This window comes from Ptychodera flava, chromosome 21 (genome assembly GCF_041260155.1).
Source record: "Ptychodera flava strain L36383 chromosome 21, AS_Pfla_20210202, whole genome shotgun sequence".
Lineage (NCBI taxonomy): Eukaryota > Metazoa > Hemichordata > Enteropneusta > Ptychoderidae > Ptychodera > Ptychodera flava.
Window position 1 is genome coordinate 16,860,014 of NC_091948.1, and position 101,202 is coordinate 16,961,215.

Consider the following 101,202-nt stretch of genomic DNA (forward strand, 5'->3'; position numbering starts at 1 on the left):
ATTTATATTTCTGCCGAATTTGAAAAAAATCTGAAGCAATTTCGAACAGCAGCTGTTTATGGTTAAAAAACTCAAAATATCACAACCTGCAATGATTCAATAAAAAAATCCAACTAGCATACAGGAGGCATTGACCAAAGTGCTCATCTTGCCAAATTTCAGCAAAAGTTACTGAAGCATTTTCAAACAGTGGGTGTCTATGGCCAAAGGCATACGCCATACAGTATATGGCATACGGCGCATACAGAGTGATCACATTAGTCCTTTTGACCATTGTCCGAAGGAATAAAATGTGTTTAAAAAGTTTGAGAGTACGAATATTTGTCCTAGGGGCTCATTCTGCCTTCTTGAGATTGAATTAACGATTAAATCAAATCCAAAATATTCCCCGGATGCAAAACTTTAAGATACTGTAAACGATGTTACGCAAATGACTATTATTAATCGATCACTCATTATCATTGCTTTTGACATTCATAAAATGCTCATTAACACACTTGCCCAAATGATTACGTTTGCTCAGGAAATCGAGCAATAGATGCAGAAGTAAAATAACATCTTTTGAATCAAGATATAATCTGGTTCCATTGAGGACATCCTTGCTTGTTGTAATCGTTCAATTATTAATCAACTCGTCCAATTTCACAGTGAGCAAAACATAATATACGACAAAAGATGCCGAGAATATTGACATCAATATTTCAGTATAAATTGATTTAAGCCTCCGTTATCTGTCAGTAACAGACTACTGTCGATTTCACTATGCATGAATAACTGTGATATCGCTCTTTAACGCTTCCTGAACAACTAGAAATCATCTGATCGAGATATTTTGGACCTACCTAACATGGATTTATCAAACTAATGATGAAATTTGCATATGCAAATTTGTGTCATTTTTGGTTTAAAAAGCACTGCTGATGTATAAATTTCCGAAGTTTTACGCGAGGTGTTAGGAAATGTCTTTACTTTGGATTTATTTAAAGCCCCACTAGCTGTATCTTGCAGTATTATTTTTATGATTTTATTTACTAATTTAGGTGTATGTATACGTTTATTAACTACTAACTGGGACAATATGTGCAATTTTGAAAAGGATAAAGTTATGTTTACCCAAACATTAAATGGCAGTCCATGAGAAAAAGCGAAAAAAGTGGATACTGTGCATATCTGCACTGAAATCTTCACATAACAGCACAGAGTAGTCCAATGTAATGCATAGGGGTGAGTGTTTTCAACTGTGACAATGTATGTTCTGTTTCCTTTGTAATATCACCAATTTTTGAAAATGGCGGGAAATCAAAACGACTGTTAAATTTTAATTTACTACTTATGCAGTAAAGTCCATATCCCTTCAGACGGGAGAATTCAGAGAAAACCAGGAGAGAATGGGAGGATATTTTGAGGTCAACAAATTTCAAGAGTTACAGCTAGTGGAGTTTTAATGCAGCACGAAATTTGTACTTCACGTTGAATGTACAATCAAACTGCCATAGAGGTAACAAGCATTGTTCATTTTGGAAAGCAATTAGAAAAGGTCATGTGCGTTAGAAGTTCAGTAAAAATGATTGGCTATTCAGTTTATTTATTAGAGATTAATCGAGTCAATGCCAATGTATTTGTTTGTGATGTTGTCCCTCGAGTAGTGTTGTGTAACAAAATTACTTGGGTACATCTTTTCTTCTTTCAATTTTATGACGCAACCTGACATGTTTTCTTTATTTTTGTCAGCCAGACTCTCAAAATAGCTTCTCCCTTTGAATAATTATCACTGACTCATATTATTCGGATTTTTATAAGCCGTCTTATTTGATTTGTTTTTTTTCCAGTCGAAGTTATTATGTGTGGTAAGAGAATTAATTTTGCCTCCATCTACCAGCATTGTATGTACCATTCATTTCACAGAGGTCGTGCTACGGTCATCATTCATCACAGCTCCTACTTTTCTTCCATTTCACGATTAGTCAATTAAAGTTTTTTTATTCTGAAATCATGTCTGATTTTTTGGAAACTCGCAATGGCGGATTTATAATTTATTTATCATGGAATAAAATTGGACATTGTTGCTCTTAATTACCCTTCATCCCCATGGTTCGATCACCGCGCAGTGCAATCAAGAAGACATTTGCAATACAAACTGTGGTAGTGTGAATTTGGAGGGTGCCCGCAAGATAGAGTTTTCCCAAGGGAGTGTGCCCGAAGTATAGAGTATACCGTGTGTGTGGTGGTCAAAAGCTTCCATTGAGTTAATTTCGAGTTCCTTTACTTCATAACGAATCACCGCCACTGATATCTTTCAGATATCGAAATGGAAAGAGTTACGGTGTAGATGATAGACGTTCGATGAGTAGATTTATGAGTAGGCTGAGCAACATGGAACACACTCTGAAAGCTGCGTGTGCGCGCGGCCTACTGACCAGCGTAAAAGACCTGTGGAAACGGAATGAAAAATTAGTGATAACCTGAAAATGTCCATGTTTTGATAAAAATACAAACCAAACAGAAATAACCCATGAGAGAAAGCAGCTGGATAAAAGATAATATTAACGTTTACGTCATTAGCTGATAAATAGTCTTGCAATATTCAAATATCACCATTTTATATTTGGAGTAATATTCACAAGATGGACCACAAAATACCATGGATAGGATTTGTTCTCGCTTTGTCGTTTGTGCCGTTGCTGTTAGCATCGGCTTTGGCGCCACTTCACCGAGCTAATCCACTTGAGAGAATTCCAAACAGTTTCGTTGTGGTGTTGAAGGTAACGTGCTATTCCGATTTTCGTGGCTGTCTTCATCGACACTAATTAATCTACATCTATATCTCTGAGACAACAGTTCAGACAATTGCTGGTGTCTGTTAGGAGTCCCCACCCCCGGATACCAGTAATTAAGTACTTGTCAACTTTGACTATGATCGGTCATATTGAACTGAAACCCGACAACATGTTACTTTCATATTCACTCAGTATCAGAATCGTCATGATATCACTCGTTGGACCTGCTTGCCCTCACCGTAGGTGATGGATTTAGCCCATTGCAGTGGAGTCATGTCAGGATACTCAGTATACTTTAAGCTTTGTGATTATGATTTTAACGAATTCACAGCTGATTTGTTTATCAAATAATCTTCTAAACAGTTTAATATTAATGAGGTAACAAATACTAGCTTATAACTGATTGGTTGTCTCGTGACGAGGACCAGATGTGACGTTCGCCGTATTCAAAGCCATATTAAACAATGTTACAATTCATACGGGGAGATATAATTCACCCAGCAGGTGATTAAACCGATCCATCTGATGTGATAACTGGGAAGTATAAAACTATGTAGAGTTTGAATAGCTTGCCTTTGCAAAAAGTCATGCTGTCTTACTCCGCACGAAGCTTCTATGCTAGTTGAGGAGTCCATTATAGCACGGGTAAAACAGCTTTTTACCAAATTCTGTGTAAGCTCTCGCCCAATCAGAATGACGTAAACGTCGCACCTTTTATAGAAAGAAAACTAAAGAGACATTTTAGAGACATTTTCTTGGAATTGTTGGCAACCAAGGTTGTGTTGATTCCGTTTTAGGACAATTGCAATGAATTGGACTTAGCTGACGTCATCACGAAGACAGAAATACTGAGCAGAAGGTACAGATTCGAAGTAAAAATAACGAACAAGTATACCAAAGTATATCTGGGCTATTCGCTAGAAGTTTCCGACAAATTTGTGGAAGTGGTGAGTAGTACCTCTTTAGACTAATTGGTTGGTGTGTTGATTGATTGGTTGTTTTCTTCATATATTCATTCAGTAACTTGCAAGTTTGACAACATGATAATGACAGTTGTTTCATTTTTTGAACATGCATTGTTAACCAGCTTTAAAGTTATGGACTTCCTTGAAAATAACCCATTTTCTATCGCTGTGATTTTCTAGCAGTATACGAACTGAATAATGCCTGTTGCATTTGCTTCACTCTCATCTTTGAGATGTGTTATGAAACAAATGACATCGGCCTTGCCAGAAAAGCAATATTAAACTAAAAAGAATGCAAAATTTCGTTCGGTATTTTCCACATATGTTTCATGGACTTGGTGCAAGTTGTGTTTGAATTCAGACAAATGCACACGAGTGTACAGCAAAAGTAATAGAGGCAACTGAAGTCATGCCTGAGAAGACCAAGCTGACATGAGCTAGCACGTCTAATAACCAACTATTCTCTCTCGAAGTTTGTATACATTCCCAAGATGTTATTCTGACTCCAGCTTTACTGATCATTCATAAAGTTTGATGAGCGTTGCCGCCGTCGATATATAAACGGCTTCATGTTATCAAAAACCAGCCCTCTAAATAGATGGGTACCGGAACACGTTTTCATATAGAATGCTTTGTTCATCAGATTCGTTCCATCGAAGAGGTGGAATACGTGGAGGAAGACAGCATGGTGTATGCGAGGCAAAGTCGTATACCATGGAACCTTGATAGGCTCGATCAACGAGACTTACCCCTTGATAATGTGTTCAATCCAGCCGGTAAAAAAATAATGTATTGATTAAAACAATGCGTTAATTACCAGGGATATGTTGTTGACCAGAGGGACAGGCATAAAGACAGAAATACTACCAAACAGATTGACAGAGAAACAAGTGATTACTAAGTTAGGGAGACAGACTGAATAAATTGATGGATAGACAGATTGATAGAACAATAGATAAATGGATTTATGGATGTATAGAAAGACAGAGATAGACAGGCAAACTGGACAGACAGACAGACAGACAGACAGATAGATAGATAGATAGATAGATAGATAGATAGATAGATAGATAGATAGATAGATAGATAGATAGATATACGGGCGGACGAACGGACGGATGAATGGATAGATAGATAGATGGATGGATAGATAGACATATTCATCTATATAACTTTGAAGGGTAGCACAGGCAGGAAAAAAACTTCTTTAAAACGTGTCTGTGCGTGTGTTCTGGATATCTATTTGGGCATTTGAACAGATAATTATATCTAATGTACACGCCCACATTTCTACATAGATAGCCTTAATTGTCTGCTCTCTTATCTCTTTCTGTCAATTGTGAGATCAGATTAATTTGTCGCAACACATGCCATTTATTTACATGCCATGCAATCTTGTAATTTTCCTGAGTGGGCGGTTTTTGCGTTCGTGAACACTTTTGCCGTATGTCAAAACTCATGGCAATTATATGCAAAATTTAAAAATGGATACTTTTGTTACTGATATTTTAGATTTTTCGTTTATATTTCATGAAATTTGTAAAATTAATATTGTAATGTGTCTGTTATGCTGACAATCAGGTGATGGCAGTGGTGTGAATGCCTATGTCGTTGATACAGGTATCCGATACACACACAGCGAGTTCGGAGGACGGGCGTTACCCTTTTACGACTTTCAGTCTGGTGATGTGAGTATGAATATAATTCGATATAGGGTTAATCCATATACTGTGTGGCCCATACCATCAGAGGCTTATATTGTGTAACCGAAAAAGCTGACGTTTCCGAAACAAAACTGCTATTCTTGAAAACCATAACTCTGTGTGTAGTCCACAAAGCAATATCAAACATTTAGCACTCTCAGTTTTGTAAAACTATTCCCATTCGCGAATCAGAGAAATAGAAAAATCACGCTGAACAGTATCTGTTGGGCAGTCCGAGCATCCGCATTGTAGGGCTGACTAAAAGCTTGCTTTTGAAGTTTCGATCATGCTATAGTGTGCTGTCAGACAGTCAAAGGACAGGTCTATGGTCGGTGAAGGTGTAGTCTGTAGGGTTGGCTCATACTGGACGGTGGATGGAGCTTCCGCTCAACTACCTATGGTTGGCTTTTCTATCTTTTCAGGGCTCTGATTGTCATGGACACGGCACCCATGCAGCTGGAGTGATTGGTGGTCTCACCCAAGGTGTTGCAAAGAATGTACAGTTACACAGTGTACGCATTCTCAATTGCGCCGGTACGGGTACAATTGCCCAGATTATTGGAGGTAAGGTTACTTGTAGCGTGTAAACAAACATCAGGTTTAGCAGTATATTCTTCTTTGTATGTAGGGTAAGAATAAATTTAGTGGACACTGGATACGTTTCCCGATAATTGAATGACCACTTAGTTAGGTCATCGGAGTTTGGGTTTAGAATACTTGCAAAGGAAGAGATCCGACGACGACTCTTTTAGCTGGTATCCACAGTACTGTGTTCAACCTCTCTGCTCGTCCTCTCTTTTACCCGGTAAGTTTCAAAGAAATCTTTCATATAAAAGTAGGGGAAAAATTATAGGAAAAATGACACTGTGAGGCATAAAGTGACCTTTTAATACACGATCAATTATTTGAAGAAATGCCACAAATCATTACAATGAATTGTGTTGTTCCTTGGCATTTAAGGGGAGAACCATTTGATTTCTGGGGGGGGTATGGAGGAAGAGGGTATGGGAGCAAATTTTTTTTTCCTGTCAGAGTGACAGCAATTTTTTTTTTCTACTGTCAGACCTGCATCAATTTTTTTTTTCCAAATGGAGTAGCAGTGCAAATTTTTTTTTTATTGGTCATCAAGTTTGTAATGCGTTGTATATAAGGGAGCCGTCATTATTGACGGCCTGAAACTCCGAAATTTCGAGTGACCCTCCCCCCTTCACCAACTATGAGGAATTTGAGTAACCTTCCTCTCTAACTCTGAAATTTTGACCATTCTCCACTTAGAAAAGTTAAATACCAATACATGTAATTGTAAAATTTACAAAATACAGCAACAGTAAAGACCCTTCAAATCCTGATGTGCCCTGCTAGACTATTATCAGCTATCTCATGATGGTTCGAAAAAGGTGAACACATCAAAATGAAATTCAAAGTCACAATAAAATAAAGATATAAAAGATCACGCAGTATCTAATCATATAGTATATTGTTTAATTTGGATGGATATTATGACAGGGCTTTCACTAGGATATCTGACCGGGCAGAATTTGAAAGTACAGGGGAGAACATGAGAGAGGCTTAGGGGAAAGTGTCACAGGGCTTTCCCCTATCTTGCATGGAAGTTTTTAAGATATTGATGTGTGCAATGGTGCAGTCTGGTGCAATCTGAGAGGGTTTTTAATTTGTTCACTAAGTGAAACTGTTAGAATACCCCAAGGGGGAGAGCACGAGAGGGGGTTCCCCCTCTCGTATTGGAAATTTTGAGAAATTGATGTGTTTAATGGTGCAATCTGAGAGGAGTTTCAGTTTATTTTGCACTCGGTAAAACTGTTTGAAAATGACATTGAACACTGATATTTTTTACATTTTTGCATGATCAGTTTTGAGTCACAATATTCAAAACCAAACAATGACAATACAATTTGTGAAAAACAGTTCTGTTTGCCAGAGACTGAAGACAAATAAATATACAGGAACGGAAAATCTGTGACCTTCTCATGTCATTTCTCCAGCTGCCAGCTTCTAATGAAAAGCCTGAATATGGTATGTTTGCGATCCGGTGTTTGTGGTCAGAAAAACAAGGCTCACACATTGTATTTCATTATATTTTGTTTTTCCTCAATTTTTCATTGTCAAGGTACATCTTTCTAACAATTTATATTGAGAAAATAATATATTGGTTTTAACACTAGTTTATTGACTCCTGTCTTGTGTTTTAAATTTTCACAATTTACAGAAGTCAAATAGTCCCCTTTAGATAGTGCCTATGCCATTGAGATATTGCAACAGAAATCCTGAAATATGATTTCTTGGGTCAGAAAATAGAAGGAAAACATTGAGTGTACTGAGGTGTAGTAGACCTATGTAGTGCATGCTTATATCATAAGTGCTGGGAAAAGAAACATAAGAATTGCTTGTGGTAAAACATTTGCGCCGCCTATGGCGGCGCGCTGGCAAAGAATACATGAGAATAAGGTTTCCAAATTTTGCTTATTTCTGGTGCATTGTGACAATTTTTTTTTCTCTTCTGTCTGTTATGACAATTTTTTTTTTCTCAGGCCATGACAGGATCAATTTTTTTTTTTCTTCTTCTCACCTGGTGACAAATTTTTTTTTCTCAAAATCCTCCATATCCCCCCCAGAAATCAAATGGTTCTCCCCTAAGTCCAGCATATGGGAGTTTGCCACACAAAGCTTTGTTTACGATTACCTACCATTAGGACTTGATTTCCTAGCATCAAATGGTCAGTCACCAGGCGTTGCATCAGTTGCTATCAGTAGCGGACCAAGTTTAGCATTCGACAACGCTGTCCGTGGAGTGATCAATGCTGGTTTTCAAACAGCTATCGCAGCAGGCGGATCGTCAGCTGACGCCTGCAATGTCTCACCAGCGAGAATTGAAGAGGTCTGTATTTTACTTCATTTGGAAACAGACGTCATAAACATGACGTCTATATCAATGAAACTACAGTATGTCAGAGTAGAGAGTTACAGACAGCGGAAACGATCAACTAAATAATGTCTGTTATTTTCTTAAGCTTAATTAATGTTTTATATTCACCCTTTAAATATAATTGCAAAGCAAACCGTAATATTGAGAACAAGGAGCTTATAGAGATTTCTAAAATATCGAATGGGTTCATCTATTCTCGATACCAACAATACGATTTTGCCACCTAAGTGAGCCCTAAACGTTTCGAGCAGTTTCAATATGGCGGATTTCTACAGGTAAAACATATAAGATTAAAGAACAAAACTAAAGTTTTAGGTCATGCAGGAATTTAATGCAAGAAATGCGTAAAAAGACTAATTACTGTGGTGAAAAGTCGACTTTGTACCCACAATGCATTTCAATATCTTGTAGTCCCCCCATGCCCCCACCCCCACTCGGCACAAGACAAAGGCTATTTAGGGAAGCTTTGCCTCCATTTACCCCTTTGCCTCCACTGGAGCAACCTAATGGGGAGTATATCTACAAATGATACGCTTTTAACGACCTTCTCATACATATTTGCCGTTTTAAATGTTTGGTATGGTTATTTCGCGGATTGGCAGTAGACTGTCGACATACTCTTGTACCTTTTCTGTCTCTTGTTGGTGTAGTATGTCGCACAGACGACGGTGGGGGAAAGTGAAAGCATAGACATTGTGTTTCGCACTCGGATTGCCCAGCTCGCACCTTTGGCGCTACACTTGCGATTCCCAACATGTCGTATGTGCAAATGGCTACACAAATAAGAGACAGAAAAAGCACTAGGGACAGTCGACAGTCCAGATTGGTAGGTACAATAAATTTGCCGTGATTCTTGGTGGCGGTGCCCACGACGAAAGTCAATAAACTTAAAATTTGGAAACGTTGAACATTCTGACTTCATTTCACCTTTATGGTCAACAGTAATGACTCTGATTAAATGCTGAAAACAGTGATAAACAGCAGCAAACCTCATGTATTTGTAAAAGTCGAAAAATCGTAAGGACGGACTGCTAAGTACTGTTACTAATCGTTCTTTCTTCAAAAGGGGAAGAGTTTGTTTCACTCGCCTTGACCTGCTGAGAGGTACCTGGGGATCTTCAGTGTATTGACTACACGAGACGTTCAGAGCTCGTTGGTACTACATAGGCTTTATTTCTCTGTAGACAAGCTTGACAGTTGCCATCGCCCAAGATACGCTTCTCCCATAGTTTAAATGTTTTGGGTCCTCTGTGTTCCTCTCTCAATGTTCAAATCTCACTTGTATTGTTTTAGAATGGGATTTTAAACGTTATCTTTAAGGCGTGGCTTTGATCATACGATAGACATGAATTAAAGTAAAATGATACATCCAATCATAAACATCAGTGCAGGTCTTGATCTTAAATTGACATGTTATTATCAATATGCAAACGTAATTGACTATCTTCATGCTCTTAATATTATTCAAATATATTCTTGTTTTCATCCAGACTTCCGTAAACATCCTCGTAAAACGTAATTAGCGTTATTGTGCGTTTGTGTCAAATATGATGGTTTGTACGGAAATCGACTTATAATTGAGATCTTGTTGTTTTAATTAATTATTTTACTGGTATCAATGTCCTCTAGGTTCATTAACCTTTGTCGGAGATAAAATATCTCTGTAACAGTACCACCAATGAAGCAAAAAACGGCGATGCCTTTGGAATCAGTATATGTGATACCACTCTTTTGGTCACCGGAATGATTGTTCCATACCAAAAAGAGTAAAGTTCAATCACTATGCCGCCACAAGTACTGTGGGTATCACATACTCAAGGTGATAGTAGTGACTGGGCGGACAACCTTGAAAAGTGTATATACATGAATATCTTTCTACTTTTGCAGGATAGAGTGTGGTTTTCAGAAAGCACTATGATAAGTGATGATAGCAATGTTTGATTCACTTGAAGGACAATATTGGGATCCCAATATTAGCAATTTCACAACCTCTGCTGACTCTGGATCTCAAAGTTTCCCCCGTTAGCCGTTTCTTTTCTCCCTGACCGACTATTCTACTTCTCCTGTCGTAATCCGTGCTACCTGCAGGATTGTAATACTTAAAGGTTTTTTATTTTGCATTACGGATCTCGGAAACGCCACCTTTAACACCTTATAATTCGATGCAAACGACTTATGTCAGCTTTCATCATAACGATTTGTAAACACAGAACTATAAAATACTTAGCTAGAGATTAAAATACCGTAAAAACGTTACAATATTTTCCTGACAAAGAAAGACAAGGGACGCAACTCAGTGTTTGAATGTAGCTTTTTAGGCAGTCTCTCTTTGACACTAATCATTGAATTGTATCCGATGGAAACAGGGTATTACTGTTGCTGGTTCGGGTTCTAGAGACACTCTGGTTTCATCCTCGAACACTGGGCCCTGTGTGCATATCGTCGCCCCTGGTGAAAGCATTAGGAGTGCCTGGCACACTGGAGATTTCGAATACCGTGTGATAACTGGAACATCCTCAGCGGCTGCACATGCAGCAGGTAAGAACATTTCTATAGTCTTAGATTAGAGCACTTGTCCACAGTCCCTCCATCCACGGAGGGACTGTGGCTCGTATTTGACTTTGGAGTTTCATTACTCGATACGCACAGATTTCTTGTTTGCACACGCTAAAGTTAAGCGTTCAACACAAAGAATCCAATCATGCGCCTGCACCAGGAAAAAAAATACTTTTTTCCAACGGTAAAAATCCTGCTAGTGTATTTACTTCGTATCATTAAGTGTGATAAGAGAACGTGCGGCAATCGACACATCCTTTGATGTTAAGTTGTGCGTTAGACTAAAACAACTTGTACTTCACAGTAAAGAAATCTATGTACGGTGGCTTAATGAGGCCACAGGAGTAATTTTTTATTTCATACCTGTAATTTTTATGATGCCTGTAATTTTTATTTCATGTCTGTAATTTTTATTTCATACCTGTAATTTTTTTATACCAGTAATTTTTTCCATACCTGTATTTTTTATGCATGTAATTTATATTTCATGTCTGTAAGTTTTATTTCATAACTGTATTTTTTATTGCATGCCTATAATGTTTTTCATGCCTGTAATTGTTTTTCATATTTGTATTTTTTCATACCTGCAATTTTTATTTCATACCTTTCTTTTTTCATGCCTGTAATTTCTATTTCATAACTGTAATTTTTATTTCATGCCTAAAAATCTTTTTCATGCCTGTAATTGTTTTTCATATTTGTAATTTTTGTTCATACCTGCAATTTTTATTTCATACCTGTCTTTTTTTCCCTGCCTGTAATTTCTTTTATACCTGTAGCCTAATTTTTTTAATGCCTGTAATTATTTTTAGTTTTGTGACCTTTAAACCTACCGGTACTGTTTGCTGTCAGCCTGGATTAAAAGACTACTTTCGCCTCAAATATGGCATTGTTGAACCAAACAAATATCCCTATGTTCATGCTATACTAAGTTGCCCTCAGAATCGACGTTTTATTCACTGCACGCTGAAAACACTTGTTTTCCGCACCGTGCTATAGTCGATGGCTGTCACAAGACCTATACCATGAGCTGTCGTCATCACCCCTTTTTCAGCAACTTTTCCATTGCAGGGATGAAGTGAGTCGATTCCGAGTGTGTTTGAGTAGTGCATGTAGATACAGATATGTGTAGGTTTTAAGAAGGCTAAATTTTGGGCGAAAGGTCAGCTTTTGACCCAGGATGAACGCGGCTATCAGTACTTGTGGGTTCAAAAGTAACAAAACAAAAAATAAATTACAGGCATGTTTTGAATTTCGTACATGTAATATGTTTTTCATACCTGTAATTTTTATTTCATACCTGTATTTTTTTTAGTTTTGTGACCTTTGAACCTACCAGTACTGTTTGCTGTCAGCCTGGGTCAAAAGCCTAGTTTCGCCTCAAATATGGCATTGTTGAACCCAATAAATATCCCTATTTACATGCTCTTCTCAGTTGCCCTTAGAATCGACTTTTTATTTACTTCACACTGAAAACGCTTTTTTCCGTGATACCAAGTCGATGGCTGCAACAAGACTTACTTCATGAGCTATTTGCATAAAGTTAGTCGATTCCGAGTGTGTTTGAGTAGTGCATGTAGATAGAGATACTTGTAAGATTCAAAAATGCTAACTTTCGGATGAAAGGTCAGCTTTTGACCCAGGATGAACGCGGCAATCATTGGGTTCAAAGGTTTACAAAACTAAAATTACAGGTACGAAATAAAAATTACAGGCATGAAATAAAAGTACAGATGTGAAAAAAATTACAGGTATAAAATAACATTACAGGTATGAAAAAAAATCACACGCACGAAAAAAAATTACAGGCATAAAATGAAAATTACAGGTATAAAAAATTACAGGTATGGAAAATCAATTACAGGCATACAAAAAAAATATAGGCATGAAATAAAAATTACAGGTATGAAATAAAACCTACAGGCATGAAATAGAAATAACAGGTATGAAAATAATTACAGGCATGAAATAAAAATTAAAGGCATGACAAAAAATTACAGGTATGAAATAGAATAATTACAGGTATGAAAAAAATACTCCTGTGGCCTCATTAAGTCACCGTAGAAATCTGTGTGTGCCATAAACTCCAAACTCAAATGACAAACGCTGTAAAATCCCATACTGCATACGTTGATTTACTTTGATTTTTGATTGGTTGACGAGAATCGACTGTTTGGCCAAGCTGTTGATTTTTCTCGTATATTTGTTCTTCTCCTCAGGCGTATGTGCCGTCATATTACAAGAAACTCCAACGTTGACACCTGAAAAGGTGAAAAACGAACTCATTCTCGATTCTACAAATGACCGTCTGAACAACGTGCCGGTCGACACTCCGAATCTATTGACATATACAAGCGCCAATTAGATAATGATTGCGTCATCTGTAGGAGTGAGCGATGTCTATATTTTATTAGTTTTGATCTCAGGCTTCAGAAATCTCAATGACAATATGTATGCAAACATCGAAGTAAAAGGACAATCAAAAATAAACTGTAGATAATACAATACCCTTAGATTTGATTGCGTCAGCATGTAGGTACACAGATTAAAAAAAACCACTTACGCAGATGCGGTGATTGGAGATCTCGGCTCAATGGATTTGAATAAATGTTTGCAAAGATCGATGGGTATCGCATTATCTGACACAAAATATGGTATTTTTTGGCTTAATATATGCAAATCATGGTAAAAACTCTGTTCTGAGAAGCTTGCACATTGGACAAATAAAGATCGAAAGTGGTATTCGTCTTCAGTGTCACCGATTATACATAGCTTACATATTCCGAGGTGTTGGTCGTCTTTAAGTCGACTGTCCCCGGATGCCAAGTCAGACAAAGAACAACTTGCAAAAGCTTCGAAAGATTTGCAATTACAGTACAGGAAAATGTAAGTCTCTGGTTCTAGCAAGCTCTTAAAACCCATTAATTGCGTATAATTGGTTGTTCTAGAAGTTTTTCAGACCACGTTTGTTTTGGATATTGTTAGTTTAAATATGCGATTTCATCGCCCACTTCTTGTGCCACCCATGCATATCCAAGACCATGTGAAAATAGAAAATAAATGTTTGACTGATGACACCCATGTATATCTCCGTAATAGATCAAGGTCATATAACATGCTTTATATGGTAGTCTGTCAGGAAACATATGGATCAGCTTTATTTAATCAGTAAGAGATACAACGTTTGACTGTTGAAACAAGAATGGGAAGCCGACCACATTCTCCGACCACTGCCTGATAATAAACGTCAACACCACTTTCCTTGAACACTTTCAGTTACATGAATCCTAACATCTCTGATTTATACCTTAAAATCGGCATGATGGACGAATCCAAAATTTTAAATTGACACTTATATGGAAACTGCCCAATTTACAACTTGCGATGAGAACACAATGAAGGGATTTGTTAGCTTGTCCTGCCAACGTTACAGTGCGTAGACCAGATGTTACGTAATGACAAGAGCAGGCCAAAGTATTTGGAGTAAGAAACAGCTTCAGTTTTGGAAGTGTCAAAGAGCCAATTTCAATGAGTCGTTTGGTGCCCCATTTACGGAAAATGACACTTAAATAAATACATACATACATACACACATACATACATACATACATACATACACACACACACACACATACATACATACATACATACATACATACATACATACATACATACATACATACATACATACATACATACATACATACATACATACATACATACAGAATATTGTATCATAAATTTTGAAATGAATATTGACTATATATAGCCAGTGGATCTGAGATGCTCTCTGCAGTGTTGACAGCGGCAATGGGAGTTTTCGATGACCCTTCGTGGTAAGAAAGTTTGTTTGACAGTAACCCTGGAACAAATGCCGTCGGAGCGGTCGAAAACTTTGTTTTCTTTAAATTCTCCATTGAATTGGCCCCAGTATTCATAGCTTACAGCGAAGCCGCTGCGGATTTTATAATGACATATTCCATATTCATTTGTCATTAATATAGATGTTTTTACCAAGGATTTATGCGAGCTATTCGTACGCAAAACATTATGAGACTATTGTATTCCCGATAGTTTTTGTGGTTGCCGAAAACACTTTGGATTAAAATTGTAGATGATGGCGACGCCGAATTTAGGAATACATAAAAAACAGCCCTCAACACGTTGCTTCAATTTTTTTGCATTATCTCCGGTATTGACGACTCGAACATTCTAAAAAGTCGTTAACAAAAAGTGGGACTAATAACTCATTGACGGTCAAAAGAATATATGCTCAAAGCTTGTTAAAGGCCTAGGCTACGATATGCAAAACGCCTTTTTTTTCCTAGTTTTTTGTTTCTTCATCGAAAAAATGGTGTAGCCATCTTAGTCACATTTGAAAAAGGGGGAACGGAAAAAGGCTGTGATGAATGAAGCAAAAATTTACAGAAATGAAATTTACAGAAAAGGGGAAAACTGCTAGTGATTAGTGTACAACGTCCCATTTAAATAATTTAATGAAATAAATTTGCAAAAGGAACGAATATTCATATTTCGTTTTAGGTCTCTGTTGCTTCTTCACGAATGACACTGATTGATCCATACATGTTTCTATCCTATTGCCGGCACTTTTACATTCTTCTATTTATCATAAGTATTCTTATGATACATATTTCTGACCAAAAAGTTTGCTTCCACTGTAAAGACTTCCTATCGTAATTTCTTTTAATCATTGAAGAGTAAAAACGAATAATCAGCCAACAGCCTTTACAAGAAATCCTTTTGTTCTTACTGGAAACCTATTTACGTGGGAATATATTCAAGTGGCTACTGAAAAAATATTTAAAAATAATTCACCAACTGTATATTAGCGTCTTTTGGACAAGCTAATAACATGGTTTTTGTTTCAAAATAAAAGAGACAAGTCCGTATATTTACATGTGCTTGACAATTTATAGAACTGTACTTGACTAGAGTTGGGTAACAAGTGCATATGGGTTACACAAATATGAAATCGCAATTTGATCTGAAAAAGCGCTTTGTGTAGCTGCAACTCTCTTGTTGCACTTTCTCCCTTTCTCCTTTAATTTACAAATGAGGGGCGTTTTTTCTAACCTCGTCCCCAATTCTCAACAACAACGTCTCTTTTTGTTGACAAGTCTCGTTACGGAAGTGTCTTCAAATTTGCAGAACGAGCGTGGGTACTCAACCACACTCGGTGTTCAAAAGCAATTTCTATACTGATCGATAAGCTGTCCAAAATAAATTTGAACATATAAATTACATACTGGTCCATATTTTTCACTCACACATAAATATATAAGTAATTTAATCCAGAAATAATTAGACGGTACAGCAGTGCTAATTTCTTCACAAAAAGAAGCAAAAATATCCTAAGCACACCATACAACATTCTTGGTTACACTTGCCAATGATCTTTTTTAAGTTCCAACACTGTTGAAATCGAAAATCTTGCTTGTTCAGTCGAAGACTTGTTGCTCATCCCGGGCACTCATCGTCTCGCCCTTGTTTCAAAACTGCAGACGACACTAAGCGTGTGGTCACGTGACCGGGGTCTTTTTCAAAAACTTTAGTCAAAAGTTTTTCGGGAAAATGCCCTCTGACGTCACTTTTTTCCGAAGAAGTGGGAACAAGTCTTATCTACTTTCTTGTCACGTGACGTGTTCTGACGAATTGCGACACGGAATGAGCATGTGGTGAGTAACAAAGTTGACTATAGCAACCTCTGATTCATTTTTTGCGTCTTGTTCAAGGTCGTTTTCTGAATGCATCGACTTATCAATCATGCCGCTAAATTGGTGACCTTAGCAGATTGTTTTTCGTCGAATGTTAACAATCGATTGTTCTTATGTAGACGTTACACACTTGTTGTTCATTAAAAAGTAATTTGGCCTATGAAAATTTACTATTGTTGAACAGGACTCCTTTGTCGTCGATAATAAAACGACACTATTATTAAGGACGTGGATGAAGGTTAGAAAATCCTGAGGGACTGTGCTGATGGAAGCTCGTGATCTACCACTGTCATATCAAATAAATACATAGGCGTGCAGCACGTATTGCAACGATGACAAACTATATATAAGACGCACGTCTCCCTTTTATTTCGGTCATTCAATATTAATTTTTCATGGGCAATCTTTCTTGATGCCGTGCCATTTTCCTACCAGGTGTCGCCATTTTTCCTTCACTGTTCTATGGCGTCATTCAGGCGATGACGTTTTCAAGGCTGACGGTGTGACGTACTGTATGCCGCAATTAATAAAATTGATTCTCAAGTAGAGAAGTATCTCGAGTAGAGATACTGAATGCAACCTCGCAAAGTTATCCGTTGATTTATCCGGTTCTGATCTATATGATAAAGACATTCTTACTTTTTTGCGGTTTTCTTTAATTGCAGCAAAACACACGACCAAAAGTTGTTAGCAAACATAGTCATTTTTCTTATCTTTGTATATGCTGTGTAGGGTAAAGTGAGCAGACAAGAAAAATGAGAGAAAGATTGATGTTCCATCTTTCTTGTTTAGATAATCCTTTATATACCATATCCTTTGATTTTATTTAGTTTGAGTCGCCTTAATATAACTGTTGTATCGTATGAAGAAAATGGGTGTCGCTGACAAGTTGATGATGTTACACGACGATATGTATTTCAAAGGCACTAAGAAAAAGTGCTAAATGAGCCATTTTTTGCAGGTTTTTTTTTTGTACTGAGGGGAATGATCTTGGCATTTTATCTTGAAATGTAGCACAGTGACACCACGTTTTGAATTGAATATTCAAAACGACTTCTTATTCAAAGTCTTTTTGTAGAGTTTCAAGAAAATGCCAATATTGCAAAAACGTTTTCTCACATTCCTACATACGAACCAATTGAATTAGCTGATACTACGTTATCAATGGGTAGTCCTCTACCTAAAGTAACAGATAATATTACTTTGTACTTATATATATGATTACATCAAGTACAAAGAAATATTGTCTGTTACTTAAGGTAGAGGACTACCCATGGATAACCCGGTATCAGTATCGTACATACGATCGCGTGTATGCGTGAAACTCAAGCAATAGGTACCAAACATACTTGATGTGTTCTCATTTTTTATTGTTTATATATATATATATATATATATATATATATATATATATATATATATATATATATATATAATATATATATATATATATATATATATACATATATTATACTTTTTTATTGTTTTATATATATATATATATATATATACACACACACACACACACACACACACATATATAATATATATATATATATATATATATATATATATATATATATATATATATATATATATATATATATATATATATATATTGACAGGATAGGTCAAGCAGCACCAACTCTAGGACACAGTGTTCTTCACTACAAACTAAATTTTATTGTCCGACGTTTCGTGGGCTTAATCCCACTTCATCAGGGTTAAAAACTGAAATAAACGGATAACAGACTATAAAGCATGTGAAAGAAAATACAGGAAGCTAAAACATTGAAACGAACTTGAAAAGCGAAACTCTTAAAAAAGTACTTTTAGTGGTAACTGGACCTCGGACTCAACACGAGGATCTATACTACACAAAGAGTTGTGGAACAACGCAAGAGTGTACTCACTTGTTGACTGTCAAGATGGAAATGACACTGAACCAACCAGAGTAGAGGTTGAAATGCATTGGGTGATTGACACCTACAAGCTGATTTGCATAGTTTGAATGCGATGTACATCACATGCAGACGTAAGAAATATGCAATACGGTGTACAATACAAATGAACAAACAATGTCTTTGAAAGTGGAGAGACAGCTGCAGGAAAACCAACCAGTACTGAAATATCTAAGCCAGGAGAAAATAGAACTCTACTGAAGTGAAAATTTCACCATCAAAATAAAAAAACTAGTAAAAGTACAGGGTAAAATTCAATGTCAATATTCTAAAAAAGATGTAAAAGTCTTAAATAATAATGATCACCATCAAAATAAAAAGTGGTAAAAATACAGGGTAAAATTCAATGTCAATACTTAAAAGATGTAAATGTGTTGAAAAACAAATGTGATAAAAAATGTGATAAAAAAAAGGTATCACCCGTATGTAGTCAAACTGACAGGGAGGGTGAAAAATACCTATGCATTGGGATTGTCTTTGACAGATCCGAACAAACAACCGTACCGACTGGTCAGTATTATTGCTGATATTGCACTATACAGACTATACAAGCCTGTTCGTGCAGAACCTATGACTGATGATCATCGTCATTTCATACATCTTCCATTTACTAACAAAGGGATTGATGCCATTAATATCAGCAATATACTTCACAACAAAAAGGTTACATCAACTATACCTGTATACTTTAAGAACCAGTCTGTACCTATTCTGTCATATCGGTACACCAAGACAATACAATCTCCAATAAAATATTCAATTACGATAAGGCATTGCGGCACTTAAAAATTGATGAATTCCTTCAAACACCAGCATCCTGTGAGATCTCCCTTCAAATATACTCAAGTTGGCCATGTCATCAGTGGTGATCTGAACTTGGTTGAACATCACCACCTTCGTAAGATATTATCTTGTGGACCCAAGTTCAGAGAACCTCGCAGGATCAACTGGAACCATAATTTTAAGATCATCATGGACTCTGTTGAAGAATATGCCAGGAAATGGGCTAAAAGGGAGGATGTAGAGCTAGACACTGTGAGAATGGGTCAAATCTGTGAGGAAAATAGTTCGTGGCCGTATTGGTCGACTAAAATCACATGTTTGCAGAAGACCCTATTCTGTATTTAAAGATCCTGATGCTGTTAAGTGTTTGAATGATATCCATGACAAATATGTTGTCGTCCCTGCTGATAAAGCTGCCAATAATATTGTATTTGTCTGTAAGAAGTATTATTTTGAATGTCTTATAGACGAACTTTGTGTAACTAAGACCTCCACCAACTCCACTTACAGACAATCAATGTTCAACAAATTTAAAATTTTGGCAAATCATAAGTCATTCATGGATAATTTTAATATTACAACAAAGGATGACCATAATAAGTTGCCTAGCTTATACTGGATACCAAAGCTCCACAAAACACCTTACAAAGCTAGGTTTATCGCAGGATCTTCAAAATGTTCAACAACAGAGTTATCGAAGATACTGACTTCTGTTCTTTGAACTATTAAACGGGGACTTAAATCATACTGCGATGTTGTCTTTTCTCGGAGTGGTATAAATCAAATGTTGATATTAAAAAATTCGAAGGAACTCTTTGAAAATTTGAAATCAAGATCTGTTTCAAAAATAACATCTATTAAAACTTTCGATTTTTCCACATTGTATACCACAAGACCACATGATAATTTGAAAGAACGCTTGAAAAACATCATCAACCAAGAATTTTTCTACAAAAACGGTTCACGCCGTTACAAATATGTGGTATTAGGGTATATAGGGTATAATTCTACATATTGTTATTTCTGTTCTCATGCGAAGCAGAATTTATTCAGAACCTTATCAAGCAGAAAAAGGTCTCTGTAGCTCGAACTTCCAACCCTACATTTAGATACATAGACGATGTTATTTCATTGAATAACTCTGAATTAAGTAAATCTCTCGCTATGATTTATCCTCCAGAATTGGAGATTAAAGAAACTACAGAAACGGCCTCTTCTGCTTCATATCTGGACATTTTACTTAAATTGACTCTAATGGTCACCTTTCTACTAGGCTATATGACAAGAGAGATGATTTCAACTTTAGTATAATCAATTTTCCACTCCTCATCAGTAATAATCCACTCTCACCTGCTTACGGGGTATACATTTCCCAGCTTATTCGATATGCAAGAGCATGCAGTTCATATGGTGATTTTGTAGAGAGACATGGCCATCTCTCTTACAAACTGTTAAATCAAGGTTACACCAGAGCAAGACTTGTCTCTACATTCAAACGCTTTTTTGGCAGGTATCGCAAGCTGGTAGATAAATATAATATCTCTCTTCGACAAATGATCACTGATAGCATCGGTGACAAGGGGCCTTACTTAGTGACCACTACCTATCTGACTTACAGATTGATATATGGCGGGTGCCACATGTGGGGCAGGATGCGCTTACTATTTTCGAAATACCTGACATCACTTCTTGGTCTTTTGGCCAGAGGTCCATATATCTTTTTTTCATGAATTTGACTTTGTTTGTGTACCGTCTATTTACTGTCTGTTCTGTGCTGTTTTGTGTCTATTTTACAACTATTGTCTTACAAATTCTGACCTAGTGTTATTGAATTATGGATTGGTATGATTGCGATTATTATACACAGATACATACATATATATATATATATATATATATATATATATATATATATATATATATATATATATATATATATATATATATATATATCGGTATCCTCTTTGCTCCCGCCAAGACTCCCTCCTTCACTATCGTTTGTGAAAGCTGTCTTAATAAATATTGCGATCTAGTTGTTTATCAACAGCTCGAGCAGTCGTTACTGAACAAACACCTGTGTCGAGATCATATCAGTGGTGACAGTAATGGCAGTGACAGAAAGAATTTTTGAAACGACCAAATATCACTTTAATTAGTGTACATAAGTACATACATACATACGTATGTATGTATGTATGTATGTATGTATGTATGTATGTGTGTATGTATGTATGTATGTATGTATGTATGTATGTATGTATGTATGTATGTATGTATGTATGTTTAATTACAACGGAGCACGAACAGAGACCTTATCAATTGATTCAGTGGAGTCGCGTGTGAGTGTGTGTCTATATGTGTGTGTATCGATTATTTCTATAGTTCTAATCACTTGTCAAATTTATGCATATGTGATATTAGCTTTTAAGAAATGGTTTTTCGACCCCTTTAAATCATTTTTCCGTACTTAATGAGCAAACTACTACACTTTGAAGTGGGATCACTTTAACGACCTAAGCGAGCACAGAAGGGTAAATCATCGTTTATTTGAACGAAGCCTTGCAGTCAGTGAGATGATAGAGATTGTTAACGGCATAATCTTGGCATTTGAAAAGTAATAGCATGTAGGAGTCAGTATATTTTTGTGATCCACGTCTTATTGACTGTGCGATGATTGTTATCGTTTTTATGGTTTGTACTTCCGCATGAGACAACATACGAAACTGATAAAACAGAATTATGGTCTATTATCTTTCTATTGAGTAAGATTTTTATCCGCTGACTTCATCGAATGACGAAATTTCCGGCACCACGATGAATTACTACATTCATTATTAATGACTTTATTTCACAATGATAAAATATCGCCTATGCACACATGATGGACAGGGTATAGTTACTAAAACACACTGGACAAATAAACCAACTTTACATTAAAGCCAGCGTGACTAACACCTCTGTCAAAACGTCAAAATTATCCAAAATAAGTGAAGATGAGTCACTGCAAATTAATGACAGCCCTCAGAATCTGTTGAGTGCATTATTATTGCAACGCCTATGCTGAAGTCAAATGGCACTAGGACTGTACACAAAGACATTTTCGCAAAATGCCTTAAAAATTTGAATTGTACTTCACAGCTACAACTACTAAACTTTCTAAAGGACATATTTGTACGAACACACAATGCACTTCATTGGGGGTTTATATCATGGTAATTTATACAAATATGACCCAATTATGTAAATTTATTTACGAGATCTATGATTTAGTCAGAGTACGATTTTATGCAGTTGATTATTACACTAAAACACACAAACACAAACTTTGTATCCTTCATATTATATATAATATCATAGTCTACGGCATATTTCTCACAAGGCTTTAAAACTTTCTTCCAAACCTTTTGACAGGTGGACAGGTGGCGCAAGCAGATACATGTTATCAGCATGTGACAAATTATTTGCTACATCACCTTACAATCATTATCTGATTATCACAGTCAGACAAAATCCTATGTAAATCGAATATGAATATTTAAAGGAGCAATGACACAATTCCTCATTTACCAAACTCCTTTTTTAACTTTACAAAGGACAGAAGTTTAATTTCTCTGACGAATAAAGATTTTTAAAGAGGAATAGCTGGGCTGAGAGACAAAATAAAATTAAAAGTTTCTTTCAGCATTATTTTTCAAGAGAGCCACATGATTTACTATGTCAACTTTATATGTGAAGGCTATGTCGTCATAATGTGATGAATAGGCGCAATAGATAGAATAGTTTCCAAAAAGAATTGATTTCATTGTACAATTGAGCTAGCCAGTTGACTTGGGAAATGTAGGTGTTACCTGACTGATCATTATACATGTGAATTTGACGCTATTAATTGCCGTTTGTCGTCATTTCATCGAAAGCTCACTCGTAAGGAGATGGAAATCTCATATTTACTTCAGTTCCAATTGAGATATCAACTTGGGAGCCAGATAAGGACGGAAATTGTAAAATGTTAATTCATCCCATCCATCAAATACGTACCCTATTGTTGTGCGCATTTGCATAAATTTCCGAATATACACACTTATAAACAAGCCATGCAGTAACCCAGCAGCGCATAAGTGTGGTTGTAACTCAGCGGGGAACGATTGCCTTGATTGTGTACTGCCCCTACAACAGCAATATGAACTTGATGCACTTTGGGTGCATTGCTCTTCTTGTTACCATAACCATGACCGTGTATGGATGTTATGGTCGAACACATCAAAAATCTTGGAAAACGGTCATGCAGAAACGAATTCTCCAAACGCTCAAAGAGAAAAGAGACAGAGCATATATTAAGCTGCTCAACAGGAACGGCCTTTACGTAATTATTTGGCCCAACAATGCAGGGGAGCTCATCGGTACGACCACGGATGAGGACCACTCTCACGGTGAGTTTTATGTTGAAACGACTATTTTCTTTGACTTTTTAGCCTTGACAACTTGAATACGTGCACAGTGAAAAGTACATCGTACAGTCATCCGGGGCATCGTACTTCTTAGTTTATCACAATTCGCCATTTAGACGTTTGCACGTTTAGAAATTTACTTGCAATGGCTGTAAGTTTACTCAAAATTGAAACAATTATCGTTCTGTTCCATCTTGGTTAAGAATGCTAGCTGCGATGAAACACTCTTTACAGTTAGGACTCACACACATGATGCTTCCATTGTGGTTTACTTGTAACGGTACTTTTTGCGTTGAGCATACGCTTTGTATATGACTGTATATAGTTGATACATGATCTGTATATGGCCTGATTTTAAGAAGTATTTTAATAAAGCATGTCATTACTGGACAATCTGAAAATAACTGCTAAAAAGAAATGTGATTGTCGGTAGTTTCAGGTAACTTGTAAAGCGTTAAAGTCTTGCATTTCACACGTCAATGATATTGTCTTCCGTCGTTATATCATTACGCTGAAATCAGCACTACATTAGGCCAAAAACTGAGTTTGCCGTAACATGCTCTTCAGAAATAGGATAGCTAAGTAGGAAAAAAATATTTGAAATTGTTTGATCTTCTTGAACAGGCGAAAGAAAAATCTCAAATGTTCCAATTGATATACATTCTTGTTCTTATATTGATGCGAATCCGTATTTTAAGAAGATACTCCTCGGACCTTCACATATTTTATTTGAAGGGCAAAAAATCACTGTCAGACACAGTATGGCATCTCTACTAGTACAGTAAAGATTAAAGGGACATAAGCTGTAACTTGTGGCAAGTTTTTCAGTATTCTGCTTCTGTATATTAACTACCGTGTCTGACCCTAATCCGTTTGTCATGCTGAAATTTTAAGTATTCTTTTGTCAACACAGCTTGTATGTGTGAAGTGATGATTGTTTATTGTTTACAAATGAATTCTAGTCCGGACTTGAATATAATTTTCAACAATAACAATGGAGATTATACTCATATAGGTTGTGTTGATATACTATATACTTGATATTAAATTACAGTGTAGGAATTCAATGCAGAAAGTGTAGGGGAAACCACAAAACAAAAGTTCTGAAAAACAGCCGAAAGATACAGCTCATGAAGCTTTAAGTTTGGGCAAACACCAGTTTATGCGTAGTAGATCATACACAGTTTTCTGTATTCGAGGCACTGACAAATTCTCCTTGCACAAGTCTGAGCTGAGTATGTCAAAGCCGTGCTGTTTGTAATTAATCAGAGTAAAATATTGTGCAACCAGCAGAAGGGAATGCATTTTGAATCGACTTTCGTTTTTAGGATCACTTGATTTTTTTCCCTAATATACCATACTGCATTACAGATGATATGGCAACAAATAAAAGAAACAAATAGATAATAATATCCACATATCTTAGTTAGGAAAAAGATATGGCAATTGATATGGTGTTTTTTAAGTATATGGTACGTTAATTACAATATCAATATTACAAAAACAAGTGATATGTTACATTCTTATCTGTTTTATGTTATATGTAAGTTCTTAAGTTGATACATTGGGATGCATAGTTACTTATCAAAGTTCGTAAGTAAGTACATTGATATAGATAGATCTAAAAGTTCGTGTGGCAAGTATGTACATAAGTCAATACGGGTTGTGTTTGATTAGATCTGAAAGTTTGTAAGCCATTAAATACATAACTTGATGCAGGGGGTGCATAGTTAGATATAAAAGTTCGTAGGTAAGTATGTATGTATGTAAGTATACTTAAATAACAAAAATTGTAAGTAAGTATGTAAGTAGGAGTTGCCAACACCTACAGGTGTACGTATCGTCTAGGCAGTAATATCGGTCAATATCAAAGAAATCAACTCTGCGAAAGTTGAAACATTGTCTGGAAGGAGGTGCCAGGTAGTCAAAACAACAACACACATCAAATCCGTGACAAATCGCTATTAACAGCAACGAGATTTCAATGAAGGAATTTGAAAATATCCTTTTTCTATTTTTATTGTATGCTAAAATATATTTAATATTGAATATATTCATATTTCTATTTCCTATTTTCAATATAAGCGTATGATTTCAAAATAATCATAATAGTACTTCTGGTTACCAGATTGCGACCAGACACGATGTCTTATTCATTCATCAGCTCGACGTTAATTGAAAATGGAAGAGGAAATACAGTCTATTTCCTACTTTCAGTTTGGTGTAATCATGCGCAGTGGCATGCTAGATGCGTCGCAAACGCAGACATCAAAGACGGTGCGTCACACGGTAATTGTTACACTTTAAGTTACATTCATTGACTCATCAGCCCTCAAATCCACACACATCACGCTCAGAACGGAGCGTTTGCTAGCGTTATTCAACTTTCGCAGAGCTGATTTCTTGTTATCAAATGATATTACCGCTAGACGATAGTTACACCTGACAGTGTTGGTAACTACTCAATGTGGACAGCATGCCAGGCTCCCATAATGCCAATGGTCCAACGCACACCACTGTATTAGTTAGCGTATGACCTAGATGTGCATACTTTCGAGTTATTTCCAATTCTTAATCACAAAATGAAAAATCTGTTTTTGTTTTTATATTGAGACTTTTTAAATATCATAATATTGCTTTGTTTAAGTTAACATCTAGCCCGAATTTTCAAAATGGTTTATGAAATACTATGTCGTAAACCTGAGGCAGTTTCTGATAAAATCACCAAATTGTCTGTGTATAGAAGTGAACAAGGATTGACGTCAAATTATTTACTTTTAAAAGGATACTTTCTATTTCACTGAAGCAATTTCCAAAGCCAATAAAGTAAATTCAAATAAAATTGAGCTTAAATCATCACACTGCCTAATTCCTCGCTCAACTGGAAATAAATGTGTTGAAGTGATTCTTTCCACTCTCACAAGCTCTGGAATACTGATTTGTTGAGGGAAGTTTCCTCGATTCCCAATTTTACTCATTCTATAAACAAAACCTGATGCCATACAGTATCAAACGCTTGATGGATATCAGCAAAAAATATTCTAATATCATTTCTTTAGAACCAAATAAGCGGTCTTGGTCGAATATTTTAGCATGAAACCTATTTCTTCCATTTTCATGACGTTTTGAAAAGACATTTTAAGAGCCTTTGCTGTGTAATACAAGTAAACATTTGCCGAGGCTCGTTCTCCTCACACCGGTGTAGAACTATTGATATCAATGTACTTGGCTCGAATAGGCAGATTAGAAGTGCATATGTGTACAACAAGAGAGGTATTTGAATTTCCTCCAAAATTAGTCGTTTCAATACACAGGAGAATCAAAGAGGCATACATACACTCACATAAACATGTACGGTATGCTCCATATGGCTTAATTATAAGAGTATAATCTTTTTGGAAAGAGGAAGAGGTAGTGTGTTTCAAATACAAGAAAACTCAGTCAAATTGCACAGAATAACCAAATGACACGAACGCAAACGAAGGTTTGTGAACATTTGGTAAACATGAAAGTCTATGGTTTGAAGCGGTTCTGGTAAGGTCATATACAAATTTCAAGTTTCTAATTTGGAAGAGGGTAGGGTCATGTTTTTTACAAAGTGTAAAAGGGGAAGGTCACAATTTACTTCGTGGACCACTCCTGATTTCACCCAAAAATTGGCAATTTCGAGTTTGAGAAACACTTTCAAACCTCTATATGCTTTAGTTTTATATGGAAATCTCCAAAGTGAAAGTCAGGGGAGAAAAAGTCTCAAATATTCTGTGTCATAGCAGTTAAGGACAGAATTTACTTATTTGAACCAACAAACATCTTCGGTAAAATTCAAAAAGGTTTTCAGTTTTACACCTTTCAACAATGGCCGATGATATAACTCAGTGGATTGCAGAAATTTCAAAAGATCGCTGATCAAAAGAGTTCTTCAAGCATTCAGACATTTTAAGTGGTCCCCTGCCCTTGCAAATTTTAAACGCTACTTCCAATACTAATTTAAAATTGTTGTGTGGTGCCCTCCGCCATCTATCTATCTATCTATCTATCTATCTATCTATCTATCTATCTATCTATCTATCTATCTATCTATCTATCTATCTATCTATCTATCTATCTATGTTTCTGTATACTTTGAGGTATATATAAATATATATACATATATGTATTAATGAGATATTAATGAAATATCATCCCTATATATATATTTGTATATATTATATATTATATAATGTGATACATTTATATTAATGAGATGTTACTGTGGTTTGCTTTGAAGCATCAGCATTAGACGAACTAGACATATTGTCTAAATCAAGTTGTTGCCAGCACTGTCGGGTGCAATGGCAGCTAAGCAGTAGCATGAGTCGATCAAAAAAAATCAACTCTGCAAAAGTTGAAACGTTGTCTAGTATGAGGTCAGACGTAGTCCAAACAACACCACCACATATGTCCAAGCACTGTCGAAGTCTTATCACTTGCTTTCAGGTGTAGTTGTTTAGACTACATCTGACCTGCTGCAAGACAATGTTTCAACTGTGGCAGCTAGAGTTGATTTCTCTTTGGTCGACTGGAATTACTGCTCAGCTGATAACACCTGACAGTGTTGGCAACACCTAAATTTACGGTACTTCGCGTAATGCCAATGATTCAAAGGAAACCACTGTAATGTTATCTCTCTCTGTCTCTGTCTGATTGTCTGTTTGTCCCTCTCTTTCTCTTTCTTACTCTCTATTATATATATATATATATATATATATATATATATATATATATATATATATATATATATAAATTACTTCAAGTACAAAGTAATTAAATCTAGTACTTAAGTTTCATGCATCCTGCAATCCTCAGAAAGAAGAGAAAGGATTACTAGCTTGACACTCTTGACCGCATCTTATTTATTTTTTTATTTATAACGCTCTGCCTAGCATCGAGCACTGTAATTTCCCACGAGGACATCTGTATACTTCGATGTATATATATATATAATATATATATATATATATATATATATATATATATATATATATATATATATATATATATATATACATTTATTTATTTATTTATTTATCATTTATTTCTCCTTTTGTTTCAGTGACTTTGGTACAGAACACACACAGTCCAACGATATTCTCCTACACGGATAAATCCGAGAGCAAAGTCCTATGTTTGAATTTTAATCACGCCAATGACACCTATGTACCGGACGTCCAGGTACGATTTCTCGGTTGTTTTGCTAAAGGAGGACTTTAAAGGACACGATTTACCATACATAGGTCTCTCCTGACAGTTGAAAACGACAAGCAGACACGCTTGAATATTTGACTACAAGATTTACGTATTCCTCAAAGTGAAAGGTGAAAGATAAGTATTCGAATTTCTCTCCAGAATACAAAAATTAAAAAGCTAACTCTATAGTTTTGACTTTCTCATTTATTACAGAACAAAGAGTCGGTGCCAAACCGTTGCTGTACATTCAACCTCCTTAGGCCGAGGGGTCAGAATTTTTATAGAATGAAATCCATGTGTCCAGACAATGAACAAAAGTTCTTAGCAGTCGACCCATATACTGGGGATGTTACCATCGCGGAAGCTGGATCAGAAGGAGTAGAATTCATCATGATTTATGACAAATGACAACGTTTTTTCTCCTTTTTTACCGAACAGTTATCATAACAACAGAATTGTTTTAAAGAGACGTCCTTTTTATTTACATCAATTTTTGCACCATTCCTATCACAGATCAGCAGGACAGGGGTTTCAGGATTGCAAATTCCATTTCCGTGACCCTTGTAGACCTAACATTTTATTTTTGTTTGTATGAATGCAAGTCAAGTTCTCAAGTTCGCTTCCTTCAATACTGACGTTTACCGTCACTATCTGTAGGTCAAATTTGTACGACTGTACCACGTTGTAAGGCTATGCGAGGGTCGTCGTATGAATAGCTTATCTGTTTTTAGAAAAGCGACTTTTATCATCAAAGCTCAAAAGTTGTCCGACTCTGCTCGTCCTGTACATCTGTGTAACGCGAAACATAACAATTTGTTGTACATATATAGACTTCAAGACTTGAGATGATAAGCTTATGTGACTAGTTATCAACATAATTGTAATGATCTCAACTTGTATCAAAAGAAAATTTAGCAAACGCCTTTCCTGTTTTGTGATAAAAAAGTGCAGTTAGAGAAGACTATTCATAAAAAATATCAATATCTTCAGAAATTCTTTGTGCACATTATATTTTGAAAAGAATTTTTTTCGATTTTGGACACAGAAAGGTACATAATGTACGCTGTGTTATCTTTGAAATCTCCAATCCAGTAAGTCTTTCAAAATATTAATGATACCATATATTATTGCCGTATTTCAGTATTTTCAAAACTTTTTATACAGTCCATAAATTTAAAAGTTTTGTAGAATATAGATGTTAGTTTTTTGAATATAACATTCAATTATATCGAAACAGGACTTAATGGTCAAGCTGTTCACAAGATCTACTCAGTTAATATCTAGGAAAATCAGTAAATTAGAACTTTAGACTAATGCTTCTGTGATATCATTCAAAAGCGAGATAGAATATTATTTGATGCATGGGCATTTTACACCCCAATGTTCTTTCAAAAATTAAAATCAAAAGAAACTATTATATTTAGCACTACTGCAATTCTATAGGCCTATGTGTCTTCAATTCCTGAACTGTCGCAACCGTCGTTCCGGAGCATTCTATAGAGTTATAATATATTCATATTATTTTTCCTTTGATTATATTACAAATAAAGGAATGAATAAAATTAAAACTCCATTAAAGGCGTTTTCCGATTAAATGCATTCTCATGAAGAAATTGTAGGGAAAGAAGAACTTGTCAACAGAAATTATGGAATGACTGTGGAGCTGTTTTCACGTTCATGTCCAAGTACACACTAGAACTAGAGGGCTAGTGTGCTGCGTCTCGGCAGCTTCTCGTATTGGTTGGGCGAGTAATTGTATAAAATTATTTCCAAACAGCCAATCAGGTAGAAGATAGACTTTAGTTTCAGACTCCTTAAGTTGCTGTAAATAATGACAACCTACCCCGCACGTACAGATCACCATCCGAGCCGCGACACATTACTAGACACATTTCCAATTCCCTATTACAGTGTCGCCATGAAATTTACAAGGGCGCCTGACGACTCAAACTCTGTCATAAACTCTTGGACAGTACATTTCTTTGCATGATGCCGTTTTGTCGCATAACTTCACCCGGCCCCGCCGCGATGGGCAGACAGTGTTACAGAAGAATGCACGATATACGATTTGTAAATATCAAATCATCTTTCATAAAGACTCATTGATATTTTAATTTGCTATCGATAAAGACAAACTAAGCTTAACACTCACTGCATTGGAAAATAAAATTTTACAGCTTTTTCCGCATCATATGATTTTTAACAATCTGTATCATTTCACTTGAAAATATCGACCAATTCCAGTGCAGCGATCTGGTTTTAGTGTAATTCTTTTTAAAGTAGATCGCTCCTCGGATACAGATCTCCGAGCTTTCAAACTTTGTCAATTCTTTTCTGATATACCACTTGTGGGGATTCATTTTAAAGCTCTTGGTGAAAGAAAACTTTTCATTGTCTTAATTTTTCGAAAATTGAGTTTTCTCCATAGAGTTAACACAGGGATGGCGGCTATTTTAAATTTCAAATATCTGTAAATCTTTGGTAATTTGGTTCTCTTATACCAAAATTTGCATTGATTCTTGATTTCGGAAGAGAATGGTTTAAAGATTTATTGAAGAAAGTTTGAGAAAAAGTTTAAGTCTTTCATTAACGAGGCGCATATTACGTTAAGGTAGAATGTGGCTAGGGACAGATATCCGGACTAGCAAATGCTTACAATACCTTTTTTGATCTATCACAGGTGGGTGCTCACTCTTTGAGTAAATAAAATCTTATTTTTGCGAAAATGTTACCATAGAGTCAACACATGGATGGCGGCCATTTTGAATTTCAAATATCGGTATGTTGAAGGTAATTTGTTTCTCTGGTACCAACATTTGCATAGCGATCCCTAATTTTCATTCGTGGTTTTGACAGAGAATGACTGAAATTTAGCTGCCTTGAGGAAAGTTTTAGCAAAATTTTTAAATATCGAGGTGCGAACTACCCTAAGTCCACATTTTTTCTGAGTAAAAAATAGCATAACAGTTACTGTTGTCAGTTTTGTGCATTGAATCTCATTTTTTCTCAAATGAGGCTAGAATATACTGAAGTAGTATTTCATACTCTGTATTCATTTGCTTTTGTATCATTTTGTTTCTGCCTCCTCCTTTGCAGTTCTTTCCAGTGGCGAGATTAGTCGTTCTATTATCATCACAGATGTCTATCACTCTTATTGTTTTACCGTCCGAACATTTTTACAGGTGACTAGTATATTTCTTTCATGCTGTACGTTATCTTTGTACCAGAATATGAGCAATCGGTACTCCGCCTTTGAAGGACAGTTTTCAGATTTATTCAATCAAATTTGCTTTTTCATATTTGTGAAATAATCACTAAATTTGTGTGGTACTTTCTTCTTCATCTAATTATAAGGTTGTGTAGTCAGTGTGGATTTAATCATAGACCCTCGGAGACGGGTCTTTATGTTTGAGCTACAAACCGTATGTAGCACGGTTGCAGACGCATAGCGCCCTCAAGAAAGAGATTGAGAAATGAGAATGTGGATCTCAACATCGACAAGGTCTGAGAAACAAGTCAGGAAATTAATAGACTATAAGTCGTCTAATACCATAAAAGTGTACTTTATTATTAAACTAATGATAGACGTGGCTACTTACAGTAAAGCATAACACTAAGGTTAGACTCGCTCCACGTCTATGGGCATATAAATATCAAAACAGAATAGACTGAAGAAATGAGCTTCAGCAGGCTGTCCTATTAGTCGTGTTAGTGGTAGTCTGTTGCGTGTATCGTGCGATGAAAGCGTTGACTTGGCCAGCCAGTAACTGCTGCCGAGAAAAGATGGCCGGTCTACAGTAAGGTGGGAGACAGTACAATATCGGTGTGGAGTCCAGAGACGTTACATGTGGCGCTAAACTGCTGTATACGACAGTGTACTGACTGAACCGACGATATACGGACTGAAAGTAAACATGACTTAGGGTATACAGACTTACAGCATACCCACCAATAGTGTTCTTAGAGTGCACTGACTAAAAGTACACTGGATGAAAGTGTACCAACTGAAAGCGTGCTGATTAAATATGCGCTGATTCACTGTTCCGTGTGTTTCGATACATAGCGGCCGCCGCGTAGTATACATAGAAAAGTAGGTACTACTACCCTACTTTTCTATGCATACCACGCGGCGGCCGCTATGTATCGGAACTCACGGAACCGTGCACTGATTGCAAAGCTATCGACTGACCGATGTACACAGATTGCATACAACTCCTCTATCACCATAATGTCTTGAAATCACTGAAATCAATGCGTATAACGCATCTCTGTCTCGGACGGTCTTATTTGATTGGTAAGTACAGCAAGTTAGGGAGTCTGAAACAAAGGCTATTGTGCAGCTGATTGGCTGTTTGGAATAGAATTAATAATGACAATGATATTCAGCAAACCAACAAGTTTCCGAGACGCTGAATGTTTCCATACATCTGTACCAGCAATGGTGTCACGCTGGTGTGTATACATGTTACTGATATGCAAACGGTTGTAGTACTTAACAAACGACATCTAGTATCTCATATCAATTCGAAGAATGGTATTAAACTTTCTCAGCGGAAACGATGCAATTAATCTGGAAAGATGATGTGTGTCTTTTGAGAAGTCTGAGGTTCTGGACTCCACGAAGTCATTCGTGTCAAATCATGTCACTTCTTATACGACAGAATCTGCTCATCTCATCGCCACTCTGAATATTGCAAAGCTTCTATGATGGTCATCACTGTAGTCTTCATTGGAGGTTGTAAAAAGTAGTTTTTGGAACACGCAGCGTTTGATGACGTGGGGTGTTCAAATGATAATTAAACTGGCAACGCCTATTTGCATTCAATGGCATTTAGATCAGCCTTCGGCCACTTCAAACAGTGTTTTGACTGGTCACGTCCTGTTGTGGAAAGGCTAAAGTCTGTCCCACCGCTGGAAGGGCGTTCGGCGTAATACCTGGCTGACAGTTTATTTCCACACAATAATCAGTTGAAGGAGCTTATAACGCCCTAAATGGTACAGAACAGTTCGATAATATAGTACAATAGCATGCCAGTAAAATTTCTGTCACATAATAGATTACTTTAAGTTACAAACCCTACGAATTAGGGGGGATTACACTTGAAAAATTTGCCCCTCGAGTATTGATGAACAGAGATAAAACTAGATCAATGGTTTCAAGTACTAAACGTTTACATCTTTTGAAATACAGTTGGGTTTATCTCTTACGGTTTACAGTTCGGCCTAGCCAATTGAACACCCAACGCTCCCTGTCTTTTCTTAACTTCAAACGCTGTGCAAACAATCAACCGCTGAACAATTGAAGAAAGCTCGTTAATTTGTGAGCGCTTAATTTACATCGAGATTACGCCACCATTTGGACATCCTGTTACGTCGGGCGATTGAAACCAAAACATTGAACAGAGAACGGTGTAGTTAGGTTAGTATTTAGCTGAGGGAGGTCCCACAGCGCCCTTTTGTTACATCAATAGCTTTACAATCTCTAAGAACACAGCCTGTCTATCAAATCATATATCAAAAAAGATTCGAACAGATCATCCATATGTTCTCCAACCTTCTCGATAAGCTCCAACCTTCCCTGCTTCATCCACAGTCACCTGTTTTCTAAAATTCCGCTCTGCGCTTACGTGCTCCATAGACGTGTGTACATATACCTGACAAAGAAGAAGCATATGTACACACGTCAATGGGCAGCGTAGGCGCAGAGCGTAATTTTAGAAAACAGGCGACTGTGGTTCATCCTTCCATGCGCTGCCCGGTATCTTCAAGCACTCAGTATCCCTGGCGCATCCAACACTCTCCTCTTCCTCCTTCAATGCATATGACCCCCCGCAGATGAAAAATTTCACCTAAATATTTGTGTCGGCATTATTGCAGTGATTTGGATAATTTGCCCGCCCGACTTAATGAAAGGTCATTTAACAATTATTGATAATAAAACCGATGACGATGTTTGTAATGCGCGAAACTGAACGCATGTATGGTTTTCGACTTACAGGTTAAACACTGGAAGTTATTATAAAAGGGGATGTAAACAATTAGAATATGTGAGACACGAGGTTGACAGGTTCTGGAATAGTTTTTGGCCGCACCATATCCCTATGTGATCTATTGCGAACCTATGATTACAGCATGTAATGTAAAGCTTCCTTCGTACAACCTACAGATAGAAGTTCTCAAACTGTCATTTCTAGGGTCAACGACATCTATCAATCAGCTGCCTTTAATTATATGTTATGCTCACACTTGATTCATCGTCGGCAGGGTGTGAATTTTTAATTCGGGAACCGTATTTTACTCATGAATAGAACGGTACTGCTTTGAGCATAAAAGTAATTGGAAGAGAGATTGCGCAACGGTTGGTGGATCTCTGATTGCTGGGTAGAATCGGAACAAAAGCCCGTTCTGCGCTATAGAACTGCTGGCTATGCCTGCTTGACTGGGTTGCCTCCCCCGTCACGCCTTGTCACTAGCACTTGGCTCGACCTGATGAACGCTATTAGAATATCAAGGCTGCAGTGTCGCTCGTTTAGATCCATTATTTACACAGAGACCCAGTTGGTGACACCACACACAGCTGCAGTTGAACCCAGTGCACAAAGAAGTTGTAAGCCACAATCCTCGCCTCCGTCCTGTCTGCCGATTACGCCCAGCGGGACTTGAGAATGTCTCTTCTCTAGCAATTGCATTGACTGGCATATCGCATGGTCACCTCTCGCTGATCACTTACTTCTGCGAATCATGGTTTTGTGCAAATTCAGGTAAGAACTTTGAAACATAAACTTCCAATCACTGTACTGAGACACTGTTACTGTTCGCACACATTTTCTGTGAGAGAGTTCACTGATTTTCGCCACCATGCGAGAATAAACAGTAATACGCGGCAACAGCAGCTAAATTCTCTGCTAATGTACATCAGTAAAGTTTTGTGAAAAACAGTCTTCCTCTTGCCAATCTTAGTATTATGTAAGCAAGTCTCAGACAAAAACTGGTGTCAACTTTTCTGTTTCGCTGATTGTTCGTTGCATTGAAAGCCAGGGGCTGCATGAGCAGTGAAAGGGACATTACCGGTTCTAAATATTTGACCAAGTTCTTAAGTTCTTTTTACCGGTTCGATTCGACAAACATGGAGCCCAAACATCAGACAAGGACCCGTGTACTTGCTTATGTCGAAAACTAGTCAAGGCTTTTTGTGGTAGGAAGGGTTGAACCTAAACAAGATTTGATACTTCGCCATTCGTCAAGGAATTTGATTAATGGTGACTTGTGTTCATGGTTCAAGACGCAGAATGTGATATGCTACGCAAGTCTGTTTCCTGTCCTGTACTGGATGCTTTGTTGATCTGAAAGTGCTATTTAAATGATACTCATGGAGATGCAAAAGCAGTAGTCTGTTGGGGCATACACTTTTAAGTTACTTCTGCGAAGCCATCATTCGTCTTATGCTATAAATGCAGCTCTGAGTATTGTATGCGAGTTTTTGTAGTTTCATAATTGCAGGTCACCTTAAATTCGTCGTATTGTCGCGCGCGCTCTTATCTAGCGTAGTGTTAGGATAACAGTGCTCCGATAAGGATTTAAAGACAAAAATCAACAGAATCTCGGCAATGGAATTTGCGACTGGAAAGGGTTCGTATTTCTCTTGGTGCCTCGGGCGCCAATGTTTCGGAGTGTTGTACACCATAGCTGTAGTGTATCATACTCAAACGTATACAAATGTTTACTTTTCTGAGAAGAAAGGAAAACATTCGAAACATGTACGGTTTACAGTACACCTCTAATGGCTGTCTGCATTGTGAACAGAGAAATGCTTCAGACAACCAAATTCTCGAGCCGAAGCACTCATTTCGTTCGGCGCACAGGAGCAACTATGCAACAACCACCCATATACACCGGTTCGATCGAGCTCTACAGAAGTACTCCCAAGGACATCCTTCCAGCAAAAAGTGCAGCCTAAAAACATGCAGACAAATTAAGTGACACAGTTGTTTATCCAACTATAAATTCAGAAGTGTGCGTAACAGCTAATCACCTCTCGGTGCGACCTTCGACTTGTCGAACACTTACGAGTTGTAACCTTTATCAATAACTGAAATGATATCGTCCTCCTTGTGTGCAAGAGTGATTCAAGCGTAGGGCATTACATAACACCCCGATCACAGTAGCAGCACAAACAACAATGGCTGGCGAGTCAGAGAGAGAGAGAGAGAGCGAGAGAGAGCGAGAGAGAGAGAGAGAGAGAGAGAGAGAGAGACAGACAGACAGACAGACAGACAGACAGCATATGAACATGTGTATCCTATATGAATATACGGTAGCAAGGTTATACAATAATTTCAAAAAAATCAATGATAGTTCATATTCGAGTCTATATTATCTAATCATTACTAGATTTTGAAGAGCTGACTTTCAATTGTTAATACCTCGTACTTTTCACTCAAATATTTCAGCAAAAGATGTACGGGTAAAAATTATTTCGACAACGTTCAACAATACAGCAGGACTGAACAAAGCAGCCTCCACAAACGTTTCTGGTAAACTTGGAAGATGATTTCTCTGTTTTGGCCCTCCCTGGAGCTATAATTTTAATCAAGATCATTTGAAGTCCCTCCTGTCGACATCGCAATGTAAATGTAACCATTGTATTTACTGTGCGTTATGAAATGACCCGAGCTGTGTCAAAGGTCAACCTTTCACTGTTGTGGTGCTGTAATTCGGGGTTATAAATTGTTTTTATCAACGTTATTTTAAAGATAAATAAAACAACTAAAATATATTTTCGGCAAAGTCAGCTATATAAAGTACATGCTGATCAGCTGACTACAAGGACTTGGCCGAATCGCTGTGTGTGTGCTAATTTCATTGCTAGGTGAATCTTTCCTGCACAGAGGAGCGATTTTAAATTTCAAATTTGAGGCAAATTGACTCTCACCTATTCGTTATTATCAATTTTACGAAAGAGTAATCTGAAGCAGCTATGAGAAAAGTATAAGAAAGCGTTTAAGTTCGATTTGAAATGTAAAACATGCGATTTTTGGATACACTGAATATGTATAGCCAGCATTTTTACTTAAAATTTCATGTGCACCCGACTTCAATGAACTTGTCAACAATAGCATTGCCGGCTATACATGGGCTGGTTTTGTTGTCATTGTTTTATGGAATGTCTATTATTATGATAGTCTTTTGTCTCGCAAAAAATTCCACAAACACGGTGCATATTTGACACTCATTATGCTTCATGTCCTCCCCTCCACAGTCACAATAAATCTCAGGTACCCCTGACATAGAGTCTGATTTTTTCAAGTCCCACCCTTAATTCTCCATACCTATCCAAAGTAGTTTATGAACCTAAGTGTTCTCCATACATTACTGTTAGTGTTAGTATTGATGTAGTATGCACCTCGAAAGTGAAAGACTTAAACTTTTGCTCCAACTTTCCTAATGTAATCTTTCAACCATTCTTCTACCAAATCAAGAATAAAAATCAGGGGTCAGCATGCAAATTTTGGTATTAGAGAAACGAATTACTCAGTATTTAACGATATTTGATATCCATGACCACCTTCCCAGTGTTAACTCTATGGAAAAAAATAAACATTTAATTTTCGGAAAAAAAACTAGACATAAAAATTTTCTCACACCAAGAGCTTTAAAATGAGCCTGAGCCCCCACAAGTGTTAGATCAGGAAAGAACTGTAAAAGTTTGAAAGTCCGAATGTATGTCCCCATGGCGCATTCTACCTTAAGCTGATGATCATGTACGATGCATATCATATTGCAAAATAATGATTCCAGTGTAAAGTTTACTCGTCAAGTACTGTTGAAGAGAGCCACATGCATGTTCTATTTACATCGATGGAAACTATTAGGACGAAGTCCTCTCAGACTTGCCACGCGTCGGCATCCCGGTCGGCATCTGCTGACTTATTAACATCATAACAGAAAAATTAGAGTAGTCGCATTGATGGGGGGTATGCCAGTATCCCCCGCCTACCAAATTAAACCATTTTACCAAAATAAAACTTCTGAGGCAAAGTTACATACAAACATGCCAAACATTTAGAAGGCTAGTCTAAAGGCATCTCCAAGGCTGCAGTGTAGTGTCGCGCTCTGTCGTAGTCAGTAATGTTCCGAATGTTGGCAACCCACGCGTGGTTGCACATGAGGTTATGTTTGGTTATAAGTCAGACGTATTTAGAGCATTGAGAAGTTGGAGGTGTAGATCAGTTATATGTATGTCAGTTTGTATCCGTCTGAGTTTGTCTGTCTGTCGCTCAGTCGGTCGGTCGGTCGGTCCTCTGACGCCACGTCTCTGCTTTGATAATAAAAAAAGCTGACCAAACGGGTGTCGAATGTTTGTGATCGAATAAAAATGCGAGATACAGTTTCTATATTCTCCACCACCGAACACCAGGTTTCGCTGCCTATTGGGTCAGCCGGTTCGTTTGAACGACAACTTGGTCAGGTAGACCTACATGTATTACGTTACAATGTCACAGAGCCTTGGAGGTTTTGGTTTCAGCCATGTTATTGCATCCTCTCTTGGGAACATTTCCTTTACATAAACACAAAGCCTCGGTGCAGAAGATCGCTTGACTAAATATGCAGAATCATCATGTGTAGTGTCGCATGGGTGCGCATCGAAGTCAATCGAAACAATTTCTTTAAGGCGTTTATTTCACGAGCAACTGAACCAGCATTATATTTAATGATGAATAAGTAATCAATTAATTTTAACCCTTTGAGTGCTTTAAATATTCCCGCCAAATTTTTAGTGCAAAATTTCAACAATTTTTATATGAATGTTTTGTATTCTTTGACAATTTTCGAACAAATTGACACCACTGTTCATTTCCTACAGTTTTTGATCAAAAATTTGGAAAAAAAATCAGAAAAAAATTGGTAAATATGTTTTTTAAAAGGTGGCAAAAATTGACTTTGGCGCTCAAAGGGTTCATCATAATGCCACACTGCTCAGATTACAGATCAAAAACAGAGATAACCTCTAATTATGGAATTTTTATGTCATCATTATTGGTTGTTCAGCCATTATTATATCGTTATTTGGTCATTATTTTTCCCATATTTTGTTAATTTGGTCGGTGTATTCAATTATTATTTGGTTAATTAGTCGATAGTATATCATTGTTCAGGATTTATGTCATTATTTGAAACATGTTATCATTATTATGTCATTATTTGGACATGTCATTTATTTTGTCGTTATTGTGTCATTGTTCTGTTCTTATTTAGTTACTTGTTTCAGCTCATCTGATCATTTTGTGTAACAGTTTCTTGGTATGGGTTAATTCGGCTAAATAAGTAGGTCAGCACATAATCACATAATAATGCATAAATAACCGTATAATAAAGACAAAAGAACGAATGACCACATAAAAACACAATAACCAAAAATAAATGAATAAAGACGACAAAAGAACGACCAAATAATGGTACAATTATGATGACATAAAGTTCAAGTAATTACACAAATGTCTGAAAATGAGATAATATTGATTGAATAAGTAGGTAATAAATACTGAGATAATGAAGAACAAAAAGCCAAATATTAGCAAAATAATTAGAAACTAGCGACATTGTGATGACCGAATAACCAAAAAGTGGCCTAATTATGAAAGCATGAAAGTAAGATATAAAGTCATCCATACTGAATAATGAGATGATACCGACTGAATAATGAAATAATGACTGAATCATGTCACAGTGATGACCGAAATTACCAAATAACGTCATAAAAACGGCCCAATTGAATCAAATAAAGGAATATAACAATGGCGGCATAAGTTTCAAATAAAGACATCAAGCTAATTTTTGGCGGTGTTCTTAATCCATACTCACGAACAAACAGCAATGGCAATACTCTTGATAAATTACACCTGAGCCACACAAGATACTAGAAAAGTGTCCAAGCCTTAAAAGTGCAGTAACTAAATAAAATCTTTATCGGCTAGATTCCAGTAAAAAGCAAGCTTTCTTATCATTCACTCAAGAGTGTGTTCAAGTAAAACCGTATTTGGCCTTCTTTAACGAAACGCTTTGTGTACGATTGTCGATGTTTTTGATAAAAATTAATTCTAGCCAGGACCTAAATTCAGTTGTCAAGAATAACATTGGCCATTGCACACACAGTCTGTGTTGAGTAGTTGAACACGAGGCATTTGAGGGAGCAGAACAACAAACTGTATTTTGCAAATGGAACAAAAATACTTGAAAATACATCAGAAGTTAGCACTACTACCAGTACCAGGACAGATCAAAAGCAAAGAAGCGTAATTCCGGCGTCTTGCGTCTCCTTGAAATTTAAACTGACCGATGCAGTGTTTTGTTACGGACTTTTTGTCATACAAATAACTGGGAACTGTTTGTTATTTACCACACCGAATAATAACTTCTTGCCGGCTTTGTTTCTGTTTGCATTCATAAAGGGTGGCATTATGCTGTAAAGTGGTTGGATGACATTCGTAAAGTGTCACGATTTTTAAAAGGCTAGAAGACGTCAATCAGGACAGGAATTCTATTTAATTGAACAGAAAGTAGTTTATTTGACGCCATAAAATATTGTAAACGAAAATGTAAACAGGGTTATGGAAGGATTGTGTCTTTACACGTTAATAAGACAAGCTAAGCCTCATCAAGTTAGCTAATATGTGTGTCTTTTGGTTGTGCAAGAAACGACTTTGTTTTCACATGCCGTCGTTCGTTGTCAGCGAATTCAACGCCATCGGCTATCGTCCTATCTCTTCCATTGTGTATGATTGTAAAGCGTTTTGGGCACCAGCATTTTAGCGTAAGGGATTTAATTAAGAGAAGGGGGACCCCATGTAGGTCAAACAAAGAATTTATTCTGTAAAGAAATTTCACACTTGGAGCCCTACACTATGACAGACTGTTTTGATTTCACTTACTGATCACATGCATGAAGGACTAGGCGATTATCAATCTTTTCCAGGTTTTTCCATATTTCTCAATAAAGAAATCTATTACAGTTATAGTATGTTTCTCCCATAAGATGTGCTAAACGTCATCGTAATTCAAACTTTCGCGGAATACTTGCATGTTACAAAAGGTGTGAAATGTTTTTTTGTACTATTTGGCAAGATTCACAGGATTGGCTGCAGAGCACGACATATGTAAGATAAACAGGAAAGCGCATGAAAATACGCATGAAAGGTTTTTTTTGTTTAGGTGAACCAATTCACAATCCTTTCCAAACCAGAGTACGAGGGTACCAATAATTTGACCATATGAACCCCGCTGTCGTAAACCACCGGCCTCTTTACGGCAACAGCTATTCGAGTAATTGTGAAGATTATTGCGTAGGTTCGTGGAGCAGAACAAGCTCCGGCTAGCGAGAAGGATGAACCCTGGCTGAGACGATAACTTGCTCACGAAATAGCCGCTACACCCCGAAGCGTCATTGTAGTGACAACATCGTTAAGTGAGAATCACAAAGGATAGCATTTTACCCTGGGCATGCTATTGTTTCCAATGTTTACTTCAAACTCTTACTTTCTCCGGGCATTTGTCGTCCCTTTCAAGTTTTGATCACAAAGGCAAATCTGTTTACTGAATAATCCTTTGGGAATCCTTACTACTCGTGAAATTTAGAGCGTCGAAAACATAGGCGACCGAATTGTGAGAAACCTTTGCAACGAACTCCAAAACAACAAGTAACAGAGTAGGAAACACGGAAGACTAATTATATTCAATTAAAGCTTTCGCATTGGAAATTTGCCTGAGTCGTGATAAGTATGTTCTTGACCCTAGATGCTGCACGCAACAGAAGCTACGAGAAAACTTCTTTCTGGTTATTTTTAAATTTGGTAAGTCAAGACATAGACACCAGTCTAGGGTCTACGGTCAAGATAAACAACTAGTTTGAAAAGTGGTGCAGTACTTATGAGTGGGAGTTAGCATTGGTATTTTTGGAAGTTTGTCAGAAAACACTTTAATTTCTCAACAAAAGGACTTAACAACAATCAGTGGCATCAAATACGACCCATTTGGTCGATTAATGAGCTTCCGTAATGAACTTACTCGTTTAATGGGCAATGGTATAACCCAGGCAATATGCAAAGGTATTTTGTACTGAAACTCGGACTAAGTCTGCACAGGCTTTAAATAAATAAATAAATAAATAAATAAATAAATAAATTTTCTACCAGCTGATGTGAAGAAAAATGTCACGCGCATTCTATGCGTCCTTTAAGACAATATTGATTCAGGTTTGGTCACGTAACACACAACTCTGCGAAGTGTATAAAGTGAATTGATGCCTTTGACGTCGACCGCAAGGTCAAATCAGTGAGAGGGCAGACGGAACAATTCGAATAGTAGTCAGGTGTAAATTTACGAACAGATTTAAGGACATGTCTGCAGGGGTTGGGGGATAGGTATATATTGGACCATGTTGGTTGTAGACTGTCGTTGACATGGATCGATAGGCGTCGGATAAGTAGGCGGACACCGGGGCAGGAAGCATGTATTAACGGGACTGGCTTCCATAAAATGTGAGTGTGGTTCTGGGTCGAGTTCAGAGAATGTTTTGTGTGTTGTGGGCCCGGAAAGTGTTATCAAAGAACAGACTCAACAAACTTGAACCGTGGCATAATTTTATTGTTCTGTGATAAATATTACACTGACCATACGTCCAATAGGAGAAACAAGTCACTGTCGTCAATCAGGGAAACACATTTTGTCTGTGTGTAGGATTGATTGCGGGGACAACGTTTAGCCTATGTCTCAACGTAAGTTTCTATATTGACATAGTATAATACACTCCCGGTCAAAGGTCAAGATGATGTTCGACACGAACACCAGTGTCAGGCATTTAAACTTCTTTTCCTCGTCTTAAACAGGTAGATATTTTACATTGATGTTAGAAATTGTGCCATATGTCATATACCTGTGACTGAAGAAGACATTTGTACACATTTTATCCGATTACTTTGATGATTTAAGTGTATTGTAGCCTTGCGACCATGAAACTGCAGTGAAGCTATCGTAGTACAAGTAGATGATCAATATACTGTACTATTCTGACTATCGCTGGATTTGAGCAGAGAGAAAAAGCGCTAGCTCTATGAATAATGTACAAGTGCGATGGAATTGTCCAGCCATTAACATCTTAATGTGGCCAGTTTGTCTCTGCAGTGAATGTTACAACATTTTTTTTTCGATTCAGGTAGGAGTGACGTAAGTAGACACTGTACGTATACAATAGTGAACATTTGACAAAGTGAGACTTATCCAGGAGCCGTACATGGCATTCAAATGCATATATTTCGTGCCCCCTACCATGCTGGAGTCGTTGATCTTGCTGGGCAAACCAATTTTTTCGTATGATGTTGGAACAAACTTACTGTACCCGCAGAGGTTCGCTATGCAGAAAGGTCTCAATATGCTCAATTGTACATGATGAGGTCAAATTCGGGTCATGGCCAGATGTTTCTCGGAGTTATCAATTTGTTACATGGTAAATATCATCTTTGCTTGCCAAGGTCTCTTGTCCGGGCAGCTGGATGCTCCCCGAAATCAGAAGTAACGGACCCGTACGAGCGGACGATGGGTAAATACGAGTTAGTTGAAAGTTCACAATCATATCATGCGTACCGCTAGGCAATGGTTGTAAGTTCGCACGATGAAGTATTCCGTTATTTACTGGTAATCCAAATGTTTAGTAATCCGTGTATATTGAAGCATTATTCCACGAAACCTTCTCACCTTACAAAATCTCCCTAAAATCGTAATAATGCAGGTCGACAGGTGATTAATGTGAGACAACCAAACATATACATATAGCCCTCGAAGTTAGAGTTGATTTTGACATCATCAGTCATGAATACATTATCAATAATAGCAAGCCGTCTATATGAAGCAGGACGTAGAATTTGTTATTTTATTCGTCTCCACATCAAATTATTTCAGCTAAGTAATTACGCCTTAGCCAAATATTCTGTATTGCTGTGATTATTGTCAACACAAAATGAGTACTAAGGTTACGACATCTTCATCGCTTTTCTCACTCTGCGCCTTCTTATCGTTCTCCTGGTTATCTCACTGTAGTTTGCTTGTCTTTTACATATCTTTCAATGTTCATGCTGTTTGGCCCGAAAGAGTTTTGTATAACGGTGAGTTTGCGAGCTTAGGCTGATCACAGTTCCTGCATGAGGGCTGTAGGCTGATCATCGACAGAAGGGGGGGGGGGGAGAGGGCTGATAAATATACATGCTCTAAGTCCGCAATATTTGTTTCGAAGCGCAATGGTCAAGGTGTTTGAATTACGATTGAAGCCAAGTCGATCACAAACACTGTCAATGACGTCATTGTATTGCGTCACATACGCCCTGCTCTGTTCCTGTTGTGTCTAAACAGAAGACTGAAAAATACTCGAGTTTTTTAGCTACTATAGACTATAGTCTATAGAAGCTATTGGGATTGGTATCCGTCCGGCGTCCGTCGTCAGTCTGTATGTATGTATGTATGTATGTATGTATGTATGTATGTATGTATGTATGTCCGTTTGTGAGGCGTCCGTCCACTCAAATATCTTGAGAACCGCGGCACTTACTGATTTGATATTTCTTGTGTAGATGAAAATTATGATTTTGAGAAACTATTTTTTTAATTTTTTGATATTGTTGAAAATAGGCAAATTAATGCAAAAAAAGGTGTTTTTGGTAAAAAATCTTCTTCTTCATAACCGCTGGCCAGACAGCTATGTTATTTGGTATACAGGTCCCTAGGGATAACTAAACTTAGATTTGTTCAAATTGTGATGAAATATGCAAATCTGTATTTTTAAGGAATTTTTTTGTCATTTTTGGTCAAAATTTGACTTACATTGTATGGAATTCTTTTACTGTATAAACCCTATCAATTCACCCAGAAAAAAATAATTAAAATGATTTTAAATAATTGAATCAATTAGGAAATCATCAAAGCCAAAATAATTTTAGTGTGGAATTATCAGAAAGTTCAACTTTTTTTGACAGTTCATAGTGAAATGCTTACCATCTTGGAGGATTAAAACATGTAAAGGCAACTTTTCTGAATCCCAACTTTGATATATTCTGAACCACCATTTATGTTATCTAAAAGAAATTGCTCATAATACATGTAGTTTGTCATGATAGGGTGGTCAAATAAATAGGGATAGAGAAAGTTCTAATTTCCATTTATGGTTGACTTGGTAAGGATAAAATAACATTACTGTTTTAGGGAAAAAAATAGAGTGGTCAATTGAAAGAGTGGTCAAAGTGATGGGGTTTTTATGGTAAAGCTGGGCTGTAAGATTCCTCATGTGCTATTTATAGCATTTATGCAATCTGTGTAAACAGTGCAATGAAAGTGTAACATGATTCCTTATAATGCTTTTGATGACCTTGAACTTCTTAAGTTTCAAATATTTGTCTCTTCAGTGTGCTTTCTCTGAGTACGTACAGTCTCAACTTTATATTCAACAGAACTTACTTACAATATTAATTTGAAAGTTAAAATGTGCTTGGTTAATAGGATGAAAATACTGATATTAAAAGATAACCAGCTCAAGATTCTTTATAACCTGACAGATATGCTGTTTTTTTATGACGTAAATCTTGATTTTAGCAAGTCTTGTTTAGTTAAATTAGAATGTAATTAACTCTCGTTTATTTGCTATTATAGACTAATGTAGTCTGATGAAATATGCAAATCTGTATTTTTACGGAATTTTTTTCCATTTTTGGTCAGGCCATCCTGAAATGAGCTATCAAAGATATCCAACCGCTTCTTCATCAATACATGTGTCACAAAAGGTTATTCTCTACATAACACAGCAGAGCTCTGTCAACTGTTGAGTCGCTTGTTTTTTCAAAACCACTGGTCAGACAGCTTTAATATTTGGTTTACAAGTCTCTAGGATGACCTTAGTGAGATGATTTCATACAGTCAGGAAATACTTAATTTTGTATCCATGTCTATAGTAGCTTCAGGGACTTTGGCCCTATGTTTTATTATTAAATACAATTATTTTCTGATTTTTTAAAATGCTTACCTCATCTACTCGGCCACAAGCAACGTTATTTATCACTAACAATGCTTATGAGTTTTATTTTTTTCCCCTTTAATATCAGCGTCTACATCTCCAACTACGTTTTTAGCATTTTTCTCGGTTTCAAAGTGTGAACAGGGTCCTTATCCCGGAAACAACGTGAATTGGCGTGCGTTCATACCAAGCACTTGGAATTTGCACCAATGATTGACAACATGATAAAATCGAAAGAGGGACACAGTACATAACCCTATACGCACTGGGCAGCTTGCTTGGGAATCACGGCGTCATGGGAGGTCTCACTAGTGTCTCTTGTCAATGTACTGAAAAACACAAGAAACGACATATTACATGTAAGTTTGAAGGCGATAAGTTGACTTTTTCCAGGATTTATAATCATGACAGTAAACTTGATTGAAGTGAAACCGGATATACTTATAAATGTGTCGTGCTCGCTCTTCCTATATGTGATAATCGAGATTATATGCGCTGAACACCATCGCCCCCCACCCATACTCCCCTCCCGTTGTCTCAAAAAGTTAACCAAGATGGGCATCCACCATTTTGTTATTAGTTAAATTTCACGACGACATATTCTTGTATTTTCACCAGAGTGATCGGAAACTCCTTCGGTAACAGTTGATCAGACCGACTGAGATCTGTCGATGTATTTCTTGAAACTCACTCTGAATTGCAAAACGTACATTTCATCTCTCTCAAAGCAAAAGATGAACCTCGAACTACATAAAAACCGCCGACTATGCAAGGATGTAAAGATGTACAAGTTTCATGAACCTGACCCATTAATTCCTGCTCCGCTTCGCATTGTTTACGAGTTCATATCCAGGTTAAACTGAAAGTAGGTATAACTGACATCACGTCCTTCTGGAGTCTAGTTGAGTAATACCAGTTTTTAAGTGTCCTCGTCTTGATTTCCAAGTTCCCACGATTCTTTCTTACCCAATCAAGCAGTACTTGGGTAAATGAAGACGATAAAATCGTCACTTCTCTGAGGCTACCCTGTAGGCAAAAATTCGTTTAGTTCCGATGTTTGCATATTATTTTAGTTGTTCGTATCATTTTGTAATTGATATTTATTTTAGACTGAAAGATCCGTCGCTCGTCGCTCCCTTCGCTCCCCTCCTTAAGAGGGGGAGCGCAAAGAGCGCCCTCGAGCGACGGATCATCAAGACTATATTCATCTATGTGCCGTGTAAATGTGGTACCATGTACAGTCAGCGTTCAATAATTTTGAAGGGGTGGGCCGGCAAATTCTCTTCGTATCAACGTAAAAATCAGTAAACCCTTATCCACTGAAAAATGTGATGGCTCCTCTTGGGACATGATAAACATATAATGACCCTCCAGCCACGAACCATTGCTAAAGCAAATTTTAAGCTTAATTTTCGTTACATTTCGATATTGCTATATTTTAGAGCCACAGTAACGGTTGTTTTTTTTTAACCCGGCAGTACGCTATATGAAAGGCAGGTTTTTTTGTTTTACTGCCTACATCATTTTTAAATACATGGTATTTAGCTCGTCAATTCAGTGTGTTACGTATATCATTATTGTCAACAATTGAAACCCCGGACCTCAATTTGATTACCAACACGTACGATGCAGCACACAACACGTGTGAAGCAAGAAAACCTGAAAAACCATTGTCCAAAGTTACTGTATGGGCCTTTAATTACACTTATTTTGCAATGAGCAGTGCATGGTTCGGCGTCACAGCCTGTCTATGTTACAATCTGTTCAAATCTTGAATCAAGTTAAATTGTCAATGACTACAGTGCCACTACTGGTACCTATACACTTTATATTGACGAAAAATCAGTAGGAAAGAATTTTTGCGAGTCTGGTATGCAGTGTACTTGGTCTTGAAAGCTTCAAAAAGTTCTTAAGGCAATTGTACCGATGCAAATGTCATCGATAACAGGCCTTTCTACTTCACCTGAGTGAAGTATATCTCAGGCTCTGATATATCACCATCATTGTCTGGTAAAGTTTCCAAATAATTTGAATATTTCTTTCTGTTTACTGCTTTGTTCCCTTCTGAGTACACATGTAATTGTTTTGAAAATCTCCTCGTATGAATTCCTGTTTTTTCAATAAAATTTAACCATACTGCATTCTGCACAGATTTATCACTGGATATGAGCAGATTGAAGGTAGTTCACACCTCGAAACTTTTGCTCAAACTTTCCTCTCGATAGAACTTTCAACCATTCTCTTTCAAAATCAAGAATAAAAATGTGGGGTCAAAGTGCAAATTTTGGCAATTAAAGAAAGTTTTTTTACAGGCTTGGCAATTTGGAAAATCATTTGTATGAAAAAAAAAGCATGACCACCCTTGCAGTTTTCAAATTTAAGAAGACCCCCCCCCCCCCGATTTTCTCGCGTCCCCAGGCCACAAAAACTGAACCCTTCCTTCGCGAAGGTTTGATCGGAAATGCCGAAATATCTCCTGTTCATGTCAATGTCAGGCGCATTTTAATTGTATTGAATTTTGTGCAAAGGTTAGCTATCGGATGTCCGAAATACATATACATCCTTCACCCGTTTTCCTTCATAATAGCATCTTTGTTTTAGTTACCCTGGTTTCAGCACACTTGCCTCACGATGTTCCTAGATGATGTGAACTGTACCTAAATCCCCCCCGCCGACAGATGTGTTGTAACCGAATTAAAATTCCGCCAAGCCTAAAGTAACACAAGCCAGAACCCACATTAGCGACTATGATATATGGAAGATTTGACCATTAAACCTAACACCACACGAAGGTGATTGTTCTTTAATCACTGTTCAGGGATCGTTCTTGTACAATATAAAGGCTCTAAAATTACCGTTACATCCAGCTCATCAAGTTTCAATGTGCGCCAATGCTTAACTGGTATCGTTTACCATGACGAGAGGAACCATTCTCGCGATCCCGCGCTTTTTTTTCTGCCATTGAAAGGCCTTCGGTTAAGGACGATGAGGGAAAGGGGTTTTAGCAAGCCAAAGTAGTCTCGGCTTTTTGAAAACGCTGCAGTATAAACGACGGATATGTGGCTTTGGTTGCCCGCATAACCACGGAAAGCCAATGGAACAATGCCGATGTTTAAAAGAAGACAAGCTCTAAGTTAAAATTCCACTTTTAGCGAGTTTCTACATATACACGATCCCAGAACCTTTGGTCCGCTCTTGCAATCCGGCGCGTGTCAGAAATGTACTAATGAGACCGCGGCCGTACTTTTTGTCAACAAGACGGGAAAACTTTGTGAGATCCCATCCAAATAGCAACCATAGGGTCACAACCCCATTGGGAGATACAACTGTGTCACGCGTGTCGGAACTCTGCTCGCTCTCGCTAAATTAATTGAAAATTCAATATTATTTGAACCAGGAGTTTTTTTGGCTTGGAGGTTTTAAGGTCATGTACTGTGAAATATCAATGTTGAGTAGATGTACCACCAGCACGCCCTCGAAACGTCAAAGAGATTTATTACCCAATAATTGTTTACAGCTGCCCACGGATTGCCTTTTAAAACTATGGGGGCACACTGTCCGGGGAGTTCACAGCCGCGGTCAAATGACCCCGTTAGGGTTAGATTTCTTTTAAATGATATCGACTGCAAATGCCGCCTAGATACATGGCGTCATCAACCATCCACTCTCCTCCAACTACATGTAGTTCTAGTCAACAGTTGGCGTAAGTTCGCTTGAGACGCTAGACTGTGTGACTAGACATAGATTTCGCCTCATTCCGTGTGATTCATTTTCGTCATGTCTATCCTTCGCAGGTCGGCGTTGAAGAGTTTCTTGGTAACCTGCTTGGTTTTAGATGTCGTTGCCTCATTACATGGCGTTCAGGTAAGTCGCGTATTATTTGCTCACACAACCATCTAGAAAAAAACTGACATATAAGCGATAATGTATTAATAATGGTGTTTTGATTGAAGACATTTCGTAGGAAAAATGATGTAAAATGAATCAAGGTGAAGATAATAGTGATTTAAAAGTCACAAAATGCCTCTAAATTGTGTCAACATTGCTTAACATTTCGTTAGAAGTCTGAAGTGGTTTGCTGTAATATTTTATTTATGGTGGCCGTAGTGTCAACACGCGTGGCCTGGCAACCGAGGTATCTTGTCGACATGAGCACGAAATTAGTAGTCTGCTACAAACTTCTTGCTTGCAGTTCTAAGAATGTTCTGACATACATGTGATTGTCTGAGTCACCGCAAAGTAACTGTACTTATTAAATGATGAATCAGTTTTGCCATTTTAATCACACCTCCTGTAGATGTCATCAACTTGCCAACAACCTCGTCCGCTTGTGTCGTGGCATGCTTGAACTTTGACAGGTTGGGTACACCCAAACGATAGGCTAATTACCACTTGACGTCATCGCCACAGATACGTCATCACATCCTCACAATATACAGGGCGCACTACTGGCCTAACACCTAATTCAGCAGGTAGTGTTTGCCCATCTTCCCGCAAAAGTACTGTTTTGTTATTTTTTAAATTTTGCTTATTCGGGCTTTCACTTTTTTCCCATTTTGGAGGTCCGTTATTTTATCAGTGTCTAACTGAAGGGGTGTTCAGTCTGGGTCAACCGGCAAACGTTTTGCTCCTCCGTCAAAATTAGTAAACCTCTAACCCCCAAAAAGTCGATGACTCCTAAAAGTTCATGACCTCCATGCAAATTCTTATGAGTTGATATTTCAATCTTTTTTGTTCTTTGTGGCAAAGTTTCAGTAGCTGTAACTTTTGACAATTACTTCAAAAGTGTTATTGCCATGTATCAACCACAGTTTCTTTGTCTGCTTCTACAACATTCTAAAACACCCAGTTTGATGACAGTGAATTCAAGTCGAACCCTAAATTTAGTATCGACACTATTAATGATGTAGGACACACATTCAGTCAATAATAACGAGCTGATTTCGTGGAGTTTCATACAACCATGTATTGCGATCTGGTTGACCCTTTGAGCGCCAAAGTCAATTTTTGTCACACTTATAAGATATACCTAAGTCAATTTTGTCAGATTTTTGCCAAAATTTTAATGAAAAACTGTGGCCAATGAAATGTTGTGTTAGTTGGTCCAAAATGATCAGAAAAATTACAGAAAAGTTCATAAAAATTTGTAAAATGTTGCACTAAAATTTTGGTGGCAAAAAATCGTCAACGATAACAATGGCCACCACTACCGTGCTTAAGGACACAATATTGCAACTATGTCCAGGCAATTAAGCTTTCTTTCAGTGAGGAGTACATAGCCTTCACCACAGTGATACCAGCTGACACGAAAAATATTAATGATTATTGATTTAAGGGAGTTACAATACAAGAACATAAACTTTATATGTTCCCAAAAACCACATTCCAACATTTTAATACTTATTGGCAATGAAAAACAAAAAAGATAAGTTTTGTGAATGTCTTTCTTGAATATCAACAGGAAATCAATTAGCTAGCCATATAACTTCACAAAATAAATTTCTAAACAGGTCTTTCTTTAACATTTAGCTTGCACCGCCTCGGGAACCTTTCATTTTCACTCTGCTGGTAAAAGCTATGGCGAGACAGTCATTTCAAGACCTGCCAAGACAATAGGTTAACAAGACAGAAACTTCATGTACTTGTATCTAAACTATAGTATACTGGTTTATTAATAGAATGAAAATATGCGGAGAATCACATTCACTGCCTGAATATTTTAGTACACTGACACAAGGCTTTTTGACAGGATAAACTCAAGTCACCATTTCTGAGCTGTGTGGAAAAAACACGATCCTCCTTCTTTGCAGTTTTTCAATTTCAGATGATCCCAAGATTTAGCCGGCCCATCAACTGACAGCAAAATCTAAACGCTACCTGATAGCATGTAACAAAGCGACGGCATGTGAAAATCCCGAGTCTTGTTCTGTTTAGCGAGTTGATTGGCCTCAAATTCTGGGTCAATGGGTGTATATCCTTTAGCTTAATATCCAAATCATCATCATCATCATCAGCAGCAATATTACTTGCTGATAATAATTGTGTCCTACTTTCGTTCCTCCACCTACGTTATCGTGAATGAATGAAGTCAGCATGTGATATTTGGCGACATCCGCTGTACGTAGAATACAATAAAAGGGAAGGCAAGCATGTAATATCAATTCGTTTTGGCTAGATCAACCCTCTACGACGCACTGGATAATAAAATGCCGATGAGAAAATGATATTCTGTCTGCAATTTCATTCTTGGTTCTTTCAGTTGTAAAATTTTAGATGTGAGTTGGAAATTTAACAACATAGAATGTGACCGCCATCCACCCAATAGAAGTGTTAGGACTTCCCAGAACTTCTGAGCTACTCAAGAGAAATCGAAATTTGACAGGGGGTCGATCATCTGTCATGGAAAGTTTTTTGGGAGGGAGATCGGTTCGAACGGATCCACTTGAATTCTGCGTTGTCAGAGCGAGGCGAAGGACGGAACACAGACAGGGCTATAGAGTGCAAATTGACACTGAAACCAGAATAATTAATCGTTTTAAGGTGGTATGCACCCCTAAAGTGAAAGACTTAAAGGTATACAGTCACCTGTAGTCTAAATATGCCCATATATGGTCAAAGGGGCGTTCCTTGGTATTCAAAATACCCATGTAAGGGGGCTGTTTTTAAAAAAGCGGCCACCCACTTAAAATCTGTGATTGGTTAGATTTTCTCTTTCCATGGTAACTGTGACAAAATTGGAACAGGTGACAGTATACCTTTAAATTTTCGCTCAAACTTTCCTTAATAAAACTTTCAACCATTCTCTTACCAAATCAGGAATAACAATAAGAGGTCACCGTTCATATTATAGTAATAGAGAAACAAGTTACCTGACATTCACCGATATTTGAAATTCGAAATGGCCGCCATCCCTTTGTTCACTCTACTGGGAAAAATAGCATTTTTGATTCTCGAAAATCTAAGACGGGGAAATTTCTTTACTCCAAGAACTTTAAAGGCCCAATAGCTGTATCTTTTAGCATTATTTTTGTGATTTTACTTCCAAACTGAAACAAGTTCGTTGGAATGTACTCATTGAGGGGTGTTTATAAAAGTATAATAAACTGTCCATTGGGACTGCATGTGCAATTTTGAGCAAGATAAATAATAAACGTTTGCCCAAACATAAAATGGCGCCCTCATGCAAATAAAGTAAAAACACTGTATGTCGTGCATATTTGAATTGGAATCTCCACAGAAACAACAGAGTAGTCCAATATAATGCATAGTGCAGAATGTTTTCTACTGGGACATCATATGCTTTGTTTTCTTTGTGATAAGCTTATTACCAGTCTTTAAAAATGGCGGGGAAATCAAAATAACGGTTAAAATTTAAATTTACTTGTCCAATTTTTCTGTAGTAAAAGACTATGTCGTTTAAATTTGTAGAATTTAAAGGAAGCCAGAGAAAATAGAAATCCTTTTTCAGGTCAACATATTTCAAAAGTTACAGATATACTGGGGCTTTAAAATGAACCGCCCCCCCCCCAAGTGGTAGATCAGAAAAGTATTGTAAGAATTTGAGGGTCCAAAGACATGTCCCTGAGGCACACTCTACTTTAATGCTAAGAACTCACATAGGAGGCAGGGAAAGCCTGGAGAGGAACAGTGCCTAAATGGAGGCTGGGAATTCCCAGCAAGATGTGGGAATCTCTTGTCACCAGTTCTACTCTAAGACAGCTATGATGACTAATAAATTGACATTGCAAGATCACAGTTATAAGACAAAGACAGAATGAGTAAAGCATAGAAGAAAGTGTATAGATAAATACACAAAGACGGTAGATTGCATACCATTGCGTTCAACCATAGTCAGTTGAGCGGAAGATTGTCTTTGGCTAAACAGATGAGAATATCAAACACAGACACAAGCAGACAAACTGTAGTGTACCACTGATGGTAACACGAAATTAAAAGATGGATAACAAACGCAAATAAGACAAGAGTGCAAGGACTAGGAGAGAAAAATGCAAACAGGGAAAAGATGTGTTAAAAGCGGTGACTTGTTGGAAGGAGAGCTGTTTATTTTAGATCTTTGTTAGTACTTATATGGGCAAGTATGCAGGGTGTTTTTGAAACGTCCAAGGCGCGATAGTGCGCTGGACGGATCGGTGATGTCTCTTACAGACACGGTTGTAAACAGGAAATAGTTCAAACTCCAGTGAAAGAATTTAGTGTCAGTGTGTGCCAGACATTTACAGACAGAACAATAGTGGGCAAATTAATTAAAATTTCAAAATTTAATGGCCATTATTAATTGTGTTTTCACTAATTGTGTCTTCAATCATGATCTGAACATCTGTTTAGTTGTTGCGGACGTACATTTAACGGAATTATGGACAAAATGGACAAAGACAATGAAAATTCGTTGAAATACTTCAGTTTCCTGTTAGTGGAATGTAGAATTGAAGAGTTTCCTGTTCTCTGCCCTACCATCTGAAGGATCTTGAATTGAAAATTTATTCGTACTTCATTTAGATCAAAGTTCTTTGCAAAGTCAAACACCTTTCCTAGATAAAACACGGTGAGTAATATCCTTCTAACAGAGACGAACAGTGCTTCTTTTAAATACCATGATCTCATGGATGTTTGACTAGTTTTGCTTAATGGGACTCATCTTGGAAAATATTCTTGAATGTCTCAGTTCAACATACTGCAAGAGATACTTAAGGTACGAAATCTGGCGTTGCATTTGTTTAAGTTGAAAGATTTCCTAGTATAGATGATAACAACAACAATAGCAGCAGCAACAACTACAACGACGATGACGACGACAATGATGATGATGATAATAATTATGATTTTTATTATTTTTGTAATTACAATTATAATTAAAATGACTCGGTGTTGATTCTATGGTCATATATAGACAAAATCTAAGTTTTCTCCCATTACGAAACAGTTAAAAAATCAAATCAGCAGCATTGATGGCAAAGCGTAAGCAAAGAGAAACATTCTCTTAGATAATTATCAAACTGAAAGGGTAGTTGACATTGAGCATTTAGTTTAATAACCTGAAGTGGTGTAACATATCGAGTTGCGTTTATTAGAATTCCGTATGTTGTTTTCTGTCAAGCAATGGAATTTGACCCTTAAAAACAAAATCAAACGAGGTCAAATGTAAGTGCATGCAAGACTGGTTCTAACATACAATACAGAGTATGCCTACAATTTAAAGGACTACATGATTCGGTTACAACAAGCTGTGCGTTTGAGCTTTAATCGTCTTCAGGGATGCCATCGCGTCATTTAGAATTTACGATCGGGGATAAATCCGTCAAGTCAACAAAGTAGGTCTTGGTTATTCAGGTCTGAAATGATCGAGCACATTCTAAACTCTAAATGTAAAACAACCAAATCGACTTGTGCTTGAAAGACGTCTCTCAGGTGAAACACTAACTCAGAGCCGCAGCTGTTTAAGATAGAATGCGCCTCTGGAACAAATATTCGGACTCTTTCACAATACTTTTCTGATCTACCACATATGGGGGCTCATTTTAACGCTCTTGGAGTAAGAAAAAAATAACCGTCTTAGTTTTCTGAAAATCGAAAGTTCTATTTTTCCCCATATAGTTAACACAGGTATGGCGACCATTTTGAATTTCAAGTATTGGTAAATGTTAGGTTATAGAATAGGATAGAATAACTTTATTATCCACTTCTTGAAAAATTACCTTTCGCTTCACATAAACACATTACACATCACGACATTAATTGTTAAAATACAAATTGTTTGTTTCTCTAGGACAAATCTTTGCACGGACACCTCAAGTTTTTATTTCTTAATTGATAAGAGAATGGTTGAAAGTTTCACTGAGGAAAGTTTCAGCAAAAGTTTAAGTCTTTCACTTTTGAGGCGCATACTGCGTTAAAGGGATAATAAGTGTAACATCGATATTTCAATTTTTGCGTTCTCGCAAACATACTTTTTCTTGCATTCTCCCGAAAGTGTGTCGAAATATAGAGTATAAGTCATGCATACAAACTGCTTCATGGTTGATGACAGATGAATTTTAGTCCGGATTAAAATTCAGTTGTCAGACAATAAATAATAGTTAGGATTACCTATATACAGGCTATTTTGTAAAGTTTAGCACTGGACATCGCGATATGATAATTGGCAGTGTTTTAAAACGAACAGTTTGCAGACAGAAAAAAATCGGAAAATGGACAGCTATGGAGTTGTAAAATTTATAGGTCGTCCCCATTAATGTTGTCTCATAGCATTTTAAATAAGAAGTTTCCAAAGTGAGACATGAATGTGCTTCGTCTTCCATCGCTGAAATTAGTGAAGTAAAATGCAAAATTGTGAAAACGCGTCGTTTTTCCTTTAGAAATACCAGAGAAGAACTTTTAAAAGTAATCTCATAATATTCATGTCCAAGTACCACCTAGACGGGCCCCCAGTCGCTTGACTTGTCTCGTCAAAGCAGTTACTGTCCGGCAAAGCCACGATCTACGCAACAGTCTACCATTTAGCACGACAGTCTGCTGAAGTTTATTCCTTCAATTTACACTGTTTTGATACTTACATGCCCACAGACTTAGACCAAGTCTACGTACCACCAAGAAGTATACCAGTATGTCAAAATTGCGAGTACAAATGTAACAGATTTTGTACTATTTTGGTGAAAACCCTCCGATGTCATCGATGTCTATTTTCTGCAGAAAACGGTAATGCAGAAGCTTTATGGTTTTGAAAGTGAAACTGCTTAACAGAAGCCAACATTCAATGTCCTTATGTTATAGTAACCTAGGTTCTGTCATTCAAATTGATACAATGCTGTGGTAATTGTTACGAAAATATCACACACGTCATAGTTCAGAGTTGATTTTTTTCGAAAAATGCATTCATTGCACAATCCATAGCTTGGTCACGCAATAGCAATGTCTACATAATCGAACGTTTTCGAAAGAGGGCGTCTTCACTCACCCTGGAATTTACTAGTAACTTAATAACAGTCATCGAAGGAAACTGATGGCCAACTCAGATACACATGTATACGTCGTTAAGCTTTTTTTAGTATATATACCAAATGTGTACTTGGTATATATATTAATCAAATTGTACGGTGTTTTTTTAAAATAGTACAACTTTTTGACCTGTAGTGTTTTTCATTCTTTTCTATTACTTTTGTATAATTTCATCAATGCACTAACTGCTTCAGTACATTTCTAAAGGAATCGAGTGGCCCCTCTTCTTCCGCTCTGCATTTTCAGCGCCCCCGTAGCTTTCATCCTTTTTAGTGAACTCCGACCCCAGCCGTAAATAATGACGGCTTCCTAAGTGCAACATCGATATTTCTTTTTTTTGCGTTCTCGCAGACATACTTTTTCTTAAATTCTCCCGAAAAAGTTTCGAAATACAGAGTATAATTCATGCAATCAGCATACCTGCTTTATAATTGATTACAAATGAATTCTAGCTAAGTCCGGATTAAACTTCAGTTGTCAGAAAATAAATAACCTATAAGCCTATACAGGCTGCTTTGTTGAGTTGAGCACTGGACGCTTCGACATAATAATTGGTACAAAACAAAAATTGGCCAACAGTTTGCAGAAAGAAAAAAGATAATCAGGAAATGCACCAATTTTAAGTTATGGAGTTAAAATTTATAGGTCGTCCTTTTGTAATGTTTTCTCATAGCATTTTAAATAAGAAGTTTCCAAAGTGCGACATGAATTTGCTAGTCTTACATCGCTGAAATTAGTGAAGTAAAATGCAAAATTGTGAAAACGTGTCGTTTTTCCTTTAAAACTACCAGAAAAGAACTTTTAAAAAGTAATCTCATAATATTCCTGTCCAAGTACCACCCAGAAACATACCGGTGTGTCAAAATTTCTTGTACGAATTTAGCAGATTTTACTTTTTTGGTGAAAAACCTTCCAATGTCGTCGATTTCTATTTTCTGCAGAAAACCGTAAATTTCAGTAGCTGTATGGCTTTGAAAGTGAAGCTGTTTAATAGAAGCCAACATTCAGTGTAACCTAGGTTCTGACATTTAAATTGATACAATGCTATGGTATTTGTCACAAAAATATCACTCACGTCACAGTTCAGAGTTGCCTTTTGTTGCAAAATGCGTTGGTTGCACAATCCATAGTAGCTTGGTCAGGCAGTGGCCGTGTTTACATAATCGAACGTTTTCGAAAGATTTCGTCTTCACTGATCCTAGAATTTATAACATCTCTTCAAGTTAACAGCCATCCTAACAGCCATCTAAGGAAACTGATGTCCACAAGATATGTCATATATGTTCCCCCGGACGAAAAGACAAACGAGAAATAACATAGACAATTAATGATCATTTATCTGTCTTTACTGATCGAAAACAGGCTGTAAGAGATAGCAACGTGTCCTTCCGAAACAGACGCAATGCTGTGAGTACCTGGGCATCATGGACTGTTTGGTCGCCTTGCTCCAGGACGTGTGGCGGAGGTGTTTCGATGAGAACAAGAAACTGTATCACAAGGTTTGTAATGTTAAGATACATATAGGTTTAGAGCAATGATGCGGAGTTGTCTGTGTGTCATAAATATGATGGCTTTGAAGGCACCATTGTACTGCATAGCTGATCTGACATCCAACATCACTCACTGGAGTAATGCAATACCGAATCTGTAAAGTCAGCAGCCAACATATGAGATGAAAACACTTGATAAATTTGAGAAATGACTTTAACATATTCATGGATCCGCCCTCAGTATCTCACAGAAATGTTCGAAATATAATTAGTTTCCTCTTACCACTCATACCATTCATATATATATATATATATATATATATATATATATATATATATATATATATATATATATATTATATATATATATATATATATATATTTATGTATATATATTTACTTAATTACTTAATTAATTACAACCTTTGTAACGGCATAAAGGATATTGCAAACCACTTAACAAAAGTTACAAAACACACATAAGAAAAAAGTAAAACCTTACAAAGCAACATCTTTCAACACGATTATAAGTACATAGTAATATTGCTTTGGTCAGGAGAATAAGACATTTTTACCTACATATGAACTCAAGAAAACTTTTTTATAATAGCTATACTTTACCACTCTTGGATTACTGATGTCATTTATGGGAGCATCACCGTCTATGAAAAGGTTGTATAGAATTCAAAATCGTGCTATCAGAGTGATGTGTGTCGCAAGGTATACCTATCATGATTCATTCTTTGTGATCTGTCCAAATAGTTAACATGTGTTGTGTCAATCAGCAAGCCTAACTATGTCAGTTTTGACAAGGAAACATGTCGGTGCTTACAGCTTTTGTTTTGTGATGCTCTTCCCCCATAAACACTTATCTCAGTTCAAATTGCGTATATGGGTTTCTATTCTTCGTGATGATAGAATTTGTCTTTAAAATTGCTTTGACACATTTTATGACCGTATTGTCTACATTTGAGTGCGTGATCGCCTAATCATGTTGATTTAGAAGCTACATACAGGCGTTATTATTATTATTATTATTATTATTATTATTTTTATTATTATTATTGTGCTGTTGTTGTTGTTGTTGTTGTTGTTGTGGTGGTGGTGGTGGTGGTGTTGGTGGTTACTTGTCTGATACCTTTGGGGGGCATTCAGTATCATTTACTGCTTAGGTTAAAGTACAATATCATGCGCCAGTCAACTTTACATCTAATTCCTAGTCAGGCTAAATACTCACAGGAACGTTTAACACTTTTCCTTTTGATTCCAACGTTTGAGGCACGTTGCACGACTAAATTGCAGAACGAATTCGCCGTACATCGGGGTTAACGGGGAATGGAAGCTAAAACTGGAAATGGTGATGACCCGAGCCACTTTGAGGATCATAATTAGATATGGATTATATAATTAGTGAGATGTGTAACGCATTTGACGCCAGACGTGCCTCTGGGCACACACACGTCATCCATTTTATAAATAGAGTGGCGTCACTTTGAAGCCGTTTTATCAATCTTCTATAACGCTGTTCTTTTTTGAAGATGGTTTTTAATGACAATCATAGTTATCACGCAGCAAAGGTTCTGAGCCAAGCATATACGGTTCGGCCAAGACTCCACAATCTCTATTATTATGCACTCCAAAAACTGTTTGCACATTTTCAATACATGCGTGGCTTTACCGCTGTTTATAATATGACAAATAAATTCCAACCGACGTGAAGTATTTTTAGAATCATTATTCGAGAAACTCATACCTTTTCTTTTTAGACATACTTCGTAATGTCATGGCAAAACTTGGCACAAATGAAATTGTCCGATCCGTGATGATAACACAGTGACTGCACATTTCAAATCTTTCAGCTGTTTTTTTTTAAGTCAAAATGTGTGAAGAAACGAAAAAAATGACTGTCCTTACCGAGTTATAGCTATGGAGGGCAATCTCGAGATTCTAATTTATATATATATATATAATATATATATATATATATATATATATATATATATATATATATATATATATATATATATATATATATATTGTTTTCTTTGCAGATATCACTATGAATTGAATCAACTGGCGTGTTTGGGTGATGACAGACAATTCAAAGCATGCAATTGGCAGGTAATGATAATTTGTCTAAATCTACACGATAGCTACACGATACACTGATACATTTTGTTAGGTAGTGGTCAGTTTCTTCGGCCGGGGGTGGTGGATGATTTTTTGCGTACATCAAAAAGTGGCCGGCCCCCTCTCAAAAATGGCTGAACCCCCATTCCAACTTATGAATATAGAGTGACTCCCCCTCCCCCACGAAGCCAAAGTTAACAAAAAACGGTGAAAATGCAATGTCAAATGTTAAGCTTGTTAAAATAGCCTGCAGTTTTATAAGTTGTGCACAGTGTTTAAGAGGACATAAACGTTAACCATAAAAACACAACCAGCAATGACAAAAAGCGCCTTTTGTTAACTACTTTTGAATGAATAACAAATATTTTGATTTTGCTTCATCAAAATAATATTCAAAGCTCTCCTGCCGGGAAAACCTCAAGTTCAGAACTGTTAAAAAGCTGGCTTGTATGAGACTGAACGTTCGCCATAACGTATAAGTCATACGAAGCAATATATTGTTCAAAATGGGAGTACAGTGTCATTGATGCTTTTTTGTTTTATCAAATGCAACTGTCTGATTAGACCAATTACCTTCCAACAGGCAATAAATTCACATACAATTCCTAACACCGAGTAGTCTTGGTTCAGGCATTGTGCCTGGTTGAAACGAACCACATTGAAATTGGGATTTTATATTTTTTCTCTCATGCTATGAATGTGACCTTTAACTTTGACATAAAAGTTATATAATCAACGCGTAATTCTATACTTAATTAGTAGGTACTTGAATTATATGAATACCTGATGGAAATCATGTTGAGATATTATAGTTTTATTATTTTTGTAAAGTTTACAAAATATAATTTATGTACAAGTCGTTATGGTAACATTATTTTGATAATAACAATACCAAAATAAGCAACTATCAAGTACTACATGGTACTATCTGATGACCGAATTACAGCATCATAGGCATTATATTTTGTAAAACGGAAAATATAATTTTGTTCTACAAAATACAAAATTTTAGGTTTTCCACTTTGACTTCAGGTTTCACGATTACCGTCAACCTTTGACCCTAATAGCAAACATATCGTTTTATTGCCTGAACCTAAAACTGTATGTAATGATAATTGAATCGTATCAAATGCTCAATTTGAGTCAAAGATGTTTTTACTGTGACATATTTGCAATTTGCACAAAATTTCATATCGATTGTTATGGTAACAATTTTATACTAAACAATATACATCTCAAGAGTAAATCAACTTTAAATCCTCAAAGTTACGATAACACCCTATTTGTGGGCCAACTTACAGACTTCTGGGTGATTCAGTTGAGTGATCAGAAACTTAAATTGATCAGAATGTGAAAACTTTACAAAATTATTTTCACATTCACTGTTTCGAAAGCGTCCTTTACCTTTGGTGTTGTTGGGCATGCTATAGCTGTAGGTCCATAGCTGTGGTGTTTTCAGACGGGATTCCTGCCTTTTACGGGCTGGTTTTGACTTTTACGATTTTAACCCCGCCACCACAGCTATGGGATATTGCATAGACCAGCGTCCAAATCCGCCGCAAGCACTCTTTGCGGCGGATTGGGATATTGCATAGACCAGCGTCCAAATCCGCCGCAAGCACTCTTTGCGCAAGTTTGTTCGACGATATTTCGAAATATTTTCCATCCAAATTACAAATTGCCAACACTCATCGACAGCTTGGTTATTAGGGACTCACCACGACCAGAAATCCGCTCAAAATTCACTGAAATATCACCTTTTTCTAGGTTTGCCCGACATGACTACACGGAGACCGCCAATTTGCTAGCGTAAAACTCTTGGTCGAGGCTACATGCAGCACGTCACTACAGTGACGTGGGTGGTGACCTCTCAACTTCTAAATACAAACTGAGAGATTAGCCGACACGAACACGAAGTGTCTGTTACCGGCTACCGAAAACTATGAAAAATAGTAAAGAATGAGCTACAAAATCACTATCAGTTTTAAGTTGCAGGTAGAATAAGTCTGTGCCTTTGTATAAAATACTATAAAAATAGTAGAAAGTGAACAACCAGCTGAAAGTTAGTTGAGGAGACCTTAACTGCATATCATTTGCATCTCATTGTCGGCTACATGGACTGTGTGCCGATTCAATCATGTGATATCGATGACCATCGTTCGTCTTATGGACAGTGCCAGTCTCACAAAACTGAAATCAAACTTTTACTTTTGTGGGTGGGGTGGGGGGAGTTCAGCCCTGGGATCTGTGATTATTCAAGGGGCGCGGATGCTGGCCATTTAAATCTCTCAGTTTGTGTTGAGATGTTGAGAGGTCACCGCCTACGTCACCGCCAACAGTTTTAGGCTAGCAAAATGGCGGTCTCCGTGTAGTTATGTCGGGCAAACCTAGAAAAAGGTGATATTTCAGTGAATTTGAGCGGATTTCTATATAACTCGATCGGTATAACTCGATCTTACCGGGTATGAAAAGCTGGACACATTTTCACATTCACTGTTTAGAAATCGACCTTTAACTTTGGTGTTGTTGGGCATGCTACCAAAATAAAGTCCGTATTTTAATGAGTAACTCCTGGTATTGAATTTTATCTTAGCCTGTCTTGAAGCCTAAGATATTCAATTTTTGCCTTGTATGGGTACATTTGAAATAATTATACCATCTAACCATGACAACTGCTCATCACAGCCAAACCCAGCATCATTTTAATTGCAGGAAACCACATTATTTTAGCTGGATGTATAGGTTTTGCGAAAATATAGGTCTTCGAAAATCTCCAGCCGGAGAAGGTTTCGTTACCTAGCCTATGGACTCCTGTGACAGGATCGAATCTGTATCTTGAGGTATATCCGATCTTAGCGGGTATGAAAAGTTGGATATATTTCATATCTGTATGCATAGCCCTGGGGCTGATGTGCAGCGCCTCGGAAGCTCTTATTCGATTGGGTAGCTGAATCTTACCGTTATAATTGAATAATACACATAGACTCCCCAAGTTGCTGTGAATAGTGACAATCGACCAGGTCTGAAATAGGTCTAACGGTACAGGAATGTAACTTCTTACGTTATCAAGTATTGTGAACACAGGCCGCAAACACAGGTGTACGGATAGTAGTATATCAGTATTGAGTTTCCAGGGAATGAAACAGGATCTGTAAATTCAGCAAGATTTTCTAGGGTGTGTACATTTTCCAAAAAATATGCCAATTTTGGCGTTACATGTTTCCACAAGTATAAATGTACGTGCAAGAAAACAAGTCCGAATCGAGTCACAAGTGTAGAAATTCTAGGCCCTATAACAGTCCTGTACACACGCAGCACTACATACAGCTGTCTCCTAACAGCAGTGTATGTATGTAGAGCTATGGCCCCTAAAATTATAAAGCCTGCTTCAGGATAGAATTTTGTTGTCGTGTGTAATATCTAAAGGCCCCTTTAAGGATGCAATAACATTTTCGTGATATTCTATAGATGAATTAAGAACAATGATTCTCTTGATTGAAATTATGGTGTAGCCTTGCTATGAGCCTAACATATAAATTAAAAATACATACCAAGGATAACAACCTGATCAAATCAGATGAAGAAATTGTCGCCACGTCTCCTTTAATCGCAGTCTGACCTAAATTGAGACTAATATCGGTAATACAGATCGAAATAATCTATTCATGCAGAAGTAAGCATCAATTAAGGGGACGACAGCTGTAACTTTCGATAATATTTCCACTATTTGTTTCCGAGAAAAACAAACAAAGAAATAAAAAATTAAAGATATTTTCTAATTCTTCCTGCTAAAGTATAGTGAAATACTAAGTACCAGCCTTGTCAACAGGACACATTGTTGTTTAGTTGACAAATGAATGCTAATTAAGACTAATAATCCAGTTGTTTACAATAATATTCTACATTACACACATACAGTCTGTGTTGATCATTTGAATAATATAGGTATTTCGACATGCTTTTATGAGCGCAACAAGAAACCATATATTCCAGACAGGCGAATAATGGTGGGAAATACACCAAAAAGGTAGAACAGCTGACATAATCGTAATTTTCGGAATTATAGGAAAACAGGTTGATCTAAATTCAAATCTTTTCTTAAGGCATGTCCCGATAGTTCACAAAGTTTCCGGGAACTACAGTGTAGCCTCCATAATGGTAGAGATGTCCTTGGCCAGGTTGTCAACGATTGGGTTCCATACTTAGACGGTGAGTAAACTTTTCTCGATTTGCGACAAGGAAAGAAAATAGTGTGAAAGATTTAGAACTTTCAGTGCGTGTGTGGACAGATGCAAATGTGAAGCAAGACCAGTCGTAGGCATACTCACGCACACAAACTTAAACTTATTGATCTTGCAAAATGCCTTATTACTTCCATGTATTATCATATAATATTTCAGGAAAAGTTCACTTTATTTGCATCGAGCGCTTTGTTTCTATAAGGAGACACACACACACACACACACACACACACACACACACACATATATATATATATATATATATATATATATGTATATATGTATATATATATATATACACACACACACACACACACACACACACACACACACACACACATATATGTGTGCAGGAAGACGCAAGATAGTTAAGTGTATACACACATATGCATGCACACATATTGAACTTATATATGTCACTTGTACCGTGGCCCCTACACGCCACGGAACTCTATTACTTTTGAATATAAACTCTAATTTTTCTTGACGATATCTTTAATATTTGTAAGAGATTTTATTTCTCCATCGCAAACTTTTAATTTTGTACGGGCAACTTTATCTTAACATTATCTTAACTTTAACTTCTCGAAAGTAGTTTTAGTTTTAACAATAAACAAAATATGTTTCTCAAAAGTATTTTTTATTTTGTAAAACAAAAGTAAAAATTTTTCAAGATAACAAACTCCCCTACACGTCATGGAAATGTATTACCTTTGAACATAAACTCATATTTCTTGACAATATATTAATATTTGTAAGAAATTTATTTCTCCACAGCAAACTTTATTTCTGAACGGGGAAACTTTATTTTTGGGGTAAACTGTTTTTAAAAACTTTTAACAAAAAAAACTTTAACTTTTAAAAAATAACTTTAACTTTGAACAAAATATTTGTTTCTCAAAAGCGTTATTCGAAAAGAAGTAAAAATTGTTCACAGCAAGAGTTGAAGATTTTTGCTAAGCGCGAACTGAGTTACTTAAATGACATAACCTTATGTCTTTAGAGCAGAAAACTTAAATTCTTAAAGAATAGTTTTATTTTTCCAAGAGTAAAATTAATTTCTTTATGGAAAAAAGATTTTCTCAGAGCAGCAAATTGAAATACAGAGAATAAAACTTTTTTTTCAATGGCGAGAAATTATTTTCTGAAGACAACAAAACTAATTCTTTCAAGATATATTTTCTACATATGAGTGTTGTGAACTGAGAAAGAACGAAAAAGGAAGGATGAAAAAGTCAAACTTACTTTTCTTCAGAGCGAAATTTTTTCCTGAGAGGAGAAATATTTCATGTGAGGGCGCAATTACCTATAATGCATAGCAAACTCTTTCTAGCGAGAGTAAACATATTTTGGGGAAGAGTAAAACATTTTTCCGACGAGCAAAACTTTATTTTAACGGCGGCGGAAGTTAAAGTATCCCACCATGCAACACCCAAGTTTGATGACCCAGAGTCTCCGAGACAACCATGACTGACTTCATCGGCGATACAGGCACGCTAGCCCGGCCCTAGCTGCAGTACAGTACCTCGAGGTTTTACCTGGGTATTTGGGTCGGACGGTTTGCCGTACTGTACTGCAGCTAGCCCGGCCCTACCCTGGCTGCGTACGATGCTGTGTGTTGGGGCCGTATAACGCCGGGAACACACAGCATCGTACGCAGGCCTATGGGCACGGGCACGCAAACGAGTCAGTTCAACAGTTGCCACTTGTCTGAGTCCCCGAAGAACGGTTTTGTGTTTGAGTGATTCGTCCTGACTGCAGACGTTGTGCGACGGGATGGACCGCATTGGGTTCCTTCATTAGCTCTGCATGGGCTGTGTGTTACCGGCGTTATACGGCCTCCCACCACATAACGCCGGTAACACACAGCCCTGCCATGCAGAGCTATTCCTTCATTAGTTGATGTTGTGTGATAGTCATCTTTTCTATCAGCCAGATTCGTAATTGATAGAGTCTTCGACTGAAACTGAACCTGGCCCACCAGATTTGACCACAGTCGAGCGTGGTTCAATACAGTAGTTGTGGGTCCACAGCTGTGGTGTTTTCGGACGGGATATGCCTTTTTACGGGCTGGTTGACTTTCACGTTTTTGACCCCGCAAACCACACGTGAAAGTCAAAACCAGTCCGCGACTGTGGTCAAATCTGGCGGGCTCGGTTCAGTTTCAGTTTCTATAAATTACGAATCTGGCTTCTCCTCTTAGAAAAAATGAATATCACACACATTGGCTGTGTGTTACCGGTGTTATGTGGTGGGAGACTGTATAACGCCGGTAACACACTGCCCTGCAATGCATAGCCCTGCGTACAGGTCTGTGTGTTCCCAGCGTATAACGCCGGGAACACACAGACCTGTACCGTGTACGCAGGGCTATGCAATGCAGAGCTAATGAAGAACCCCAATGCGGTCCCGTCGCACACCGTCTGCCGTCAGGACGAATCACTCAAACATAAAACCGTTCTTCGGGGACTCAGACAAGTGGCAACTGACCCGCGTGCCCGTAGCCCTGTGTACGATGTTGTGAGTTCCCGGCGTTATACAGCCCCAACACACAGCATCGTAAGCAGGCAGGGTAGGGCCGGGCGGGCGTGCCCGTATCGCCGATGAAGTCAGTCATGGTTGTCTCGGAGAGCAGATCGTCCATGTAGCCGACACGAACACGAACTGTCTGATACCGGCTACCAACTCGGAGACTCTGGGTCATCACACTTGGGTGTTGCATGGTGGGATACTTTAACTTCCGCCGCCGTTAAAATAGTTTTGCTCGTCGGAAAAATGTTTTACTCTTCCAAAAAATATGTTCACTCTCGCTAGAAAGAGTTTGCTATGCATTATAGGTAATTGCGCCCTCACATGAAATATTTCTCCTCTCAGAAATAAATTTCGCTCTGAAGAAAAGTAAGTTTGACTTTTTCATCCTTCCTTTTTCGTTCTTTCTCAGTTCAGTTTTACCAAATTCTTAAACCACACTCATATGTAGAAAATATATCTTGAAAAAATTAGTTTTGTTGTCTTCAGAAAATAATTTCTGTCCATTGAGAAAAAAGTTTTATTCACTATATTTCAATTTGCTGCTCTGAGAAAATCTTTTTCCATAAAGAAATTAATTTTACTCCTGAAAAATAAAACTATTCTTTAAGAATTTAAGTTTTCTGCTCTAAAAACATAAGGTTATGTCATTTAAGTAACTCAGTTCGCGCTCAGCAAAAATCTTAAACTCTTGCTGTGAACAATTTTTACTTCTTTTCGAAATAAAAAACGTTTTTCAGAAACAAATATTTTGTTCAAAGTAAAAGTTATTTTTTAAAAGTTAAAGTGTTTTTGTTAAAAGTTTTTAAAAACAGTTTACCCCAAAAATAAAGTTTCCCCGTTCAGAAATAAAAGTTTGCTGTGGAGAAATAAAATTTCTTACAAATATTAAATATATTGTCAAGAAATATGAGTTTATGTTCAAAAGTAATAAATTTCCATGACGTGTAGGGGAGTTTGTTATCTTGAAAAAATTTTACTTTTGTTTTACAAAATAAAAAATACTTTTGAGAAACATATTTTGTTTATTGTTAAAACTAAAACTACTTTCGAGAAGTTAAAGTTAAGATAATGTTAAGATAAAGTTGCCCGTACAAAATTAAAAGTTTGCGGTGGAGAAATAAAATCTCTTACAAATATTAAAGATATTGACAAGAAAAATTAGAGTTTATATTCAAAAGTAGTAGAGTTCCGTGGCGTGTAGGGGCCACCGTACACTTGCGTTTTGATTCACTCTCTTCAACAACCACCAGGCAAAAAACTTCTCAAACAGTGAATGTTATGAATCACAATCATTTGCGCACTCGAAGTCTATAACTTCACCACGTTAACGACAGTAGGCACATCCGCTGTGTTTGAAGCCTCGAAGCGTGACTGCATTTCAAAGAGTGCTTCACTCGAACATTTTCTGGCGGTGAGCATTTCATGTTCGGTATTCGATGAAGCCATATAAGTAAGCGGACTGAAACCTTCCCCACTTTTTCTGCCAAACTTGTAGTATTTCCTGTAAATGTTACAGCCTCGATGAATTATATTTGGAGGTTATATCACTCTATATTTGGAGGTTATATCACTCAATATCGCCTGTTCCTGTGTTGTATCAGGGGTGAACCAATTTCAAGCGCCACGTGCCACGATTCACGTTTCACAAGATTCACGTTTCACAATTCACGATTTACATTCTGCAGTTGAAGGTAGAAACATGCATTTTCACGGAAATTTTCTTTCTCGATTATATTCATGTACACTGATAAATCACCATAAGGATTTCAACGGCTGCTTCTATATGCATGAAGTGGTGGCCTGCGATACGTGTGTTTACGAATTCTATATGGAGAGGACGAGGTTATTACAGTAAGGGACTGGACAGAAATTACAGGGAGAGCCGGTGTTTTACAAAATGATGCGGTGCGTAAAATAGTGACCCTAAAAGAGTGTTTTCAAGAAAAAAGTGACCCTCCCCAATTTTCATGCGCAACTGAAAGTGGTTACTAATTTATAGGCTCAGTAGTAAAATCGAGTTCAAAGGTCACTCTTGTCATGTGACTCTTTGTCAAAAAACTTTACTCCGATACTTATCCCTGTCCACCAAAAATCGGACTTCTAGCTCCAGTGGGTAGCCTAGAATTAGATATGTGCAAAATTAATGAAGTACAGAATAATGTTAGGGTCAAAGGTCAGCGGTAACCCCAAATCGGGTGTGCAATTTGGTTCCATACCGGCCATTCTTCAATAGACACTAGTCTTCTTAGACTTTTATGTAGGATAAGATAAAGCCATAGCTTAGCTGCAGTGATGTAAGGCAGGTCAAAGGTCATTGACAATTCTGAAAAATAATACTTTAAAAATCTTCTTGACAGGGCCTGTGACCTTGTAACTTGGCACATACGAACCTGGCCCTATGGTCTACAAAAAGAATGAGGTCAATTTAAAAGTTAAAATCTGAGATGGCCGCAAGAGAAAGGGTCTAAATACTTTTTGTGGATTGTGACACATAAGGGAGGGTCACTGTTTGTTGCTCATGCAAATTGGGGAGGGTCACTTTTTAAATTTCTTGCAAACAGTTTGTGACGAGCCTTTATTTTGAAAAACATCGGCCCTCCCACCCTATAATTTCACCACTTCATACATATAGAAGGCCCCATTGAAGTCCTAATGGTGATTTATCAGTGTACACGAATCGATAATGTAAATTTCAGTGAAAATGCATTTGTTTCAAGCTTAAACTGCAGAACGTGAATCGTGACTCGTGAAACGTGTCTCATGAATCGTGGCACGTGGCCCTTGAATTCGGCTTACCCTTGTATCAGCATGAGTGTCATTTGTGTTGCGTCAGGCACAAGAAGAAGTCGAGTCAGACTCAGCACAAATGACATGAATGCTGATACGACACAAGGCAAAGGCGATATTTGGTACTAACCGATTTATTAAATACCCATGCCCAAAATTTATACGCTACGGAAAAATTCTGATTTTTCGGGCTTCACTTTCATTTCGTCGCTTGCATAAGTATTTAGAAATATTTATGTAAACAGGCTTGATTCGTAAACTACACGACGTTTCCAACGGACAAATTTCAAACACTACGCGCAACAATTTCTCCGCGCCTCACTTAGATTAGGGATTTTGCCGAGCGGTTTTGTCTGTGGCTTCTCCGCTAGGTGATTGGGTACCGTACGTTGTGAGTGCGAACCCGATTGAAACCATCGTGTTAACACCATAAGTAGAGGGACCTGCCATAAAATGACACGAGCTCGTATGGAACCACCAGTCTACAAGATTCAGCTCATTATTCCTGTATTTAGCTACCCGAAATTCCCTTGTTCATTAAAGCTCTTCAGTTTATCTCGGTAACATTGCATCTTAGGCAGAAAGCGGAAGTCAGTTTGTTTGCTTTCTTTGTTTACTTTCAAGTTGCAAATGTAGTTCGGGAACACTTGAAAAATCCATCGTGCATATCTCGACGTTTACTCTGAAATGTCACGACATTTTTCGGTAAACGTCACGAAGATGAAGCGATATGGGAATGGGTAAGCTCTTGTGACAAGTAGTATAACTGTTAGCTGTGGGTCCATAGCTGTGGTGTTTTCAGACGGGATTCATGCCTTTTACGGGCTGGTTTTGACTTTTACAATTTTAGCCCCGCCACCACAGCTATGGGATATTCCATAGACTAGCGTCCAAACCGCCGCAAGCACCCTTTGCGCAAGTTTGTTCGACGATATTTCGAAAAATTTTCCATCCAAATTACAAATTGTCAACACTCATCGACAGCTTGGTTATTAGGGACTCACCACGACCAGAAATCCGTTTTGTGAGACTGGCAATGTCCAAAAGACGAACGATGGCCATCGATATCACACGATGAATTACTATATAAAATGGTGATACAATGACAGCAGTCAAAGAAAGTATTTTTATTTCAGCTAATTACATATTTGTATACTTAAACACCTTTAGAATTAATCTGTGGTGAATATTATTCATGATGTTGATCATGAACACTTTCAATGAAGTTGCAAACATGTGGCAAATTGAAGTTTAATTTACACACCACTGCATATATAATAATGAAACACGTGAGCAATTTCAGTTCATATCTGGTGCTCTGAGTAGTAGGTAACGTCAGATTTTTACCACGGTACGAAGCTTACTTACTGAAAAGTAAGCCGTATTACAGTAAAACGTTGCCTAAGGCGGTATGTCTCCGTTGAAGGTACCCTCAGGCTACGATATCTCGAAGAAGATTATTCCCAAACCAAATATAATATTGATCCACCACTCTCTCACGCTGCTTTCAGCTCTTTTACAAGTAGTTGTCCTTTTTGCACCTAATGTGGAAGTTTTGCTTCTCTCACAGGTAACTTGCCATGCGTCTTGCAGTGCTATTCCACAGAACACTGGATATACTACAACTTTGGCAAAGTTCTAGATGGGACGCCTTGTTCTTCGGAAACGCTGGACATGTGCATCGCTGGGAATTGTGTGGTACGGTGAGATGTCAAAATGTATAATTTTACAGATCATACCCTCCCGAAATGTACGCATACAATAAATAGTCTGATGTTGCGTGGGCGTCGACTTTAATTATTAGCGACGAACCAAAATCCTTAAAGGTATACTGTCACCTGTTCCAATTTTGCCACAGTTACCGTGGAAAGAGAAAATCTAACCAATCACAGATTTTAAGCGGGTGGCCGCTTTTTAAAAACAGCGCCCATACAACCGAGAGGTTATAGTCAAAGAAAATCAGCCATGACGTCATTGATATGTTGTTACCACATTAACAGCAAAGATTCCAAGAGTCAAAGGAACGCCCATTTGACCATATACGGGCATATTTAGATTACAGGTGACTGTATACCTTTAAGCTTCACCTCCAAACTATGGGTGCAATAGTAAGTCAAGTCAGTTTACAGCTTGTCCACTACTGTTATTTGTAACTGAAGAACAACAATAACGAATTTCGGCAAAGTAAACGTTTTTATAAATTTAGAGGACGTGAACACATGATGTTGCAGCAACACAATCTGGGAAGGCTTATCACATTTTCTCTATCATGACGTTCTCTATCTGCAAGGTGGCTTCTATGGTCAATTACAATCAACCATGGCGTCACTGTATCCCCATTTACTATTCCGTGCTATAAATACTTCATATTAAGTAATTTAACATTTTAAAGCATTCATCAGTATTCACTTTTGATTTCATGAATCTGTTATTCAGGAAGTAAGGTACACTTTAAATTTGTGGCTTGATATTTTACTCTCTGATTTAATCAAACATAAAAGTATCCTCAGGGCCAAGATCCGGCTAAATGCACGGAGAAATGAAAGCTGTGGATATAGTTTGGTATTTCTCTCTGATAGATGCAAACTCGACATTACTATTCGTCAAATTAAAAAGTCAGCTTTGCTATCTTTCGAAGGGGGGGGGGGGGCTCAAGCTGTTGTTCACTGACCAGTCACATCTTCGAGTTAGTCCAGCGATCATTTAGATGTCCTTCTTTTTTTCTACAATTAAATTTGATTCTTAAGACAACGTTTCGGTTTACCATTTGCCGTTGTGTGAATGACGTTCTCATTGAAAAACAAACAATTGTCTAAAAAATTCTCTTTCGATGTCGAAGTTGTTTTGAAATTCAATTCAATAGTAGAAAATCTTTGCTGATAATGTGGTAACAACATATCAATGACGTCATGGCTGATTTTCTTTGACTATAACCTCTTGGTTGTAACTCTTACCGACTTCCAGAAGAGTGTCTACCGTTGTGTTGTATATCTTACTCTATTATAGGTCGATACCGAGACGCCGCATCTAGTACTCGATTCCCTAAATAAATGTCCTCATTTATGCAAGGAATAGGAATAAGCATTGTTTAAAAATGCAAATCAGCCGATATTGAGTTAACTGTTAAACATCGAAAAAATTTATCCTTGAAAATCATGCTTTACATTTGACGCCAAAAGTCGGCAAAGATTGCTTTGAAGCTCACGGGCATCTGTCACTACACATCCGGGTACTACTTGTTCTCATAATTCAAAACGATGATAGGCTGTACCCCGGCGTTTACATTAATGATTTTCTTTGAATCACGAGATAAAGAAATACCTTTTAATAGTGAGTCATATACTATGTTGCTAACAAAAGCTTTGATCAGAGTTTTGCTCTCTTATTAAAACAGTACGTCGGCTGCGATGGCGTACTTGGTTCCAACAAAACCGAAGACATGTGTCGTGTCTGTGGAGGTAACGGGGAAGAGTGTAATCATCATAAATATGTTTACCAGAACGACTTTCCACCCTCGGGTAAGCATTTTCATTTTGACAGTTTGTTTCGTTTTCTACCTGATGAATGCAAGGCTTGTAATGTAAATGAATAAATAACTAAATATATATATTTAGTTAAATAAACTAAATAAATAACATATAACTAATATATATATATATACATATATAAATATATATATATATATATATATATATATATATATATAGAGAGAGAGAGAGAGAGAGAGAGAGAGGGGGGGAGGGGGTGGGATAGATAGATAGATAGATAGATTTTAAAGGAGACGCTCGTCATAGTTTTAACAGACCATCATTAATTATTAAACTCAGTATATCTTCCCCTGTAACGATTTGACCTACGTGTCTCATTTTCCGCTCAATATACAGGGCAGCTACAAGAGTCAAGCACAATTATTCAGGAAAGGGGGTGTCTGAAAAGTAATACACAACATTACAAGGGCTTTTCTGGATTTTCAACATCTGTGAAACATTTCATTATTCATGAGAAATGCCCCATGAACCTGTGCTTTAAAAATGTGACAAAAGACCAACAAGTCAAATGTAAGTTTTTTAGAGATGTGGCGAACGAGTAAGTGTGACCAAAGAGTCTGTCTTTATCGCGCTTATGTTGACATACCGATGTAAAATCTGAAATTCCAAGGTAAACATATCATACCTATTCCGTAAAGTAATCTGATGAAATAAACTGTTCAGAAATCGTATACATATAGGGCGTGCCTTGTCTTACCATATATAATATGCCACACCGTTACGCCTTCGTCATAGAGATTTGTCTTTTCATATATGGTATGCTATACCGGTAACGCCCGTGCCGTAGATGTCTTCGAGGGGACAAAGCTCTTCCCTCAACAGTCACTTTCTGTCACCACTTTAAAAATGCGTCCAGGAACTATCTGCAGTCACAATATTCCAGCCTCCTTTATTTCCCGACGAAATTTAAAATCTTGAAATATGGAACGAATGCATAAACGACGTAATCATGTATTCCTTTCATTTTCCTTTCAGGTCGCTTAGGATATAATGAGATTACTAAGATACCAAAAGGAGCAACTCACATCGAAATTATGGACAAGAGTCGAAATTATTTAGGTGAATAATTAAGGTCACCATGTCACATGCAGTTAATTTTGATATGTCATGATATGTTCTTCACTACATTACGATACTCAAACATATCTCTGAATGATGAAATTATTTACGCTTGATGCGTAGTCCAATCCACAAATGCACATAGACACATACATATTCTAAATGAACACAAGCATACATAGATACATAGATACATAGATACATACATAGATACATAGATACATACATAGATACATAGATACATACATGCATGCATACATACATACATACGTACGTACGTACGTACGTACGTACATACATACATACATACATACATACATACATACGTACGCACCTACATACATACATACGTACGTACGTACTTACACACCTACGTACGTATTCATGCACAGCTAATGGTACATTCGTACATACATCATCCTATGTTCACCTTTATAGCCATAATGGAAAATGAAAAATACATACTTAATGGCGACTGGATGATCAACTGGCCAGGGAAATATGTCGCAGCTGGCACGTCGTTGTACTACGAACGAACACCAGATGACCACGAGAAGATCATAGCATTGGGACCAACAGATGAAGACATTCATGTTATGGTAAGCTGTTAACTTTATGTGACTGCGGAAAGCACATCCAGATAAGTCATTTTAATCTTAATTATAGACAGTCCTGCTGATTTAATTACTACATAACATTTTCTTATTTCAAACATCGGTTACTTACTGAATTCTATTTAATTGCATTTATACATTTCAAGGCCCGAAAACCTTAATAATAGTATCGACCGCAGTGTTTAGAAATATTATTTTGTGGGGTGCTTTTGTAAGTTAAGAGCTGTATCATATGCACTTGTATCTGAACAATTGATGAACAAGTTTGTTTTTAGACTCAATCATCTTATATCCTTACTTACGGGAGATCTTGTCTCCAACATTCAGGTTTTATTCAGGGAGCGAAACCCAGGCGTGGAATACCAATACTGGCTACCACAGTCTTTGCAAACTTTGCATCTGGAAAGTGTGAACCTTACGAGAGTGGACAAAGAAGGAGAATCGTCAGTGCAAGGTGCACAAAACAGTTTACATCAGGAAAACGGTGACAAATCCTCGAGACAGGAAAAACGACGCGATAGCAAGAGGAGGAAAAAACCAGGTATTTAGCAATTTCAAAGAATTAATGGGTGGCAACGTTTCATTCTTTTCATATTGATATTATTCATACTATTATATCCGAGGAAATATGAAGAACTTTTGCATGACTGTCAAGATTGTTTTAGGTTGCAATCCCATCAGATGGCTCACCAAAATGTCGAACAGAAATCGAAGGACTGTATTCGTTTTAATACTGTCCTCCTTTCCATAGACTAATATTACGTCCATACTATATACAAAGTATAGGTCGCCTCTGAGATGGCTACTTGTCAGTATTAAACTTCGTGGTAATGCTGTCGTTACATGCCAGCCCGATGATACTAAATGTAATAAGTAGCAATTTTTATTGTCAAACTCTGCATCACCTGTATGCATAACAAAGACTGTGATGATAGGATTTAACCTTAAAATAAGAATTTACCCATTATGCATGTTTATCAATGATTATATTATACCGTATATTGATGACGCAAATACAGCGACCCTGGCTGGTCGAGAGGTGAAAAAACGTGCTATATTCGCGATATAGCACGACTGGAACACGCCTGAGCTCTAAGCTATAAAAAAATCCTATTTTTGCGTTTGACACCTGAATTTCAATATATTGTTATAATGTCATGGCAATAAACCACCTCAGCACCGGATATACAACGGCGTTCCCCATTCTGCCCCGTCTTTCGCAAAGACAGATAAAATGCAGCTATGCTGTTGTTGAGTTGTTTGCGGCTACAGAGTGTTGTACGAATACAATTTGCGTAGACATTCAAAACAGGCACCGAATTTCTGCGACTTAAACTAACCGCCACAACATGGAATTCCATGATGCTCGTGGTAAGCATTAATCGTTGAAAAAGCAAAATTGTATTTTGATTCATGTGACTACTGTGTTACCTGTTTGTGGTGTGAAATCGATAACACCGTGCACCCAGCCGCTGTTTCGCTGACAAACACCGTTTGCTATGTTCCAGGTCAACGAAGAAGACGAGGAGGCTCGAAGAGTGGAAAGAGTAAGTAAAGCCCGTAATATGTAGCAAACTCAGAACAGAATGGCACTGACGAGAGACACGAGACGAGACACACCAGCCAGTTGTCAGGAAACACTTTTTTTCACTAATTCAAAACTTTCACTATATCCCTGATGTCGAGGTAACATTTATCACATGTTGATTCCCAAAGTGCTTTTGCATAAGACACGAATATATCGTCGATTCATACAATGTGAGCAAATCAGATAAGAATATACCTAGGAACTTACTATACGTAAATCCGTGATGCAAATGAACAAACTATTTCTGGCCATAGTTTTGACGAAAATTGACTAAATCGTCAGCGTCGGTGTAAATAAGAAATGGTGTATACCCTGACAAGTTTAAAGTAAACAAATCTCTACATAGACTTTACAATAGGTCCTTAGTTCACGAGCATATTTTAGAATAGCATGTTAAATTGAAAAAACATCCACAATCTACACCCACTGGTACTTTCACACACGCACAAAACCGAAACCCATTCAGCGAAATGTAGAGATTCGGTAATGTGTGAACACACAGGCACTGGCATAAACTTATTCCCAGGGATAGTTGCGTAAAAAGGAACCCACTGAACTAAATTACCTCGACAGTTCCAATCGAACGAAAAAGACAGCTAGCAAAACTATCCGTACAAAAAAAACTACAAGAATAAGACGTCGCTGAAGGATAAAATCTGCCCTGACTGTCATACGTAAGTTAACTCCGCAGGGAAAAGTACAATTTTCGATTTTGTAAAAACTAAGACAAACATTTTTCTTACACTAAGAGCTTTAAAATGAGTCTTCACAAATAGTATAACAGAATGAAATTGTAAAACATTGGGAGTCCGAATATCTTTCCCCGTGGCGCATTCTACCTTATCATTTGGTGATCAATCTTTAACTTGATAGGTGCTTCAACAGACAGCCAATATGAATCAATATATATTGGTGTAATGTGGCCAAACTTACTAGAACGACTGACTAAACGTGCCATGGCATTTTGAAATGATGGAAGACAGTTAAGCTGATCCATGTTATTCCATATAAAAAAAAACTATTACAGTAATCTAGCCGAATGGTTACAGAGTATAGATTAATTTCTCAGTAGCGTTCTTAACCAGATGTTCGTGGATCTTGCAAATTCTGTGTTAGGAGTAGTCATTTCTACAAAGCTGGTTTATGTGGGCGGATGTGATACTGTTTTTGTTTAAGATTGCACCAAGATGAAGAACGGACTTCGAAGAGGATAATATCACTTCACCGATCATTTCGCATAATAGTACTTTGTATAAAACCACTTTTTTCCACATGCAAAGTTGTAAATCTACGCAACTGATTCCAGAATTCACTAATAAAAGTCTGAATGTTTTCTGTAATTTTGTCTCCGTTACAGAAAAATGTAAATGCAAGAAAGTACGGGGAAATCTGTCGAACCATTTCTGTCAGAGCAACTTTGGTAAGTATACACAGCTAAGGACGGGCGAAAGCGGTTGGACATTTATTTTCACAATTGAATGTCAAGTGATTTATAGCTGTCTGTGAGTAAAGATATGATGCTATTTCGTTTAAATATGCTTATTTTAATTCTGTTAACTTTCTTTTCCACTAAGTTGCTCACATAAAGGTACTTTCGAAACGAACAATGGAGGACAGTGTGCGGATTGACGCCTCCATCACCCGGAGCTATCGAAACAGTTTTTCGTTGATGCACAGAGAGTTTCTGTGGGTTCCAGGCAAGTGTCAATGCCCAAACCTACAAACCGGAAAGGACTACCTTGTGATGGGGGCGCTATCTTCCAGCGTGTCGTATGAAAGTCGTCTGCAAATCAACGCATCGAGTTATGTGAGGAGTTGGACTCAACGTAACCACAGGAAGATAGAAGAATTGCAAATAGATAATTCTTGCAATGACTGATGTTCTCGTTTTAAAGTCAATCGTACACTTTGTAGCGAAAAATACTTGTCTTTAAGTGAAGGAGTATATTATGATAAATTATAACACATTAGACAACATTGAATTATTTTAACAAACTATTAATTTAAATTTAAAATCCCTCAGAGACAGTCTCAGGTTCAAAGCAAAAAAGTTAACGAACATGTATTTATACGAACGTATTATATTTTATGTCAAAAGCATGAATCTTCTGTCTTTGTCTTATTTTGTCAATGATGTATTGATTGTGGAATCACTAATTTGACAGTGCCTTGAAACACGCAGAAAGATTGCCTAATAAAAAATCTGCTGAGGAAAAAAAATATTGAGAAAGCCATAACATGCTTTCCGGTACCATACTGAGTCAGGGCTGAACAAGAAGAGCTTCAGTGCGTCGTGCGTCAATCCGGAATAGTCCCGTCAGCATTGTTTTTGCGGTCGTTTATAAAAATAATATAAAATTGACTCAGGGTGAACAAAAATATCAAATTCTGTAAAATCACATTCATGCAAATTGTATACTTGTGAGCACTGAATTAGTAGCTTGCCATGTCAGAATTACAGCAAAATTACCGTCGCATTTGAACATTCCTGGTTTAGTTACTTTCACGTTGGTAGTTGAGTCTTGTGGGTTCAAAGAAATCCAGAAAATAAACCAAAGCTTAGTCACAGCATCACTTTTTAAAGAGGCCTAGGATGGGAAATACACATAATTTTCGGCCTTACGGTTCCTTTATAAACTGCAAAGCACTCTCTGAGCGAGATTGTTCATTGGAGTAGATATCAATATGATTAATATTCTCGCTTTAATAGTTTTGAGAAGGCGTTCCACGACTTAGAAAAAGCACAAAACACAATGAGTTTGAACACTGAATTGCCAGTAAATGTTCGTGAAGTACTGTATTTAACTGGGGTTCCGAGTATTATATTAAGACAACTGCATTTGAAGATATCACTTTTGTTTAAACACAGTGTACCTGTTTCTAAAGCCATGGCAAAACAGTATAATCACGTACATGGCTACGTGTTGCACAATTTTGAAGTGTTTGTAAAACCTTAACTCTGTGAATGGAAACCCAAGAACCTGTAGGTCGGCTGAAAGTCATGGAATATATATCTCTGTGACATATCCGAAAATTATGATGAGGTGAGGAAACAAAAGCTTGTTGCCATGGTGTTAGCTTATTTGTTATAATATGCTTAATGACCTCTTTCATGTCATAGTTGCTTAGATTGCCTAATGAGAACGCTAAAGGGTCAATACTCTAATTTGCAGGTTTTTGACTTCAATAAACAATGAATCATTATGAGTAATTTTTTCGACATTTTTCTCTTTATTATTATATTTTTTTCACATCTTTTCAAGTATCGTCTCATTTCGAACAAGCTGATGTCAATATGTAACCGTGCCAGAAAAAGTCAATCGATGAGGGTCAGTCTAGTATTAGGCCTAATACCAACGGATCCCACTTTTGCTTGAGTTCAAAATTGAGTGAATGGAGTGGTCATGTGATCATTAGTTAAAATGAAACCCTTTAACTTGAGGTAGAGTGCGCCTCAGGGACAGATATTCGGACTCTCAAACTTCTACAATTCTTTTCTGATCTACCACTTGTGGGGGTTTATTTTGAAGCTTTTGGCGTAAGAAAACTTAGTTTTTCTTAGTTTTTCGAAAATCTAAAATGCATTTTCTCTCATAGAGTTGTGAAGGGTTGGCGGCCATTTTGATTTTCAAATATTAGTAAATCTTGGGTAATTTGTTTCTCTAGAACCAAAATTTGCACATTGACCCACGTTTTCTATTCTTGACTTTGAAAGTGAATGGTTTAAAGATGCCTTGAGGAAAATTTGAGCGAAAGTTTAAGTCTTTTACTTTCGAGGTGCATACTACCTTAGCAAATTCCGGAATTTCAAACATCACAACTATACATAGCAGTACCAAGGCTATTTTCACAATTAGTGAAAGAATATACACCTGGCTGCAATTTTCTAGAGGTCATGGTGAAGCTATAAGCCTTATTCAACAATTTGACCTACAACATTGTTTGCCAGAGTCATTGATCCATGACCAATGAGTAATTGACAAGGCCGTTTCAAGTCGGAAAGATATTTCACTTTGAAACAAAATGAAACAACACTTTTTAGTCAAATTCAAAATATAAAATTTGAGATGTACACAATTTAATGGCAATATTACTTAGATTGTAATGAAGACTGAAAATGGATTGATTTCAAATGTTCAGTGTATGAGTACCTGGCCAATATATCATTTTAGATCATATATTAAATACAATGCCCATAGTCCTCTTACTGGCGATGTTTACCGACAAATATTCAACACCGGTTTGTTTGTGTTGTTATCAGGTTTGAGCTGTTCCCGAACTTGATTTTGATAATAACAAGTCTATATGTTAATGTTTCTCTTCCCCAACGACATCAGCAACATCATCGAAATTGGAGCTTTTGGCTTAGGTAGCATACTTTAGATAACGTTGTGCCCGAATCGCCACTTCCAGAAAGGTCACGGTGTCATTCCAGTAGTTCAAAACGGTGAATAGCCTTTCAATTTTCAGGCTATCTTTAGGTGGAAGTACGCGAAGCAGAGAAACCTGTTCAAGTAGGGTAGTAAGCGAATGACGTTGGTGCCACACCAACCGAAATCTATTGAAGGATTCCATTTGGCGTATTTCCCGACCAAATTGGCTACTACTCGATTCATATCGTCACGAAAATCGAAGAGTGGACGATTTTATTTTGCTTCATAAATACTAATGTGTGGAGTCGTTTAAATGTAAATACTGATTCATTATTGAACATTTTGAAATTCTCTGAATGTGTGTATGAGTTAATAGATTCTCACATGACCAAAAATTGCGCTAAATTCACACTGGAAACACTGAATGATTATTTCAACTGTGTCAGTGACTATCCTTCTTCGTGGCCATATATTATTCCACGTCACTAAATAGTCCCAAGTTATCTCAGATCACACGCGTCGCTCGAGCTCACGGATGGAATATTGGCGATTTCGCAATGTTCTTATACTTCTTTCAAGTACTATTTGAACAGTTATTTGGAAAATTCGACCGTCTTTTGCGAGTTTGTCACCGACGAAGTACAACATTATCCAAAATCGAGACAAGGCTGTCGACTGCCACTGCATTGTGACCTGTTTACTTTGTAGTTCCGGTCCGTGAGCTACTCATCGCGCCATTGGATAATATTTTGCATGTTGTAAGAGGTCGTCCCGGCTGAAGCTGTGCGTTTGGGACCCATACGGTCTTTTACTATGCACAACTATCCCAAATTTTAAAATGCTAGCTGTACCGAAATTGGTGACCGCGACCAAAGCAGCTTCATATAAAAGAAAGCACCAACATTTATTTGGCAAAGCCTTGCAATGATTTGAAGTTACAAAACTGGTGAACTATGAACATGCACCAGTACCATCAGTGTTGAATTTGCTTTAAGGCTTACATTTGCTTGACATTCATCGCAAGTTTCTGGAAACAGGCGATGTTTGTCAACACGAAAGTTTGCAGCCGCAGATGAGACGATCCTTCCCTTTTTTGAACTGTGTATACGATTGTCAAGGGTTGGCACCCACTTACTGTGAAGTCCCAATTTAACCATAGTATATAGGCATTATCTAGAACGCCATAACGAGTGTTATCTGTCACTCATTGATTCCGTACAAAGACATTACAAAAATCCATTGTCTCGGCCATTTTCGAATTCCCTATTATTGAATTCACTGATGGCATTCATCATCAATAAACACAGTGGCATCCCGGCATCAGCAATTGTGTTTAAGACACTTCGAAATCAAGTGGTATTGTCTTCCTCACCGTCCATAATGTCCCTGGCATTATATGTATACTGCGTTTGTACGCAGATATGCATCACATTTGCCTGGCGGTGAAGTCAACGCAGGTGCTGGGGCTGAAAAATAGTATCACCAAGATCGACAGCGTAAGGAAGCTTTCAGTAATTACAGCGGGGGTGGGCCGGGGGAATTCATCATAGACCCCCATGCATACTAGTAGTGAATTGACATTTTGGTGAAGTTCTAAAATCAAATTTCTTACACAATCATAGACTTGTAACCACTCTAGTCTAATCAAGAACATTGATATCAATAATCAAGAGTACACAAATGCAAAGATTTACCTGTTTTTGTGTTAGAAAAAATTATTTATAGTTTCAATAAGACACCATTGATAGTGAACCAACTTTTTAGATGAAATTCAGAAATCAATTTCTTCTACACGAATGCACATTTTACTTCCCAATTCAAGCAAAGTACATTTAAATACATTATCAAACGTATATTATAATATACAGAATAGCATGTTTTGTGGGGGCTGATAGACTCCATGTATTATGATTTGATATTTTTGGATGAAGCACTAAATCAGCCACATCTTGCCTTCTTATAGTTGCACAAAATATGGTGACCCTCCCTCAAATGTATGAAATACCATATCTCTTCAAAAATTCTTGCGTGATAAATTGCGACTGTCCCTCCAAAAACACCAGCCCTCCCCTCTTTAATTTGTCCTTAACATAACAATTGAACCAATTGTAATGTAAATTAGCTGATACTGTTTCAGTTATTCCTGGGGAGAATACCGCAGTGGTTGGGGGGGAGGGTCAAGTTTAGAATGTCGGACAAGGGGGAGGGTCACATTTTAGACAGGAGGATAGGCGGGAGGGTCACATTTTACGGTACAGGTGTGCGCGAAATTCCCCCGGCCCACCCCCGTGTAATTACTGAAAGCTCCCTAAAGCCTGATAACAGCCCTAAATGTGATCTTCATAGAGAATGTTAGTTTTGTGATGCTTAGTGTAGAGGCTTAGTGTAGAGAGGTTTTAACCCAGAAAGACAAAAGTATAGCCTAAGGCTCATTGACGCTATTTAATGTGTTCGACAGGAAAGCCACATCTTTCATATTAACTGTTACCATGAACATAGGAGTGTCAGTGACCTATATGGAGACAGTATAAAAACCACTTATGCGATCAGCAAACCATAAAGGTCCTTTAAGGCGTACAATCTCCTTTCGCTGTAGTCTGATTCTCGTTATCATAGCAGATCAGGTTAAAACATAACAGAAGACAGAAAACTGTCATTGATTGAGGTAATGTGCGCCTTGAAAATGAAAGATTGAAACTTTTATTCGAACTTTCCTAGATAAAATTTTCGACCATTCTCTTTCCACTTTAAGGAAAAAATCTCAGGTCACCGTGCAAATATTGGTCACAGAGAAACATTTATTAACATTTACCGATATTTGAGTACACACACACACACACACACACACACACACACACATATAATATATAATATGTCAAAATATTGACAAAGTCATCATAATTTACTCTAGCCAAAGTACATTGGTTTTCATCAGGATTGTTTTGTTTTGGTAGGAAGGGCCTTTGGGGTTCACTTCGGTAAAGCAGTTGTAGCCCTGGGGCCGTGCGCTGGTCTTTTTCGTGTTGCCTGTTGCTGCGCCAAGCTGAGGGCCGGGGCAATAACAATAACCAAACAACAAACATGCTAGCGCATTATAGGGCTACAGTTATTGCAGCTGAGGTGTTCATGCTGTTGACAGGGGCACAAGAAGTATTGAGCAGCACATCCAGCTGTTATAACCTTTACGCTCACTTTACACTTAGCTTACAATGCTCACTCTGCGTGGTGGGGAGAGGGGGATAGCACTTTCATCAAGTAGCTCGCCACCACCTGCATAATTTTTATCAATTCACGAGAATGAGAGCGCCGCCAAAGTAAAAGGTCTGTGAATGTCACAAAATGCATTATTGAAGGAATGTGCACGCAAACGTTCTCTAGTGTTGAAAGTAAGAAAAATCGTTTGCGATTCATGCTATCCGTCAGGGTCCTGTTTCGATGATCAAGTTATCGGGTGCTATAGGGTGCATATATATAGTTGTCGCAGTCGGTATATTACACATACTATGGGGAGAAATCAAACTACAGCACACTGCACAGAATGCACGTATCGATCAATAAAATTGGTTACGCCCGGTAGAATTCTACGGATGTGAGAACATTGTACCGTGCAGCGAATGTTTGATATACCGAGTAGAGTAGCACTTGTTTAGAAACGAAAGCACTTGACAACACGCACAGTTGTCTTATTGAATCGTCTCTGTGAACTCAAGATTATATTAGGCTGCATTCACAAATATTGGGGGGAGGGCTGGAGGAATTCAGGGGGATTTGAAAATTCTAGGGTAGTAGAGGGCGGGGGGACTTGAAAGTTTTGCTGTGCGTACAAGGGGGCCCTGGAAATATTTTGGTTCACTACAATATTTTACATTTTTAGATCCATAGTTTGGCAGATATCATTTGTATGTCATTCAAATTCTAATGTTAGTAATAGTTTAACAATATCTAGCACCATTTTGTCGCATTTCATGACCTTTATTTGAAAATATCTAAACATATATGGATGCAAAGGAATTTTCATGAGAAAAACAAGTAAGCTTTGTAACGCGGCAGAAGCTGCAACTGTTGATAACTTTTTCAATATTTCTATGCAATGTATCAAATACAGTTTCATCCCGTCTCCCTATAGTATGCTGAAACACACTATATTCAGTTTGTCAACAAAGCCTGTATTTGTAAACACCATTGGTGATAATTGAATTAGAGGACTGTCCAGACTGAAAGTCATTTGTCTATATGATACAAATGCACAGTACACGTACACAGGCTGTGTGGGCAAACTGAATACTGGGCAGTTCAGCATGCCAGGGAATAGAAGAAGAACGCGGTTGTATAAACTGAACAAAAATATTGTCAAAATTATCAAATTTAATACAGATACTGCTCTGCTACTGACATTGACAGAGATAGCTCGAAGAAGAGTTTGGGTCATATGTCGCTCATGATAGTGAAACACATTTGTAAACAAGATCAGGTCGGAGAGCAACACATGGAAGACTAGGAGACCTAACAGTTATCAATAAACAATGACCAAAAGGGACAATAGATGTATCACTGTTCAAAACAATGATGATTATGGTACACAAAAAGAGTGCACCTCCTTGAATGTGGTGTACAGTTATGTTCTACGGCCTAGTAACCTGTATTTGTCATTTTACGATGAATGCATTCCATAGAGTGCCACAAAGATGTGAATAATGAGAAGTTATGTTAAACTGGATTTTTTTCAACATTGCATAGTGTATCAACATCATTTTTTGTAGTTATTTTTCTAAAATCATGTTGAAATGGTTTAAACTAATACTCACACAGGCTGGGTATTAATATGCAGCAGTCTTATGGTGTATTGACATTTCGATGTATATGAAATATGTATGAAATATGTATATGCAACTGACAGCAATATAAGTGTACATCACACACAGATTGTGTTGATAGGCTGAATACCGAGTACTTCGACATAATGAGATGTAAAACTAGAGACTGGGGTTAATACATAAAGCCAAAATACTTAAAAATGTCGAAATTTTATGTTTGTAATATTTTTTGCTTAAGGGTGTATGATCAGAAAATTTGAAGTTATTGTTATGCTTTTGCATTGGGGATTTTTGAATTCTGGTATATTAGAATAGCCAAATATTTAAAAAAATTGGGTCACCATGCTTGATTTTCGACAAACATAAAGTCACTGTTTTTCACGAAAACCACTTAAAATCAATATAATAAACAATTATTTTAAGTTCATGCAGTGAATGAAATGTTCACATTCTCATCGTACAATAACACAAAAGCAAAATTTTGAACAGTAATAAAACATGTGTAAATAAATCGATTTTTATATTTTTCACGTAATCCGCCATTATTGCACCCAAAATTTCAGAGATTAAAAGTTTTATATGATGGAATATTTTAACCTCCCAGTATTGTCAGTTTTGTTAAATGTTTACGTAAGTTGCATCTAGGTCATATATGTATTGTTGTTTAAAAAAAATTCTTCGGTATGTCACAGTCCTCATTTTTTTCACAATTTGGCAATGTGTAGCCAGGAATTCTCAATGTGCACACTCTCTCTCGATCGTCATTTTAGGTGTTCTTCAACGGGTTCCATTGACCGGACCAGATTTGGATTCACTAAAGTCGGCTTAGACTGATAAATCCAAAGAGTTCACTCACACATTTAAAAGTAAATCAATTTAAGAACGTGCCTCAGGAATATGTCTCTACAAACTGCTGGCAACATTTCTATAACCACTGCAGAAGATTTATGCGTGCGTCAAAAAAGGTAGTGTCAAACATCTGCAAGCAGAACTGTGCAATACATGTTTATTTTTTCGCGTGTACATCCCTTATTTATATGCAGCTATATGATAGGGGGACTTGAAAAATGTTGATCATATAGACGGGGGGTTAGAAAAATTGTTTTTGGGTATTTAGGGGGATTTGAAGAAAATTAAGATTTCAATCGCGATTCATCATTCCCCTTATCATTATTTGTGAACGCAGCCTTATGGTGAGTGTCGCTTGAATAATATCTCTCATGATGGCATATCCACATATGACGTTGATATGAACCTCGGTAACACAGTCTTCACATAACGACTGCTTCGACAGTGACGCTTGTAAAAATGTGTGCATCATCGATGACGAACTTGCAAAACTGTATGCGCAAGACCGAGGATAAGAATAATCACACGGAGTAATATTACGGAGAACCAAACAATTTGTAGATCCCTACATGTTATAATACACAGAAATTATATGGATAGATTTCGCTTCATCTTTAGTTATTTCTACCTGATTCCGGCATTAGAGAGCTCGAGAACGTGTCAAATTGATCGAAACAATGTCTCTGTACCTGTGGTGAGGTTCGCATTGTTGAGGAGTCCCACTTTTTGGTTTTGTCTGGTGACTACATTGACGTCCTCACTTGTCTGTCCTCTTCTGAAGATAGTTTTACAGAGTGTTCCGGTAAAAGCTTGACAAAACTCAAGTATTTCGGTGAAAGTAAGACTTATGAACGCGATGTCCTATATGGTATTCCGGTCATAAGCCTTAAAACGCTGTACTGATATCCTTAACATCGACTAAACAGGGACTTGTTCGTTGATGATCGCTAGTAATGTGAATAACACATTTTATACCCTGAATTTTGCCTTTTCACTGTGCCGAAAATTCGACAAAATAGCTCTTTTCTTCCAATAAATTTTCTCATATCGAGGTACCGAAAGATTGACATATTATCCCCATCAAATACAATTAGACGGTGCCTTCTGTGAGTCGTACCTAATAAAGGTTAAGGCAACTGTGATTGACAGCAATAACACCTATATTATATTCCATGTTGATTGATAGTTCATAAACTAGTGTGTGTAGCCCAGATAGCCAAAACACACGGACATTTACGTGAATAAATTAAAATCGCAGTGCCATTACTAGGGTGGCCGTATTGTCGGCTAGAAAATCACTTCCCATTTTTCAACTTTTTATTACAAGTTCTTCATGTCCCAGGTCTGTTGTGAGTTTTTATCGCCTGACAGTAAAAGTGTGAAATGTCCTGTGCCTGCACCGGCCGCGTCACAAAGAACTCACCTGTACATTGTTTCATTAAAGGGAAACAGTCGTCGGAACTGCGCCTGTGCGAGTGTGTTGTTTATTTCGTAAACGATAACTTAATGCACCTCATCATCATAGCTGCAACATTTAAATTATACGATTTGACAGACATTATGATAGACATGTTTTAACTCCATCATTCACCATCGTACCTTGGATACAGTGTGACCATTGGTTGTGTGGGTCCCAGACGACCTTTGAACGCAGTTCCGACGACTGTATCCCTTTAAGTGTCGAAATCAGAAACAAATTTCCCGGCTGCAACGGCCGTCTTGGGAAATACTGTCGGTTGGTGTCTTTCTCCATACGTTGTTGGCGGTAAGAAACGAGTGATGTGGATCTTAATTGCGCAAAAATTTCCAGAATTGAGTAAAATGAACATCATCGACCCAGTCAGAAAGAACTCGCTTGTCCATTGTCCACACTAGTGTGAAACGCCCGTCAGTGGCCATGTTGGAACGAAAACACCTCTCCGTTATCAGCTTTTGTCGATCGTCTCTAGCGGTCAGAAAAGCGTGTAGTGTGTGACTATAGCTGACAAAGAATATTCAATATTGTGTAACACCATAGAGAAAGATAGATAGAGTGGCAACGGTATTGTTTAAGGCGTGAAGCGGTTACGTAACCCATCCATGTTCGCCTCGCCTCAGGTTGCTCTCGCCTCTCTTTTCCGAAGAGTGCCGACCATGAATCCTTCGGTAATTTTCGGATTTTCGCCAATTGTTAAGCGAAAGTATGTTCGGCAAAGTTTGTGTTGTTGTTGTCGTGTGGTGCTGAGCAGAATTGACGTGCTGGCGAAAACGGGAGTGTTTTGAGCTTCAGAAAAGTGAGTTTTACTGTTTTAAAAATTCCTCTCACATTTTTATGAATATATAATGAGTGTGTTTGAACCAAATTTGAAAGTCTTTTATCGATACTGTCTGGTTTTACTCAATGGTTTACGGTCAGTCATACCCTCTTTTACACGTGCGTCAAGGAAGGACATGTTTATGAAACTGCTGGCGTGTTATGTTTTGATTGGCGTGAAGCAGTGTTTCTGGCCTGACAGCTCATAAGTAACTATGGTTGCTACGCGACTGGCAGTACGATGCCATCTCGTCGTATTTTTCGCATAATCTCGTGTAATTATCAACCACAATACAAACAAAGCCTCCAAAAAGTTTAACACCTTTGAAGCTCATTTTAATATAAAAAGCCGATAGTCTACCGAGACGACCATGGAACAAAAGGCATGCAAGTGTTGCCACTCTGTCTATCTTACTCTGTGTAACACACTTTCGAGGCATCTCCGCAGTCCGCATCGCATTTCAAAGGTGTTCGCTTTTGATTTGAACGCGTCGACTTGCAGTATACGCTAGAAATAATGTTAGACCCTGATCTAAATAAGAATAGTTAATTTTATGGATTTGTCTTGGGTTTCATAGATTGGATGTCTGCAGAACAGTATAGTCTTTGACCTGATTCATTCGTGAGTGGGTGTTAATTTCATGTGAAAACCTTTCCACACCACACATAGACGTACACCATACTCATGAGAAGGCAGATGAGTATTTGACGTCTTGCACATTTTTTAAAACAATTTTCTTATCAATATTAATGTCATGATAATTATTATTATTATTATATACTTTATTTCAGACTGAAATGTCCATATACGGAAAATACAAATGGAAATACCTGGAAATACGTGGAATAATGTGGAAGCGTGATTGTTATTGATTTATTCCGTGATATATTAGCTAATGAAAGCAATCGAACGGTGAAAGGCTACACCTGAAAGCCATTCAAGGTAGACGACATGTGATTGGTGCAATCTAAAGGCACCGCCTACCTGGCTAGAACCAATCAGACATTGTCACTATGACAACCTTTGGTGACTAGTTTTCTACTGCAAATTAATAATATGCATGACGTTTACGTTTTCCTTCATGAAATCCTCTTCAGTTTTGGATGTACCGACACTTTTCCCTCATCCGTGTTGCTGATAACTCATAGACTCCTGATCAACAGGCTGGAAGCACGGAAAATTACGCCTTAGGCTAAGGTAAGCGACTCATGGTTCAGAAACGCAAACGTGAGTGTTTAGACGTTCATGTGTGATCTCCGAGCTAATCAAGCTTATCTCACGATATAAAACTAACGGGATTCATAACATTTTGATTTGCATGTAGTCGGCAACAGTTAGAGCTGGCTTCTGATTGTGTACACCTAGAAGAAATTGTTTTGTACAAAAGGTAAAGACATTATTATATTGCAAATAAGGTGATTATGAAAAGTTTAAATGCTCCCTGTATATGTAGAGAAGGTAAGCAATTAAAATATTCCATGGCTATTGGCATCTTTTTCCCGATCGAATATTATTTCAACATTATATCATATCCTAAAGATATAAATACAAAGGCTTTATCAAATATAGTGTGAAATGTGGTACAGAATACAGCAGGCTAGCTTCTTTGAATGATATTAACGTAAAAGGTAAAGGAAGGTCTTTCCTAAATTGAGGTAGATTGCGCCTCGGGGACCGACATATGGACTCTCAAAGTTTTCCAATTCTCTTCTGATGTACAGTTGTTGGGACTCATTTTGAAGCCATTTGAGTAAGAAAAACTTCTACCGTCTTAGTTTTTTTTTTGGAAATTCTCCAAAGAGTTAACACAGGGATGGCGGCCATGTTGACTTTCATCTATCAGTAAATCTTAGGTAATTTATTTCTCTAGCACCAAAATTCGCAAGGTGACCCCCCTCCCCCACCCCCGCTTTTATTTTATTGATTTCGAAAGTGAATTCTTGAAAGATTTTTTGAGGAACATTTGAGCAAAAGTTTAAGTCTTTCACTTTCGAGGCACATACTACCTTTAGAGAAATTACATGGCTGAGACATGATGAAGAATTTGCTAGGAAAACACTTTTTTTGAGTTCGCTGTCAACAGCAAAATGCCGGGTGGTAAGAGAAATTGAAACCTCTAGCAAGTTAAATAAAGGACTAAGACGCATAGTCCTTGGCACTATTACCAACGTTTACAGATTACACCTTATTTTCGTTCCGCCCGAAGGCATTCTAGATCAGGAAATTCGGTAAGTGCGAGGATATATTCACAAATCAGTCATTCAATTGAGTTTGCCATTTTTTGAAAGAGAAAGCGAGCCTTCAAATTGGTCGCCGCTGTCGTCAAAATCCCCCTGAAAGTTCCAAGTATTGATTAGATGCTAGAGTTCTTGAACTAGATTTGTAATGATTAGTGGCGAACTGACGGACGCTAAACTGTATCATAAAAGCATAAACAGTATTATGGAGTCATTACATTTGCGGCCAAATATACCTATATAAACAAGTGGCTCCTTGTAGCGATGTGGCTCTGTCGTGATTTATCTGGCTTGTTCCTCTGTCTGTCTATCACCTTTGGATGGTCTTTGTTCTAACACTGTCCTATTTGTATTGAATATCTAAAACATCGTCATATGAGAATTGAGATGGGGCTTTGCTTGCCATTACAAGTTGTAATCCTCAAGGTGAACTATTTCAACACAATTTAAATAGGTAAGATAGATGCAGTGATAAAAGGTACTACAACAACTCCTTCTAAGTAAGATCGAAAACCAGGTTCATTAGAAGTGATCAGTAATGAGCACGAGTAAATATGTTTTTTTCACTGTTCTTATGTTATTAGTCACAATGTGAGAAGATACTGTCACTTTGCCAGATAACGATACAAGACGTAGAACAACCGAAACGTTCAAAATATGTCTTTCTTGTCGTTTAGGTAACAGTATGAACAATTTGCAGAGGTATCTGAAACAAGGGAACTCTGTAAAGCATCCAAAACGGAATGCGATTGCGCACTTCCGAGTATCATTAATATTCACTGTGCTCCGTATACCAGTTCTGTATTCTTTTCTATCCTCTTTTGCAGGCTATAGCATAAACAGTCATCATCAAGAATCGTTACGCCACTGATACAAAGATAATATCTCAACCTTTGCCGATCAACAAAGTGTCGCCTCTGGGGATCAATTCGTCACATCTACAGGAATAAAGGTTGGTGTCTTTAAACACCATCAATCCTCATAAAACCCATACATCCCCGTGGGTTTTTCTACCCATTTGACATATGGAACTGTCCTCAACTTTCCAGCCTATATTAATCTTTCTGTGGAATTCAGTGTGGTCTCAGAAAATGATTACTTTTATCACGACACAAGGAAATTCTAAAGGTCAAGGAAAAAGAGAAAAAATTCATAAAAATTAACATTATCATTTCTGCGATGAGTTCGTGTCATTTTTAGTACTTCAAAATGAAAACGTATCAACCTCATAGGTGATTTTAATTCCATCGAAGGCGACTGTATACTGTTTTTATTTTGTTTCTGATACTGAAGTAGATGGAGCATGCGTTCTTCCTCCCCGAAATTTGGGAAACTAAGCAGAAAGTGTAAAAGTTAAGGAATTTTAGCATTGCCATTGCTTAACATGACTGCAATTTCATTTTCACAGAAAACCGGTCGTGTTTGAACTGTAAGCTTAATGGCGATCTTATCAGCCCTCGCGATACTGGCTTTTACTCCTCCGTTGCTGGGTGCGCCAGCGTTCTTCATCACCGGGCGCGGTACACCGGAGTGTTTACCCGCATCGCCAAGTCATCTGATGGGAAGGATAGGCGATGGTTGGGATCCACACTTAATGGCCGTGCTCCATCCCAGTGCGCAAGCCTTACGGGAAACGAACTCGGCCGATATCGAGATGCGTGATTTGAGCAGACTGGACAAACCTTCGACAAGAAATGACAGCGCTCTGTTGTCTGTTTACCCAGAGAGTGGCGACAGTAGCGGAGATTCTGTTGCATCGACTACATTTGCTGATGCTCATGCTTCATCCGGGGATGCTGGCCAAGATTTACATGAGAGACACGCCAAAAAGCAATCTGAATCTCTAACATACGCGTGGTCATGTCCAGCTGTCAGAGAGTGGCGCGATATGGGACCGGACACCTTCCCACGTTACATAAGACATACGAACTGTACTGGGGACCCTTGTTTTTTCAACCACTTCAGTTGTGTAGTTCAAACATATTCGGTTAAAGTCCTCCGAAAAACTAGCAGCACGTGTACGCGCCATCGAGATGCTCATGGTGAATACATTATGATTGAAAAGTGGATACCGATAACCATCAGTGTTCCAATGGATTGCGCATGTCGAAACGGTCTGTAGATTTTACTATAAAGGGAAATGCGACTTGAAATATACGTTAGTGTCGATATATTTTTGAATGCTTCATTTTATTCTACGTTTGGGAACCAACTTTTGTTGTGTCCTCCCTGAAAAATCACGCTTTGTCATAACAGACTTTCTGTCGGGGTGTCCGGAAGAGGGTCCTTAAATGCATTTTACCAGCAACAAAACAATCAGCATAAAACAGTAATTAGTATCATCTTCATTAACTATCAAAAAAACGGTCTCATCGATCGTTTAGTAAAGTCCTGTCAACGACCTATGTTGAAGCACGTGGTTGAAGCAGGCTTTCCTCGCGGCCACCAAGTTGCATTTCCCTTAGAGTCGAAGGCCTTTATATTGATTTCAAAGAGACCTTCGACAAGCAATTAGACTACAGGGGTAAAGATATGTAAATGATCGCGGCAAGCAAAGGCAGGCGAAACGTCATAGTAAAACACGTGCATAGTTATTTAATTTTGAGTCAGAAAAGAAAGTAATGTGTGCCAAAAGTTTCACGATTCCCGATTTTTGACCCTTGCTAGTCAAAGAATCACGTGGTAGCCATTTTTTCTCGTGCCTTCGACAGAGTCTCTTTAACCCTTTCACCACCATGGTTTGGCCCAAACCTATTGTTATCCCATTGTTATCAATGGTGATTGATACAGAGAATAGCATTGTAACTTCAGAGGAATACCCGTGTCTGCTATGTTTTACATTTTTTTGTAATAAATTGTATTCTATGACATAATTCGTCGTTGATTTTTCCTGATATCAGTAAATATTTCATGTTAAAAGACTCCAACACAACCAAGCTCCAAAAATCTTGTCTTAAGTACAAGTACACATTTATCTTTCCCTCTGTCAAGTGTATGTGTAAAATAAGTTCAAATATCATTCTTTCTGCGTCTTTTTCCACGGCATCCAATCAACCTTTACTGGGCCATTTATATTTGTTTCAGCTGTTTTTATGGTTATGCGACACAGGAAAATATTTTTAGGAACTTGGGCGGAGGATAGTTCAGGGATATGTGAGTGAATTTGTCAGTGAGAAACTATGATGTTTGCTATGTTATTTGTCATTACTAAGTTTTGTAACGTTTTTGATGCTTTAAGTATAACAAAATTTCATGACTAACTCGTCGTCGCTAACATGGAAAAAGTCGTACGTGACATTGTTTTGAAATTGATGTACTTCGGCATATAACTTTAAATGACTTGTTGCGTTTTGTAAAATTCGATTGCTCGAAGGTAAATCTTTCAGTAAGACCATTGTTGAATATGTACCAGTACATGTTTTTCAGTTATATTGTCATTGTTATCATTTCAAATGAGGTTAAAAGGTAGAACGCGCCTCGGGGACAGAGAGTCTGACTCTCAAATTTCTACAAGTCTTTTCCGATCTACCACTTGTGGGGGCTCATTTTAAAGCTCTTAGAGAACGGAAAACTTTCACCGTCGCAGTTGTCGAAAATCCAAAATTTAATTTTTGCCCACAGGAATTAACACAGGAATGGCGGCCATTTTAAATTTCAAATATAGCAAAATGTTTGGTAATTTGTTTTGCTCGTTCAAAACTTTACACCGTGACCCCGATTTTTATTGTTGATTTGGTAAGAGAATGGCTGAAAGTTTATTCAGGAAAGTTTGAGCAAAAATTTTATTTAAGTCTTTCACTTTCGAGGTGCGTACTACCTTTAAGAAAGTTTTAGTTGTCAAAAAAACAAAAAACAAACAAACCAAATTGTAGCGTATTGCATTAAAACACTCCATTCTGACTAGGATTTTGAAGATATTCAGATAACCCTTGAATACACAAACATTACTTTGTTTGGCAAACGGTGGTATATGTATTTTTAGTTTCTGTTATCCTTTTACATAAATCAACGTGTGTTGATGAGGTGCAGTTGCCACAACTGAATGCAACACTACAATAAAACTTATATTCATTGATTGGTTTGCTTATATACTTGTCCAGATGCTTTAATCATGACATCACTCGTTTCAAAATTCAAAGCTAGCTTCAGAGAAGATACTAGGGTGCGTTCATGTCTGATCTCCAACTACCGGTGAAGTTTAGCTTCAAAATGACCGGTAAATGTGGCCAATATTCGGGAGTTAATTACATGTAACTATATTACAGTGGTTTATGTCTGCAAGACGGGGACCCTGACATACGGTCTAATTGAAGAGTTACCAACACTGTCATGTGTAACTTGCGTCTAGCGTTATCATTAGTCGATCACAAGATGTCAGCTCTGCGGAAGTTGAAACATTGTCTGAAAGGAGGTCAGACATATCCAAAAAAATATCACCAACAATATCAGCAAATGATACGTTCTCAGCTGAATGTGTGTGGATGTGTGGTGTTGTTTTGACTACTCATTACGCTCTCCGGACAATTTTCAACTATCGCAGAGTTTATTTGTTTGTTATTGACAGATATTACTACCTAGACGATAAGTGCACCTGACAGTGTTCGCAACTCCACAATTTAGACTGTATGTCTAGTTCCGGCATTGCCAACGGTTCAACGCAAACTTCTATCGGCTCTTGTTAATGATCACTATTCTGTGCAACATGTCTGAAAAAGTGAAAACAGACCACTTGCAAACGATGGTGTCTATAGCCCCGGTAATATCTGACTCTCATAGGCAGTAAATACATTGCACGTTCTTGAGCTTTTAGTCACAATGAAACATAAATCCTTCAGATCACAATCAGGTCGATGCAATTGATTGGTGTTCTCCAGCCGGGTCGTTGAATCACTCATTGGCTATCATCATCGGAAACATCTGCCAATTAAACTCCTTGTATGTCTTGAATGTCAAGATATGCATTTAAAAAAGAATTGAACTCATTGGGAAACATTTACGAAACTATGAATTTACATCTTTAACTAAGCAAACTTTCTCTTGTTGCGAACCTATCAGGTACTCCTCCTTTTCACCCTAGCCATTTCTCTGATATTTGCATTAATCCGAGCGAAAAGTTTGAGAATTTTTCATGACATTTACGCTAGCAGAAAAGTCTCTCTGATACCATCATAAATATGGAATACCGTAATATTGTAGTGTGATCGATAAATTATGAATGCTCGTTTCAGGACGAATTCATGCAACACATTACTTGTGATTTTAAATTTTTTGTTCCATCGATCACTAATTTACTGGTAACACAAGATAATTCTAGCGAGAAATAACCCACATACTAAGAGCCGCATTGTCCCTGAATATATATCGGCCTTATCATTGTTTTCCCGGAGACTGTGGATGCCACCTAGAAACAAACCTCACCTGAAATACATGTAAATGCGCGGGTCGTCGAAGTTGTGCTTCTTCCGGGTCTAACTATGGATACAAACACGTCACACCATCAGAACGTTTCGTACACAAGGCATGCGGAGTTGTTAACCGTGCTTTTCGTATTTTTCGGCATTAAAATGCGGTTACTATCTGTGTGGCAAAATCATGAGTTTTCGCAATCAATCTAGCATTTAACGCAAAAGAGTTTATTTAATTTTACTGCTCCCTTCTTACGGGTTTTCATGAATGGACATTTCCGGAGTTCTGATGTTCAGCCTACGGTGAAGGTCGTTTCCTCTTGGCGGTGCATTGTTTCCATGTTTTAGCAGTAATCGTTATGACACGAAGCTAAAGATGGTTGCTTGCCTCCGCACATGGGTATGCAGTCTTGTGATACAAGGAACAATTCTTTAAGCAACACCCTCAAACATATGTTCGTGCATAAACTAATAGCTAGCTAGCAAGCTAGATAGATACGTACATACGTACAAAACATACATACAGATAGACATACATACATACATACATACGTACGTACATACATACATACATACATACATACATACAGACAGACAGACAGACAGATAGACAGACAGACAGACAGTGGATTTGAATGCACGATTTTCATCTCAGAGTCTTATTTCTGGAAGACTGGCATTTTCGGAATAAATAGATTCTCGATGAAACCAAAGGTCGCACTTTTCAAAAAGACTATTCATATCACCGGTTCCTTTATGTGGCTGCCATACCAAGGCTGTCGTCAGCCAGTCTTGGTATCTCAGAGTAACATGGAACCTCTGTATGGAATGACTTTCTGTACAGTGTTCTGCATCTGTATTCGATGAAGCCTGCGTACCGTGCTGTGAGTTCCCGGCGTTACACGGCCCCCCTACCACCGTATAACGCCGGGAACACACAGCACGGTATACAGAGCTATATTCCATGCTGTTAACGTAAGAAACCCCACGAAGCTCTGAAACCAACTGACGTGTTCGGCTTGCACTTTTACCTTGTCATATTTTCCGATTAGAATTGTCAGGATCTAGAGCTGCCCTAAAGATCAAGATATGAGTAACCGTTTTACGGCAACAATGTTGTTACATGGGGCTAATTTAGGCTATTTTCGTCTGATGTTTGCTGTTGTCGGCAGTTTCTCTAAAGAATATTTACATAACAGGCATAGTGAAACATGGAAAGAGAAGGCTATCTTTGGTGATGAATTTTGTGATAAGCGTAAACAAATACAAGAACACTGTAATTATAGGTTTTCTGCCTGAATTTCTGTACATAGTTTCGCGCGCAAATATCTGGGGATTATGTTGAAGGAGTATACATTGACGTCCACGTAAAGGCAATCTTGCACGAACCGTACAACAATTGTGGAACTTTTAGAACTCTAAATATTGTCAACTAAGTACCTGTTGGGGGTCAGTAATAACGGCAACAACATACTAATCATCACTTCGCCTGATTTTTAACATCTGTTACAAGAAACGACAACAATCTACAAGATGTGTGAGCAACAACAATGAAGCATAGATTTCCTACACTCGGTGATCACACAAGGGAACCCTGATTTCGATATCATTTCGACCGAAATTTAGAGACATAAGAGGGGTGTTTTGTTAAGTTGGAGGAACAATGATCAGACAAAAACGATTCATCTCTTTCTGTTGGAGAAGGTTTGCCCTTAGTATATACCTTGGAACGAGCTAGGATTTCCCAAACGCTTGCACTAGACGTGTCACGTATGAGAATGCTGCTGCTGGTTAAGTATGTTTTAATTGATTAGAAAAGACGTTGAAGCGACGTACCCGAATTGCAACATAAATAATGCCCTTACGGTTATACTCAGAACTTCTATCAACAAATGTCACTTTCATTTGCGACATTAAATATTGTACCGGATGACTTTTCGCTGCGCAAATGCTGAAGGTCGATCGTTGTTTAATTGCCTCAATGAGCGAGAAACAGGCAGACTAAATATGACAGACGTACACCTCCCAATGTCTACATCCTCGATCGGAACGAGCGTGGGCGTTCTTTTACGTAGGCAACGACGCATTTTCAGTCACGATACACAATACTACCTGTCCGTATTTAATATATTGCAATTAAAGTGAAAATAATAGTTTATCATTGCCTTTCAGTGAACGGCTGGATTCGATTCTGGAACAGGCAAAGCAAGGAAGGAGTGGGTTTGTAAACTTGCCACAATCTACCTGTGGCCAATCACTGACATAATCAGCTGTGTCATCGGTCATTAATAGTGGTATATGACCACCTCTTTCACGATTAAGCTAATGTTAAGTTATCGAATACTTAACACCACAGATATCATCCCCTGAGAAACTACACAAACTTCTACTTATATACCGTATACATAAGACGAACCCCAGTGTAAAATTTTTCTCATTTTAACCTGAAAGTGAAAAGTAAGAGTAGTTTCTATGGCCGCTTTCAATTGCAGTAGCCAAAATGTTGTCATCTCATTTTTTCTACACGATTCTTCTGTGAAAACATATTCTCAAACGCATCAAATTTTAATGGCAACCTTGGGTTTAAAATACCCTTCTGGTATATTACTTCGATGCATTTTCCGTGAGACGGCCTATCTTTTACGAAAAATATACAAATGCAAAATCAACAGTGCAGAAACGTACGCATGCGATGTACTCTTGCTACTTGTAAAGTATGTGAAGTCCTAAGAATGATGTAGTTGATTAACCCTTTGAGTGCTGTACTTTTTCCCGCCAAACTTTTGGTTCATTTTTACCAATTTCTATGAACTTCAAGATTTTGGTAATTTTTTGACAATTTTGCACTGAATGGATAAGCTTATCACTTTTATTGGCGACAGTTTTTGATCAAAACTTTGGAAAAAATCTGAAAAAAAATTGTCTGGGTTACAATTTATGACAGTGACAAAAATTGACTGTGGCGCTCAAAGGATTAATTAATTGACCTATACTGACTGAAGAAATGACAAAAATAATCTCTGTCCCAAATACGCAGTAGATACATACAACACGTCGACTTCGTTACATAGCTCAAACAATCAT

General features: G+C 37.5%; 3 protein-coding genes and 1 long non-coding RNA gene across 5 annotated transcripts; all 4 read left to right on the forward strand.

Moving 5' to 3' along the window:
• Positions 1–2,587: 2,587 nt before the first annotated feature.
• On the forward strand, positions 2,588–13,687 carry LOC139121574 (aqualysin-1-like). Its single transcript, XM_070686596.1, has 8 exons — positions 2,588–2,762; positions 3,575–3,724; positions 4,386–4,518; positions 5,324–5,430; positions 5,868–6,009; positions 8,157–8,341; positions 10,756–10,927; positions 13,165–13,687. Exons 1-8 carry the CDS (start codon positions 2,625–2,627, stop codon positions 13,308–13,310), a joined length of 1,173 nt encoding a protein of 390 aa, XP_070542697.1. The 5' UTR covers positions 2,588–2,624; the 3' UTR covers positions 13,311–13,687.
• A 9,825-nt stretch (positions 13,688–23,512) lies between these two features.
• LOC139120985 (uncharacterized) lies at positions 23,513–30,667 on the forward strand. Its single transcript, XM_070685568.1, has 3 exons — positions 23,513–23,851; positions 28,962–29,080; positions 29,309–30,667. Exons 1-3 carry the CDS (start codon positions 23,602–23,604, stop codon positions 29,501–29,503), a joined length of 564 nt encoding a protein of 187 aa, XP_070541669.1. The 5' UTR covers positions 23,513–23,601; the 3' UTR covers positions 29,504–30,667.
• A 4,830-nt stretch (positions 30,668–35,497) lies between these two features.
• On the forward strand, positions 35,498–81,357 carry LOC139121577 (ADAMTS-like protein 5). Of its 2 annotated transcripts, XM_070686599.1 has the most exons (14): positions 35,669–35,856; positions 47,233–47,503; positions 50,939–51,008; positions 59,520–59,656; positions 61,699–61,768; positions 65,881–65,986; positions 72,908–73,035; positions 74,732–74,855; positions 75,861–75,944; positions 76,383–76,543; positions 76,886–77,099; positions 78,067–78,105; positions 79,504–79,566; positions 79,721–81,357. In XM_070686599.1, coding segments are annotated over exons 2-14 (1,503 nt in total). In that variant the 5' UTR covers positions 35,669–35,856; positions 47,233–47,501; the 3' UTR covers positions 80,026–81,357. The 2 variants fall into 2 exon arrangements, with proteins under 2 accessions (XP_070542699.1, XP_070542700.1); XM_070686598.1 differs by lacking the exon at positions 47,233–47,503 and having other exon boundaries at positions 35,498–35,856.
• Positions 81,358–91,545: 10,188 nt separating this feature from the next.
• LOC139120986 (uncharacterized) lies at positions 91,546–96,800 on the forward strand. The gene is made up of 3 exons (XR_011549185.1): positions 91,546–91,673; positions 93,541–93,665; positions 94,122–96,800. It is a non-coding gene; the product is annotated as an uncharacterized lncRNA (long non-coding RNA).
• Positions 96,801–101,202: the final 4,402 nt, after the last annotated feature.

Excerpts from the sequence above, each read along its gene's own strand:
- LOC139121574 (XM_070686596.1), top strand. The coding sequence starts at position 2,625 with ATGGACCACAAAATACCATGGATAGGATTTGTTCTCGCTTTGTCGTTT. Across the intron at positions 2,763-3,574 it reads GTTTCGTTGTGGTGTTGAAG|GACAATTGCAATGAATTGGA; the intron begins GTAACGTGCTAT and ends ATTCCGTTTTAG. Across the intron at positions 6,010-8,156 it reads AATTGCCCAGATTATTGGAG|GACTTGATTTCCTAGCATCA; the intron begins GTAAGGTTACTT and ends ACCTACCATTAG.
- LOC139120985 (XM_070685568.1), top strand. The coding sequence starts at position 23,602 with ATGAACTTGATGCACTTTGGGTGCATTGCTCTTCTTGTTACCATAACC. Across the intron at positions 23,852-28,961 it reads GGATGAGGACCACTCTCACG|TGACTTTGGTACAGAACACA; the intron begins GTGAGTTTTATG and ends CTTTTGTTTCAG. Across the intron at positions 29,081-29,308 it reads CCTATGTACCGGACGTCCAG|AACAAAGAGTCGGTGCCAAA; the intron begins GTACGATTTCTC and ends CATTTATTACAG.
- LOC139121577 (XM_070686598.1), top strand. The coding sequence starts at position 35,837 with ATGGTTTTGTGCAAATTCAG. Across the intron at positions 35,857-50,938 it reads ATGGTTTTGTGCAAATTCAG|GTCGGCGTTGAAGAGTTTCT; the intron begins GTAAGAACTTTG and ends TATCCTTCGCAG. Across the intron at positions 78,106-79,503 it reads AGGCTCGAAGAGTGGAAAGA|AAAAATGTAAATGCAAGAAA; the intron begins GTAAGTAAAGCC and ends TCTCCGTTACAG.